The 113,009-nt window shown below is 46.4% G+C and overlaps 1 protein-coding gene across 1 annotated transcript; it reads right to left on the bottom strand.

Moving 5' to 3' along the window:
• Nucleotides 1-10,326: 10,326 nt before the first annotated feature.
• TRPM8 (transient receptor potential cation channel subfamily M member 8) lies at nt 10,327-105,382 on the bottom strand. Its single transcript, XM_068965093.1, has 25 exons — nt 105,266-105,382; nt 97,753-97,826; nt 91,922-92,078; nt 89,667-89,844; nt 85,731-85,903; nt 84,750-84,924; nt 83,128-83,195; nt 81,440-81,637; nt 72,269-72,371; nt 70,832-70,950; nt 63,585-63,875; nt 61,681-61,776; nt 60,552-60,681; nt 58,991-59,136; nt 58,069-58,181; nt 56,995-57,211; nt 49,051-49,142; nt 46,262-46,403; nt 44,808-44,979; nt 42,800-42,977; nt 31,032-31,222; nt 22,331-22,430; nt 21,202-21,235; nt 15,997-16,089; nt 10,327-12,983 (listed from the first exon to the last, which is right to left on the bottom strand). The coding sequence occupies exons 1-24, from the start codon at nt 105,380-105,382 to the stop codon at nt 16,039-16,041; spliced, it is 3,315 nt and encodes a 1,104-aa protein (XP_068821194.1). The 3' UTR covers nt 10,327-12,983; nt 15,997-16,038.
• Between the last annotated feature and the right edge of the window lie 7,627 nt (nt 105,383-113,009).

Below are 113,009 nucleotides of genomic sequence, written 5' to 3'. Positions count from 1 at the left end.
GGGACTGACCTCTGCACACTACTGTGTATAAACTCGATAAGTAATAAGAGCCTATTGCACAGCACAAGGAGCTCTGCTCAGTGCTCTGTGGTGACCTGATGGGAAGGAAACCTAAAAAAGAAGGGATATGTGTATACACATGGATGATTCACTTGTGGTAGAGCAGAAAATAGCAAAACATTGTAAAGCAGCTGTACTCCAGTAATTTTTTTTAATAGTGCCATCTGAGGATTTGAGAGGTTCAGAGTTCAGGGAGAGGGCAGCGTGTTTCAGATGATGCTCTACCAAGATAAATGGGCCCAGAGCAGGCTGAGCTTTGCAGGCACTGCTAACAACTTGGGTCATTATCCCAAGAGCAATGGGGCACTATATGAGGGTTTTGAACAAGAGCATCACATGAGCAGGTTTTCATTCTGAAGAGATCACTTTGGTGTCGATGCAGAAAAGGATTTAGAGGAGATGATCAGGTCATCGGAATCTATGACCGTGGTTCAGGCATAGAAAACAGTGGCTTGGATGAGAATGGTAAAGCGAGAAGAAGCTGGATTTAAGTGGAAAAGAAGGGACATGGTTAGACTCCAGATACTTAGGGGGTACCAAGGACAGGCTATGACTTGGGAGTAAACAGATCATCAGTGATGATGCTAGAATTTCTGTCCGGCACTATCACAGGAAATATTAGTGAAGGTAAGGAGAAAGGCTACCTAGGTAGTGGGATGAGCAGGTATGAGCTCAGGTGGGAAATACAGGCTGGAGCCATGCACCTGGGCACTGACATCATCTGGACGCTAACTGAAGCCGGGGTGTGAAGGAGGGAACCCAAGTACAGGAGGAGAGAGCCAAGGATGGAGCCTGGGAAAGCCAGTGTGGACAGATGAGCAGAGCAGGACAAGTCTTAAAGGCAACTGCGAGGGTGCTTATCGAGTCAGGGAGAAGCCTGGACTGGGGTTCCAGAAAGCCTGGAGGAGCGAGGTCACAGGAAGACTGGCAAACGCCTGTGGATGGAAGACTGGAGCCCACTGGGGGTCCACACAAGAGGAGGGGTGTGAAGACGGCTGGAGGAGACTCAGCCACGTGTGAGGGGTGGGGAACAGAGCCCAAGAGTCCCAGCGCCTCTGTGAGGTTTCAGGCGGTGAGAGGGAGGGAACAGAAGGGGCGCAGCAGGTGGAGGGCAGCAGGGCTCGATTCTGAGGACGGGAAATACGGGAGCAAGCAGAGACACTTCCAGTGGGGAGAGTCCCCTTGAGAAAAGAAGGGGTGAAAGGAAAGTGAGGAGGAAGAGTGACCAGCCCTAGAAGGTTCCTGAGAAGCGCAAGCACAGGATGGAGTCCAAAGCACAGGAGGAGGGAGCTGGCTTGGAGAAGACAAAGGGCAGCGGGAAGGAAGGCCCCTCGGTGGGTGTCAGGGTGTCCGCAAATCTGGAAGAGGGTGGCCGAGTGAGCCCATGGGAACGGGGGTGGGAGGAGGAAGGAAGGCTATTGACCAAGGGCGAAGAAGGAGATGGAGTCAAGGGGAGCCAGAGGTTTCCAGGAGAGTGTTTCTGGAGGCAGCCACTGCAGAGAACAAGTGGGACAGAGGAAAACAAGGAGGGTGCCAGCTGGTGTCTGTGTGCACGCACAGACACACGCATACACATGAACACACGTGTGTGTTCACACACATGCACAGGCACACATACCTACAATGTGCATATGCACAAGCACATGTCCACACATGCATGCACATGTGCACATATGTATACGTGTGCACACACACATTTCGCATACACATGTGCACACGTGTGAATGAATGTTCCCACATGCATGTGCTGTCACACACTCACGCGTACACGTGTGTGCATGTGTGTTCACACACGCATGCACACATTGCATGCATACATGTGCACATGGTGCCCACATACAGGCACACACATGTGTATGCACATGCACACACATGTGTGCACACACATATGCAGGCATACACACAAGCACACTCACATGTATACGTGTTCACAAGCACACACATGTGCATACATATGCATTCACATGCTTCACACACATTCAAACACACAAACACATACACACAGGCCAGGACCTCAGTCTCTCTCAGACTCTGTAAACACTCGCTCACATCCGGGCTCCCTCTTCCCTCCCACTAGCCTGCCTGTGTCCATCCCTGCATAATCCTGTCACCGTAAGCCTTCCTACAAGAGGTGGCCTGAGGAAGCCTCCGAAGCCTGGGTGGCTGGTGAGAGGGAAGATCATTGCCAGCACTCCTCAGTTCATATCCACCCCCTCATCAGACACATTTACAGAAATAAGCTCAAAGCCATCGAAATGACCCAGAAGAGAAAATCCATCATCATTCTGGCCAAAGCCAAGCTCTGCTCGTCTACCCAGGGGGCTGGTGTTTCAGAGAGGGGAGGGCCTGGGGAGCAATGAAGCTCAACTTCTCCTCCCTCTAATGAGGAGCGCAAAGCCCAGAGAGGTTTAAAGGCAGCTGCTCACACACAGGTGTCCTCGTTCTTTGAGAATTAATCTGGGCACACTGCATCCAGAGGCAGGCAGTGAGTGCTTGACGAAAGTGAATTTATCTCCCCCTTGCCAAACCTCCAAATGCTTCCCTCCAAGCCAAATGCACCACAAGTCTGAAAATGAAAGCCTCTCTTTGCTTAATCAGGGGAGACATGGCGTCGCCTCATTTCAGGCGGATCAGAGGGAAGCTCAAGAGGAAGGGACACGGCCCAGGATTCTGGAGCCGGAACGCCGAGTGCTCTCCGGAGTGGAAAGGAATGGCTCTCCTGACCCGGAAACAACCCTCATTTGCCAAGAAAGTCTCTTGTTTCCAGACTCTCCAAGGACAGCGGGGGTCAGAGGCTCGGGCTTTGGTGGGTAGACAGCGTGGGGCCTGCAGGGAGAGAGAATGCAGGTTGTGCCTGGGGTCTCCCCGAGGAGGTGGGCTGTTAGGGAAACCCTGTGAGTGTGCTGCTGACCCCCGCCCTCCTGCCACCGGAGCCAGGACTCCTGAGTGTCTTCCGTTCTGGGTCACTGACGGCACACGGCTCCCTAAGCATCCATAAATCGCCTGATCTGCCTGAAAGAAACTGACAGTGGAGCTTGAAAGAAAATCCATTTCTGGAATAATAAGAGAGCTTGGCAGCTTCTGCAAGCAGATTCAAGGCAAAGCTGAGGGCGCCCGGGGGATTTTCACTTTGCAAGGGGTGGGGAGTGGGGGTTGTCTGTGCCCGGAGGTTGAACCAGGGGATGTGAGAGGTGAAATTGGAGGCGAAAAGCCTCTCTGTCAGCGTGGAAGGGCAGCTTCGCTCTTGTTCTTCACCCATCTCCAAGAAAAATTAAGTAGACATCAGAGTCATCTGCCAGTGCTGAACTGGAAGGAGAGAGACCATGAGGAAGGGAAAAGCTGGAGAAGGCTTGGGCAGGGGTGCAGGGGGGGGAGGCAGGGGGACAGGAAACGGGGACAGAGACCATTGCTGCTTCACGTCTCTTCAGCTGGGGTCACTGCAGCGCTGGAACACAGTTTGTTCTTTTGTACTCAGCTCAGATGGAGAATCCCAGGGACGGGGAGCCTAGTGGGCCGCCGTCTATGGGGTCACACAGAGTCGGACACGACTGACGCGACTTAGCAGCAGCAGCAGATGGTAAAGAATATGCCTGGGGATCCGAGTTCGATTCCTGGGTCAAGAAGATCTCCTGGAGGAGGGAATGGCTCCCTATTCCAGTATCCTTGCCTGCGAAACCCCATGGACAGAGGAGCCTAGTAGGCTACAGTCCATGGGGTCACAAAGAGTCAGACACGTTTAAGCGACTAACACTAACACAACAGCAGAAAGGCAAAGGAGCACGTGAGGTTTTATATTCATGCGCACAAAATCACTGCAAACACTATTCTCCTACCTCAGAACTATGTATATGTGTGTGTGTGTGTGTGTGTGTATACACATATATTAAATCTCAATTTGGGAGCTACATCCTTTTTGGCTTATGTTTAAAATAAACCCCCCTGGAGTAGGAAATGGCAACCCACTGCGGTATTCTTGCCTAGAGAATCCCATGGACAGAGGAGCCTGGTGGGCTACAGTCCGTAGGGTCACAAAGACTGAGCAAATGAACACACAAAATAAAAGCAAGTGCTCCTTTCTGTGTCTGTGTGAAAAACACACTCCGGCTTGAGGGTGGGAAGGAAACGTGTCACAGTGGCCCTCCATGCCGGTCCCCTGTGCCCTGCAGGAAGCCCCCCTCCTCTTTGCCTGCATGAGCATGGCTCCCTGGAGGCATCTGCTAGTTGCTGTCTTCCCCAGCTAAACTTTCCCGACATGTAAGGGTGAATTTCACATGATCACCACATGGTGAAGCATTTTGCAGAGAACACAGAATCCAGAATTTAAAGGAAATTAATAAGGGACCCACAGGTTCAAGGCTAACGTCCTGTGGGTCGGGGTTTCTTGCTAGGTCAGGTCCAAGTGTACTCCAGGGTCAGGATTTGGGCCCAGGTGAGCTGGTTCAAGGGCTTCCCAGGCGGCGCTTCCCTGCCTGCTTCTACTGCCTGCTGATGCAGTAGACGGAAGAGACGCGGCTTTGATCCCGGCTTCCCTGGGTCGGGAAGATTCCCCTTGGGAAGGAAGTGGCAGCCCACTCCAGTATTCTTGTCTGAAGAATCCCATGTACAGAGGAGACTGGTGGGCTGCAGTCCATGGGGTCACATAGAGTCAGATGCACCTGAAGCAACTCAGCACGCATACTCAAGTTGGTTCAAGCTCCTGCTTTCCACCACGTCCCTGCTGCTGTGTGTCTTCCCTCCGCTTTAGACACTCCCCTCCTGTCCTGGATTAAGCCTCCCTATCGCTTTGCTGGTTCTAAGGAATCCCTCCTGCCTCTCCCCCAGAGCTAGGTTGAGAGGCCCTCATACTTGCCCCCTGGATCCCTGTACTACAGCCCCCATCAGTCCCCAAGCCTCAGGACTCCCTGCAGACAGGAAGATTCCTGGGGACAGGGTTTCTGTAATATCCAGGCATGGTGAGGCACACAGTGTGTGTGTCTGCAAGCACAAATGAATGAAATCCTTAAAAAGACCAGATCTTTGTCCTACAAGAGCTCCTAAACCCGTGGGAGGACAGATTTATACACAACGACCATGACACCTCATGGACAGGCTGGGAGGGCTGCAGTCAAGTTTACAAGTCAGGTTCCAAACTCACACGGGAAGGACTGGTGACCTCTGCCTGCGGTGCAAGGAAAGGGCAGGATGGCACTTAATTAGGGAAGCGTGTGTATGTGCTCAGTTGCCCAGTCCCGTCTGGCTCTTTTGCAACCCCATGGACCACCAGGGTCCTCCGTCCATGGGATCTCCCAGGCAAGAATACTGGGACAGTTTACCATTTCCTACTTTATAGGATCTTCCCGATCCAGGGATCAAACCCACGTCTCTTGCATCTCCTGCGTTAGTAGGCAGATTATTTACCACTGAGCCACCTGAGAAGGGATGAGTCATTCTAACCAGCCAAGAAGGGAGGAGAACAGACTGATAAGGAGACCACAAGGCACATGGAAAATGGTGATTAGTTTAGTCCAACAGCACAGGTGTCTGATTGAGCTCCCACAATAGATCGGGCATCGTCCAGATGCAGTGAGCCAAACACAGTGGGGACACAAAACCCTTGCCTCTGGAAGGCGACCGTGAGAGAGGGAGTGAGACCCACAGTGCACCATGGTGGATACTGTTAACCACAGGTTCCTGGCCAGGATGCCCATCCAAGCAGGGGTCAGCGAGTGAGGTGCTCACCCTCCAGCTCCTGGGTGGCTGGGTGGGGACGTGGCCAGGGCCTGTGGCCTCGAGACATCCCCTCTAGCACTCTGGTGACCCATAGGTACTCATATCGTCCACACGGCCAGGAGGTAGAGAAGCTGGGAGACTCTCTCAGGACAGAGCTTCTCCAGGAGTGCGGGGTCAAGGCAGACTTTCAGGAGGAGGCGATTCCCAAGTTGGGCCCTGACGATAGAATAGGAGAGGTGGGGAGATTTTGAACAAAGGAACAAACTAAGAGTGGTGACAGGAAAGAGTGCTGATCTTCACTGAATCGCTTCATGGTAAACAGAAGGGGGAAAGTCACTTCTAAAGAAAATCAGCCCTGAACATTCATTGGAAGGACTGATGCTGAAGCTGAAGCTCCAATACTTTGGCCACCTGATGCAAAGAGCCAACTCATTGGAAAAGACTCTGATGCAGGAAATTATTGAAGGTCAAGGAGAAGGGGATGGGAGAAGATGAGATGATTGGATACCATCACTGACTCAATGGGCATGAGTTTAGCAAACTCTGGGAGATAGAGAAGGACAGGGAATCCTGGCATACTGCAGTTCATGGGGTCACAAAGATTTGGACGCGACTTAGCGACTGGAAAACAACAAGCCTTCACAGAGCAGTAAAGAAGCGCCAGCCTGGACCTAAGCACGCCTAAACTTACCTCATTTAACCCTTCCACCTCTCTGAAGGGAAAGAGGTCATTTTACACATGAGTAAATTGAGGCACTGGGTCACTGAAAAAGCAAGAGAGTTCCAGAAAAAACATTTATTTCTGCTTTATTGACTATGCCAAAGCTGTTAACTGTGTGGATCACAATAAACTGGAAAATTCTGAAGGAGATGGGAATACCAGACCACTTGACCTGCCTCTTGAGAAACCTGTATGCAGGTCACAACAGTTAGAACTGGACATGGAACAACAGACTGGTTCCAAATAGGAAAAGGAGTACGTAACGCTGTATATTGTCACCCTGCTTATTTAACTTTTATGCAAAGTACATCATGAGAAATGCTGGGCTGGAAGAAGCACAAGCTGGAATCAAGATTGCTGGGAGAAATATCAATAACCTCAGATATGCAGATGACACCACCCTTATGGCAGAAAGTGAAGAAGAACTAAAGAGCCTCTTGATGAAAGTGAAAGTGGAGAGTGAAAAAGCTTACTTAAAGCTCAACACTCAGAAAACGAAGATCATGGCATCTGGTCCCATCACTTCACGGCAAATAGATGGGGAAACAGTGGAAACAGTGGCTGACTTTAGTTTTTTAGGCTCCAAGATCACTGCAGATGGCGACTGCAGCCATGAAATTAAAATATGCTTACTCCTTGGAGGGAAAGTTATGACCAACCTAGACAGCAAGTTAAAAAGCAGGGACATTACTTTGTCAACACAGATCCATCTAGTCAAGGCTATGGTTTTTCAAGTGGTCATGTATGGATGTGAGAGGTGGACTATAAGGAATGCTGAGTGCAGAAGAATTGATGCTTTTGAACTGTGGTGTTGGAGAAGACTCTTGAGACTCCCTTGGACTGCAAGGAGATCCCACTAATCCATCCTAAAGGAAATCAGTCCTGGGTGTTCATTGGCAGGACTGATGTTGAAGCTGAAACTCCAATACTTTAGCCACCTGATGCAAAGAGCTGATGGATTTGAAAAGACCCTGATGCTGGGATAGATTGAGGGCAGGAGGAGAAGGGGACGACAGAGGATAAGATGGTTGGATGGCATCACCAACTCAATGGACATGAGTTTGGGTAGACTCCGGCAGTTGGTGATGGACAGGGACACCTGGTGTGCTGCAGTTCATGGGGTCGCAAAGAGTCGGACACGACTGAGTGACTGCACTGAACTGAAATTGAGGCACAGAAAGTTTAAGTAACCTTCCCAAAGTCACACAGCCAGAAAGCAGTGAAGCTAGGATTCACAGCAAGGTAAATGTGTCCCAAATTTCTGTTCCCTAGTAAACAATCCATTGAGGCACATAGCAAAACCGCAGAAGCAGTGTGGCTCTCCTGGGATACAGGATGCTGGATGGCCAGTAGTAAGAAACAGGCTGGGAGGAAGACACAGCATTTGACTCAGACCAGGAGAGCCACATGTTCCTGGAGGTTGGGAACTAGGCCAGGAGGTCACATCATGTGTCTGCAGAGGTGGGTGGGGGCCAGGCTGCCCAAGTCATAAGCCCCCTTTTTTGGGATTTGGGCAGGAATTCAGTGGGGAACCATCGAAGACTCATGAGCGGGGCACGGGATGCTCAGTGGGGAGTGTCAGGAAGATGACTCTCAGGCAGGGCCAAGGATCAGGAGGAGGGGGTGCTGTGGTGGAGACACGTAGAAGGATGTTGCAGTGGTCCAGTGTGACGCGAGCCCGTGGGTGGCTCCAGGTGCAATATGGTCCCTGCACGTATTCTCTGTCTGCTGCCATGATTCCTTCCTGGTTGGTATTTCTTTCCTGATGATTAGTACCAACATAAAGAGGCGCTCCCAAGAACAGCGCCCTACACACCCCTTAACACACCCTTCCTGGCCTGCACCTTTCTTCTCTGTCCCCATCTCAATAAACCTGCCACAATCCACCACCCCTCTCCAGCAACTGCAAACACCTCAGCCCTGATGGTAAACAGCAGTCAGTGACTGGCTTCAGCTACTTGGGTCTCGCTGTCTACCCCAGGAAGCTTCTCAAGGCATTTATTTGATACAAACACAGAGGGATTCGGGGGAAGCCAGGCTCCTCCTTTTGCCGCAAGATCCGGGGTCTCTTGGACCCTTCACCCCACACAGTCCCTCCTGGGTCCACACTCATGGCCTTTGCACTCGGCTCACTGCCCACAGCATCATGCACGCATGCGTGCTTATCAGTCCTGTCCGACTCTTTGCAACCCCATGGACTGTAGCCCACCAGGCTCCTCTGTCCATGGGATTCTCCAGGCAAGAATACTGGAGTGGGTAGTCATTTCCTACTCCAGGGGACCTTCCCGACCCAAGAATCAAACCCAGGTCTCCTGCCTTGGCAGGTGGATTCTTTAGCACTGAGCCACTTTTCACTTTCATGCATTGGAGAAGGAAATGGCAACCCACGCCAGTGTTCTTGCCTGGAGAATCCCAGGAACAGCGGAGCCTGGTGGGCTGCCATCTATGGGGTCGCACAGAGTCGGACACAACTGAAGTGACTTAGCAGCAGCAGCAGCAGCACCAGGAAGCATCAAGTCCCTGTTTATCTTAAATCAATCTTGACTCCCTGGTGGCTCAGACAGTAAAGCGTCTGCCTGCAATGCAGGAGACCTGGGTTCGATCCCTGGGTCAGGAAGATCCCCTGGAGAAGAAAATGGCAATCCACTCCAGTACTCTTGCCTGGAAAATTCCATGGGCAGAGGAGCCTGGTGGGCTACATTCCTTGGGATCTCAAAGAGTCTGACACGACTGAACGACTTCACTTTCACTTTTATCTCCTCTAATGGATTGTAAGATGGTGGAGAGCAGGGCCTCCTGTTCCTTTCTTATTTTGATTTATTTTTATTTTTTATTTTATTCTTAATCCCTAGGAAGTATTCACAATGGCCACTTACTGACAACACATTGCTCATTATGAGAAAGATAAGGGAAACTGCTCCTACTCAAACAAGACTTTTGCAGGAGGAAAAACATTGATCAAAAATTTGAGGCTATAAATGAGCCCATGGAGTCCCAAAGCCCCAGCTTGATCCTAAACTATGGTTCAGAAACATCCACCAAGTTCTGATGGATGAATGGGACAGGCCACTGAGGGCCATTTTGTCCCTCATGTTTTCCACCTTCAGGAGAATGGAGACCTGTCCAGTCCACGTGTGCCTGGGCTGGGGTGGGGTGGTCAGGGAAGGCAATGGGATGTTTGTGTCCAAAATCTGGCCCCAGCTTAACAGAGGGCCCAACTCCTAAGCCTTTTCTTTTTGAGGTGGAGGCTGTGGGCAGAGGCTGTGTCCATGACAGCCACCGAGTTCAGTCCGCCACATGGACCATGAAAGGGGAGGGGCAGCAGGAGGGAGACAGAGTTCCCCAGTTGTGTCTGGAAACAAGGTGGCTTTGGAGGACTCTGCCTTCAGCAAGGACACTGGGTCTGGGCCCCAGCCTCCATCAGCATGTGGGGTTGTTGACATAAGGCACCATCTTGGCCCCAGGACAGATCCTGAGCCCACAGGAGACCCTGGAAGCTCAGAAACAGCCACACATATCTGAAGGGTGGTGACCTAGCAGGGTGTCTCCAAGTCACAGAAGCTGGAGACCCTGGGGGTGCAGATGGGTGCCCAACCGGGGGCACCAAAAAGCGACCATGGACCCAACCCTGACCCTGAGGGCAAGAATCAGAACCATGGGGACAGCCTTCTGCTTGCATGCGGTCCGAATGCTCGAGTTATCTGCTTATCAAAGTCAGCTCGTGTAACTCTGCGAGTCAGATCCCCATAGAAATCAATCTGAAGGGAGGGATTGTATTTTTTTTCCACTCTCAAAAGAATGACAAAGGCAACCCATGACATTTCCTCCTCATTTAATTCAACACAGTCATTTGAACCAAGCCGCAAGGCTAACAGCAGCCATGTACACACGCCCAGGACAATTTCAGGACCACATACAATGACAGCACCTTTGATTACAGGTACAGCCAAGACGTGCTGCTTTCATGAGCTACACCTAAAACAAGGGCTTGTCCTAGACAGAGATCACGGAGAGGAACCATGCAAAAACCTCCGCCAGACAAGCGGAGATGGAAACACTGGGCAGCTCCTCCAAGTGAACTCTGAGTGTCGAGCGTCGTTCAAGTTCTCCGTCATTAGCGTCAACGGGGCAGTTGCTTTTACTCACGATGTTGATGTGCACACGGCCTATTTCTTACACTAACAAAAGCACAGTCTGTGAAAACGTGAGCATAGAGACAAGCACATTTAAGGAGATCGGCCAAGAGTTGTGCTAGGTCTCATCTTCTAGGAGGTTTTCAAGTTACTGATTTTATTCACATTCACCATTTAAATTGAGGATAAAAGGTTAGGATGGTTGTCATTCTCTACGTGGTCTTGTGGACAGAGCCAAATGTTTTTTTTTTTTCCAGTCACTATGGCGATAACACAAGCTTCTTCTTGGTGGATTCAGAAAAAGCAGTTCTTCTAGTTGCCATGGTGAAACAAAAATGCAATTCTCTCGCTAACAAAGAAAACTTCAAAATTCCACTCATCAACAATTTTTGTCAAGTAAAAATTGTATTCCACCTTTCAGAATCCAAAACCATGAATCGATCATCCCCACCATTAAGATTCCTTGTCAGGTCATTAAAGAGGTTTAGGTTAAAAGACACCTTTCATTTGTGTTTATTCCCTACAGACATCATGAATGTTGTGAGGAGTCATTTTAACTACTGCCCAGACAAAACAGAAAACTATTTTTTGGGTTCATGCTTTTGTAGGTTTCCTAATGAGATAATCATTTAATAGCTTCCTTCTAAGATTTTCTTCTTTAGCCACTGAGTACATTCCATTCAAAGTGGAAAAACTAATCACAGATGTTTAAATAACTTCATGTACTTCTTTTGTGCAAAGATAACACCACTTCCAGAAAAAGCTGGGACTACAAGCATTCAATAAGATAATACCTTGAATTCTATACCAATGCCCTCACCCTCTATAATACTGAAATAAGTATACTGGTTTCTTCCTAAACTAAGGATTAGATGCAATATTTTATCTTAGGAGTTCTAGGTTCTGTATTGCATTAATAATTCCCATTTGCTACACATTTTTGAAAAAGCCTTATAAATAGTTTGATAAGACTTATATTAAAGGCGGGAGGAGAAGGGGATGACAGAGGATGAGACGGTTGGATCGCATCACCGACTCAATGAACCTGAATCTGAGTAAACTCTGGGAATTGGTGATGGACAGGGAGGCCTGGCATGCTGCAGTCCATGGGGCTGCAAAGAGTTGGACACAACTGAGCAACTGAACTGAACTGATTTCAAGCTAACAATTCCTATTTGCTAAACATTTCTGAAAATAACCTCAGAAATAGTTTGACAAGAAGTACATATTCCTGGGAATCTAGCCATGGGAAATTTTCCTAACTGTGGAAAAAGATTCATACACATAGATGCTCACCCCACTGGCCAACAAGAAACCACCTTCCGTGACCAACATAGCGGAAATCATTAGAGACTGATTAGCATGCAAGTGCTAATGTAAAGTTTAAGGTTGTATATAAAGACTACATCTTGGATAAAATAGTAAGTGAAAAAGCTTATGTAAAATGTATATGTGGTATGCTGACTTTATATAAAATTTTAAAAAGACATAAAACATGCATAGAGAAAGAAAAAACAGACCTGGAAAAACACCCTGACTTGTTAGCAGTGATTATCTTCAGATAGTGAGACTGTTTATATTTTCTACTTTCCTCATAGTCTACGTTTTGTATAATACCCAGGAATTTCCGATCACACCCATGAATTATTTATAATGGGAAAACAATAAGCAAGAGGGACACTCGGTGAAAACAAAATCAGATGCGCCTCTGGGGAGGTGGTCTTCAGATGCCTTTTCGCACTGCTGGGAAGGGGGTACTTCCGTCAAGTGGGGTTCCTGGGGCAGGTGCAGGAAGACGATGCTTTATCAACTGCTTTAATGATTAAAATCATAGAGAGCAATGAGAAGAGTTTCTCCTGAAAAAAAGCAGATTCCTCTAGCTGTAGCACGTCTTAGAATCTGACCTGACTGCAGAAACGTTTAACACTATGACAGCTAATTAGTCACATAATACAAAAAAAAAGGAAACAAAAGAGAATCAGTTGAAGACAAAGTGAGGATCCAGGAGAGAAAGCAGGACCAGGCTGCTCTTCCTAGGAGAGATGTTCCCTAACGTGCATGGGTCCAAGGAGGACAAGAGGAGGAAACGGGGGAACGGGCAGCTCAGACCATCCACAGAGAACAACAGGGCGGCCTGGGGGTAAGCACGGGCAGGAAATGTTCTTCCTTGACATTCGTCTTCTTGAGTGAAATCGGGGACATATTTTATCCTCAGACTGAGCACACTGGAGCGATTAAAGCCATCACGGTGCACCCAGGGGCCTGAACAATTCTCGCTTAGTCAGGAACACAGCTGTTGTCAAGATGCAACTGTTCAGCAGGATCCCTTGAATCTTCGCCATGTAGACGTCTGATGTGACCTGGGAAAACAAAGGAAGAGGACTGCGTGAAGAGCCGTCTCCCTCTTCTGTTCTCTGGACACTGTCGGCTTCGAAATACACCGGTAACGTACTGACAGAGGGCCGAATGCCTAAGCCAGGCATTGAGACGCTGCCTTTCAGTACTGAAGGGATCACATGACCATTTTTTCTCCCTTAAAGGGGTGAGTTCTGACCACTTTGCCAATGTAAACAAAATGACTATAGTTAAGACTTCACTCAAAGATAAGACCCAGAAAGCTTCCAAGTGCCCTATTTGCTGAGTGATTTCTGCACAAGGATGAGTTGATAATAACATTAAGAACTGCAATAATGTACTAAAGAGATGAGCTGGAGTTGAAGTGCAGCCAACACCAGAATGGATGGATGATTATGGAGGGATCAAACAATTTCTGGAACCCAAAGGAAGTACCCCCCACCCCACCTTCACTCCATCCCGTCCTCAGGGAAGGTGTAAGGGTACGAGAAAACAAATAGCGTTCTCTCACCCTGGTTCTTACTTCCTTTCCATTTCAGCATGGGAGGAAGAAATATTTATACCCAAACATCTCATCCCAAGTCATTGGATCCAAGGCTGATTCAAGATGGAGAGCCCCGATGGGCAAATTGATAAAGACTTGTCCCCAGATGTCCTCTTCTGCCCTGCCTTCACTGGTGCCCAGCTTACACCCGCTTGAGTTGGCAGTCACTTCCTTGCCCCTACTCCTAGGAAAGATATCCTCACCTCTCTAGAGAAAGCAGTATCAGAGAGACACTACAATAATATTTCAGCCCCATGTACCAGTGGGGAGAGGGAGGGGCAGGATATGGGGAGGGGAGTAAGAGGTACAAACTATTGGTAGAAAATAAACTACACGGATATATTATACAACATGGGGAATGTAGCCAACATTTTATAATAACTATAAATAGAGTTAACCTTTAAAGAATTAACCTTTAAAATTGCAAATCACTATACTGTACACTTATAACATATAATATTTACAGCAACAATATTTCAATTTAAAAAATCAAAAAATATATATTTTAGCAGCATGTAGGTGGTTGCCTATAAAATTACATTTTCTGCAAACTTCTTAAGGACATGCCAGACAGACGACATCAAAAAAAGAAAATGGATCTTCTACCCAGAAGTAAAAAGTATACCAACAAACTGGACGTGCCAAGCATACTGTTTCTAAAGATATCTGTGGTTAAGACTATCTCGGGCTTCTGTGTTCTCACGCTCTTCTCATCCCCAGCTCACAGATGCCCACATGGATGTGAAGTAATGCCCTTCTCCCAATTCATCTTCATTCACCAATGAATTAACTCTCCCTACCTTAAAAAAAAATTAAGTCTAAGCAAAGAGCAGGTTGCTAAGAAACCAGTCTGTGTGCTCATTTTCCTCATAGTCAACATTTTTGGAAAAAAAAAAAAGAGAGAGAGAGATGAGATTAGAGCTTTAAGAGGTGGATGAGTATATCTTTTCTGATCATTACACCTCTATGGATTTTTAAATCATTTTGAATGGTTTCATCACATCCTAATTGCTTTTTCTACGGCTCAGCTCATAAACAAAATACCAAATGCTTCAAAACTCGAATTATAATTTATTGTAAAGTATAATACTGTGTTCATGAAACACCATGATGGAAGAGTTGAAACACATTCTTCCTAAATATACAAGGTTTGTTTTCTTGAGCAACTTGTGAGGCTATGCCTGCCTTCACACAAAATAAAAATGCTCCAATCTTGCCCTTATGAAATCTTCCAGGGTAGAAGGCTTAGAACATGATCTGTAATTGTCAGAACCCAAGGAAAAGTGTTGAGTGACCAGATAAACCAAATGGGTCCTAACACAGTTACCGTTATAACACAGCCACTCTGTGAACAGAAATTCTGCTGTGAGAGGATTTATGCAAAGATAGAAATCAGAGTCTGAGCCTCAGCACTTAGAAGGTGCTCAGTAAACACAAAGGGAAAGAGGGAAGGTGGAAGGGAGCCTTAATTGTGTTTCAATTCCATGCAATTCACTTTCTCAAAAAAATTCCAATCAAATAGAATGCTTATAGCTCTTTCCTCCGAGCTCTACAACTCCCTAACAACATTGTTAACATTTGGTTTCGGCATTTGGACAAGTAATGAGAAAACTTAATTAAAGTAAATGCTCAGATCATGGTGCAAAGCCTTGGGCTCAATTTTGCCAGTTAACTGAATTACATTTTTATTGTGCAAATGAGCTATTGCTAAAAACCTTGAAAGTGAATGAAAGCGTTAGTGGCTCAATCGACTCTTTGTGATCCCATGGACTGTAACCTGCCTGGCTCCTCTATCCATGGAATTCTCCAGGGAAGAATCCTGGAGTGGGTAGCCATTCCCTTCTCCAGGGCATCTTCCTGACCCAGGGGTCTCCTAACATTGCAGGGAGATTCTTCACCTGTCCGAATTATCAGGGAAGCCCCCCAAATCTTAAAAGCTTTACTAAAACATTTTTGGTAGTAAGATGTGATCAACATGCATTTGTTGAGAGAAAATAAACCAACCAAAAGCCCCAGACATCTGTGTATCCCCCACAGCAATAATCATCAATGAAGCACCATGAGAATGAGGTACATATTTGAAGCACAGATCTGTAAAGACACTCATGATCTAGAGCTAAGTTAAAAAAAAAAAGGCCAACTCTTAGAATAGTCTGATCTTGATTCAATTAATGTCAAAATAGCTGTACAATTTGAAAGTTTTTTAAAAAGTTTCAAAAGGATGCTATCAGTGCTCACCTTGGACCAGGGAACAGTCTTGGAGTGAGGGCATGAGGGGGAGTTATGGGAGGTGGGTTTCCACCTGTATCCTTTCTATATCCCTTGATTGTTTGATATTTTTACACCAGCGTTATTTTGCAAATCTGATCACATGTGAAAATAAAATAACTGAGAAAATATCATGATTTTGAATTAGTCTCAAAATATGTAAATTTTCAGAGCAAACAAAGAAGAAAGCTATTAAAATGACTTACCTTGCTAGAATTAAGTTTTTCTCCATCAGAGTCCATGCACTTTTATTTGATTTTATTAGCAATCTCTTTCAGAATACCTTTGAGGTCATTAAGCTTGGAAAGGGGAAAAACAGAACTGGTCTTAAGATAAATTTTCCAACTTAAATTTTAAATCATGACTCTAAGGCTTTTCCATGAAATAGATTAACTATGCATGAAATAAGAAGTATGGCCCATGCCTGGAGCATGGCAGAATATCAGACTGGTGGTATTTCAGAGCTTGTTCACTACAGACTTTCTGAAATCAAATCACTAACAAATAAGCATTAGCACCAATCAGGATTCGTTTTTGCTACTGTTGTTTAGCCACTAAGTCACACCTGACTCCTTTGCGACCCCATGGCCTGTAGCCCACCAGGCTTCTCTGTCTGTGGGATTTTCCAGGCATTAATACTGGAGTGGGTTGCCATTCCTTTCTCTGGGGGATCTTCCCAACCAGGGATCAAACCTGTGTCTCCTGCATTACAGGCAGATTCTTTACTGTGGAGTCATCAGGGAAGCACAAATCTTAATCACTAGTGATTCCCACATAGAAATGATAGATTTTTTTTTAACAGCACAGAAATAATATATAACCTATATAGAGATATATAATTTACACATATAAATCATAATGTTATATGTAACTAATACCAATAAATGATATCAATAAAGCTTTGCTTTGATAAAAGTATAACACTAATGAAAATAATATTAATCAAGTTTTTGCAAATAAAGTGTCTCCCCTCACCAAAAACACAGTATAAATAGCAAAACAAATTTAGGTAAAAGGCATGATAAAATTATTTTCAATACATGCATATTTCACAAGTTTTTACACAAGATACATGCAGATGATAAAGATCACTTCAAATTACAAGCCATATTGTTACACTTGATGAAAGCTATAGACATAAAGCAATCTCTGTACAGTTGGTTTCCAACTTGCTAAATCACTCACTCAAGGAAAACTCTCAGTTTAACTATGGCTTCTTTCCAGTATTAACCTCATCATTTAACTGTTCTTGCTGCTGCTGCTGCTAAGTCGCTTTAGTCATGTCCGACTCTGTGCGACCCCATAGACGGCAGCCCACCAGGCTCCCCCGTCCCTGGGATTCTCCAGGCAAGAACACTGGAGTGGGTAGCCATTTCTTGGAAAAGGACAAAAAGAAACCAGGAGGGCTGCCTAAAATAAAGGAGGCATAGTAAGATTCCTACTTACAGATTTAAGGTCAAGGAATGACTTTGGTTTCTGGTGTAAGAATGAGATGGAGATTTTTTTTTTTTTTTTTACTGGAGGGCTTTGGGGAAATCTCTATATTTCTTGTGGTAAAAGGACTTCAATACACTGTTTAGTATGGTTTAAGACATCAAGAGCTTGCTCGAGAAACAAGTGGCCAGCCCTAAAATTCTCTTTGGATACGAAGGAAAAACTTTTTGTTGTTCAGAGGAGAAGGCACAGAGGATAGGGGAGGAGATGAAAAGGAGAGAGGGCGGAGGCGGGACTAGAGAGGGGAGAGAGGCAGCGAAATCCGTGGGTGGGCCCCGAGGGCTCTGTGTTGTGTGGTTTATGGTTTCCCAGGGATCTGCCTAAATTCTACCAAAACCTGCAAAATGCAGCGTGTGGGGGGCTTCTTATAGGAACCCACAAAGAGGCTGAGCTCCACAGCCAGAGCAACACCAAGGGGCCTGGACCCAAGGCCCTCCCCTGAAGGCCCCACAGAGCCCAGGCTCACACGTATGTGTGGACAGAGCGACACCAAGGGGCCTGGACCCAAGGCCCTCCCCTGAAGGCCCCACAGAGCCCAGGCTCACATGTATGGGTGGACAGCCCCCAACTGTGACTGCAACCATCTGGGACCCCCTCAGCAGCCCCCACATCCCGCACTGCTCAGGCCCACAGCCCCCACCACCGGATCAACCCTCCCAGAACCTCACTGACTAGGAGGCCACCCTGAACCCTGGGAATCAGTTCAGCTGGTCCAGTGCCCGGACGTCCAGCTGACCTCTGACCCCAGTCCCCCTCTGCTCCATCCCCGTGTTGCCATCCTTCCCAGGCTCTGCGTGCCCCCCAGCAAGGCACACAGAAAGTTGAGTTCAACCCGAAGTCCACTTTCCATCGACTCCCTCCAAAGCCACCTCAAGTGGACTCACAAGTAAAGCAATAGAATAACCCAAAATAGCCTGTTTTCTCTACACACAGACACACACCTCTAGACACATCCCTCGTACCTCTATTCCCAAGCCAAACTGCTTAAGCCCCTCTTACATGGCCACTCTGACCGCTCAGAGGGCTCTTCAAGGGAGTGTCCCCAGATATGTCCCCAGAGGTTTGTGGGGAAATAAAACCCATCCCTAAAGAGGCCAACAAGTTCCCTCACAGGATGACATAGCTTCCCCCTTCTTCCCACTCGGGGTTCCCCCTCATTCACACTGTCCCTCTCTAGTCTAGAACATTCCATGCCTTTCTGGACTTAGGGTCTTCACAGCTGCTGACCTTGTTCCCGGATAATGCAGACTCAGGCAATCTGGAAAACACACCTGATACTGCAAAGTGTTATTCCTGCTTAATCCTTGAAAATGCTCCCACACCCAAAACATTCAACGAAGGGTCCATTCATGAAATCTGGGGGCCATGTCTGCTTTGATGGCACTTAGCCCAGTGGTGTCTTCCTCGTTCAGTTGCTCACTTGTCTCCGACTCTTTGCGATCCCACAGACCACAGCACAGCAGGCCTCCCTGTCCCTCACCATCTCTCGGAGTTTGCTCAAACTCATGTCCATTGAGTCAGTGATGCCATCCAGCCATCTCATCCTGTCGTCCCCTTCTCCTCCCACCTTCAATCTTTCCCAGCATCAGGGTCTTTGCAAATGAGTCAGCTCTCCACATCAGGTGACCAAAGGATTGGAGTGTCCGCTTCAGCATCAGTCCTTCCAGTGAATATTCAGGATTGATTTCCCTTAGGTTGGACTGATTGGATCTCCTTGCAGTCCAAGGGACTCTCAAGAGTCTTCTCCAACACCACAGTTCAAAAGCATCAATTCTTTGGCCCTTGGCTTTCTTTACAGTCCATTTCTCACATCCATACATGACTACCGGAAAAGCCATAGCTTTGACTAGACAGACCTTTATTGGCAAAGCAGTGCTCTGCTTTTTAATATGCTGTCTAGGTTTGTCATAGCTTTTCTTCTGAGGAGCAAGCAATCTTTTAATTTCATGACTGCTTCACCATCTGGAGTAATTTTGGAGCCCAAAAAGATAAAAGCTGTCACTGTTTCCATTGTTTCCCCATCTATTTGCCATAAAGTGATGAGACTGGATGCATGATCTTAGTTTTCTGAATGCTGAGTTTTAAGCCAGCTTTTTCACTCTCCTCTTTCACCTTCATCAAGAGGCTTTTTAGTTCCTCTTCACTTTCTGCCATAAGGGTGGTATCATCTGCATACATGAGGTTATTGATATTTCTCCTGGCAGTCTTGATTATAGCTTATGCTTTATCCAGTCTGGCATTTCTCATAATGTACTCTGCATAGAAGTTAAATAAGCAGGGTGACAATATACAGCCTTAGCATACTAGGGGTCTTCTTAGTCACTCAATTAAAACCCAGCAACAGTACGAGATCAGAAGGAGAGCAGTTGAAACAGGATATACTCTTGTGTGATGGTGTGGTTCCGGAGAGAGCTGTCATGCTTCTCCATGTCTACGTGTCACTCCCACCTCGAGGGGTAGAGGGTGGACGTGTGGCATTAACTCCTCCCCCAGCTAGATCTCACCTGGGGCTTCTTTACTCAACATCATGCCAGGTCCAGGTCCCACCTTGGGGAGCGCTTCCTCAGTCTTGGAAGCCAGGCCCCATAGAACAAAGGGAACTAACCTGAGATGCCCAAGCCACGTGGATCAGAGGTCATGTGGGGAGAAAAGCAATGAGGAGGAACACCAAGGTGCCGAGTCCTGGCCTTACTGTCAGTTGAATCCAGCCCTGTAAACCCAGCTGAGACGATAAGAAGCAGAATTGCCCACCTGGTCCCTTCCCAAACTCCTGATCCAGAAAAGCAATAGGGAAATAAGATGGTTTTTTGAAGTCCCTAAAGTGTAGGGAACTAAAGCTGATTGTGACAGAAACATTCTACACAGAATGTACCGTCATCCTGAGTGGCTGACACCAATGTATGGAGCAGGTGGCTCCAGGGGAGGGAAGGAGATGAAGGAAGAGACAAGCTATGGGGGCAGGGGGTACAGGTAGGAAGGTTCCAGGCATCAGTTCAGCATCCTGCACAGGACCAGAGCGCAGGAAGGGAGACCCCTGGACTCATGGCCTCAGATGTTTTACATGCTGCTAATAACTAACACAGACATACATACGCAAGGACTTGTGGACTGGATAAATCATCAGTTAGAGCTCTGAAAAGAGCACTTTTGGCTCACTTATTCAATGTTCCTTGAGACCCTCCTACAGGTGGGGATTTGGGTACTGGAGACCCTGCCACCCCTGATGGGGTATTGTCAGTGAAAAGGCACATCCTGGAGGCGGCAAGGGGGTGCAGCAGTGAATGTGACATGTGACTGCAATACCTAGGGCCCATCCTCAAAATGCCACGATAAGAGAGATACCACCTCCTCCTCAGAGTCTAACAGGGAGCCAGTATTTATGAATCAATTGCCACTTCTCCTGAACCAAATAATAATTTCCAGCTGCCCAGCTCAGGATGGAGGTGGGCATTCTCTCTCTAGGTTTGACTTTTATGTGTGTATTCATGCATTCATAATTTAAATTCAGCAGGTGACAAATTAGAGTGGCAACAAAGACTGGCATAGAGGCTCCCAGGCTCCCAGGCTCCCAAGCTGCTTTTCTGAGCCTGCCTGGTGTTCCTTGTCATTGCAAGAATGCTTCTCTTGAGAGAAAAAGAGAAATGGGGTCCTGGGTTAGACAGAAGCAGGAGAAATTTCAGACATTGTAGAAATGGGACTCAGGACTATTCCCTCGTGGGCTAGGAACATCTGAGAAGCAATTTTGTTCCAGCAGTCAGACTTTACGCAGTGAACAAAGACAACTGAACACAGAACAGGGTCATATCCATTTTTCGAAACAATTAACTTCATTTATTTTTGGACACTGGCCTCTAGCTGAAAGCTCAATGATAATAAGAGTTTAAAAAATATTTCCCAAACTATAAACAGGACCCTACCTTTGTATCCAGCTGTCTAAAACGATGCTTTATTCTTCAAAGATGTTTAAAAAGAGAGAGAGAGAGAGAGAGAGAGAGAGAGAGAGAGAAGGGTTATTAAGCTCCATTTTAAAGAACAAAATACAGATCATTTTCATCTCCAACTAAATTAACATCAGCTGCTTTTATCATTTTTACTTTCTTCCAAATACCCAACCAAAGCAGAATTGCATTCTTGTCCCATTTGGAAGGACAGCAAATTGATGTAACCTTTGTTGATGTGGGTGGGAAGTGGAAGATGACACGTAACGTCCATTCCTTCCTTCCAAAACTAAGATCTCTGAGTCCAGAGACAGAGGAGGATAGAGGCCTCTGCCTCATTGCTCGAAGAGAAAAAGCACGTCCCGTGCTCCCGATAGCTGTGCGATAGCTGTGTTAAGCCTAATAAAGGGAGTCATTCTTAGATCTACCCTTCCTTAGACGAATTCTGAGGTGTATTTGGAGCTCTCCGTTAGAATTGCATTTGACTATTAACCCTGTTAACCCCATTTTAAGCTCAAAGGGCATGCTCCTGGAGACCCTGCAGCCCACATTCTTCGTGGACCATCTATGTATATGAGGGAGTGATGTGTCCAGTTCTATGGGATGTTTACAGCAACTCCATGTGCCTCACAGAGGATGCTCAGGACTTCCCAGGGAAAACAACAGTCTGTGACAGATCAACCCAAGGGCTTTGCCATCTTCTAATGTCTCTGTTTCTTCCTCGCACAGATACATGTGTGGACCCTGTGAAGTAATGACTGCTGCCCATGATGTGCGGATATTCCCAGAATTCACCTCTGCAGCTATGCCACAGGGACCCGTGCTCTGGTCCCCTGGTCCATGGCATTGCCTTGCAGGTTTCAAATATCAACACCTCTTTCTTCCCTGCAATCAGGAGGCCATCAGACAGCAGGTGGGGAGGTTTGGCCCTTCCTGGAAGGCTGACACTCCCTTCTGTGTTTGTCACCTTTGGCTGGCTGAGCCTTACGCTGCTGCTCTCTGCTGCAATTTGTCTTTACCCAGAGTTTGTTTAAGTAAACTGCCTGTGATCTGCTAGCTTCTGTACACAAGGAGAGCCTCACAAAGCAGGAATAAGTGGCTGACATACTCCTCTGACGAGTCGCTGGCTTTTGTGTTGATCTTGACAAGGTAATTTTCTTTCATGACACCCTCCCATGCCAGAGTCATGTTGTCTTCATTTCTGAAACCTTGAATAATGAGACAAAGAAATACACTCAAATTGTTTTACTTACCCCTTTCCCTCCCAAATCAACACCTGCTAGGCATTTTGCCACACTCTGGAACCAAAGGAACTGGATTCGTCCTGCCCAAGCTGACCTGACTAATGTTACTCACTAGTGACTGCAGCAGAGCAATGGATAGTGATGAATTTCTTGGTAACAATGAGGAGTTGGAGCTTGCATGAAACAGGAATGTAATTTTCATTCCAAATAGAGATCCAGCCATAGCCCGTCTGTGTGTTTTATGACTTAACAAAATCATTTCACTAGTCAATTTGGTTCTCACATTTCCTATGTTCCATTTTGATGACATCAGAATGCTACACTGATTATTCAGTTAGATAATTACTGATGAATTGTCTATTCTCAACCTAACGCTGGGGTAGAAACTTCGGAGGAGGGGAGAATCATCCCTGGATTTCATTCCTACCCTCTTGAAATATGCAGTCTGGGTGTAGATCTCAAGGAAAATCTTATGTTTACTCTTTTCCTCTCACCTAAGCCAGGTGTGCTGCAAAATTGGCCTGGGGAATGTTCCAGCAAGATTTTTAGTTCTTTTTTTTTTTTTTACAGTAGGGCTTCCCCGGTGGCTCAGATGGTAAACAGTCTGCCTGCAGTGCAGCAGACCCAGGGTTGATCCCTGGGTTGGGAAGTTCCCCTGGAGAAGGAAATGGCAACCCACTCCAGTATTCTTGCCTGGAGAATTCCATGGACTGAGGAGTCTGGTGGGCTACAGTCCATGGGGTTGCAAAGAGTCAGACACAACTGAGCAACTAACACTTTTTACAGTGACTTAGCTTTTCAGACGGCACACAAACGAAAGTACAGATCAACGTGTCACCTGTGTTTCCAGGACTAGCAATGGACAGCAATCCTCTATACGAATTCGTGGGGATAGAAAAGTGCATACATTCATGCAGCGGTCCACTCGGAATAAGTTTACCTAGCGTTTAGTTTCGGAGACGGCAATAGCACCCACTCGAGTACTCTTGCCTGGAAAATCCAGGATATGGACGGAGGAGCCTGGTAGGCTGCAGTCCATGGGTTCGCTAAGAGTCGGACACGACTGAGAGACTTCACTTTCACTTTTCACTTTTCACTTTCATGCATTGGAGAAGGAAATGGCAACCTACTCCAGTGTTCTTGCCTGGAGAAGCCCAGGGACGGGGAAGCCTGGTGGGCTGCCGTCTATGAGGTCGCACAGAGTCAGACACGACTGAAGCGACTTAGCAGCAGCAGCAGTGTTTAGTTTTAAATTTGTTCTTCAAGATGTTAGAGCTTAGGAACTGTTATAAGATTTTCCTAGGTATAAACAGAATTAATTGGGAGTCAAAGGCAAAACCAATATGCAAGGGGCAGAACGGAAGCAGATCCCAGACAGCAAATCCAGATTTATTTTTCCATGGTGGTCATCCACTTTAAAACATAATTCCTAACTGAATTTCTCTTAACTGGATTTTTCCAAGCAAAGTCATTCTCAATTTGTTTTCCTCAAATTAAATGTATGTAGAAGCCCAATAAGAGAACTTAATAATCAACCGGAAAAGAATAGATGCTCCTGAACTAGGTGGCTAGACAGCAAAAATGGCCAATGACTAAATGGCTAACCTCTCTAAGAGTCAAGGTAATGTTGACTGAGACAATAACATAGCATTTTCACAACCAAACTGGAAACTGAGCAGGGTCTACAATAATGACTGTACCGTGTGTTGGCAAAGAGGCAAATAAACAGGTTTCCCATATACTGGTAAAAATTTGTGAACTGTTACAGCCTTAGGGAACGAGGGATGGGATGGAAACAGACATATCAAAAGACTTCAACATGTACATACACTGTATCTAGAAATTTCTCCTCTGGAAACAATTCAAAGGAAAAAGAAAGTCCCTGATGCACTCAAAAATGAATATATAAAACTGCTTATCATAGTGTGACATAGTAACCAAAGAGGAGAAACCATCACACATGCTTAACAAGGGATTGGTTTAATGAAGTATGGTATATCCACAGGCTGGAACAGTCCACAGCTAAAAACTGTCGTAAAGGTATATATTTATGGTGATGGGAGATGTTCTATGGGAGCTTATTAGTTAAATGAGCAAATTAGATTTTGAATATGTATGCACAGAGCAATCAAATTATCACACACCCACCTAAGAATAACAGAATCAATACCAATGTGCTCTCGATATTTATCTCTAGGTGTGCTGTGCTGCCGTGCTTAGTTACTCAGTTGTGTCCACCTGTGTGTGACCCCATGGACTGCAGCCTGCCAGGCCCCTCTGTCCATGGGGGTCCTCCAGGCAAGAATACTGGAGTGGGTTGTCATGTCCTCCTCCAGGGGATCTTCCCAACCCAGGGATCGAACCCAGGTCTCCCGCATTGCAGGTGGATTCTTTACCGTCTGAAGCCCAGCTGCTCTTACCCTTAGTGAGCTTTTCTGTATTTTGCAAATGGTCTATAAATAAATACTTTTTCATTCATGAAAAGTGATGGGTTTTATAAAACTGTAATCACTGGGTAGCATACATTTTACCATCACTTGAAAGTATCGCCCAAAACATACTAAACAGGGAAGCTTGGATTCTACCTTTTCTGAAAAGTTATTTGAAAAATCTTGCATTTTTCTCTAAAGGAGAGCCATGTGAAGCGTAAACCCCATGATTCTCCTATCACTGGAGGCAAATGCAAAGCAAATGTAGGAAATGAGTTACCGTGAGAGGAGTCGACGGCCACAGAATGCTGTGGTTCAGGAATTAGCCATCCCGAAAGAAAGACAGAAGGGCAGGTGGTGACCAGATGCCCCAGAATCGCCAGGGAGTAAAGAGGCTCTCGGCTCCCTGTCTTCTGTCATCACTGCACAGTGACTGGAGGATCCTGCCCTCCACCCCCACCCCCGTTATGTCTTTATTCCTTCCTGAGACTAAGAACTGTCTGGAGAGAGCATCGTTGGCTCACTGTTTCTCCGATTGTGGTGAGCCCTTCAAGGAGACAGGTGCAGATGAACACAGCTGATTTCTGCCTTCTTTGCTTTCCCTAGTTGAAGTTCCTGTCCACTTGCTGGCCAGGTTGGGGGATTTGTTTTCACTTTATTTCTTTACCTATTTTAATTGGAGAAGACTCTGGAGAGTCCCTTGGACTGCAGGGAGATCAAACTAGTCTATCCTAAAGGAAATCAACCCTGACTATTCATTGGAAGGACTGACGCTGAAGCTGAAACTCCAATACTCTGGCCACCTGATGCGAAGAGCCAACTTATTGGAAAAGACCCTGATGCTGGGAAAAACAGAAGGCAGGGGGAGAAGGGGATGACAGAGGATGACATGGTTGGATGGCATCACCGACTTGATGGACATGAGCTTGAGCAAGCTCTGGGAGATGGTGAAGGACAGGGAAGCCTGGCGTGCTGCAGGGCTCACATGGGGTCACCAACAGTCAAACACGACTGAGCGACTGACCAACACATGTTGCTTTGTTGCTTTACAATGTTGCGCTGGTTTCTGCTGTACAACAAAGTGAATCAGCCATACGCATACACATATCCCCTTCCTCTTGGACCTCCCTCCCACCCCTCTAGGTGGTCACAGTGTAGCAGGTTCTCCAGGAGTTTTCTATTTTACACATGGTAGTGTGTGTGCTTACCAAGAAACCAACACAGCATTGTAAAGCAATTATACTCCAATAAAAATAAATGAATGAATGAAAACATATCCCCAAACCTGGCCAGCAAGTGGACAGGAGCTCCAACTAGAGAAAGCAAACATGTCAGAATGAGCCGTGTTATTCTCTATCTGTCTCCTTGAAGGGCTCACCACAATCGGAGAAACAGAGCCAACGATGCTCTCTCCAGACAGTTCTTAGTCTCAGGAAGGATACAAAAATGGAACGGGAATGGGAGACCACCAGACAGGCCATCTCCCAATTCCCCCCACCCTCACCTTCCTCAGCCCCCAGCGTCCACATGCCTGTTTTCTACATTTACGTTCTTATTATGCTTAATCACAAATAAATTTGGGGAGGGTATCTGCATCTTATCCTGCCTTCTCAGCCCATCCTGAATCCAAAGGACTGATTTGTCCTCACCCATACATCACGTCTCCTGATTCTACTGATTCTGGGCTGGAGAACAGACCTTCGTCCCATGGACCCCTCTACCTCCCCGCCCCCAGCTGGAATCCCACTGGTGATGAGGAATTCCCTACCTCACAAGGCACTACATTATTTCCAGACAGCACTAACTGTCAGACATGGCTTTTATAGCGCAGCTGGCAAAGAATTTGCCTGCAATGCAGGAGACCCTGGTTCGATTCCTGGGTGGGGAAGATCCCCTGAGAAGGGATAGATTACACACTCCAGTATTCTTGGGCTTCCCCTGTGGCTCAACTGGCAAAGAAAAAATGCAGGAGGCCTGGGTTCGATCCCTGGGTTGGGAAGATCCCCTGGAGAAGGGAAAGGCTACCCAGTATTCTGGCCTGGAGAATTCCATGGACTGTTTAGTCGGGGGGGGGGGGGGGTCACAAAAACTCTAACACAACTGAGCCACTTTCACTTTCCTTTATACTTCATCAAACCGTCCTCCCCACAGCCTTTCTCCATCATTTGTTTTTTCTCTGTAACCATTCAGGAAGATGTATGAAACTTGTTGCCAAAGACTCTAGTTGGCAACACATTTCCTAAATTTACTTTGCATTTGCCTCCAAGTCTGCAGGCTTGGTTTGGTCCCCTGAGCCTTCCCACAGGTTCTACAGACATTCATCCATGACATGGCTTCAAAACAGACTCAACGGTAGTTCTGAGACGCTTCATGACATGCCTCTGATCCTTGGGTGTAGTCTTTGAGTACAAATTCCAGGTCTCAGCTTTCAATTCCCATCCCTGAAATAAAGACTTCTCATTCTTTTGGTTAGAAACGACTCACTGTCTTCCACAGCAAAACAATGAGGAGAAAGACAGTAACTTATCCAAATTGTCAAAACACCTTTCCTCATTAGGAAAGGCAATTACATACATGCGATAGCTAATGACATCCCCAAAGTGACATTTACCATCTTGAAATAATGCTGTTAAAAGAGTCGACAATGAGGATTCTTTAAACTGTGACATGAGATGGGGGTCGTTGTACATTTACATTTTGAAAGCCAGACTTTAGGGGATCACGGCTGAAGGGGTAACACAGAAGTAAATTATGAACAATATTGAAGGTCATATTCCTGAGTATCTTTCCCCCATTTTTCTTTGCAAGAATCAAACCAAAAATAATGATGGTTCTTGACAAATTAAATTTTTCTCAATTACAGCCAATTATCATATCTAGGTTAGTAAAATTCATGTTTTTACTTTCTGAATCATCAAAATATTTGGGATATACTAGAAAGACAGGAATGATGGGCCCCAAATGGAACATGAATCCCATGATGGTAGTCGTGCATTCTTAGTCACTCAGTCGTGTCTGACTCTTTGCAGCCCCATGGACTGCAGCCCGCCAGGCTCCTCTGTCCACGGGGATTCTCCAGGCAAGAATACTGGAGTGGGTTGCCATGCCCTCCTCCAGGGGATCTTCCCAACCCAGGGATCAAACCTAGGTCTCCCACATTGCAGGCAGATTCTTTACTGTCCAAGCCACCGGGGAAGCCCAGTCAGTGAGCAGATAAATAGTAGCTTTTCAAGCAACCAGGTCTCATGGAGTTGTTAGATAAGATACAAGAGATCTTCTTAGAGACTCAGTGAGACCCTTCTTGGCTTTTCCTCAAAAAAAAGAAAAGAGAGAGAATGGAAATCTCGCAGGTTCTAGGGCTGAGTCCAATCTGGGTCATCAGCTGTGCATCCCTAAGCAGCACACAGAACCACTGATGACCTCTGTGAGTCCCTGAACTGATGGAGTCCCTGGGATACAGGACTTCTAATTTTACTGTAGGGCTGGTCCGTGGCAACTGAGATAAGTCAGTCACCCCACGCCCTCAGCACTGGCACTTCTGCCATCATGGGCCCCTTCCTGGATGAAGAAAATATTTAAAAGATTATATGACTGGGTTGGTATAAAGACAAGTATATACCAATAGGGGTTTCCCGGACAGCTCGGTGGTAAAGAATCCACCTGCCAATGCAGGAGGCATGGGAGACACAGGTTGGATCCCTGGGTCAGGAAGATCCCATGGAGAAGGAAAAGGCAGCTCACTCCAGCATTCTTGCCTGGAAAATTCCATGAAGACAGAGGAGCCTGGCAGGCTACAGTCCATGGGGTCACAAAGAGTTGGACATAACTGACCATGCACCCACATATATGAAAGAAAAAGTGAAATCGTGTCCAACTCTTGGCGACCCCATGGACTGTAGCCTACCAGGCTCCTCAGACCACGGGATCTTCCAGGCAAAAGTACTAGAGTGGGTTGCCATTTCCTTCTCCAGGGGAATCTTCCCGATCCAGGGACTGAACCTGGGTCTCCCGCACAGTTGGCAGAACTTCACGGTCTGAGTCACCAGGCAAGTGGTGGCTTCCCATGCATGTACCAATAGATTTTCTGTCACCTAAAAATTATTTCTTTTCCTTCTGACTGTTAAAAAAAATGGAAAGATCCATGTGGACCCCAAAGGGTCTGGGCCCCGTCAATGTGCAGACACCTGCCCTGCAGCTGTGCCCCACATCCACCCCGAGATGGAGCCCCCGGCTTAAGCCTGAGGCTAAAGGGCAAGCTACAGGAGCCGGTGGTGCTCTTTCCAACTCTTTCTTTGCATCCAAACATCCGGAGGAATGAAAACAGGCCTCTGTCTCCCTTGGGCTGAATCTGGTGGAAACACATTTGTGAGTGAGGAAGACTTGCCCAGCTTAGCGGCTCAAGGAAGGGGCGTTAGGAAACCCTAGGGTCTCGGGGGAGAGAGCCGGATGCGGGTTCTCTGCAGCCAAAAAGATGGTAGAACCAGGGGTGACCGAGGGTCAACGGTCAGAGAGTCCAGCTCCCATAGGCGGGGCGAGCAGATGGGCTGGTGGGGAACTGCCTGCCTAGAGTCTAACAGGGCTGAGGAGGTAGGCAAGCACGCGAGAGAGACAGAGCCAGCCGCACGGCCGAGTGGACTCTTGCCTTCCGGAAGGCAGTGCAGGAGAGTGTGCAGAAGACACCCCTGGAGACCAGAGGCTCGGGTCGAGGAGCAGCCCCCGGAGAAAGTGTTGCCAGACCCCAGGAGCGGTGGATGGTGTGAAGGGGTCGGGCAGGGTTCAGCTGACGGACCCACCACGCACCACACGATCGCAGGTCAGCTGGAAACACGCAGAGGCCAGGGGGCACGGAGCCAGCCCAGGGCAGCGCCACTGTTTCCACAGAGGGTTTCTGCTCTCTCCTCTCCCTTCTGCCGCGCTCCTACCCACAGAAGGTCAGTTAGGGCAGCTGGTGAGTGAGTGGGCAGGAGGCGGGGAGAGAGGAAAGCCAGTGGCCCACCCTTCCTGACGAGTCCACTAGCTGAGAAGGGTGCTAAGGGGAGCCTCCCCTCTGGAAGACGGCGAACAGGCAGGTTAATCTATTGGACAGCGGGTCCCAATTCCTAAACTGAGAGTCTTTAACCAAGTAAGGTCATTGGAAGATTTTCTCTAAGAACCACCAGAAAAGGCATGAATGAAGAGGGAACGTTAAAATTTGGCATAATCTCCTTCTCCTTCTGCCTCTGTAACTCAGCTTGCCCCTTGCAAAGACTAGATCACGTAGGTCACGTAGTCTCAGAAAGTGGAGACTTGCAATACTGGAACTGGAGTTTATCTCACTCACCCTTGTCCTGCTCTTTGCAATCACCCAGCCCCTGCAAACCCGCTTAATCATGCCCTTCCAGGCCAGGCATCCCCCTCCCCATCCTGACTGCTGTTCCTGCATGCATGAAACCCCTTAGTTTAAACCAGCCTATTAACAGCTAGTGTTGCCCACTACAGTTTGTCTATAAAAACTCTGTAATCCCTTTGTTCGGGGCTCAGAGATTGGAGTGTTAACTCCTCTGGGTCCGCCGGTGTAATTAACCTGAGTTCTCCAACTCTCCGAGTGTGGGGCCTGGTTTCTCGAGTACTGGTTTCTGCAACCATGAGCCTTGCCAGAATCAGACCTAAGGTTTCCCAGAGAATAAATGTCACAGAAGCAACAGAGAGCAAGAACCAAGTCACATTTTGACACTATCCCACCCGTCGTGTTTGTTCAACATCCTACTTACACCATTATGATGTCTATCCAAAAGCGAGCCCCTGGAACAAGGCTGTCCCAGCAGATCTGGATGTCTTTCTTAATCTATTCTTCCTCCTGAATTAAGTCACTGGGGGGCTCTCTGCCTGACCTACACTTGGGTTTGTTTTTTTTGTTTGTTTGTTTGTGTGGCACGTGGGATCTCACTCAGTTCTCTGATTAGGGATCAAACTCAGCCCCCGCCCCCTGCCTTGGGAGCTCAGTCTCAACCACTGGGCCATCAGAGAAGTCTCAGGACACACCACTGTGAGTGCTGAAATAACTGTGACTAACCCCCCCTGTTGAGATGTGGGCCAGACACCCTCCCAGAAACGAACCCCCGCCTCTGGGCCCCAGCGCAAGGGTTGAGCCACTCACAGCAGGCGGAGGGCTCCGTGTTCCTCTCTTTGCAGCAGCACCGGAAGCACTTCTCGACCATCTTGTAGAAGTAGGCGAAGACCACGAAGGGGAAGGGGACGTTGAGGCGGCTGCAGTATTCCTGCACCAGGAAGTACCTCTGGAACTTCCAGACCTGGTCGTTGTTTTCCTGGACTGTGCCCACGGTGTAACTGGTGGGAGGGGAGAGAGGGTCAAGACTCAGCCTCCCACAGGCCTGGCCATTTCAGCGCCGAATACAGCAACATCGGTATCAAGCTCTCACTGACACAGGAGAGAAAAATTCATGCTGGTATCAGAGCCTGAACAACTCAGGCACTCTTTCGTTCATGCTGGGTCAAAATTAGATCTGGCTTTTGTCTTGTTGTTGTTGCTAATCACAAAAGATGGTCCAATGAACTTTAAAATGATTCCTATTTCAAGACCTCTCAAGGGTTCTCTTTGTCCGTTAGTCGGGTATCGTGTTTCATATTGAGAGGCCCAAGGGGATGACTCTCATAGGAATAACTTGCCTACGTCATTGTGGGAGTTTAATTATAAACGATCTGGGAGAGCTGTTTGTTAATATTTATCAAGGGCCTTAAAAATATTTATCCCTTTGACCCATTGATTTTATTTCTGGAAATCTAACCTAAGAATAAGGAGACACTGAGAAAAGGGAATATAGAAATGGTTCTACACTCATGGGCGTCTGGTGCCCCCACCATCCACCCAGCAGCATGGAACAACCAAAATGTTCAACACTAGGAAAATTTATCACAAATTATGGCTAATCCATATGATTACATTATGCAGTCATTAAAAATTACGTTTATAACTAACTTTTATACTTTGGGAAAATGCTTATATGTGAGTGAAAATAATAAGGCTTGAATTTTTACTTACAATACCATCCCACTGTGTAAATCACTGTTCATAGGGAGAAAGAGATCCCCATAAGGAAAATTAGGATGTCTATTTATTGGGAAAATGTCTGATTATACTACTGATTTATCGGTTACGAATTAAACCAAGATTGTGTATCTACCAGACCCTGTTGTCAGCAGTCTACTTATATTAGTTGATTTAATCTGCAAACAACTCTGTAGTATATAAGTGCTACCATCACCTATGTCTAACAGATCAGGAAACTGAGGCAGAAGCAGCATAGGTAAATTGTCTGAGTCCCCCAACTGGGAAGTGATGAAGCCAAAATTTGGACCTTACGACCCACTCCAGAGCCTGTTTGCCCTGTCACTGCCTGATGCCATTGCATGACATGGCGCATGAATGTTCTGAGTTATGCTCGTTTCAAAAGGACCTGCTTGGTTATTGTTGTTTAGTCACCAAGTCGTGTCCGACTCTTTGCGACCCCATGGATTGCAGCACACCAGACTTCCCTGTCCCTCATCATCTCCCGGAGTTTGCCCAAGTTCACGTCCATTAAATCACTGATCTGCTTGGACTACTTAGTAAAAGATTACTGTGAAGCATTCTACCATTCACTGAAGTCCAATCATCCAAGACAGTTTTACTGCTAACACCAAATCACCCCTTTAAGAGCCAAAGAAGTAGCAGTGAATGCTTAGAAATCACCTCCAAGCAAATCCTGATTGCAGATAGATTAACTTCTCCAAACTCTGGGTAAAAACTTCAGAGGCCAAACTTCTCAGGCAGACCAAATGGGATACATTTGTTGTGAGACCTCACTCTTGCTCTCTGCCACACTACCACCTAAGACTCACATATCTTCAGGCAAGTGATGGTCATACACACAAGCAAAGCCCTCACCTACATGGAGCACGGCTGTGGCTTTGCCTGTAAGTTCAGCTCTGCCTATCTTGGCATTGACTGATGAATCAGACTCCTCCAGGTCCTGGGGTCTGTGCAGGGCAGGCTTTTGCAGGGAATGCCTCTTCAATAGGGGATGGTTTTTAAAGTGGAGGGAATTCACATTTACTGAGTATCTACTATCCGTAACCTCTCAGACTAGGCACGTAAAACGGTTTCCTGATTGACCATGTGTCATCTCTACGTGGTAGACTCTCTAAGTGAAAAGCAGACAGCACTGTGATGCGTGAGTGTGCAGCAAACTGAACCCAGCAGGGAAGCTGCCGCTTCTTCCAAATGTAGGTCAGGTTGCTCGGAGACGAACACCCAGCATCATTATCTGTCCTGGCCAGTCCCTGCTGATTCTGCGTCTGCAAAGGACACTGCTGGCTTTTGTCGCTGCAATGAGAGAGGACGGCAGGCACGCCCGGGTTAACGAAGTCCAGGCGGGCAGCCTGCCAGGAATCACGTTTTACTCTATTCTTTGTGCCAGAACCAGTATCATCATTCAAATGGTGATGCCCTAGGAGCAGCATCTTAAATTCTTACCTATGCACCCAAAAATGGTTTCTGCCAATTGCTATTGCAATGCCCCAAATTAAAAAAAAAAAAAAAATTGCATCCATTGTCATGCATCAAATGCTGTCTTCTGAAGTTTTATCCAAAAGGAATTACTCATTCCTGTTGAAGGGAGGAACACTCAGGATGCCTAGAGCTGGAGAACGTGAACCCTCTCTCTCTTCCTGAAAAGCTTTGAGTGGAACTATGGCCGAGAAGGGTCCTTCCTAGTGGGAAGAGATTGGCATCTTAGCTTCACCAGTCACTCAGAGGCAACAGAAAACATCTTAAGCCTCCCAGGTCATCTAGAAAAGGAATTGGCAATGTGACCTGGGGGCCAAAACTGCTCTGTAAGGGGCCATGAGCAGAGAGGAGGGGATGATGCAGAGTCATGAGGCATGGCTACCTTCCGCCTATCTGGTCGAAGCCAGACCCTGGCTGGCACGCACAGAAAAGGCTGCCAAATCCTGGTCTGAAATGCATGTAGACCAGTGCCCACAACAGAGACTGGTACTGGTAGCACGCTTCACCTCGAAGAACTCTGCCTCCCATCTCTGCCCCACGTGCTCCTCAGGGCAACCCAGCAGGCTCCATGGAGCCCCAGCTGGGACCACTGCTTCCTCTGCACTTCAGGGTCCAGGCGGACCCCGTGAGCGGTGTTCCTCTCCTGGGCAAGCAGTAAAAGCCCTCATCCGCATCCCAGGGGGTGTGGATGAGCTGGCTGATTACTGGACATGAATGCCCAAAGGCCGCTTTGCAGAAATCACACATTTCCGGGGCTGCCCATGCTGAGGCCCACCTTTACTCAGGCCCACCTTCCTCCAGAGAGCAGCAGAAAAGGACAAATGTGACCAGAGCCAAATCCCACCCCAGAACTTCCAGATTGCTCTTCTCCCGAGTCAGCCCCAGACTCCGCCAAAAAGACATGAGGACTCCCCAGGGGAGGCTAATAACTGGGCACTGCTTCAAAGCGCTTTGCTCGAATGATTTTGATGTTCTTTAGACATGGTTTTCCATTCCCATAGAGGAGGGGCTAAGTTCTGCTGCCGATACATCTCAACCCCCTCAGCAAACCCAAATGTCCAGAGCAGCTCAGGGCCCCTCCCTCAGGTTCAGCTCTCATCCACCCAACTCTGATGGTCCTCACTATCCCTGCCAAGCACTGGCCATCTAGTGTCTTCCTTGGGAGAAATTCTGCAAGGTCTCCACCTTTTAAAAAAAACATTTAGCTGCATCACACAGCATGTGGGATCTTAGTTCCCCAGCCAGGGATGGAACTCATGCCCCCTGCATTGAGAGCACAGAATCTTAACAACTGGACCACCAGGGAAATCTAAGCACGGCCCCCTTTGACTAAACATCTCTAGTGATATCTTGTGCCCTCAGCTACCCAGTCGGTGGGATCTCTGTCCGCTAGGAGCAGCTGAGTATGAGAGGGTGAAGAGACAGGAGAGACGAACTCTCAGACATCACTTGACAGTGAAAATGTTACTGAGAGATAAATGTTTAGGATTCAGATAGCCTTGTAACACACATGGCTGAAATTCAGCATTACGTTAAAAGAGTAATGTGCCTGACCAAACAACAAAAGGATAACTAAATATTAAGGTCACTTATGTAATTCATCATTTTCGTAATGCATCATAGATCAAAAGAAAAAAATACCATTTCAGTTATTGCTAGAAAGTCTTCTGGTGACATGCAACATCCATTTCTGATTAGGAGGGGAAAAAAAGAAGAAGAAGAAAGAAGTAGCTTAATAAATATGAAATAGGAGGAAACTTCCATGACATGATAAAAAGAAAAGAGAGAGGAAAAAAAGAATTCAGTAAGGAGACATGGAATTATTTTTTTTCTCTCTCTTTTCTTTTCATCACATCATGGAAGTTTCCTCCTATTTCTTATATATTAAACTCATTGGAAAAGACCTTGATGCTGGGAAAGATTGAGGGCAGGAGGAGAAGTGGGCGATACAGGATGAGATGATTGGATGGCATCACCAACTCAGTGGACATGAGTTTGGCAAACTCCAGGAGATAGTGCAGGACAGGGTAGCCTGGCATGCTGCAGTCCATGGGGTCGCAAAGAGCCAGACATGACTTAGCAGCTGAACAACAATAGCAAAAGAGACTTATTCCAAAATAAGTTATATTTCATAACTCCCTACATATCAAAAAACAGTTATTGAAAAAACATAATAGAAAAACTGTGTCACTCACAACACAAATGGCTAGAAAAAAATGTACAAAACATTGACCATATCCATGTGAAAAAAAGTCCATAAAACTGAGGAACTATATGTGTTTGATTAAGTGGAGAAAAACCCAAAACCCATTTTTTTTTAGCACTTCTTTTAGATTTCAGCTTCCCCTAAATGAATCTACAAAGTTAACATCAGCACAATAAAATTCATTAACAAAATTTTTGGAATAGGAAAGAAAAACAGATTTCAGAAGATGAGCCTTAGGCCCTCCATCTGATTAAACATACAAGAAAAGCCAGGCAAAGTCTGAGTAAGACTAATGAAGGGCCTTCATACAACAGATGTTAAAATGATTTTTAAAAATCAGTAATTAAAGCCGTTTGGTAGGAAAAACAAAAACAGAAAGACCAATCCACAGAGCAGAATGGAAAGTCTGCAGAAAATTCACAAAGAAAAAGGAGACACTAAAATGATGCCAGAATCTAGAAAAACCTGCACTACAAGAAACTTGCCAGCTAGACCGCAAGCAGATCGACCTCTCTGCCAAGCTTTTCACAGATTTCAGGCATTTTTCCATCTGCCCTCCTTGGCCTGACACACTAGCGATATCCAAGGACCCTGGATCACCCTGATGTTTTGCACCCATGCGGTGCCCCAGCGGGTGTGTTAAAATGTTTCCACACATCCAGGCTCCCCTCTGACTCTGCAGCACCAAAAATGCATCACAGGGAACAGTAAGAGACAGTCACCGATTTCATGGCACTGGTTTTTGTGATGCTAAATGTCGTTTGTTTTTGTCAAAGTAACACAACTAAGATTATGCTGCTTGCCTGTGTAGAGACCCATGAAAATCTCCCTTCACCTGCAGGAAAAACTCCAAATTCTTTGCCACGGCAGAAAGACTCCACAACCTACCGCTTCAACTTCTCCCCTCTGTAGTTGCTGGTCCTCCCCAGACCGCTTTATCTCCTCTGCCTTTCCCTCTCCAGTTCAGTTCAGTTCAGTCGCTCAGTCGTGTCCGACTCTTTGTGACCCCATGAATCGCAGCACGCCAGGCCTCCCTGTCCATCACCATCTCCCAGAGTTCACTCAGACTCACGTCCATCGAGTCAGTGATGCCATCCAGCCGTCTCATCCTGGGTCGTCCCCTTCTCCTCCTGCCCCCAATCCCTCCCAGCATAGAGTCTTTTCCAATGAGTCAACTCTTCGCATGAGGTGGCTAAAGTACTGGAGTTTCACCTTTAGCATCATTCCTTCCAAAGAAATCCCAGGATTGATCTCCTTCAGAATGGACTGGTTGGATCTCCTTGCAGTCCAAGGGACTCTCAAGAGTCTTCTCCAACACCACAGTTCAAAAGCATCAATTCTTTGGTGCTCAGCCTTCTTCACAGTCCAATTCTCACATCCATACATGACCACAGGAAAAACCATAGCCTTGACTAGACGGACCTTAGTCGGCAAAGTAATGTCTCTGCTCTTGAATATACTATCTAGGTTGGTCATAACTTTTCTTCCAAGGAGTAAGCGTCTTTTAATTTCATGGCTGCAGTCACCATCTGCAGTGATTTTGGAGCCCCCAGAAATAAAGTCTGACACTGTTTCCACTGTTTCTCCATCTATTTCCCATGAAGTGATGGGACCAGATGCCATGATCTTCGTTTTCTAAATGTTGAGCTTTAAGCCAACTTTTTCACTCTCCACTTTCACTTTCATCAAGGGGCTTTTTAGCTCCTCTTCACTTTCTGCCATAAAGATAGTGTCATCTGCATATCTGACGTTATTGATATTTCTCCTGGCAATCTTGATTCCAGCTTGTGTTTCTTCCAGTTCAGCGTTTCTCATGATGTACTCTGCATAGAAGTTAAATAAGCAGGGTGACAATATACAGCCTTGACGCACTCCTTTTCCTATTTGGAACCAGTCTGTTGTTCCATGTCCAGTTCTAACTGTTGCTTCCTGACCTGCATACAGATTTCTCAAGAGGCAGGTCAGGTGGTCTGGTATTCCCATCTCTTTCAGAATTTTCAACCAAACCTCAAAGGGCAAAGGTCTCATCCACTCACTGCTGCCCACCCCCAGGATCTGTCACAAGTTATGACCCCCGACTCAGCACCATGATCCTTTGTCAAGAGCCTTTTCGTGCTGTTTCTATTGTTTGTATCACATCACGTCGTCTTGTATCACTATGCCTAGTGCCCATCACCCTCAAACAGCAGGGATTTCTTTTTTTTTTTTTTTTTTGGAATATAATTGCTTTCCAGTGTTGTGATGGCTTCTGCTGAACGACACGACTCAGCCATAGGTAAGCATATATCCCCTCCCTCAAGCTTCCCTCCCTACTCGGTCCCCATCTCCCTGCTCCCTTAGGTCATCAGAGCACAGCAAACTGAGCTCTTTGTGTTAGACAGCAGCTTCCCACCAGCTAGCTGTTATACACGTGGCAGGGCATATATGTCAGCGCCACTCTATCAATCTGTCCCACCCTCCCCTTCCACCGCACACCCCTGTCTCCACATGTGCATTCTCTATGTCTCAAATAGCAGAGATTGTAACCTCTCTCTGCCTCCAGCTCCTCATTCATAAATGGTTATAAAGCCACGCCTACACAAAAATGATGAATAATTTAAATAAGGCCACACATGTCAAGCACTTGGATGTGCCTAGCCCAATAAAGTGTCAATAAATATTAGCTATTATTATCGTTACCATTATCTGCTCCCTTTTCATCCTGATTCAATAGCCTGCCAGGGACTAATTAAGTCTGTATCACATGATTTTTTTTTTCCTATTCTGCTTCATATTTGTAATGAACACACATTAGTCCTAAGACTAAAAAATCATTCTTAGAAATCACTCTAGACGGGGCATGTCTGATGGGTCCCTTTCAGCAGAAAAGCCCTGGTGGATTGATCTTCAGGAAGCGGCACCTGCAAGCGCCTTAGCTGTGTGTTAACGTGCCCCCGAGTCACCTACTGACAATTAAGTTCGCTCCATGCTCTGATAAGCCTCACACGGCCTGTGATCAATAATTTTAATGTGGAATAATCACAGATGTTCACATCCATTTCCTTTCCCCGCTGAATACCATCTAGAGAACACTCCAATATCGCTTTAAAATCCCAAGTATTCATTTACTTTGAGTTCAAAAGGCTGCCATTGTGTATAGTTAAGCTGTTACAGGAATATTTTGATGTGAAGCCAGATGGGGGGTCATAGCCCAGAGCTGTGAGCTCAAAAAGTGAAAAAGTCACTCAGTCATGTTTGATTCTTTGCGGCCCCATGGACTATGCAGTCCATGGAATTCTCCAGACCAGAATATTGGAGTGGATAGCGTATCCCTTCTCCAGGGGATCTTCCCGATCTAGGAATCGAAATAGGGTCTCCTGCATTGCAGGCTGATTCTTTACCAGCTGAGCTATCAGGAAAGCCGAAAACAACCATTACAACCATCTCCCAAGACAGTGTTCTGATCAGTTAGCCTAAGGATAGCAAGGGGGCTGTTCTCAAGTGCCCAGACAGGAATTAACAAAGAAAAGGCCTCTGCTTGAGCCCAAGAGGAATCCAGGAAGCCCCCCTGGGAAGGGAACTCCTCCAGCTTTTACACTTAAGCACTGAATGAGGCAACAGTGGGCTGAAGCCTGGCCCAACAGCTCAGGCCTCATGGGGAAAACACTCAGGTTCAAGTCTCAAATGGACACGGCAAGCTGGATGGCAGTGTGGCCAGCACCATGGATGCTGAGCTGCCCAACTTCCACTTCCTTGACCCAAAAAAACCAGGCCAGACTCCTGTCCCTCTCAGCTCCAAATTCTTTCATTTTATGATTGTCAAGGGCATAATGAATTACAAACTGATACAGTCCTGAAGAATGGCTTTGGAGAACACCTAGAGGAAGAAATGGCAACCCACTCTGGTGTTCTTGCCTGGAGAATCCCATGGCCAGAGGAGCCTGGTCACAGAGTCATCCGCCATAGGCTACAGTCCATGGGGTCATAAAGAGGTGGACACAACTGAACACGCACACACACACACACACAGTCACAGCACACAGACTCAGGCTAGCCCTAAGCACTATTCCACTTTGCCTCTTGAGATCTACTGAATTCACGTCACTCAGAGTCCACAGCCCTGGAAGCTGTCAGCCTTTTCGTTGAATCGTTGTAGATGTTATATCAGTGATCAGTTTTTACAGGGGCTGCCCAGAGTTCAACATAAAGGTTGATAGGAGAGGTTATCACCGTCAAATAGAATCCCAGTCATCTCATTTCCTCCCCAGTCTTGCTTCAAGTCTGGGAGTTGGTCCTCCCTTCTCTGCCCTCACATGGATACATAATCACTCTTCTTGCCATCTCTCTCTGCAAGCTCAGACTTGGGGACTTTCAGCAGCCTGACGTGGTCCAGCTTCCCTTAAGCAATACAGGTGTCTGAATCCCTAAGTCCTTTTCAGGACCCCGTTAGAGCCAGTGATGATTGAGGGAGGAGAGTGGTTGCACATTCCCTCTTTCAGGCCAAGTGGGACCAATGGCCACGTGACCTCCGTGGCCGACACAGACAGATGTTATCTCTGTGATAAACCCATCACTAGTTTGACGTTCACCATTAACAGTTCCCTAGTGGCTTCCCTAGAGGCTCAGTCGGTAAAGCATTTGCTTGCAATGCAGGAGACCTGGGTTCGATCCCTGGGTCGGGAAGATCCCCTGGAGAAGGACATGGCAACCCACTCCAGTACCCTTGCCTGGAAAATCCCATGGACAGAGGAGCCTGGTGGGCTACAGTCCATGGGGTCGCAGAGTTGGACACAACTAAGTGACTTCACTATTAACGCTTCACCCTGACTAACAGAACAGGAAGCTAAGCTCCTCACTGGTGACCAAATAATGAACTAAAAGCAGAATGAATTCTGTTCTTTTCATCCATGGAACAAAACCCAGGAAGGGCCAGGCGCTGAGACAGACACAGTCTCTGCCCTCCAGAGGCTATAGTCTGGAAGGAGAGGAGGCTGTGGTTGTGAAGGGGGCTCATGGGGTTGCTATGCACAGTAGGGAGGGCACGTGGACCACTCAGGCCAAGGATGCTGCTGGGCTCCTTAGAGGACAAGGAGGAAGGGGGGGGAGCCGTCAAGATGGAACAGGTGATGCCGACACAGCAGTGACATCTGCAAAAGTGTCAGGCGGGACAGATCACCTTGTTCAGGGATGAACAGGTGGGATGCCTGCGGACGGAATCCTGAAGGTGTTTTCAAAGTTCAGGTCACAGACGGCCTTGGAAGACGTTGAAATTTACCCCAAACACTGTGGGGAAATACTAAAACACTTCCAGAATTTTAAGCAAAGCAGTGACATTTTGGAAGCACCTGGACTAGAGGCGGATGTCTCTGTGCACCTGAAGGCCAGATGACCACTCGCTGCTCAGTGTCACGGATGCATGATGTCCCCAGAGGTACGTGTCCCCCACCCAGCCTCACTCCAGGGCGGGCCACTGACCAACAGAGAAAGATGACCCTCGATTACAATCCTGGCGCCCCTCACGGCTCTGTGTGACAACTGACTGATTTCCTTTTTTTTTAATTATAGAAGTAATATGTGATCATTGTGATGAGGGAAATATATACCTGATTTTTTAATGTCTTTTTTTTATTGTCAGAAAATAAGATTATACCCTAAAATAAGTCTGCACTTTGCTTTTTATATTTAACAAAATATCCTTCCAAGTCAATAAACAGAGACCCCGCCTTTTCTTTTTAAGGGCTGCATAATATTCCGTGGTGTGGCTAGAACATGTTTTGTCCTGTCATCACCTTACTGACAGGCATCAAATGATGATCCAATAAATGTTCTTACATATGGATCTTTAGTAAAGATTCCCAGACGTGAAGGAGTTGGGCCAAAGGTTTGTATATCTTTAATAGCTATTTTCAGGTCACTCTCCCAAAAGTTGGAGACAATTCAGACTCCCAGAACCACCCCCAACCCTTCTTGTGATGTCTGTTTACCTGACGGATCCTAAGCCAGCACCTCACTCTTGGTTCCATCTGACCTTTCCCACAACAAGGGTGAGCCCCTTTCCATATGATTAGGGACCATTTAAATTTCTCTGAATTGCATTCCCCTTGCCCATTTTCTACTGGCTCATCTTTCTTTTACCAGTGTGCAGGAGCCCATTCTATGAAGCCTTTGCTCACATTCAGGCAAAGATTGCCCCCAGTCTATCATTTATCATGTGACTCTATCCGTGGTCCCCTGTACCTAAAACATTTGTTTAATGAAATCAAACGCATTTCTTGTCTGTCATAGTTTCCCAGTTTTGAGGTTCAAGTATGGTTTTCGTTCACTCCAACGTTTAACAAATAATTTTTTAATTTGTATTTTGTTTCTAAACTACGTGTCTCTCTCTGTGTGCCAGGATTCATGTACTCAATATAACCAGCTACTTCACAGCAACAGCATAAAACACCAAGGTACCTCCACTGTAACTGACACATGGGGTTCTTTGAAACCCTCTTAAGAAAGAATAAGGGGTGAGATAAACATGATTTTCTAAATGTATTAAAGAGAATGGCCAAAGGCAATAAAAATGTTCCAGAGTCTCATCAAGTTCTCACGCCAACCTCATTAGACACGAGCCCCAAAGAGAATCACTCTTCTGACCCTGCGCTCTTGACTTGTACTTAAACTCAACATTTTAAAGCAGTGACTACCTAACAGCTGAGTCCCTTAAGCCCTGGAAACCATCCGAGTCCACAGAAAGTGAGGACCTTGAGCTAAGCTGAGATGCAGTCACCGGCAGGCCAGCATCACGATGCTCAGGGGAGGTTGCTAAGAGGATATCTAACTTACAGTCTGAACATGCTGGAAGGGGTCACAGTCATCTGTCTTTGGGGTCAAATAAACTCAGGTTATAGCTTACAGGGACACACTATATTTGTAATATAGTCCCTTCAAGGCCCCTCCCTACTCTAGACTGCCAGTGCCCTAGAGACCTCTATCATGTGCTCCTCAAGAGGGACCTTTGCTGCCTCCCTCCCAGTGCCTCCAGCCTGGCCCAGCATGGGGCCCGGCACGGTGTGGGCACCCAGCCAGTGCGTCTCCGAGCACGTCCAGTGTGTCTCTGAGCATGTCCAGCGGGTCACCGAGCACGTCCAGTGCGTCTCCGAGCACGTCCAGCGCGTCTCTGAGCACGTACCCGAACATGGCGACCAGGAGGTTGACCAGCAGGATGTTGGTGGACAGCATGTAGATGCACACCAGGGGGATGGTGATCCACTCGGGGAAGCGGGGCAGGTTGTGCTCGTCCAGCTCCACGCACAGGGGCTTGGACTCGTTCCCAGTGAAGGTGCAGTGGGAGAAGTCGTACGTGGTGCCTGAGGATGCAGCAAGCAACAGGCAGGGTGAGGACACCTGGCAGGGCAGCCTAAGGCACCCCAGCGGGACGTGAGGTGAGGATGGTGCATTGTGCTGGGCACTGTTCCAAGGCACTCTACCCAACCGGGCGTAAGCCTCAGAATCATGCTTCATTCATTGACTAATATTCCCCTGAAACAAGGCCATTTGTAGCAACATGGATGGACCTAGAGATTATCACACTAAGTGAAATAAGTCAGAAAAAGACAAATATCATCTATCACTTATAGTGAAAGTCACTCAGTCGTGTCTGATCCTTTGCGACCCCATGGACTATACAGTCCATGGAACTCTCCAGGCCAAAATATTGGAGTGGGTAGCATTTCCCTTCTCCAGGGGGATCTTCCCAACCCAGGGATCAAACCCAGGTCTCCCACATTGCAGGCACTCTTTACCAACTGAGCCACAAGGGAAGGCCTATCACTTATATGTGGAATCTAAAAAATGGTAAAAAAAAAAAAAAAAAAAAACAACTTATCTACAAAACAGAAATAGTCACAGGTGTAGAAGATGAACATGGCTACCAGGGAGGAAATGGTGTGGGGGAGGGGTGTGTGGTAAATTGGGAGGCTGATACACATCTGTGTGACAGGTGTTAACAGCCTAGAATGGGGGCCTTGGAGAAAGTCTGGGTCCGGAAGGGAAGATGAGGAGTTTTGCCTGGGAATCTTAGAGAAGGCAGTGGATGTAAGCGTCTGGCCCTCCAGGAGTCACGCTGGACTCGAGAGCCTCCTCTGAGCGTGCGAGTTTGGCCCTGCTGGTTGGTGAGACGCCAGTCAGAGAAGCTGGTGCTGCCCCCACGTTACCAGCAGCAGAACTTAGAGGCTGAGATGCCAGCTGCATCCCAGGTCACACAGCACACGAGTGACGGAACCAGGACTCAAACACTACCGGTCACTGACTCTTTAGGTCACCGTGGCCCGCCTCCCGTGGGACTAAGGCCACCAACCTATAGGACTGTCGGGAGGACGAAACACACCCGTTTATGTAAAATGGCAAGTGCAGAGTGCAGACGGGGGAACAATAACAGCAAGGTGCCTTTCCATCAGCACATGGGAAAGAGCTATTCTTAAGGTCTCGGAAGAGACTGCAGTAGCAGACACCAGAAAGACCACGTGAGGCTATGGGGACAATTGAGAAAACACCAAGGAGCTGGGAAACACAAGCCTCGGGCCGGGTGAACATCGCGGGGCTTTTCTTGTGGCAGGACAGAACGCGATGAGCCCAAGCTACCGCCAGCATCACAAAGATGTTCTACAGTTTATCCAAAACGCACGCCCCATGCTTTCCTTATGCCAACTGGCTGTGATCAAATTAATGCCATCTCTGCTACCATTAACCTGCCTCCAGATAGTTGGCAGTGAGCTCATACCAGAAGCTTAAATTCCAGGTTCCAGGGCAAAATTTATCACTATTGCACTTTTTGAGATAAATGGGTACCCTGTCACTCTGGACAGACCCACAACACTCTTTTCTACACCAGTGAGGATTCTGGCTATCACTGGCCATGCCACTGTCAGAAATTTGAGAGACACTCTTTTTAAAAAGGTTTAAAAATTGCAGGCTGAGATGCTGGGTACAAGATTGCCAGGGTACATAAGATCCTGCTCAGGAGAAGGAAAAGGCTTTGAGGGTTAGTGTCCACTGCCTGATGTCGACCGGACTCCAGCAGCCTGTTCCTAGGACAGCTCTCAGGATCAAACCGGAAAGCCCTGGAGGCTCCCTGGGAGCTGGTTCTGGAAGCATCTTCCGCCTCCCAGCTGTCCCCACCCACACCATGTCAGGCTCACCGTCCACATCGCTGGGCACTTGGCCAAACATGGCCAGGTAGGGCTCATAGATGACTGAGCGGAAGATCCACCTCCAGCGATGCTCGTTCTGTCTAAGGATCCCCTGCCTGGCCACACCGAAGGCCACCATCCACACGGCAAAGAGGAACAGGAAGAAGAACACGTCGATCAGCTGTCGAGGGAGGAGGACAGGAGGGCAGAGTCAGGACTGCACCAGGGCGGCTCAACTGCTCCACTGACCACAGAGAAGGGCAGAGGGGCCCCAGGTACCTAAGGCAGCCAGCATCATCCGCTCACCAATTTTTAAACATGGCCATCATCACCCCTGGGTCTTGGGGCATCCACTGACGGATGCATCTTTGCTTGCAGGTCCCCAGGCCATCTCAGCAGCAGAGACTTTCTGAATGAGACCAGCCTGGGAGCAGAAGAGGGCCTCAGCTCCGCAGTGCCCCCCTCCTCTCCAGCCGACCCCTGAGCTGTTGCTTTTTTTTTTTTTTTTAAGGAAAATAAAAGCTTTCCTGTTTAGACAACAATGCACCATTTTATTGTTTTTAATGTTCTGCACACATAGCATGACTTCATGGTGACTCGATGCCCCAGATATGCTTTGAATTAAAACCACAAACTCAAAGGAGCTCAGCGCTGGAAAGGAACCTCAAGATGAGCTCATTCAAACGCCCATCTGATTTAAAGACAAAAACACGGAGGTTTGGGTCACGTGCGAAACAAGCTGGGAGAAGCAACATGGTCAGTGTGTAATTATCTTTCTGTTCTCTGGCCCCATGAAATGGGTCTGGTGGTGCTTCCCTGAGGTCTGTATTACGTGGTTATAAGATTAAAGTTCCAGACCTCGCTGTGCTTCTAACTCACTGCCTGTCTCCAGACAAACATGTGAACCCTCCTGAACCCAATTGTCCACATCTGTGAAGTGGGTGTAAAAGTCCCTATCCTGCCTACGCACACGTGCTCAATCATGTCCGACTTTGTGACCCCATGGACTGTAGCCCACCAGCCTCCTCTGTCTGCGGGATTCTCCAGGCAAGAATACTGGAGTGGGCTGCCATTTTCTATTCCAGGGGATCTTTTCCACACAGGGGTTGAATCTGAGTTTCTTGCATCTCCTGCATAGGCAGGTGGATTCTTTACCACTGTGCCACCCCTAGTGAATGCTTAAGACTCCAGTGAGAGCACTTGGTAACATGGACAGTCTAAATAGAGATCTTTACTAGTAATGTGCTGAGTTATGCAGTTTGCTCCCAACAGTCATCTTTCATTAAATTTTAACCTGGAAGGGGCCCCTGAGGAAAACAGATCAAAAAAAAAAAAAAAACAAATGCTACTGATTATGAAATGCAACCATCCCTCTGTGAAGAAAAAGTTCCTCTCAGCAACAAAAGGAACTCTGGGTTTAGTCAGAAGAAGGACAACTAACCACAAACACTCTTTAGTCTTACCATCCTCTGCAACATTATAATCTTGGGTCCTAAATTTCTGCTGACCGTGAAAATGTGAATCAACCTTAGGGTGAATATAATGTAATCCAGGCAAAAAATCACTCGTCCCGAGTACAGTGAGGTTTTGTTAGAAGGGTGGAGCCTGTGGAAAGAAGGGAAAGACTTTGTGAGATGCTGACAAAACATTCCAAAGCTGTGCTTTTGTCTCACTTTTATTTATTTATGGATTTTATTTTCTAGTATTTTTTTTTAATTTTACTGAAGTGTGGTTGATTTATAATCAAAGTTTTAGTTTTAAAAATAACCAAACGTGAAGAAACCGCCAAAAGCCTGGGAACCGAAAGTGGAAATAGACCAGGGTCTGCACCTGCCCGTCAGTCACTGAACACCAAAGGCCACGTGCACTGCCCTCGTGACTCCAGGAGACACGAGGATATCACACAAAGCAGAGCTCTCAAGACTCCCCACACTTCAGCCCTTCAGCCTAAATACAGTCAGTCCCCTACACATGAACCTTCAAGATGTGAACTTTCAAAGATGCGAATGTGGGTTCCCACATCCAATTACATGAGCTCAGCTGCCTGGTGTGCACTGCTGAGAGCATGCACCCTCTAGAATTGGGCTTTGTGTGCTTCACTGTACATTCTGTGTAGCGTGGGCTTCCCAAGCAGCTCAGCAGTAAAGAATCCGCCTGCCAATGCAGGAGATGCAGTTTCGATCCCTGGGTCGGGAAGATTCCCTGGAAAAGGAAATGGCAGCCCGCTCCAGTATTCTTGCCTGGGACATCTCGTGGACAGAGGAGCCTGGTGGGCTACAGTCCATGCGGCCGACAAGAGTCAGACACAACTTAGTGACCAAACCACAGTGTCGAGTACAGTAGGGCTGTAACTTTATTTCAGGCCTAGGCTGTCCAGAAGCAAGCGTAAAAGCAGCAGCAATACAGCTGGTTCTACTGTACTTTTCAAGGTACCATATTGTAAGATCAAAAATGTTTCATTTTTTGTGTTTGTTTTTAATGTATTATTTGTATGAAAAGTACTATCAATCTATTACAGTACAGTACTATATAGCAGATTGTGTTACGTGCGTCTAACTTTGTCAGACTTAATGAACACACTCCCCTAACATAACACATGGGATTTATTGTACTACTGTAGGACCCAATCCCATTGTCGCTAACTTCCCGGCTCACAAGGCTTCCACAGTGATGCCAACCACTTGGCACCTGAGCCTGCCAGGTTCCCCCCAATGAAACTTACCTCATTTGCACCAGATCATTTGATTAACTAACCATCTGCTAACGTGTTCATTGAAAACCTTATGTGCTCTCTAACTGGAATGATCCAGAAATCACGTCCAACCATGATCCAAAAGCTGAGCCTTTAACCCAAGCAGATAGGGAGGTTTTGAAGGAGAAAATTGAGCTTTACCCAGTTCACATCATAGCATGAGCACTCACTGTAAAGCTTCTCATTCTAAGTGGGTGTAAATACGAATAGTCAAGCTTCTCTGCTCCATCAGAACCACAAGCTTCACCTTGAAGCTACTGGGGAGGCAGGTCTGGAAGGAGCAGGACTGGGCAAGGGGGTTCACGGTTTGGGTGCACCCCAATATCCCTATCAGGTGGAGTCATGTTGCTTTTCCCCTCCAAACACAATTTCCAACTGGCTTTTCTGATCACGAGCTCTGAGATTGAGGAAACCTTGCACCCGGGAGGGCAGGCTCCAGAACCAACATTCGAGTTGAAGTTAAATGCATGTTAGATTCTGTCCTCAAAGCAAAATGCTGTGTGATATTTACACACTCGTCATTCTCTAGGGCCCTCAATTTCTAATTTCCTCTCCCCAAATTCTACAAGCACAAAGAGAAAAACCACGAAGAACTTCTTTCTAATTACAGATCACCAAGAGGTGGGGGATGAGAGGAGACACAACTTATATCAACCAGGCTGTGGCTCCAAGAGGCAGAGACAACAGGCATTTGTAATAATCTCTAAATGGGTGGGGGGTTGGGGGGGGCAGGGAGGGTACATAGCAACTGGGCAGCCCCAGACCAGCTCACCCTCCAGCCATGTGATGGGAAGAACTGTAAGCAAACCAATTCTGGGGTGCAGAGGGACTGCTGTAGTAAGAAAACATTTTTTAAAAGGAATAGCAACCGCTTTTCTGAATGGTGTTCTGGAGATAGTCTCTTCCCTCCGAGCTCAGTTGGTAAATCATCTGCCTGCAGTGCAGGAGACCTGAGTTCGATTCCTGGATCTAAGTGGGTGGAAGATCCCCTGGAGAAGGAAATGGCAACCCACTCAGGTATTCTTTCCTGGAGAACCCCATGGACAGAGGAGCCTTGCAGGCTACAGTCCATGGGATCGCAAGAGTCGGACATGACTTAGTGACTAAACCACCACCACCACACTCATAACGTTGTTGTCGCTGTTGTTGTTGTTGTCGCTGTTGTTGAGTTGCTAAGTCGTATTTGACTCTTTGTGACCCCATGGACTGTAGTCCACAGGCTCCTCTGTCCGTGGAATTTCCCAGACAAGAATATTGGAGTGGATTGCCATTTCCTCCTCCAGGGGATTTTCCCAAACCAGGGATCGAACCCCTGTCTCCTGCATTGGCAGGTGGATTCTTTAGCACTGAGCCACCAGGGAAGCCCTGTATTCATAAAATACTAGGACCATATTTCATCCTATCTCACTTATCTTGGGCTTGAAATGTCTCTCCTCCACCTTTCCACCTGAGAGAATCCGCAAACACCTGACACGTGAAGACGTGGTGAGGACTACTTACCGAAACACGATTCCCGCTATGAAGTAGAAAAGCCCGAGTGAATCCATGACATTCCACAGGTCGGTAAAGTAATTCACACCGTTCACGCACCACTGCAGAGCAGAGGGAAAGAAAGGACACAGCAGCTGGAACATCAGCTGCGTCCAGGTTGATTCACGCTCACACATTTCTCTCCAGAACCATTCTGAGTCCGTGATGTACCAAGTACACCCTGCAACTGACCCCTGTGATTCCCGGGGGATTGGAAAGTAAGGTCGCATGCTTGCTGTTCTGTTGTTCATATGTTGCTAACAAAGTCAAGGGAAGAAAGACACATGGATCCTTACTGTTCTTTAAAAAGGAACTGCAGAGCCTGTGTGGGCCAAGTTGGAACCCTCCCCCAACCGCCATGTACAGTGGTGTAGGCTGTGCACTGGACAACTCTTCAAGGGTGTTACCCATACTGCTGTCATCACAGATTTGTGTGTTTACTATAAATATTTTCTGACACATGACAATAAAATGTCTTGAAAAGGGGAACATTTATTTTTTTAGAAGTTTAAAAAAAAACCCTTTTTTGCACGCAGGTGCTATACATGGCACCTGAGAGAACAGATGTGGTCACAGAAATGACTGACAGGAACAATGTGTCTCAAGGATCTTTTTGTCATGATGTGTATATATCAGTCATGATTTCTCAGAAGAAAGCGTGTCAGGAAAACACTGAAAGAGGGATAAGATTATCCATTAGAAGAGGCTGCATCTGGACAGCCTCTCTGGCAATCCGTCCACTAGATTTGGGTGATTCCAGGGAGGTCATCTCACCTGGTCATTTGCTCATCCAGTCAGAACATATTTACTGAGAGGCCACAGGATTGCAAACACCTGTGCTGGACTCCTGAGACACAAAGACATCAGATCGGGTGTAATGTGGACTCTCAAGGACTCCACTGGCCCATGGGAAAGACAGATGTTAAACATGTTTAAAATCAACCATGATAAGGGTCGGAGGGGAGGTGAGACCAAAGGTCCCAGTGAGCTCAGATAAGGAAACCATGTACCTGCCTTACTGAAGGAAGAGGAAAATAACAGCAAAGATGCGTCATCAAAGGAACATGGCACTTCTCAAACCTACTACGTGAACTCACCACCATGGGCCACCCACTATCCAGGTACCTCCTTTCCTGTTCTGCACCTGAAACCAAGGCCTAAGAAAAAGAAGCAAAGAAACTCGCCCAAAGACAGTGAAGCAGCCAGTGGTGGGTCCCGGGGTTCTGAAATCCGGTTTCCTCTCTCCAGCATCACCCTGCTTCTTTATACTCCAGGGGGATGCCCCAGTCTTAGACTTGGAAGAGATTCAAGAAACAGCATCAGTTTCTCAAGAAGCCCTTCTCTTTACTCTTTGATAAATGCAAATGGCAACTTTAGTGGGCAAGGGGGTGAGAACATTATGAAATCAAGTACCAAGAAAGTATTACAATCCCCCAGGTATACCGGGGGAAGGGGTGGTTAGGGAGTTTGGGATGGACAGGTACACACTGCTATATTTAAAATGGATAACCAACAAGGATCTACCATATAGCTCATGGAACTCTGCTCAATGTTGTGTGGCAGCCTCGATGAGAGGGAGTTTGGGTGAGAATGGATACATGTATATGTACGGCTGAGTCCCTTCGCTGTTCAGCTGAAACTATCACGACATTGTTAGTCGGCTATGTGCATGCGTGCTCAGTCGTATCTGACTCTTTGCGACCCCATGGACTGCAGCCCGCCAGGCTCCTCTGTCCATGGGATTCTCCAGGCAACAACAGTGGAGTGGGTTGCCCTCTCTTCTCCAGGGGATCTTCCCAAACCAGGGATCGAACCTGAGTCTCCTACATCTCCTGCATTTGGCTGCTGGGTTCTTTACCACAGAAATACCAGAGAAGCCCTTAATTGGCTATGCCCCAATACAAAATAAAAACTTTAATTAAAAAAAAAACAACACTAAAAAAAATCCCCCAAACGTAAGCAGCCTTATCTGATCCTGTTCCCCTGTGGGGTGGTGGATGTTGTGGGCTCAGATCTCTAACAGTCCATTGGGTGACCCCAGTGATGTGGGTCACCACCCACCCAGGGCAAGGTGAGGGCGGCTGGGACAGGCTCTCCCGGCCACCTACTTCCCTCTTCTGAGAACTTGGCCTGCGAGGCAGGTAGGCACAGGGCAACAGGACAGCGCCAGCCTGGCTCAGCCTCTGAACTCGTGATGGGAGGGACAGTAAGTAGATCAATTCTGCGGCTGGGAGACACTGTTACAGTAAGAAGACATTTTTAAAAAGGAACAGCAGTCTCTTTTCTGAATGGAATGCCAGGGTCAGGCTACATTCATAAAATGCCATATTTCACCATCTTTCTCAGGACTGGGGGATTCGAGGGCCTGAAGAATGAGTGTGCTCTCCATGAAGGGATGCTGGGTCTTGCCTCATTTTAAATAAACATTCACAGACTGCTTAATAGACCTAAGAGTTATTTAGCAACTAACTCTGTTTGCACTTATTGATTGCCTTGGTTAAAAATTCCAACTAACAGAGCAACCTCTGCCACCATCATCCCCTCATGGGCAGGGGACCCAGGTAGACACTGGAGCATGAGTTTGACACCCAGACACGATCTGAAACAGGTAGCATCCCGCCTGGTTTTGATTTTTGCTAACAAGTGTGAATTGGGTTAATTAAGACAGTACCAGGCTGGCAGAACTGATGGTTTGAGGAAACCAACCGCATGGAGGATTCCAAAGGCCTGAGACTGCAGACCTGAGGGAAAACAGCAACCTCTAGTGTCAGAGTCCTGTAATGTCAAGAATCAGCAAGGCTGGCTGGCATCGCAGACTGGTTCACAGACCACACAATCAGAGCGGCTCTTGCCTGGCAGGGCTGGCCTAGGCCCCACGACCCTAAGCATGTCCTTCACCACTGCCTTAATACGCAGGGTTGCTGGATTCAAACTGCCCCTTCAAGAAGAATTTTTACAGGATGAACCTAGAGCCTGTTATACAGAATGAAGTAAGTCAGAAAGATAAAAACAAGTATTGTATATTAATGCATATATATAGGCCTTCCCCAATGGTTCAGTAGTAAGAGAATCTGCCTGCAATGAAGGAGACACAGGGGATGTGAGTTCGATCCCAGGGTCAGGAAGATCCTCTGGAGGAGGAAACGGCAACCCACTCCAGTATTCTTGCCTGGAGAATTCCATGGACAGAGGAGCCTGGCAGGCTACAGTCCACGGGGTCGCAGAGTCAGACATGACGTGACTGAACATGCACGCGTACAATGCACATATGTGGAATCTAGAGATATGATACTGATGAATCTAATCGCAGGACAGGAATGGAGACTCAGACATAGAGAACAGACTTGTGGGCACAGCTGGGAAAGGACAGGGTACAAACTGAGAGGACGGCGTTAACAGGCACACATGAGCACATGGGAAATAGACAGCTAGCGGGAAGCTGCCGTGTAACACGGGGAGGTCAGCTCAGTGCTCTGTGATGTGACCTAGAGGGGTGGGATGGGCGGGTAGGAGGGAGGCTCGAAAGGGAGGGAATGTATTTATACTGATAGCTGATTCACTTTGTTGTACGGCAGAGACCAACACGACGTTGGAAGGCAATTATCCTCCGATTAAAAATAAATTAAAAGAATAACTTTTTACATAGAAGGAGGACAAACTTGGACAGAGCTGCTGCTGCTAAGTCGCTTCAGTCATGTCTGACTCTGTGCGACCCCATGGACGGCAGCCCACTAGGCTCCTCTGTCCCTGGGATTCTCCAGGCAAAACACTGGAGTGGGTTGCCATTTCCTTCTCCAATACATGAAAGTGAAAAGTGAAAGTGAAGTCGCTCAGTCATGCCCGACTCTTAGCGACCCCATGGACTGCAGCCCACCAGGCTCCTCCGTCCATGGGACAGAGCTACACACAGTCAAATATCACCCATTTGGAAGGCAGGACAGCTGGGACCCAGTTGGATGCTGCAGGCGTCACGTCAGGCCTGGGGAGTAACTGGGTAGCACACTAGCCCACTGTCTGCTCACACGCAGAGTCCCCGCTGTGTCTCTCCTGAGCAACTCTCCACGCACTCCACCTGCCCAGAGAACCGCTTCAAGCTAAACACACCTGTCCTGAGGCTCCTTCCTGCATGACCCGAATCAGTGACGAGCAGTTGATATGCATCCGAATCTGAAGGGACACGCTTGTGCTGAGAGGACGTGGAATTTCACTCTCTTGGGTCCTCTCTGCCAACCTCCCCATCAACTCAAAACTCGCTCATTCTACACTACCTGCCATGCTCACCTCCTCTCCTTGAAAGCTCTCAGAAAGGACCCTGACGGTCATCTCTAACTGGGAAAAAGTCTATGAGGACAGAGATGTTTGCCTTCTTGGTTCATCCCTGGGGTCTAAACACTGCTTGGCACCTAGTAGGTGCCCAATAAATATCTGTTCAAAGAAGGAGGGTGTGGATGAAGTGTGCTGACTTGAGCCAGGATGACTCTCCCTGCATCCTCCATTCAGGCCCAGCTCTGCCCCTGAAGCAGTCCAGGAGAAGCCCTGTCTCTGGACTTGATGCTCCTTTAGGTGCCTGGAGGATACAGATGACCTTGGGAGTCACATCGCAGGCTCTGCGATGAAATGCAGCCAGGAGGCAGGGTCAGGAGTGGGACCAGGGGAGAAATGTTGGGAGTGTGAGTAAGGGGCAGTCAAGGGCAGGAAAAGAACTTTTTATCACTTGTTCCAAGAAGCAGCTGCCAACAGCACCCACTAGCCAAAAAGCTACCCCTGAGCCTTTCCTGAGAGCTTCCTCCCCAAAGCCTGGCTCTGGCCTCAGGGCTCCCCACTTACTCTCCGTCACAGCACAGCTCTGGGGTTCAGTCAGGAAGACCCTGCCTTGTCAATTTATTTTTTAAAAAGATACACATGCTTGCCAAAAACACAATAGCGCCAGCTCCTATGCTAATACTCAAGGGTTAAATGTGAATAAAAACCAAATATCTGAATGAAGCCATTCCCCTGCCACCCACTTCTGGTCAGGAGCAGAGTCTGGGCGAGAGGCTGGAACTCCCCAGTAGAGCTGATGCAGATGAGATGGGCGAGGCTGCCTCACAAGGCATCCAGTCCTGTTGCTCCTCTCTGGGACTTCCTGTGGCTATCATTTCACAGTTCTATGTAAGTTAAGTCATTATATTACATACCTGGAATGGATACAGGGCTATGTCAACAACATCTCAATAAAACGGAAAAAAATGACTGCTTACAGTAGGAAAGATGCTCACTTCAGGACAGGAAACGAGATCAAAGAAATTCCATTACTACCATGCTATTGAGAGTCCCTTGGACTGCAAGAAGATCCAACCAGTCCATCCTAAAGGAAATCAACCCTGAACAGTCATTGGAAGGACTGGTGCCGAAGCTGAAACTCCAGTACTTTGGGCACCTGATGCAAAGAGCTGACTCATTGGAAAAGACCTTGATGCTGAGAAAGATTGAGGGCAAGAGGAGAAGGGGACGACAGAGGATGAGATGGTTGGATGGCATCACCGATCCAATGGACATGAGTTTGAGCAGACTCTGGGAGAGAGTGAAGGACAGGGAAGCCTAGTATGCTGCAGTCCATGGGGTCACAGAGAATCAGACACAACTGAGCACCTGAACAACAACCACGCTGTTTGCAATTCCTGCTGGTTTTCTCTTTCTCTCTCCCTTTCCACTTCTTTGGGCTCATGACTTATTTCCCTGCTGGGCATCCCCCATCCACAAAGGACAAGAGGTCTGCTAGCCTCCAAGATGGTGTGAGACTCAAGGCTTTCCCCCCGCAGCCAGACAAAGCTCCTCAAACTCGCCTTTTCATCCACTTTCTCTGCAGCAGCAAAGCTTTCTCTTTGATGTGGCTTTGAAGGGTAATCAACCACGCCCAGGAGCGGAGCAAAGGGAGGGAGGCAGGGCCCCAGCCCCCGACCCCACTGGTCTAGGAGGAAGCATGTGTGACCCTGGGCAGTGCCAACTCCCATGACAACATAACTCAAGAGGTGCTAGTTTAACTTGGTTAACTCTCACGATGGCCCATTTCTGTTTTAATTGTTGACTCTCCTTCCATCTTTCTCTGATTCTCTCATGCAGGTATTTTCCTATCTTGGCTGCTGATACGCAGTTAAGTCCAAAAAAATAAAAAAAGAGAGAGAGAGAGAACTAGCAAGTAAAGACAGTACTGATAGACTGCATGGAAGGAGCTGTGGGTCGAACCGTGTCCCCTCCAAATTGATACTTCCAAGGAATACCCCCCAGGACCTTGTTTGGAAGTAGAGTCCTTGCAGGTGTGGATTAGTTAAAATGAGGTCATACTGGAGCAGGATGGGCCCCTGACCCAATGATTAGTGTCCTCATGACAAAGGGAGGCTGGGACAGAGACACGCACGTGGGGAGAAGGTGGTGTGGGCATGAGGACAGGGATCGAACAACACATCTCCAGCCGAGGAGCAGCAAAGATGGCCAGCAAGTCTCCAGGAACCAGGGAGGGGCCTCAAACAGGCTGTCCCTCGCGTTCTCAGAAGGAACCAGCCTTGCCCACAACCTGGTCTCAGACTTCTGACCTTCAGAACAATGAGATGATGAACTTGCGTTGTTTCAGCCACCTGGTGGTGCGTCACCGTCGCAGCCCTAGCCCTCATGGACTCATACAGAAGGGCCCTGGGCTGAACTGTGACCTCCTGAGCCAGTGCTGGGGCTCCCATGAGGCTGATCCAAAATCAGAGAAGCCTTTTGCACATTAGCAGGACCAGGTCCCGGGGGAGACCTGCTGAGGGAGATTATCAGACTGGAAGCCTGATAATCTGATCGTGCTCAACACACTTCCCCATCTGCAGTCCACACCTGCAACTCCCACCTACTGGGCAAGCAACGGCAGATTCAGGGCGTTGGTGCCAGGACCTCTGCCATCTCTCGTGCCCATGGCTGATGCTGCTAATTCATCAAGATGTGGTTCTGCTGAAAGCAGAGCCTCAGAGTCTTTCTCAACCCAGGGATCCTAGAAGCCACCTAGAAGAATCCATTAGAATTGGCATGATAGCTGAAACCAATTTAGGATTGTCATTTGAGGCAGTGACTCTGTGAGGTCAAGACCAGTATCCTTGGCCCCTCCAAACATCTTGTATCACTTGGCACAGCACCTCATAAACTACAGGCACCTAGGCCATCCTCGTTGAATGGATCTGTTCTTGCATTGGGGCTCACATGGGACGAGAGTGACGGCAAGAGCAATTCTCATACACTTTGTAAATTACCATTTTTAAAGGATTTTCTGAATGACCTTTCATGATGGTTTAGGGACAGCACTGACCTTCACCATCAACATTTATTTATTCAATGACTATTAACTGAGCGGTGCTACGTGCCCAGCCTGGGCCAAGATTGGATTCAAGGGTGGGAAGAGGATGTCAAACAATGCAGATCCCAAGAAACTACGGAAAAGCACCAGGAATAATTGAAACGAACTCCCTGAAATTCACAAGAATGAATATGAACTCCCAACGTTGTCAATCTGACACGCTGCGCACTGAGATGCGCTTAGTGGATGCTCTCCACTGCCAGCCCCCCTGCCGCTCGCGCTGCTGCCTCCCCCAGTGATGGCACCGACCGGACCACAAATAGCTCCTAAACCCTAAACACAGGAGTGAGTTCAGAGTCCACGGTCAACCTACTGTTTGAACACATTCCTGATCCCTAGTGATTAATCACAGAGCAAAGCACGGGCCTGGGGCTAAGAGATCTCATGGAAGTGCGTCTTCATGTTCATGGGAGATCACTCAAGGAGAACGTTTGTTTGGGGGAAACAGTGACTTTGGAACTTCAGGAGCAACTTCTGTTCCTCCGTGGCATTAGGGAGACACCGCCCACTGAGGAAAGGAGGGGGCGCCCACGTGAGGACTGACCTACCTGTCTCACTTCATCACAGAACAGGACGAAGACTAGCGCGTAGAGGACCAGCTCCGGGGCGTGGGGCACAGAGTGGAAATCCATGAGCAGCACGTAGGCGAAGAGCAGGAGGAAGGCGACGTAGAAAACCACGTTCCAGGAGAAGACCACGAACGGGGAGGTGAAGAAGGCCACGTAGTACCACAGGAGCTTCCTGTGCTTGTCCAGGGGCTTCTTCCTGGACCGGGAGGGGAAAGCCCTCTCACCATCCCAGCCAGCGTCGCTGTGCAGGCCTCACCTCTCCTTCTAAACACAGATGAACACAGACCCACAGCCGGGCCCGGGCCAGGCAGCCAGAATTCAGCCTTGGCATTTCTTGGTTAACTGATCCAAATTCTGCCTTGGCTATAAGAACATGACCCCACTTCTACCTGTTTCAAACCCCGGGAAAACCCACGGAGATCCCAGACCCAATGCATGCAGGCACTAGAGTGGACATCATAAATTCCAGGCCTTACAATGCTTTCTTTACACAAGAGCACACACACAGAGATGTGTGCACAGACACAGACACTTGTACAGACACAGATGCTTGTACACACACATATGTATGTACACACAGATGCTCGTACACCCACAGGTGCATGTACATACATAGATGCTTACAAACACACAAGTACATCTACACACACAGACATTTGTACACACATGCTTGTACACACACAAGTACATCTATACACAGATGTTTGTACACACAGAGAAAGGTTTGTACACACATAAGTACATCTATACACACAGATGTCTGTATACACACAGACACTTATACACCCACAGGTGCATATACACACACACAGATGCTTGTACACACACAAGTACATCTACACATTCAGATATATGTTTACACACAGACGCTTATACACCTACAGGCGCGTGTGCACACACACACATGCTTGTACACAGGCAAGTACGTCTACACACATAGATGCATATACACACACAGAGATGCTTGTACACACACAGATGCATGTACCCACACACATGCTCACACATTCACAGATGCATGCACACACACTATTGTGTGCCTTGGTTTCATACCTAAATGATACCAAGCCACAGCCAACCAAGGGTATAATAAACAGACACAGGATAATCTTCCAGTTCTTGGTGTCTCGGGAAATCTCTCCATACCACTGCTTGGAAAGAAAATTCTAGAGGAAACAAACAAAGGAACAGGTCCTTATCAGTGCAATGACTTGCCGGATGGTGTGCGACCTTTCTTCCCAGCCCTCAAACGCCCCCTCACTCTCTGAATTGAGACCCTTATTCTTTTATATTGGTTACCTGGATTCTAAGGGGCTATGATTAAATCACTAAAACTTCTGCTTGATTTTCAGTTCTGTCCTATGTTGAGTTCTGTGGACTTTAAAACAGAGGTTGTATGAGTCCAAATTCACTAAACCTATGAACCTTAACAAACTGTAATTCTTATTGTGCAAGTCTTCATCAGTAAAACAGGATGATGTTGACCTGCACACATGCTGTGAAGATAAAGCACGACTGCACGTACAAGGAGTGTGTAGATGAGTGTCAGTCTGTCCTCTTCCCTACCTTCCTCCCTTTCCTCCAGCTGGGATGGTGGGTGAAATATCTCCCCTCCCAAAGCTGAGACACAAGACACAAATTGCTGTGAGTGTAAGTCAAGGCAGAAAGCATCTACAGTGGCTGAACCCACTTCATACTTAATTCTCTGCTTCCATTACTACTGACAATGGCTGTAAAAGTAACTGCTACCATAAAGGGCTCGCTCCACTCGCATACTGCCTCATTGAATCTTCACAGCAACCCTTTCTTTACCCCCTACTCTGCCCATTTTACAGATAAGGAAACTAAGGCTCAGGGAGCTCATGTAACCTGGCCCATCCCTGCACCGAGCTAGAGGTAACACTGGATCCAGAGACCCAGCTGATGGGAAAGGCTCGTGTCTAGGCGTGCTGTTTGGTGACGGCGTGCTGCTTACCTGGACCCCGGGCTGGGCAATGAAATGCTGGTCGGTTGCCTCCACCGCCAGCTCCAAACAGCTGCTTCCACCCCAGGCTTCACAGGAATAGACCAGGAGTTGTTCCGCCAAGTCCTCGTCGCTGCTGTAACACTCTGTGAACAGCTCTAAGTGACAGTATCCCCAGAGAGAGGGAAGAGGGAGGCAGGGCTGGCCAATACATAGAACTTTCTCACCCTGCCCCCTCTCCCCCAGCCAAGCCCTGACTTCCACAAAATCCTGGCTGGGACTATCCTGGCTTATAAAAGACAGAGAGAAGGCCAACACAAGAGAATTCTCTACAGGGCAAGGGGTCTTCTTTGGGCACCGCATGCCCATTACAGCACCTCCTGGCGGCAGGTGGCAGAAATGCCCATTGGGCTGCAGTGAACACCGGGAGCTCCCGCTTTGATGGGGCTCAGCCACTGCGGGGAGGACTCAGACCCTCGGCTATCTCATTTACCTCTTGTGTTTTCTTGGTGAGGGTCTTTGCAGTTAAGGCACAGTGCCAAAAAAAAAGCCAAAATGAGGTAATAAAAAAACACTGACCAATTGCATTGAGGATGGGCTCATATTTTGACATTTGAAAGTTCATATTTTGTGCTCTTATGACAAAGAGATTGGTGTGTTGATCCTCAGAGGAACTATCTTAAAAGTCAAAATGTTAGGAGTCATTGACTAGCTAAGTCAATCCGAAATCAACATGATATCTTCAAATTTTAAATATATTAGAAGAAAAAAATCAGACACCTTTTTTTTCCAATGTAGAGAAGCTCAACTCATTACATAAGACAACAGATAAACACGCCTGCAGCTGGCAATGTGCCACCCTGCAAACTTAAAACTCCCAAGTGGGGGGAAAAAAAAATTTGAACTGGCCTAACATTCTGTGCTGCTGGGAGGCAACTTGGCCCTGGATTTCTCACACCTCGCACGGTCCGGGCCTTCTGAGCAGGGGCACTGATAAGCTTTGTTCAAGGGCAAGTGAAGCAAACAGAGGACAGATGTTCCGGGAACATCAAACTCAGCAAGGCCTCTGCCCTCTTCTGTTCCAGGTGATGAGAAACCCCCCCCAGAGGGGAGCTGGGCAGCTCGCCTGTCATCTTGTATTATAGAGGCCCTGAGTCTCCTGATTTTGGGGAGCTGTGGGGCTGTCAACACCAGCTCTTGTTCACATCACCCCGTGGGGAATCGAGGCACGAGGAACAACCCTGGATGCTGTTCTGAATGCTGCCTTTCCCATAGAAATAAGCTGTGTCCCCAGCTAGGGCTCTGGGATCATCCCTAGGTATGGGTATGGGAGACTGGCAGGCTAACCCGTCAGCTCACACATCAGGTGAAACCTCAAACCTGTCACGGTTTCTGAATAGCAACTCTCCAAGGCTCCCCTACGGTGCTGAGTTGCTTAGACTTGACCTGGACATGGCTCTGGGAGGCTGTGGGGTGAGGAAACCCGCATTTCCCCCCGTTCAGTCTTAGGAAAGTCAGCAAATGCCCCCTAGCGTGCCTGTGCCAGCCCCGGGTCCCGTTCCAGGAGGCTCACCCACTGCTCGGCTCTCGTACTCGTTTGCCAGCTCCTCCGACTCCCCTGCAGCGTTGATGTCATTCTTCACCTTAGCCAGAGTCTTCAGAAGTTTGCTGGCCCCCAGGGCGGCCAGAGTGCAGCCCCTGGTCTTTCAGAGAAGTGAGCATGCTGCCATTAATTCTAAATCCCTTGTGGTCAAGCCAACGTCAAAGTCAGTCAAGGAAAAAAATTGTGGCAAAAGCAGGAAATGGATTCCCAGCAAGATGTGCAGTGTGCACCGAGAGTCCTGAACCTGAGTATACTCACAGTCATGAACACGGAATTAGACAAAAAGACAGTATCAAGAGCAATGCAGGGCAAGCTGACAGTTAGATGGGGCAGTGGGAGGTCTGAAGACCCACCCCCATGCTGTAAGAGCTCAGGTGGGAAAGTGGCCAAGGGCACGAAGATCTGACAGCGTAGTTAGTGAGACTGTGTGTGAATTAATATTTAGTACCTAATTGTAGGCTCTAAAAGTAGAGAAGGTAACTGCTTTTCAACTGCTCATAAATCACTTAGAAAAATCATTTTGTAAGGAATCACAGAGAGAAATATCAATCATTTCCCAGAGCAGATTTTGTACAGGCCCTACCTTCCTGTCTATAATGTGATAAAGCCAGAAATTAATTTTTAAACTAAACTTAAAAACCTCATCCACTTGGAAAACAGTCGCACATCCACACACACCTAAGAAGTAAGCGCTTCCTGGATTGCCCACAAAGCCCAGGACTTTCCAGAGACCTCCCCTCCCAAACACACCTCTGTTCACATTAAACACAAGCCACAACCATTTTTGTTACATCAAATATTTCATTTCATTAGTGATGCTTTAAGGTTAGGCTCCCCAGGGCATGCAGTGGTAAAGAATCCATCTGCCAGTCCAGGAGATGCAAGAGACAGAGCTTCAAACTCTGGAACAGGAAGGCCCCCTGGAGAAGGAGATGGCAAAAATTTCAAGGACAGAGGAGCCTGGTGGGCTACACTCTCTGGGGCAGCAAAGAGTCAGACACGACTGAGCGTGGACACACATGCACACACACGTGTGAGTTCTGAGAGGGTCAGAACAACCACAGCAAAGCGCACATTTGCCAAGGACTTGGGCATTTACCTGCTCCCAAATGACTTTGGAGAGCTCCTTCTTGTTCTGAAGAATGGCCCAGATGAAGAGCGCTTGCAGGGGGTGCCGAGTGATAGGAGACACATCCTGGGAGGGTTAGAGCAGGGAGTCAGCACTTACGGCTGGAACATCACTTTAGCAGACACACTAGGATGAGAATGAAAATGGGGTCAGGATGCCCTAGGGAGCACCCCGTGTTTGGAGGGCTCTGCAACTTGGTGCCTGAATCCATTTTCACAGAATAGGGATGAGCGTTTCATCTCCCCAATGCACCAGGTGGTATAATCTGACACAGAATCTTTGATCTGTCATAAAACGAAATGTACAAGTAGATGGAAAAGTATAAAGGGTGAAAAAAATGTACTGACAGCAATTTAAAAGCTGAATGACTCTGGCAGCCGGAAGAGAAAGCAATTCCTTTAATTCACCATATAAATCTCCTTCTCATCTAGAAAAATGCTCAATCTAAATTCCGACTTTCCGATAGTTAAAGTTCAATTATCACAATGTAAAACTATATTTATTTCTCTGGAGTGTTATTCAAAGTTTCAATTCCTAATGTTTCAGCTAGAATCCCAGCTTCATTTAGCCACCCATATCTTCCAAGGGACTCTTTTTCAGATAGAAAAACAACTCTATGTATAGATTCCTCTTAATCTTTCCTACAAGTTTTACCAAGATACAAAGTGTTTCTGGCACAGTTATGGACACTGTGGAGAGTTTCACTATAAATAGAATCAAACAGCTTTTTAAACACTTCCAACTTCTTCAAACACCTAGCTCATTCAGATTTTTGCAACATACACATATATTAAAATTCTAGAACTATAAAAGATAATGACCTAGCTTGAGTTTTCCCAGAAGTAAAAGGATTTGAGACAAGCATTTTGAGAAGCGATTCCAGGAAAACCACTCGGAGACTGAGGAAATGAGATTAGAAAAGAAAGGACCGACAGGTTATCACGGTAAATAACCAGAAGCTAATCCCACTAGGTGGGGCTTCCCTGGTGACTCAGTGGGAATCTGCCCGCCAGTGCAGGAGGTGTGGGTTCAGTCCCTGGGTCAGGAAGAGCCCCTGGAGAAGGAAATGGCAACCCACTCCAGTATTCTTGCCTGGAGAATCCCATGGACAGAGGACACTGGTGGGCTATAGTCCATGGGGCTGCAAAGAGTTGGACACGACTTAGCAACTAAACAACAACAGTCCCACTAGGCAACTAACTCTAGGGGCCAGCGAAGGACACAGGCCTCAGAAGTATCCCCTCTGAGCAGGAAGGTTGCTGGGGTATTTATACACCAATTTGACCCTCAGTGGGCTCTGACTAGAGCAAGCCTTCAGCAAAGAGTCGCAGGTGCAGGAAACTGGCCCTGCCTGTCCTTTAAGTAGAAAATCTTGAAAGAATATAAGTTATATACATCCATAACATCCTCTCAAATGGAAACCAGGATTGTCCTTTTGGAAAGATTCGCTTCCCTTCTCATTCACAAAGGAAAACTTGGCAGTTCTCCAGTCCTTTGCATGGATAGCACAGAACTATTTTAGGCAGATCACGTCCAAAAGGCTAAGGCATGAACAGGTTGCCATTTGTTTGCCCCTCTTCTCTGTTAGATGCCTTCAGAAAGTGTATCGCACCAACCTTTGCAATTAATAAACACCGCGATAACTAGTTGTTAATATAGCACAAGAATAAGGCAAGAAAATACACCACTTGTTATCTCAATAGGATTTGCTAGCTTAAATAAATGAAGTAGGGCAAAAAATTTAACAAACCCAATATATTGACTACACGATGGTGATGAGGTAGGGAGTAGGAATCTAGAGAGGTAGAGAGATTTTTCTGAAGGAAGACTCAAGAGATCAGAGGATTCAGGCAGACAACCATCCCAGTACATACATGGAGCTCTAGGTCTATTTCATCTCTGCTATTCCTGTCTTCCTTCCGGAAGCCTCTTCGGAAGTTAGCAACCAGTTTCCAGACAAAGGTAAGGAGGGCATCATTATAGGAATTTTTGGCGATCTGCAGGTTTTGATACACCAGGGAGCTGAAGTGATTGGAGAAGAGCTCGGTGAGGACGTCATTGGTGAGGAACTTCCGCAGGTTCAAGCCATTCTCCAGAAAGAGGCGGACAAACTTGGGTCTGTCCTTTATAAGAGCTGTAAACATGACTTCCTGAAGGTCAGCAGACTGAGGAGAAAGAGCAGAGAGAGAATGCACACCCTAAATCCAACTAAAGAAGCAAGGCATTTTCTTTCTCAGCTTACATCGCACTTTTACCCACAAAGTAACAGGATCATCAGTTTCTCTTTCAGTTCTGCTTTGGAAATAAAATTTATATTTTCAGTTGTAACACAATGTTGGATTTTAACTCAAGTACTGAGGCAGGAGAAGGAAGCAGTATGGTGGGATCTGAAATCAGCCAGACGTGGGCTTGGATGGGACTTGGCCTTGTGCTATGGTAAAGTGGAGATGATGACACCATGTAGGGATGGCATTGATCAAGAACGATCCCAATGTCTTGTACAGAAGCACTGGCTCTGTTAGGGGACAGGGAACTTGCCATCCAGCTCACACCATTTCTCTGAGATCTACAGTAGACACCATTATGAGCCAACCACCAACCAACTCTTCCATCTGTGCCGCAGGGAGGCCAACACCTAGCCATGTTAAAAAGCCATGAGCTACTGGAACACCTGACAATGATACCCAGTTATTATTTCCCTTTATCTCTACTGTCTGGGCTCTGATAAGTCCTATGCCATAGAAGCTTATTGAAAATCTTAATAAAGATAATTAATACATTCTTCAGGCACAAAACAGTGATCCACAGATCACACCACTGTTTCCCAATGTCTTCCTTAGTACTGGGTTGGCCAAAAGTTCGTTTGTGTGTTTCAAAACCTGAATGGATATTTTGGCCAACCCAATATTTTTTAGTTTGATTCAGTTGCCAACATTAACAACTAGACTATGTATAAAATAGAAAACTGATAGGAATATACTGTATAACACAGGGAACTCAGTGCACCGTGGTGTCCTAAATGGAAAGGAAATCCGGAAGGGAGGGGCCATATGCATACGTACGGCTGATTGATTTTGCCGTGCAGCAGAAGCTACCACACCACAACACTGTAACACAACTATGTGTGTGTGTCAGTCGCTCAGTCACGTCCCACTCTTTTCAACCCCATGGACTGTAGCTCACCAGGCTCCTCTGCCCATGGGATTCTCCAGGCAAGAATGCTGGAGTGGATTGCCATTCCCTTCTCCAGAGGATCTTCCCGACCCAGGGACTGAACCCTGGTCTCCTGCATTACAGGCAGATTCTTTACCATTTGAGCTACAGGGAAGTCCTACAAAACCACTATAAAGTCCTATAAAGCAACTATACTGCAATAAAAATTAATTAATAAAAAATTAGATGGTTCATAAAAATCCACAAATTCCAGAATTAAAATCCAGATGCCTCAGACAGTAAAGAATCCACCTGCAATGCAGGAGACCTGGGTTCAATCCCTGGGTCAGGAAGATCCCCTGGAACAAGGAAGGGCAACCCACTCCAGAATTCTTGCCTGGAGAATCCCATGGACAGGGGAGCCTGGCGGGCTACATACAGTCCATGGGGTCGCAAAGAGTCAGACATGATGGAGCGACTAATACTCATGAGTAAACACCAGAAGATCTGACACCATGGAGAACCATCAGCTGGAGCCAGTGGGGGCAGTTCCAGGGGCCTGGGCTCTGTAGCACCGAACCCACTCACGTCTCCTCACTGCCCATCCAATCCACTCTCTTCACTGGATGTGTCTGAGCCCGGTTCAGAGGAATATCCCTCGCCAAGGGCAGCATTAGCAGTTTCTGTTTCTGTCTGATGTTGGTCTCAGGAGGATCACATGTTGCCTGCAGAGGGAACTGCCAAGGGGCCCTTGAATCCTCATGCTGTGGCTCCCAGTGGGACAGAGGCAGAAAGCAGTGGCTGCCCTGATGATCTACACTGCTAACCAGCTCCCAAGTTAAGCCCGTGCTACCCCCGGTCCAGGGATCACTCTTTGAGAAACCCTGGCACACAGGGAAAGAGAACAGCTTCAAAGTCAGACACATCTTTGTTTCCACATCTTGGTTTTACCATTAACTTACCTTACCTTATGTGCCAGCAAATTTGGAAAACTGGGCAGTGGCCACAGGACTGGAAAAGGTCAGTTTTCATTCCAATCCCAAAGAAAGGCAATGCCAAAGAATGCTCAAACTACCACACAATTGCACTCATCTCACACGCTAGTAAAGTAATGCTCAAAATTCTCCAAGACAGGCTTCAGCAACACGTGAACCGTGAACTCCCTGATGTTCAAGCTGGTTTTAGAAAAGACAGAGGAACCAGAGATCAAATTGCCAACATCCACTGGATCATGGAAAAAGCAAGAGAGTTCCAGAAAAACATCTATTTCTGCTTTATTGACTATGCCAAAGCCTTTGACTGTGTGGATCACAATAAACTGTGGAAAATTCTGAGAGAGATGGGAATACCAGACCACCTGACCTGCCTCTTGAGAAATCTGTATGCAGGTCAGGAAGCAACAGTTAGAACTGGACATGGAACAACAGACTGATTCCAAATAGGAAAAAGAGTACGTCAAGGCTGTATATTGTCACCCTGCTTATTTAACTTCTATGCAGAGTACATCATGAGAAATGCTGGACTGGAAGAATCACAAGCTGGAATCAAGATTGCCAGGAGAAATATCAAAAACCTCAGATATGCAGATGACACCACCCTTATGGCAGAAAGTGAAGAGGAACTCAAAAGCCTCTTGATCAAAGTGAAAGAGGAGAGTGAAAAAGTTGGCTTAAAGCTCAACATTCAGAAAACGAAGATCATGGCATCTGGTCCCATCACTTCATGGGAAATAAATGGGGAAACAGTAGAAACAGTGTCAGACTTTATTTTGGGGGGCTCCAAAATCACTGCAGATGGTGACTGCAGCCATGAAATTAAAAGACACTTACTCCTTGGGAGAAAAGTTACGATCAACCTAGATAGCATATTGAAAAGCAGAGACATTACTTTGCCAACTAAGGTCCATCTAGTCAGTTCAGTTCAGTTCAGTTCAGTCGCTCAGTCGTGTCCGACTCTTTGCGACCCCATGAATTGCAGCATGCCAGGCCTCCCTGTCCATCACCATCTCCCAGAGTTCACTCAGACTCACGTCCATCGAGTCAGTGATGCCATCCAGCCATCTCATCCTCTGTCGTCCCCTTCTCCTCCTGCCCTCAATCCCTCCCAGCATCAGAGTCTTTTCCAATGAGTCAACTCTTCGCATGAGGTGGCCAAAGTACTGGAGTTTCACCTTTAGCATCATTCCTTCCAAAGAAATCCCAGGGTTGATCTCCTTCAGAATGGACTGATTGGATCTCCTTCCAGTCCAAGGGACTCTCAAGAGTCTTCTCCAACACCACAGTTCAAACACATCAATTCTTCTGCGCTCAGCCTTCTTCACAGTCCAACTCTCACATTCATACAGGACCATAGGAAAAACCATAGCCTTGACTAGGCAGACCTTAGTCAGCAAAGTAATGTCTCTGCTCTTGAATATACTATCTAGGTTGGTCATAACTTTTCTTCCAAGGAGTAAGCGTCTTTTAATTTCATGGCTGCAGTCACCATCTGCAGTGATTCTGGAGCCCCAAAAAATAAAGTCTGACACTGTTTCTACTGTTTATTTCCCATGAAGTGATGGGACCAGATGCCATGATCTTCGTTTTCTGAATGTTGAGCTTTAAGCCAACTTTTCACTCTCCTCTTTCACTTTCATCAAGAGGCTTTTTAGCTCCGCTTCACTTTCTGCCATAAGGGTGGTGTCATCTGCATATCTGAGGTTATTGATATTTCTCCTGGCAATCTTGGTTCCAGCTTGTGATTCTTCCAGTCCAGCATTTCTCATGATGTACTCTGCATAGAAGTTAAATAAGCAGGGTGACAATATACAGCCTTGACGTACTCCTTTTCCTATTTGGCTATGGTTTTTCCAGTAGTCATGTATGGATGTGAGAGTTGGACTGTGAAGAAGGCTGAGTGCTGAAGAATTGATGCTTTTGAACTGTGGTGTTGGAGAAGACTCTTGAGAGTCCCTTGGACTGCAAGGAGATCCAACCAGTCCATTCTGAAGATCAGCCCTGGGATTTCTTTGGAAGGAATGATGCTAAAGCTGAAACTCCAGTACTTTGGCCACCTCATGCGAAGAGCTGACTCATTGGAAAAGACTCTGATGCTGGGAGGGATTGGGGGCAGGAGGAGAAGGGGATGACCGAGGATGAGATGGCTGGATGGCATCATGGACTCGATGGATGTGAATCTGAGTGAACTCCGGGAGTTGGTGATGGACAGGGAGGCCTGGCGTGCTGTGATTCATGGGGTCGCAAAGAGTCAGACATGACTGAGCGACTGAACTGAACTGAACTACCTTATGTGCAACCTTGAATGAGACTGTGTCTCTGAAACTCATTTTTCTCATCTGTAAAATAAGTGTTTGTGGGGATGAAATGAGGTAACACAGGTAAAGATGCCTTTAGAGATTCAAGTTCAAAACAGGCTCCCAAAATGCCATCAGAATGCCACCCCCACCATGGTACCCATGGAGCCCTGGCTTATTAACCATCAAAATGAGATAATCCCTGGGATGCTGATGTGAGGGCCAAGTGAACAAGCACAGTGAAACTGCTTTGTGCTGTATAAGAGATTACACAAATATTACCATTACTGCAAAGATTTGTATTTATTTTTAAACAAAGACTTACACTGGACTTAACAGGTGCCTATGTCTCAAGCTCTTTAGAAACATCTGATTGTATCAATTCAGTGAGGTAGATACTACTATTACCATCTCCATTTTTAAATGAGCAGTGGTATGCTGGTAAACATGTCACAACCAACTCTCTAGAAGAAAATAAACCCAGATTTGTGGCATTTGCCCATTACTATGGTGTAAATTTTCCCACCACGGCCAGGCTTCAGCTATCATGTGGTATCACTGAATGCTCAATTGGGCCTCGACAGAGAGTACCAGGTACAATGTTTCCAGCACACAGATACAACAGACATAACTTCCAGAGGCTAGGTCATAGCAAATGTAGTAAAATAGTTAGAAAGAGATGAGTCTGATTCAGTATTGCTTTTGTTTTTAATAAAATTTATTTAGTTCTAAGTTTATATTATTTTATTTTTAATGACTATATTTAACAACTGACTCAAAAAGCCCTACAAATTTTAGCAGTCAACTTTGATTTTTGCTAAAAACAGTATGAGCTGACCCCAACTCACCACTGTGCAAGGAAATGGAGGTATGGGAAGGTTAGGTAACTTGCAGAGGTTAAGTCATGCAGAGGGGCTGGCTCCAGAGTCCATTCTCTCAACCATTAGACCCTTCATGCTTAACTATCTTTATCTAAGTTAGTAAAATTAAATGATCAATTCAGTATGTGCCCAACTTTATGTTTATTTGTACCAACTAACCTCACTTAAATAGGGCAGTTCACACACATGGGTTCATTTATGAATCAATTAACTAAATCTACTTGCAATTCTACTTTCCCTCAACTAACTCAAGGCTTGCCATATGAGATAGGACTCATTATACTGCAAAAACCAAACAAAGATAGTGTTTGCTAAAGAAATGAATAATTTAAATGTCCATAAGCCATGACTTTATTTGTATTCTATTATTAAAATTGATCACGTTCATATAAATGAATTCTTTCTCTTTGATTATATGACGATGGGCCTAAAAGTGTTTTCTGAGTCTGACTGGGAAGGATACAAAGTTATGAAATATACATGCCTTATACTGTTATACACATATAAAATGAAATTCTCACTGCCCACCAATGACTGAAGAGCTGAAAACAAAGAAGCCCCTGCTATGTGGATCCAAGTGTGACATTTTATAATTGTTCCTATGAATCAGAATTCCTGAAGTGGATCTCAGTTGAGTTGTATACAAGAGGATGCTGCTGGAAAGTGTAGCCTTAGAGCTGTCATCAAATTCAAAGTGAGAGGGACTTCCCTAGCAGTCCAGTGGCTAAGATTCTGTGTTCCCAATGCAGGGGGCCTGAGTTCGATCCCTGGTCAGGGAACTAGATCCTGCAACTAAGAGTTCCCATGCTGAAATGAAAGATCCCGCATACTGCAACTAAGACTCAGTGCAGCTGAATAAATGTGAAAAAAATTAATTCTAAATGAGAAAAGTCAGCTTACTGGGGAAAAAATACAGATTTCCTGGACATACAACTTCCATATTGGAGGCGCAGGTTTGCCTGGGGGAGGCCCGATTTTCTATGATATTCATTGTATGTCTTCAATCAACTTGTTCTATTTGTCTCTTATGCATCTCACATCTGACAGTTTTCTCATTAGAATTTGGCTAGGAAGGTGGAGTAGGGCACAAAATGAGAACCGCTGTCAAGCATATATTTCCCCCAAGAGGAAATCTTCACCTCTACACCCAGATGGAGAATTGCCTCTCACATCATAGCTGAAAAGCTGTAAACTTTAGATAATATTGATGGCTTGATGTTACCTAACATTAGTGTATTTAGTTTTATTATCTCTTTACAACCAACCTACGAAGTCAATATTATTATCCCATGCTACAGACGAAGAAGTGCTGGAGAAGACTCTTGAGAGTTCCTTGGACAGCAAGGAGATCAAACCAGCCCATCCTAAAGGAAATCAATCCTGAACTTTCATTGGAAGGACTGATACTGAAGATGAAGCTCCAACACTTTGGCCACCTGATGTGAACAGCCAACTCATTGGAAAAGACCCTGATGCCAGGAAAGATTGAGGGCAGAAGAAGAAGGGGATGACAGAGGATGAGATGGTTGGATAGCATCACTGACTCAATAGACATGAGTTTGGGCAAACTCCGGGAGATGGTGATGGACAGGGAAGCTTGGCGTGCTGCAGTCCGTGGGGTTGAAAAGAGTTGGACACAACTCAGCGACTGGACAACAGCAAAAACAGATGAAGCAAGTGAGGCCTAGCAACACAGATGCACCAGACAGAACGTCCATTCAAGATTCAGTATCAAAGGCTTCTTAGAAATAGACTAGACCTGCACTGAAATCACCAAGGAGGGCTTCTTATTTACCTCCCATCGGCGGTCATTGGTGAAAATCTCATCATTGGCTATGTCCAGCTGGTTCCACTCCAGCAGAAGCTTAAGCTGCCCATTCCAGTTATCCTTATCTTGTTCATTGGTGCTAAAGGCTGTAAGAGAACAGGGAAAAAGTCAACTAACCAAACACCCAGAAACAAGAGCATCAGAACCACTCCATATGGCCAATTATCAGATCCATTTTTCAAAGGAGATTCTAGACATGTTCTTTTAGGATCAAACACTTAGAGGGACTTCACTGGTGGCCCAGTGGTTCAGACTTTATCTTCCAGTGCAGGGGGTGTGGGTTCAATCCCTGGACAAGAAGCTAAGATTCCCACATGCTTTGCAGCCGAAAAACCAAAACATAAAAAGCAGAAGCAATATTACGACATATTCATTAAAGGTTTTTTAAAAATGGTCCAGATCAAAAAAAAAAAAATCTTTAAAAAAAAAGGAATCAGACGCTCAGAGCTGTCATTTCATTGACACTTTATTTTCACTGATTCTTATCCATATTCTCTATGTCCCAAAGTATATGATGAGGATCAATTTAGATGATAATATCTTTCCATTCCATATCCTAACAGCGTAACTATGGTATATTGATCTTTTCCTATACATTCAGATTCCATAAATATTACATTTCCAGGGCCTCATCTGACTTATACTATATCTAAATCTATGAAATAAAGAGCTATATTATAACAATGTTCTACTTGTCATTTCCAGAGCTATTATTTTCTGTATCTATGTATCTCTACAGATGTAGCCCCATTTCAACAAATATCTTTACAACCAAATTTCTGACAAGTATGACAAGAATGTTTCTAATAAATAGTTAATGCTTAAAATGCACTTCCGAGGTGCCTTGCCCTGCTCTGCATACCTTACAGATATTAATCAGGCGGCTCAACTCCAAACGGTCTTTGTCAAGGATCTATTTACTTAAGGTAATTCCACCTGGATGGGATTCTCAGGAAGCAAAGTTCACACATGAGGATTTAAAACTGAGGCTCATTCACAAGCTTCAGGAGATGCGTTAGCCCCTGAAACTGAATGCAGGAGCATCTGTGTGTGAAGTGTGTGTGCACATGTGTACACAGATGTGGAACACTGGGACAAAGGTCCATAGCTTTTATCACATTCTCCCAGATGTCTGAGGCTCAGAAAAAGATTTTAAACCACTACTAGCGACAATTCTTTGGAAAGCACTGTGATCATATTTAACCAGTATTTTAATGACATAAAAATTCTTGTTCTATTAAATACATACATCCAAGGAGGTCAATAATAGTTATTCTGACTTTCAACCTATGATAATCAAAATTAAATGCAAGATTATATTTCCAGTAAGGCTGTTTAAAAAATAAATGCCAGCCATTAAAAGCCACAGAAAGCCACATTTCTAGAAGAGCTATTTTTACTCACCTTTATACAATGCATAGGAGATCGCATTGCTCACAATTTCGTCCCCTGCTTCTTCCATTTTAATAACTGTTAATAGGTGAGAACTTTCGACAATTTCTTTGAGCTGGCAAGATTTAAAGAGCAGAATTGTCAGCCAACTGATTTCAGGCCCGAGGAGTATAAACTTCTCTCTTTAGGTGAGGAATGTCTTGCTGCATTTTTTTTTAAAGACCACCTATAGGAATGTTTCAGATTTCCTTCCCTCTTCTACAGTGCCCATACTCATAGCTTCTAACTTCTAAATTGAAATAGTGAGTCCTTGACCACGATAAGCATAAAGCACTGCTTCTATAAGGACACGTATATAAAAAAGAACCTATTAGAAAGCTCCCAGATAAAATGACTAGGGGTGAGTGTGAGTGTGTGTATGTGACACATGGTAGGTACTCAATCATTGAACGAGTAAATAAATCAGGAAAAGACAACAGAAAAACCACAGACATTGTCCTAGTGTGGTCCTAAGGGCTTAGACAATAGAAAGAAAAATTCAATGCGAATAAAAGCCAAGACAATGTGGTGATTAAATAAAGAGACGAGGGATTCTCTATATTTTCCTTTGTGATTTTATGTAATGTTTAATTTTAAGACATTTTGTAAGATTCACGAGCTGGGGAAGGGACTTCCCTGGCAGTCCAGTAGTGAGATGCAGGTTCGATCCCTGGTCAGGGGGGTAAGATCCCACATACCTTGCAGCCAAAAACAAAAGGAAACCTAAAAAACATAAATCAGAAGCTATATTATAACAAATTCAATAAAAGACTTAAAAAAAAAAAAAAAGAGCCTGGGGAGAGGCAGAGCCCCTCCTGATTCTACAGTTTCAGGCCAGCTTGGAGGGAGCTTGAAAGTGAAGCGCTCCCTCTAGAGGAGGAAGCGAGTCTGGCTGTGGTCCGACGGAGTTCAAGGTGGTGGCAGGTTTTCCCGGCAACATTTGGCCCTGAAGATCTGGAACTACAGAGTCTTGGCTGGGCAGAGAGGGAAGCCTCAGGTCAGGCTGGCTATACATGCATTCTTGCATATATTCAGAAAAGATGAAAACCCTGATTTGAAAAGATACACGCACTCCAATGTTGAGAGTGGCACTACTTACAATAGCCAGGTCATAGGCAACCATCAACAGACAAACGGACAAAGAAGATGCGGTGAATACATGCGCGCGCGCACACACACACACACACACACACACACACACACACACACACACACACACACACACACACACTGGAATATGAGTCATAAAAAAAGAATGAAATAATGCCATTTGCAGCAGCCATGGGTGGACCTAACTGAAATAAGACAGAGGAAGACAAAGCACATATCACTTCCATGTGGGATCTAAAAAGAAGACAAATAAGCTTACTTAGAAAACAGAGACAGACTCACAGACGTAGAAAGCAAACTCATGATTACCAAAGGGGGAAGGGGAGGGGACGGATAGATTAATAGTATGGGATTAACAGATACATGCTGCTAAATATAAAACACCAAGGATTGTCCAAAGGATAAGGGTTTACTGTATAGCACAGAGAACTATATGCAATGTCTTTTTTTTTTAATATATTTTTATTTATTTGGCTGTTCTTGGTCTTAGTGGTGGCATGTGGCATGTGGGATCTAGTTCCCTGACCAGGGATTGAACTCAGGCCCCCTGCATTGGGAGTACAGAGTCTTAGCCACTGGACCACCATTAATGTCTTACAATGGAAAAGAATCTGAAAATAATATATACATATTCTTTACGTAAAAATATGTGTGTATATGTATTCTTATTCTCATATATAGACACAATTATATATACGTACAGAAAAATATCTGTCTCTGTTCATCAACTATGCTAAAGCTTTTGACCGTGTAAATCATGACAGCTATGGAAAGCTGAGAGACAGGAATACAGATCATCTTACCTGTCTCCTGAGAAACCCATATGTGGGTCAAGAAGCAACCGTTAGAACCCCGTATGGAACAACTGACTGTTTCAAGATCGAGAAAGGAGTAGGGCAGGGCTGTCTGCTGTACCCCCGTTTGTTTAACCTATATGCTGAGCACATCACGAGAAATGCCGGGCTGGGTGAGTTACAAGCCGGAATCAAGACAGGCGGGAAAACATCAACAACTTCAGATATAGCACTCCAACCGCAGAAATCAAAGAGGAACTAAAGAGCCTCCTGCTGAGGGTGAAGGAGGAGAGTGAAAGAGCCGGCTTAAGACTAAATATTAAAAAATCTAAGATCATGGCATCCGGCCCCATCACCGCATGGCAAATAGAAGGGGAGAAGGTGGAAGTAGTGACAGATTTCCTCTTCCTGGGCTCCAAAATCACTGAGGACAGTGACTGAAACTGTGAAATCAGAAGACGATGGCTTCTTGGCAGGAAAGCGATGACAAACCTAGACAAGCAGAGACGCTGCTCTGCCAACAAAGGTCCACAGAGTCAAGGCTATGGTCTTCCCAGTGGTCATGCACGGTTGTAAGAGCTGGACCACAAAGAAGGCAGAACATCAAAGAATTGATGCCTTCAAATCATGTTGCTGGAGCAGACCCTTGAGAGTCCCTTGGACAACAAGGGGATCAAACCAGTCGATCTTAAGGGAGATCAACCCTGAATATTCCCTGGAAGGACCGATGCTGGAGCTGAAGCTCCAGTATTTTGGTCATCTGATGTGAAAAGATGACTCACTGGAAAAGCACCCGATGCTAGGAAAGATGGAGGGCAGAAAGAGAAGGGGGGTCAGAAGATGAGATGACTCGACAGCATCACCGATGAAATGAACATGAACTTGGGCAAACTCCAGAAGATGGTGAGGGACAGAGAGGCCTGGTGTGCCGCAGTCCATGGGGTTACAAAGAGTCAGACACGACTGGGTGACTGAACAACGACAATAAGTGCATTAATTTATATATGCATATATATATTTGAATCACTTGGCTGTACGCCTGATAGAACACAGTATTATAACTTGAGTTCAATTTTTTAAAAAGAAAAAAGGAGAGCCCTTGAATTTTGACTTTAGGAGGTGACCTTAAGGTTGCAGTTTCCTGGGAAAGGTGGTGTCCAAGGGCTTCATTCAAAAGGCATCTGAGGGTGACGAAATAGATGAAAACTGCAGGAAAGCGCAGATCACAGTGAGTCTGACAGAGAGGGAGAGGGGCTGACGGCAGGAAGGGAAGGGTCCTCTCACCACGCTGGCAGCCTTTGTTCATGCAAAGGAAAGGGGTCTGGCCAGAAATGACAGGTGAGGAGGGGTCCAGGTCCCAAGATTTGGGGGCCAGCTGGGGGTGGGCAGCACAGAAGGGCCAAGACAACTTTTCCTTTGGAATGAAAAGGAAGAAGGAGAAGATGAGCATGGATACAGAGCAAATGAATGGAACCCAGAGACTCTGCAGGGGCGCCCACTCATAGTCCATCCCCCTAGGATCCTGACCCCCAACTGCAGCCCATGTGAGCTCAACTGAAACAGTCTCAGATCACACCTCACCCTGCCTCAAACTCCTCGGCGACTTCCTGACACACCTGAACAAGACCTAAAGTTCCAGACAGTGTTCAAGGAGCTCCCTGGCCTGGCCCCTCCTAAGTCCCACAGTCTCCACCCCAAAGCATCCACCCTCACCGCCATCTTTCAGTCCCTTGGGGAGCTGGGCTTATCTCGAGTCTCAGGAGCTGTGCCCCAAACAAGCCCAGCCCTCACCCTTTACCCTCACCCATCACTCAGATCTCAGCTCCCATGTCACCTCCTCTGAGAAGCCCTCCGCTGAAAGGCCCTCTCACACCAGGCCGGGCTCCCTTGGCTCAAGCCCGGTGTATCCACAATACTAATTTTCTTAAAAACTCCCTTTTCTGCTAGTGAGAGAGTCATCTCCTAGGCAGGTTGATAAGAAGTCTAGGGGTCACCAAGGAGAGAGGGGTCTGGAATTCTCAAGGAGGAAGAAAAGACAAACTTTTTTTTTTCCTTCTCTACATTCCTTAGGATTATATAACAATAATGTATTCTGCCTGAGGACAGTCTCTGGATTAAACATTCTGGCTAATACTGTAAATTATGGGAGTAGACCTGCTCTTTACAAGGATTATATAACAACAATGTATTATGTATTCTGCCTGAGGACAGTCTCTGGATTAAACCTTCTGGCTAATTCTGTTATCTTAAAATGTAAATTATGGGAGTAGGTCTGGTGAGGTCTTTACAACCTCCAGACATTCTTTGGATTCATTGGAGAGTATATAACTTCATTGCTAACACTAACAAGCGGGTACTCTTTCTGCCCCCTTCTGATGCCTATGTCAGAAGCTTTCTCTATCGCCTTTATACTTTAATAAAACTTTATTACACAAAAGCTCTGAGCGATCAAGCCTCATCTCTGGCCCTGGAATCAATTCTTCTCCTCCGGGGGCCAAGAATCCCGGCATCGTGATTCAACAACAAACTTTCAGTAGGAAATTAAACACTGCACTGTACTGTAATCACTCAACAGAATTTTTTTAATTTCCATTTTCTTTCTGAAGACAAGCAGTCTCTGTTCTGTACTCTCTGAAATGTCTGTTGCAGGTTCAGGCATCAGTACGTGCTCAATAAATTACTACTGCATAAATGCAAGTGTTGGAAATCAATGATACCGGCTTGGCTGGCAGGCTGGGAGACGCTGAAGGGTCAAGTTCTTGAGAAGGTGGGAGTAGGCAGAGTGGGGAACTATGAGAGCCCTGGTGGGGAGGAGGGCCTGGGCCCAGTGGGCAAGCATATGGGGTCTCTGGAGGAGGCTGAGAGACTGACGCCAGGCTTAGGGGCTGCTTGTCCACGTGGCCAGTGAGGCCACCCACAATTACCCCAAGAGCTTGCTCAACGAATGTCTGACTGAATATATACATTCATCTATTAATAATTCCACTCTTGAGCTTTGTCTTTTGGGAAAGCTCTACCAACTGCCAAACCCCATATAAGTGCATAATTAAAATGCCAGGCTAATTTTTATTATTGATGTATATCTTCTGATTGACATGATTATAATTATGATAAATCATTAGCATATGAATATGAATTAGATATGCACCCCAGAAAGGGCAATATAATCATAGAAAGTGAAATGTGTCTGACATTTAGCCTGCTTCACGTGACTTTCCTGTAGCAGTTTTCTTGAAGCAGAAAATCAAAACCCTTCATAAAGGGACTTCCCTGGTGGTCCAGCAGTTAAGACTTCACCTTCCAATGTAGTAAAAGTGAAGTCACTCAATCGTGCCTGACTCTTTGCGACCCCATGGATTGTAGCCGACCAGGCTCCTCTGTCCATGGGATTTTCCAGGCAATGGTCCTGGAGTGGATTGCCATTTCCTTCTCCAGGGGATCTTCCCAAGCCAGGGATCGAACCCAGGCCTCCCACATTGTAGACAGACGCTTTACCGTCTGAACCACCAGGGAAGTCTCCAATGTAAGGGGAGCCAATTCAATCCCTGGTTGGGTAGCTAAGATCCCACATGCCTCACAGCCAGAAAAAAAAAAAAAAAACAGAAAACAGAAACAGTATTATAACAAATTCAATAAAGACTTTTTAAAAAATGGCCCACATCAAAAAAAAAAATTTTTTTTAATGTCCTTTATAAAGGGTATGGGGACCCATACAGGGGCATGGCCCTTTGGACATGACCTTGTCTGGACTCTACAAGCAATGTACATATAGAATAAGAGGAAAGTCACTGGAATGGACCCAGGGCCATCTTTGACAGGTGAGTTAAGAGTTGTCTATTCCTTTTCTGAGAGCATCCTTGCACTGACCGCTGGATTCCTTCCATCCATCCCAGGAAACTACCTTGATGACACTGCTCAACACACAAAGCCTTAGGTTTCTATCTGTGCTTTGGGGTTGCTCCCTTGATATGTCTGGAATGACTCCAGCAGTTTAGGTCTGAATATATGGGGAACCGGAAATAACCACTGCGGGTTATACATATTTCTCTCACCTACATATTTTCACCCGGAGGACACTCTATTCAAATCAGGCTCCTGGGTATTCAGGGTGTTTGTCTGTATGCATGTTCAGCCACGTCCAACTCTTTGCAACCCCATGGACTGTAGCCCGCCAGGCTCCTCTGTCCAAGGGATTCTCCGGGCAGGAATACTGGAGTGGGCTGCCGTTTCCTTCTCCACAGTATCTTCCCAACACAGGGATTGAATCCACGTTTCCTGTCTCCTGCACTGGCAGGCAGATTCTTCACCGCTACCTCGATTGGCTCAGGGCTGGGGAGTGACACAGCCAACGCACCACTTTGGCCATGCCCAGCCAGCCCCTTCCTGCTGCTTCGTTGGGATCTGCTCCTTGCAGGGGGCTAGTGCTCTGGTGTCAGCTGTCACCACGTGTCGCTTGACCGCGGCCGGCAATCCCCCAGGGCTGCCTCTGTCTGGGTGGGCTCCTCTGTCTCATTCTGGGGCTCAGCATGAGGAGGTCCGTGATGGCTGCACCCCTGAGCCACATCTTTCAACTTGGCCTTCATCATCAATGATGCTGATATCACTCTATTCACCTCAACTGGACCTGAACAAGATACAAGCAAATCCCAGCAAGAGCTTTCACAGAAAACCACTAGCGTTGCCCTTTTCAGCAAAATCCGCAAAACGTGGCACCTCAAGTAGGAACATCACATAAGCGTTTGTTGGACAGGGCATCATTCAGCACCAACAGAGACTCGGGCATAGGAAGAAGATGCAGCTACGTCTTCTGAGTCTTCGTAGTGAAGCTTGATCCGGAAAGGACTTGGTTCCTGATCACTTTGCTCCTGCCGTACCTTCCCTGGATCATCACCTAACTGCCCAGTCATGTGAAATTAAGTAAAGCCAAGAGGGTCTCATTGTTCATTAATTTAATACAGAGTACCCGGTAGCCTAGACAATGGGCTTGATTTCTCTCATTATTTACAAGAATTTGATTTGTTCATGCTTGCTTTAAATAATGACAAAGACCAATACACACTGCTCCATATGAAATAAACAAAGATTTACTGTTTAGGACAGGGAACTACATTCAGTATCTTGTAATAATCTATAATGAAAAATAATCTGCAAAAGAAAGTTACATATATATATATATATAACATAGGGGGCTTCCCAGATGGTCCTAGTGGTAAAGGACCTGCCTGCCAGTGCAAGAGACACTAGAGACACAAGTTTGATCCCTGGGTCAGGTAGATCCCCTGGGGGAGGGCATGGAAACCCACTCCAGTATTCTTTCCTGGAGAATCCCATGGATAGAAGAGCCTGGCGGGCTATGCTCCACAGGGTCACCAAGAGGACACGACTAAAGTGACTTAGCATGCATGCACACACATGTACTTGTGTGTGTGTGTGTATATATATATATATGGGCTTCCCCTGTGGTTCAGTGGTAAAGAATCCGCCTGCCAAAGTAGGAGATGAGGGTTTGATCCCTGGGTTGAGAAGATCCCCTGGAGAAGGGAATGGCAACCCACTCCAGTATTCTTGCTTGGAAAATCCCATGGACAGAGGAGCCTGGTGGGCTACAGTCCATGAGGTCACAAACGAGTCAGACATGACTGAGCAAATGGGCACAGCATATACATATATATGTATATATAGATATATATATGAATCACTTTGCTGTATACCTGAAATGAACACAACATTGCAAATCAACTGTGTTTCGATAAAGGAAAAAACATAATGACAAATGCTACCATGAGCAAGACTGTCTTCACTACTCCAAGATTTCAGTTTGCCAAATTTGACACTTTGAGGTTCTTCCACAATGAAATGCTGCTGAAATACCAAGTTAATTAAAGAACTTATAAAAATTATTTATACTAAATTCAACCTTTCACTCTAATGATGAAATGGGTTCCATGATTAAAATAACTCTTGCTGTCTACATCCTGTTATTTCCTTTATGGAAAACTTCCCAAGCGGCAGCACACACTCCTAAGAATACCCAAACAACGAAGGCCATTTTCAAATGAGCTGATGGGAACGTCCCCACTCCTATCAATGTAAACGCTATCACACACTGAACAGCCAACAAGATGAAAGTCATTTCAAGTCAACACCAATCATGATTCAGAGAGAAAAGTGAGAAAGCACAGCACTATGTTAAAATACTTTATAGGCTTAGCAATAAGAAGCCGGAGATATTTCAATCAGTATACATTTCTCACATGATCCAATAGGAAAGATGAGAGATTGTGAATGAATCACAGGCCAGTTAACTTAGAAAGGCAATCTTTCTGTAGTAACAGCTTCTCCACTAGATACAGATTCAATTTAGAATCTACATTTGTAAAACATCATCACAGGGATTTCACCCCCCACCCCCCACCCCCTCACCCCCCACTGCTGATAGGAGACACAGAAGCTCAACGCTTATTGGCAGGGTATGAAAGAAGGAGTATCAGCTTTGAAAACAGGCGGACTGGAATTTAAGCCCCATCTGCTAACCTAGATAGCATATTGAAAAGCAGAGACATTACTTTGCCAACAAAGGTCAGTCTAGTCAAGGCTATGGTTTTTCCTGTGGTCATGTATGGATGTGAGAGTTGGACTGTGAAGAAAACTGAGCGCCGAAGAATTGATGCTTTTGAACTGTGGTGTTGGAGAAGACTCTTGAGAGTCCCTTGGACTGCAAGGAGATCCAACCAGTCCATTCTGAAGGAGATCAGTCCTGGGTGTTCTTTGGAAGGACTGATGCTAAAGCTGAAACTCCAGTACTTTGGACACCTCATGAGAAGAGCTGACTCATTGGAAAAGACTCTGATGCTGGGAGGGATTGGGGGCAGGAGGAGAAGGGGACGGCAGAGGATGAGATGGCTGGATGGCATCACTGACTCGATGGATGTGAGTCTGAGTGAACTCCAGGAGTTGGTGATGGACAGGGAGGCCTGGTGTGCTGCGATTCACGGGGTTGCAAAGAGTCGTACATGACTGAGCGACTGAACTGAACTGACTGCTACACCTTATGAGGTATGGAGACTAGGCAAGTCATTTAATGTATGTGAGCTTCAGTTTCCAAGAAAAAAACCAGTTTGGGCTGGAGTGCAGTTTCCAAGTCGCTGAGAAAGTATAAACAGCCAGAGCTGCTAGTAGAGGCTGGCAGTGGAGGCGCCTGCCCCCTCCCTTCCCGTGAACTTACCCCCCTGCAACTCACCCATCTGATCCAACTCTCGGTCTCCTCCTCAGGCAGCCGGGACACGGTGCGCGGCAGGAAGCGCACCAGCTTCTCCTTGACGATGGATGACGTCAGGACGTCCTCCACCTCCACCAGGCTCGCGATCACATCGGCGATCTGCCCCGAGCCTTCCACCACCACGCAGGGGATTTTACTTTTGACGGAGGTATTGATGGCCTGCGAGAAGGGAGGTAAGAGTCGCCCAGAGGATCAACAGAACCCGGCCCGGGACCGAGGCTCTAGTCAAGCCGGTGAACAAATCACATGGACACATCTCTGCACTCTATCCTTCTGCGGGGATAGAAGCATTCAATCAGAAGCAAACCAAATACTTGCACCCGCTTTAAGAATCAGAAATGTAAGCCAGTTGTCTTACATCCTGTGTTAGTATCAAATTCCATAGTAAGGACATGTGCAGCTGGCAAGTTTTCCATAAAGGCCTTCATGGGAAGGCATGAAAATACCTTCCCAGAAGCTGGCACACTTTTTTGACACACATATTTCCCTCCTCAAATAATTGTCTTTTCTCCTTTTATGAAAAGGAAAGAAAAATATATTTGTTTTCTGGATAAACATGTACCACAGTTTTATTTCCTTGATAAAAACCACAGAGACCAGCATAGGGGAATCAGGTCTTAAGAATTTTAACCACTTGACAACAAGACAAAGTGATGTACATGTGAGCACAGCCCCTTCCTTTAGCCAGGAGTGCTGCCTCCCTTACAGAAGACGTTGCCCATAGAGTGTGGAGCCTTCATCAGATCAGGCTGGGATCCATCTTCACCTCCCTACCTGTGCCAAAGGTGGGTGTCAGGGCCGTGCTGGGGCGGGAGTGAGGGTGATAGGAGAGTGAGCTGAAGGATGAAGAGCTCAGTGGGCACTTTCTCCTCCCTCTCTCCTGTCTCCTGTAGCATCTGTGGGTTGTGAATTGCCTGAACAGACTTTGAGGGAAATGCTACAGAAATGCGATACTCTAGACTGGCAGCACCTCGCTGGAAACCTTAATTCCAAATCTAAAATCTGAGTGACAATAGAGGCAACCATCTTCGATTACTTTTTCTCCATCTCTCTTCCTCTTTAATGTGACTGCTTCTTCAAGCATTTCCATACTGACTATGTCACACTGAAAAAAAACTCTAAGTTTTCTCTGAAAAATCTTTATTTAATAATGTTTTCAACTGTAGGTCTCCTAGAAGGTACATAATAAATGCCTGCTGATGAAGGAATAAACGAATGGATCATTGTTACAGAAAATAATAAACAAAGAGGAGCATTAGATTATGATTCCAACTAACTCTGCCAGGAATTTCATGTAATTCTAAGTGTGTGTGGTCACAGGGTGGCCATGGTTTTCCAACATGCGTGTTGGTTACCATCCCTGAGTCTTGTGAGTTCAGGTCAAGCCCTTCTCTTTGGCTGTTGATGGCCAAAGACAACAGTAAGTACACAGACTATTCGTGTTGCTACAGTCTTTTCCTAAATCTTCTCAGCTGAGGAGACAACATAAGTCTCTTAGGGCAACACTGTGTGATTGGAAAAATGCTACTTACTTGGTGTAGAAAAGAAAGCAATCAGATGAGGTTAGGTGAGCCCCCAAAGCCATGAAAATACAAACCAGTTGAGCAAACTTGTTGACCGATCTTTTAGAAAACCAAACCAAAACTCACCTTCAAAGTCTCTTTCCCACCTCCTTGGGCAAAACACACAATGGGGATCTTGCCACCGTAGTTGGAATCTGTAAAATATAAAACATAAAATATCTTTTGGGCTCATCAGAAATACTCACCCACCTCAAGGGAACTTCTGCCCCTTGAGCTCAGGGTGAGGCTGCTGGCTGCAGACCTAACGAACCTGACCATCAGTTGATCACAATGGACCATCTCTGGGCTCCAAACCAGCAGTAGCAGGACAGGAGTCACACTGCATGACGTTTATTTAAAATGCTAACGTCTGTGAATGCTTGACTTTTGCTAATAAATATTGTGGACTGCAAGGAGATCCAACTAATCCATCCTAAAGGAAATCAGTCCTGAATATTCACTGGAAGGACTGATGCTGAAGCTGTAGCTCCAGTACTTTGGCCACCTGATGCGAAGAGCCGACTCAACAGAAAAGACCCTGATGCTGGGAAAGATTGAAGGCAGGAGAAGAGGATGGCAGAGGATGAGATGGCTGGATGGCATTACCGACTCAATGGACATGAATCTGAGTAAACTCTGGGAGTTGGTGATAGACAGGGAGGCCTGGCGTGCTACGGTCCATGGGGTTGCAAAGAGTCAGACACAACTGAGTAACTGAACTGAACTGACCTGAATATATATAGCCAGGTTCAAATTTATCCTGACAATAATTACACTTTCACTCATTTGCATAATCTATGCTTTCTCATGTGCATGAAAAATCTGCATAACTATGTGTTTTCTCCAGAGAGATGACTGCATATATAAATGTCTTCCTCCACAGACTTCCCACTGAGAAAAGAAAAGATGGAGATTTTATCCAGCAAGTCTCTGTGATGGAGACTGTCACTAGATCATGTGGTAATCTGGTTCCACAACAGGACACATCTCAACACCAACATCTCAGCAGTAGGAAGACATTATTTATCACTTTCCATAGCAAATAAAGGCTTTCACTCAATGCTTGCATTCTCCCCCTGAAACCAATGTTTTAGGCAATTTTGGTTGGCTCAGTGGTAAAGAGTAGGAGACACAAGTTCAATCCCTCGGTCAGGAAAATCACTTAGAGATGGAAATGGCAACTCACTCCAGTATCCTTGCCTGGAAAATTCCATGGGCAAGAGGAGACTGGCATTCTACAGTCCATGGGGTCACGAAAGAGTTGGATGGGACTTAGCAACTAAACAACAATGGTATAGAGAAGCAGCCAATATTCAAAGAAGTAAATCATCTAACTGTTCAGCTAGTGGGTTGGTTTTTTATCACTTCTACTCTAGCAAATCCCATTACTTCATCAGTGCAATTTGCTACCGTGAATTTTACCAGGTCTTAAATGCTGTCAAGCAGAATGGAGAGCAGGTCTCTTTATTGCCAAGCCAGAGTGGGACAAGGCAGCATTCATCAATGTTCTAACACATTGGAGGGTACCTATCACAGGAGCAGAAGCATTTCTAGTATATTAAAGGAGAGATATAACGGCTCTTCCTTGGCAGTAGAGCACCTGATAGGGTGGGTTTACCATGCTTCACTCAATAATTGGGAGAGATTGTTGATGCTGCTGCTGCTTTTGTTCATCTGTTTTTCTAACGTCCCATCTCGTAAACACTGACCTTGAATCGTGCGCTCGGAGATGTACTTCTCCAGCTGATTCCGGAGCTTTGCCTCCACTGTGGGGTGCCCGTGGCAGCCGTTGTCCACAAGCAGCAGGTGGGTGTGGTTGTTGTCCAGGATGTACAGAGGGTCTCTCTTGAAGTCATCCATAATGTACTGAGCTGAAAAATATCCCTGAAAAGCACACGGCAACTTGTCTTTGAGACTTACTTGTTGGCCAAAATGCCTGATGACATCTTTCTGGGTTCACAAAAGGCTGACTCTCTGGGTTCAACTATATTGAGGCCTCTTTCCAGATTTCCTAAGGGCAGAAAGGTCTTAAAAATCTTATAGTTCAGGCCATCATTTTAAATATGAGGAAATGAAGGTTCGGAATAATTGGATCACTTCCCTAATGTCACATAAATGACCGGTGGCCGTGTAAGAATCACATTCCCAATCCAGTTCTTGTTCCATCGCCCTGTGCTCTTTTGTATAAATTCACTGAAACGGATAGCATTTGGGAAAGTGTGTGTGTGCGTGTCCAGACATACATATTTGTGTGCATGTGGATATGGTAGAGGTGGCTATTGATATACACATATTTGTCTAGAATCCATCATATGCTAAGACCTATGCCAGGGTCTAGGGATTAGAAAATGAATAAAATGGAGTCTTAGCTCTTGAGGAGCACATAGTTACAGGATTATGAAAAGAGGTAATTAAACGTATACTTCATCATAAGACTTAGTACCAGAGAATAAAAAACTAAAGAACTGACTCTAATAGGATTTGCTGGGGACAAATTTTCATGAACAAAACACATCTATTGGTAACTCCCTCACAGAACTCCTTTGATTATGTCATCTTCATTTTTAATTCCTGAGGTTCCAAAGGAACCTTGTAAGGCCAACTTCCTACGAGCTGATGGCATCCCAGACCCCCGTGCCAGGGTCACTCTCTGCTGTGACCCCGCAGACCTCCTCATATCCTGCCCATACCTCCACATCACAATTCCTGATGAGGGTGTCCCTGTTGGAGACCATGCCCCAAGCAGCGATGCCAATGGCCACAATGTTCTCCTCCGAATTCCTGCTGATGGTGTTATCTCTCACCACCTCCCCGATGAACTTCATCAGCCCATAGTGGGTGCCTCCAGTGAGAATCCACGCACCTGCCAACAAGAGAGGAGAACAGAGGCTCGGAATAAGTTTTTCATCCTGTACTCAATCCCCAAAGAAGCCCCACCTGTGAGCACCAGGACCCAGCATCGCCGGCCACACTTTGGACTACGTTCAACCTACGACATGGACTTAGGAAAGAGAAGAGGATGTCTGAGTGTCTAAGAGATGCTGCTTAAAAAGATAGAGATTCTAGACCCCACCCTAGACTCACATCATCAGACTCTCTGGGAGGCAGGGCCAAGGAATCTGTCCCTTTAATCACCTCTCGGGTAAATCTTTTCATGCCTAATAAGCACCTGCCCTTAGCTGTTAAGCAAGTTAAGCAATGTTGTCATGGAAAGTGGAACGCTCTGCTCCCACACCTCCCACCCCCATGGATCTGGAGTGATCTTCCTAGCAGGACCTGGTGCCTACCATTTAACTTTGAGCTTCCCTAGTGGCTCAGATGGTAAAGAATCTGCCCGCAATGTGGGAGACCTGGGTTTGATCCATGGGTCAGGAAAATCCCCAAGAGAAGAGAATGGCAACCGACTCCAGTATTCTTGCTTGGAGAATCCCATGGACAGAGGAGCCTGGTGGGCTACAGTCCATGGGATCTTCTAGCATGACCCTGATGCCTACAATTTAACTTTAAAATCGCACAAGCTTACACACTGGTGTTTGAAGGTTTCTATTTGATGATCTTTGCAAGGCCAAGAGTTTTTCACAGCTTTGTTTTCAAAACTGTAGTAAACAAAATACCTAAAAATATGATTTCACACAATAATGGAATCTAAAGTTGAAAATGTGCCTAGGCCAGTGTGCCACCCAGGCAGGAATCTATCCCTGAATTCTGAGGAGTCGAGAGGCAGCCCCCTCCCCCAACTGTTAGAAAATCCCCTTGTTCATTGTTGTCTCCATTCTCCACTTTTGTTACTGACTTCCCGACAGAGAGCTACTTTAGTCATCTCCCACATAAAAGTCCTTCCAATATTTTACGGTAAACGTGATGTAGTCCCTAGAACATTCAGATCCCATTCCTTTGGCCAGTTCTCACAAGATGTGAATTCCAGACCCCCTGGCACCCAGTCTCCTTCCTGCAGACAGATTTCAGTTGTCAATACCCCCATTTCAAATGAGGGAATGGGAGACAAAGCAGCTCTCCACATGGCTGACCCAGAGTACAAGAAGACAATGAACCCCCAGCCCCGGCCATTCACTTCATCTAAGAAGAATCCTGGCCTGGGGACTTTTGTCTGCTTTGTTCTACTCTATTTATTCCCAGTACCTAAAACAATTTCTGACACATGGCAGGCATATAAGAAGTATTTGCTGAAGGAATGCATTATGCATGTTCAGATTTAGTGGTGAGGAAGTCAGCTGCTGGGTTTCATAACAAAGCATCTACTGTGGTCCCATCTGGTTGATCAGGAAATTAAGAATAAATATGGGGAGAAACCACCCTTTCTTCTTGATTTTAAGAAAAAGCATATTTAGAATAAGGCATGCTACCTTAGTTCTGTCAACTAATATTCTTAATAAAAATGTTTTCAAGGGACTTCCCTGGTGGTCCAGGGGTTAAGTTTCCAAGTCCCCACTGCAGGGGGCAAGGGTTCAATCCCTGATCAGGTGGGGAACTAAGATCTGTATGCTATGCAGCATGGCCAATAAATAAATAAATGTAAAAATTGATGCCCCAAAAATCCATGATGAACAAAAAAAATTAAGTTCTTAAAATCTTAGCATTAGATAAACTAATAAAATAGATATTAGACTTTGATGAACAGAATCAAATCTCAAGGAACTATTAGTCAAGCTCAAGTGAAAGGAATTCTGTTAAAAAAAAAAAGTTGCCTATAGTCTTCAAAAATGTCTTGAAAGGCCAAAAAGATTAAAGAACATTTCCAGAGGAGAGAAAGCTTTTCAGTTTTCTATGCTATGAAAAGCTAAATGGATTGGAATCCAGGTGGAGAAAAAAAAAAACAAGTAAGTTTTTTTGCTCTGAAGAATATTGTTGGGATAATTAGCAAAATTAAAACAAGAATCTTTTGTTAGATAACTGTACTGGTCAATGTGAACTTCCTCAGGTTTGAAAGTTATACCAGTTACATGAGAAAACAGGCTTGTTCTTCAGAGACATGTGCTAATGTGTGTGCTTAAGGGCTAAAGCTCATGATACTTAAAATTTACTCTCAAAGGATTTTTCTTTGTGGGGGGGGGGGAGGCTATTGCACCCCACAGTTTGGGGATCTTAATGCCCTGACTAGAGGTTGAACCTGTGCCCTCTACAGTGGAAATTCAGAGTCCTAACCACTCTTACTCCTTGGAAGAAAAGTTATGACCAACCTAGATAGCATATTCAAAAGCAGAGACATTACTTTGCCGACTAAGGTCCGTCTACTCAAGGCTATGGTTTTTCCTGAGGTCATGTATGGATGTGAGAGTTGGACTGTGAAGAAGGCTGAGTGCCGAAGAATTGATGCTTTTGAACTGTGGTGTTGGAGAAGACTCTTGAGAATCCCTTGGACTGCAAGGAGATCCAACCAGTCCATTCTGAAGGAGATCAGCCCTGGGATTTCTTTGGAAGGAATGATGCTAAAGCTGAAGCTCCAGTACTTTGGCCACCTCATGCGAAGAGTTGACTCATTGGAAAAGACTCTGATGCTGGGAGGGATTGGGGGCAGGAGGAGAAGGGGACGACAGAGGATGAGAGGGCTGGATGGCATCACTGACTCGATGGACATGAGTCTGAGTGAACTCCGGGAGTTGGTGATGGACAGGGAGGCCGGGCGTGCTGCGATTCATGGGGTCGCAAAGAGTTGGACACGACTGAGCAACTGAACTGAACTGAACTGAACCACTGTATGAGATGGTTAGGTAGCATCACCAAAGAGTCAGACACAACTGAGCAACTGAATAACAACAAAACTCGATTAACAAGAACGTGGGCAAACTCCGGGAGCTAACAGAGGACAGGGAAGCCCGGCATGCTGCAGTCCATGGGATTGCAAAGAGTCGGCTAGACTTAGCAACCGAACAATAACAACAATAACCACTGGACTACCGGGGAATCCCTCAAGCGATTTTTAAAATCATAATACATGAATATCTAAAGAGAGGGAGAAGACAAACATGAGAAATTTTTAACAATTGGTAAATTTAAGTGAAGGCTGTACAGATATTCACTGGATTATTCTTACAACTCTCTGTAGGTTTAAAATTTATCATAACAAAAAAATCAAAAAAGAAAAAATAAGCAAAATATTTCAAATAACAAAGCCAGGGTTCTGTGTTGTGATCCCCATCAGACACTCACCTGGCCCTCACAACCTGCCAGGCACAGTCACTTTTTTCAAAGCATATTATTGCTCCCCAAATGAAACAGCAAACATTAAACTTCCTTTTTTTTGATTGGCCAGAATACTCTGAGTATTTTATGTAAAAACGACTAAATGAAAACGTTAGGTTAAGAGAAACATGCAACTACCCACATGCAATTTCCTGAGCTCTGATTAAGGAAATCCCTCCTCCCTCCCCCACCGCACCCCACCCTACCCCCCGGAGTTCCGGATCTCTTTCCTCATTTAAGGATCTTGTTTCTAAATAAGATGAGGATTAATCACACAGCTCTAGAGTATCTGCAGTCTTGCGCATGAATGGCAGAGGACAGTTTCGTCCAGTCTCTGAAGACGCGGCGCAGCCTGGACCGACAAACCCGTGGACGCCACGTCCCCGCCCGGGACGGTCCCTTCGGCCACCGCGGACCCCGCGCACCTTTCGACTGCGCGATGTAGATCAGGCGGCTGAAGATCTTGCGCATGCGCGGCTTCAGGGCGAAGTTTTTGGCGCCGCCAGTCACGGAAATGACCAGGTTGGGTGTTTTCAGGTGCCAGTGCTGGGTCAGCAGCTCATACAGCGTCTCCGCGTCCGTGTCGCAGGACAGTCGGATATACTGTGGGGAAGGACAGAAGCATCAGGGTCGGCAGGTGCTCTCCTGATGGCGGGGGCGTGGCCCGGTCTACCTGTTCCTTTGGGACGGGAGCGCACGGCCGGTGACGAAGGTCCCCTTGGGGCAGTGGAAGGGGACGTGGGTGCCCCTGCAGGGACACCCAAGCCAGCTGGAGAGCTGGAGACTTCATCCTAAAGGCGGTGTTCTAAGCAGAGGGATTTACATTTCAGGGAGCCCTCCGGCAGGAGTGCTAACTACAGACTGTGAGCCAAGATAGGTGGGGAGGCAAGACAGTGGTGGCCCATCCCGAGACAGAGGCCTTGGGAAGAGACAGAGTGGACAGAGGAGAATTTAAAGAAACTGTTAATAATGGCCAGCCGAAAACGGGCACCTGCCATCTGCCTCTGAAAGGGAAAATATTAGTCGTGTCGTGTCCGACTCTTTGTGACCCCATGGACTATAGCCCGCCAGGCTCCTCTGTTCTTGGAATTCTCTAGGCAAGAATATTGGAGTGGGTTGCCATTCCCTTCTGCAGAGGATCTTCCCAACCCAGGGACTGAACCCAGGTCTCCTGCGCTGCAGGCAGACTCTTTACTCTCTGAGCCACCAGGGAAGCCCCTAAAGGGTGGTATGGTTGCACTGGGGAGGCCGGTAGGTGGCAGGGGGAGAGGAAGAAGAAAGGCTTCCCTGATCGGGAATCAAACCCCAGCCGCGGCAGTGAGTTCAGGGTGGAGATCAAGAGTGAAACTCTCTGTGCTCTGGGGAAAACCCACAGAACAGGGCTTCAGACAGGTATTTTCAGCATAGTATATGAGCCCCAATTCTTGCATCTTCTCATATCTACAAAAGCACTAAAATCGTTCATGGAGACACCTGCTTCTCATGACTAGCAGCAAGCGTCTACCAAAGTGGGTGCCTGACCGCACGTACCCCCTTCACTAAAATCGTATGTAACACTGACCTCGCCCCCTACCTCTTTGGAGCAGCTCCTCAGAGCTATCTGAGATGCTGTCTCCTTGGCTATAGTCCTCATTTGCCCCCAATGAAACTTAACTCACAACTCTGAAGTTTTCCTTTTTGTTTCCATTCGACACAATCCATTAAACAGCTTTGTAATATGCTGTGTGAGAGCCTGCAGTGTCGGTGTGCAAAGGAAAATGTCACCTTATTCAAGGCCAGGTGTACTCTCGAGAATGCCATATGCCACACTAAACCACAGATGCATTTGTCGGGCATTCTGTAGCAGGGAGGGTCAACGAGGATATCACATGAGCCTGCGCTGTGCCTGGAGAGAGGACACTAGGTGGCAAGCCAGCCATCCTGGGGTCACGGGCCAATATTTCCAGAATGAGCCAAGCCCCATGACAACCATTGTCAAAGGCCACCTTATTTGTCAAGAGCCAGCCTGTCCCTAACCAGCCAGCTCCCATCTCTATGTTAAGTAACATGCATACCATATAGAACCAAAGACTTAATGCCAACCCTTCTGTTAGGAATTTTCTTTGTCCTGAGGCTATAAAAATTGGCTGCAAGCCCACCAAAGCATCAGCTCTCCCTTGAAAGCACCTCAGGATCGGCCTGCTGTTCCCGTAGCATCTCCCGCTCTATTCTCCCTTAGGCGGTCATCTCTCCCTGGTCTGGCAGAAAGTCAGCCTGCTGTCATTGCAGCACCTCTCCCTGCCTCAGTCCTTTGTTCTCAGTGAATCTTCTCTTCTGAAATACTCTGTGTCTGGAAATTCTTTTCCAGCCCATGCCCACAGTCGTAACATTTGGTGGCCCATATGGGAACTGAACTCGCCACCTTGGCGTTACCAACACCTTTCAGATGGAACTCATTCTGCTCTTTCCTCGCTACTCACTACTGCCTTAACAATCACCTGAGAAGTGTTGCCAAGGCACGTAATCTAATCACAGCCCTTGATTATTCACAAGATTTACTTTTCTGCAATCACGTTTGAGTTGACAACCCATCTCTTCTGCTTTCATACATACTATCAGGCAATTTGAAGTAACTCGAGATACTTCAGTAGCCTATGATAGCATATGGATTAGCTAGTTCAAGTAGAAAACCATTGCTTACCTTCCCTTTCTTCCCCTGAGTCTCAAACTGAATATCTCCAAAAGCATCGGTGGGAAGTTCCTTTGTGTGTTTCTTGTAATTCCATTTCTCGTTTTGGTTGATCTGGGTGCCTTCTATGTGTTGGTTCTGGGCGTAGCCACACTTGCACACATTCTCCCTGAGCAGGAGGATATTGACAGGAAGGAACAGATTTCATTAAACCTACCTAAATGTTTCATCACGTCTCTTAGACCACACATGATTAGCTTAAATCAACACAAAAAGAGATTTTAGCATAACATCTAATTTCCAGACTATTTTCATCATCTCGGTTGTTTAAAAACTATCTTGATGTTTTATCCCTGTGCCATGGAAGATTCAGGCAGTACACTGCGCTTGCATCTCCACTGAGAAAGAAGAAAGCAGGAATGCAGGGAGGCATGGGAATAAGAGACAGAGAAGACTTCTTGAGCCTTCACACACTCTGGCCATAGCCCTAACTATTCTAGACTCCCAGCCACTTATCTCTCAGGTTCTGCAGGGCTCTTCCTCTTCTTTAGAGTAAATTTCTTCATTTAGGTTAAAATAACTCGGGTTCCTTGTAACTGAAAGTCTTAACTACTAACACTGTGTATGTGTGTGTGTGTAGGTATGTTCAGTCGCTCACTAACATCCGACTCTTGCAACCCTGTGGACTGGAGCCTGCCAGGGTCCTCGGTCCATGGGATTTCCCAGGCAACAATACGGGAGTGGGTTGCCATTGCCTGCTCCCCAAGAGCTTCCCGACCCAGGAATCAAACCCATGTCTCCTGCATTGCAGATGGATTCTTTACCACTGCGCCACCAGGGAAACCCAAATCTTAATTACTTTAGGGTACAGAAATTATCTGAATTGATATCAAAACATTCGATATTTTCTGGAGTTATAAAAATTGAGCTAGAACCTAGAATCCAAAATCATTCCTCCACCAGTAACCTTGCCTCTTTTTTTGGAACAGGTGTCTCAGGCATCACTCGGTTTGGCCGAGAAAAATTTTTAAAAAAGTCAACTGGACTTGACTGCAGCTGCTTTAGTCTTTTGTCTGACTAGCCCTGGGGCACTTCCCGAGCTGAGGCTGCTCCTGGTGGTTTCAGGATCCTCCCCACTATTGTGGTCCAAGTTGGCTTCCTCCCCTCTCTCTTTAGCTGTTTCTGTCCCACTATCCTTTGGGGTCCTTCCACACCCACCCGAGTTCATTGCAGGATTGGGGAGGGAAGTCCCTGTCCCATCTGTCTTTGCTACAACTGAAGAGTGACTCTCGAACCCTTTTCCCTTTCAAGAATAGGGGTGTGTTTTGGGTCACCTCCAATGAGAAGCTTGTCTGGCTCCATCTTGATGATTGGGTTCAGTTCAGTTCAGTCACTCAGTCGTGTCCGACTCTTTGCGACCCCATGAACCACAGCACACCAGGCCTCCCTGTCCATCACCATCACCAGGAGTCTACCCAAACCCATATCCATTGTGTCAGTGATGCCATCCAACCATCTCATCCTCTGTTGTCCCCTTCTCCTCCTGCCCTCAATCGTTCCCAGCATCAGGGTCTTTTCAAATGAGTCAACTCTTCGCATGAGGTGGCCAGAGTATTGGAGTTTTAGCTTCAGCATCAGTCCTTTCAATGAATACCCAGGACTGATCTCCTTTAGAATGGACTGGTTGGATCTCCTTGCAGTCCAAGGGACTCTCAAGAGTCTTCTCCAACACCACACTTCAAAAGCATCAATTCTTCAGCACTCAGCTTTCTTCACAGTCTAACTCTCACATCCCTACATGACTACTGGAAAAACCATAGCCTTGACTAGATGGACCTTTGTTGGCAAACTAATGTCTCTGCTTTTTAATATGCTGTCTAGGTTGGTCATAACTTTCCTTCCAAGGAGCAAGCGTCTTTTAATTTCATGGCTGCAATCACCATCCACAGTGATTTTCAAGCCCAGAAAAATAAAGTCAGCCACTGTTTCCACTGTTTCCCCATCTATTTGCCATGAAGTGATGAGACCGGATGCCATGATTTTAGTTTCTGAATGTTGAGTTTAAGCCAACTTTTTCACTCTCTTCTTTCACTTTCATCAAGAGGCTTTTTAGTTCTTCTTCACTTTCTGCCATAAGGGTGGTGTCATCTGCATATCTGAGCACCAATGCACATGAATTAGTCTACAAATGGAGAGGAGGCGGGAAGAATGCCAGGAAGGCGTTAGCACAGATACTTGGAGAAGGCATAGAAGTGACAGAGAGGGGGGATGGAGAGGATTAGGAGAGAGTCAGGATGCTAGTTCTACCCCTTGGGACAAGTCAGAATCCCACAGAACTACACTGGATGTGACAGTTGGACTGTGAAGAAGGCTGAGCGCTGAAGAATTGATGCGTTTGAACTGTGGTGTTGGAGAAGACTCTTGAGTGTCCCTTGGACTGCAAGGAGATCCAACCAGTCCATTCTAAAGGAGATCAGCCCTGGGATTTCTTTGGAGGGAATGATGCTAAAGCTGAAACTCCAGTACTTTGGCCACCTCATGCAAAGAGTTGACTCATTGGAAAATCCTCTGATGCTGGGAGGGATTGGGGGCAGGAGGAGAAGGGGACGACAGAGGATGAGATGGCTGGATGGCATCACGGACTCGATGGATGTGAGTCTGAGTGACCTCCGGGAGTTGGTGATGGACAGGGAGGCCTGGCGTGCTGCAATTCATGGGGTCGCAAAGAGTCGGACACGACTGAGCAACTGAACTGAACTGAATATAGTAGCTGCTAGCCATGTGTGGCTGTTTAATTTAACTTGAAAATTCAGCTCCTTGGTTGCACTAGCCAATTTCAAATGCTCATATGGGCTGATGCAGGTAAAGAATATTCCCATTATAGTAGAAAGGACCATCGCACAGAGCCCATTACAGCAAAAGCAAAGTTCTTCCTGTCTCTACCTAGAACCCAGGATAGCTGAGGCAGTGAGAACTGAGGAAAACAAACCCGGATTCAGGGACGTACAGCCTCGGGAGTGCCAGGAGGCGACCCCTAACTGGGCAGCAGTGTCTCAGAGGGTACCCTCAGCAACAGGGGCCATAGTCCGGCATCACTCTCCTGTGACCACACAAGAAACAAACATCTGAAAGGGGTTAAAGAAGAGAAACATGAGTGGTCTGCGCTTAGCATATACAGGACAACTCTGGGGAGATTTGCAGTAGCTTACATCAGCTGGTGTGCCAAGCAGCAGCCAAATTACAGTATCACTGTTACCAGCCACTCCCCTTGATTCCTTTGTCTGATGAGTGATTTAGATTACTCATCAGATGAAAGTAATAAACATAAGAAGTTGAAAAGCTTATGGAGTCTTGACTCTGGTCCATAACCTTGGGTCTCCTCTGAGACAGGCACTGGGAGACCCCGAGGTGTTCCTGTCCTCAGCTGGTGGTGTGGAGGGTGAGGGCTGCTCGCAGCAAGGCCCTTCATCTGGGGTCAGACCTGAGCTGCAGTCAGACACCCTCAGGTGGGCAGTTGTAGATTTTGCTATCCTCCATCCACTTCTGCTGCAGCTAGTAGAAACACCCATCCTTCCCACACCAGGTCCATATGGACACAACACCCAGTCAGTCCGTTCAGTCGTTCAGGCCTGTCCGACTCTTTGCGACCCCATGGACTGCAGCATACCAGGCTTCCCTGTCCATCAACAACTTCAAGAGTTTATTCAAGCTCATGTCCATTGAGTTGGTGATGCCATCCAACCATCTCATCCTCTGTTGTCCCCTTCTCCTCCTGCCTTCAATCTTTCCCAGCATCAGGGTCTTTTCAAATGAGTCAGTTCTTCACATCAGGTAGCCAGAGTATTGGAGTTTCAGCTTCAGCATCAGTCCTTCCAATGACCCAAGACTGGCCAACTACATATTCCATCACCTTCCCAAGGATTAGAATGGGTCCATGGCCCATGCCAGGCCAATAAAAGCCATGAACTCCAAGATCAAGGTTCCAGGACTTTGGGTAGAATTGCTAGGAACCAGGCCCTCTTACCCTTCACTGGTAAGCTGAAATGGTATCAGCCAGAGTTGTGGTGTCCATTTTGCATTACAAAGGAGGAGCCTTCACACCCAGAGAAGGACAGCCTCACAGATGAAAAAAAGAGGCAGGGTCTTGGTAATATTAAGCCCTGGATCTGGCTGTGCTTTCCAGCACGAGGTCCCATTACAACCACCACTCATTTAAGCCAATTAGATTGGATATCTGCAAATGACAAGGTACTGATGAATACAGTCAGCCCAAGGCAGGGTCATTCTTAGAAGGGGCAGGAGCTGGGCCCAAAAAGAACGCACACATGGTTGCTTCCATGTCCTAACTATTGTAAATAGTGCTGATCTAGAGGGGTGGTCTGGAGGCAGGGGAGGGAGGCTCAAGAAGGAGGTGATATAAGTATAATTATGGCTGATTTGCATTGCTGTATGACAGAAACCATCACATTGCAAATCAATTTTCTCCCAATTAAAAAATAATTTAAAAAAAGAATGCACAAAGAAGCATCAGAAAGCCGGATTCAGTCCTTTATTTCTCTCCTACTAGCAATATGAAAGTGAAAGTGTTAGTCCCTCAGTCGTGTCCGACTCTTTGCCACCCATGGCACCCCATAGCCCGCCAGGCTCCTCTGTCCATGGGATTCTCCAAGCAAGAATACTGGAGTGAGCTGCCATTTCCTTCTCCAGGGGATCTCCCTGACCCAGGGATCGAACCCGCATCTCCTGCATTGCAGGCAGATTCTTAACCATCTGAGTCACAAGGGAAGCCCAGCAATGTGACCCTGGGTAAAACACTGAGCCTCTCCAGGCCTCACTTGACTTGTCAGTCAAATGATAACAGCTACCTTGCAGGGCAGTTGTAGAATTCGTGATCAAGTATGTAAAGTCCCCTGGATACAGTTGACGCTCAATAAATATTGATTGAATGAATGAATGAATCCAAATGGTGTTTACTACCAGTCAAACAAATTAACACAAAATCTTTCAGGGAAATATGGGGGATAGATAGCTGACTCACAGAATTTATACTCTGTCAAAATGCTTCATAATGACTAAGTTTATACCAATGACAAAATAGAAATCTCTTATTTTTTCTGCTGTTCATTTTCTAATTTATACAAAGAAAGAAAGCACATTGACTGAGAACTTTCTATAGTAGGGGTTTTATGAAACATCCCACTGAATCCTTACCACAACCCAGAATGTACACTTTGCTGGATTTCTAGGATAAGAAAATTCAGTTCAGAAGATAATAATTAGTTCAAGTTCATGCAGTGAACAGGCAGCCAACCAAGGTTGGATCTAAGGCTGATTGTAACACCCCTGATCTTGCTGTAATTGCCTCTGGTCAACAGAGAGTCAGTCTTTAAACATAAACTATGGCAGCGACTAAACAATCAATTAACAGCTAGACTACTGTATATAGAAAGGGTAAACAACAAAGTCCTACTGTATAGCCACAGTCAACAGCCAGACAGAGGAGCGGTCAGGTTACCACGTGTGCGCATGCCTGCTGTCGCCTGCCAAGGGCTATGAAATAACAAGGTTTATTGCCACGGCTACTCGGGCGGGCTCCCAGGCTCATGGGAACACCAAGAGAGTGACAGCCTGTCTTGGAACCTTTACCCACTCCGGCCAAAGCTTAAAATATGAAATGATACCTCTCTAGGGACAAGCTGCTTGCCAAATTCTTCCTGCTCGCACACCATTTCTGAGAACTGCAAGATGCAAATAACTTGAATAATGAACTAGCCTGTTGTCATGGTTGTTAATAATTTATCTTTGAACACACTAGCAAAATCAGAGGCAAAAGAGGTGCTTACGTGGCCTTGGAATCTTTGGTAAAGAAGACACACTCCCGTTTCTTAAAATTTGCTTCGATGAAATTCACCAAGTCCTTTGGAGAGAGAACATGGGAACAACACATCACCAATTTGCTCTTAACCCCTGCTGCTCTTCATGAATGGACTGAACCTACTTCAAAGGGTTTAAGGATTCACTGCAGATCGGTGGCACCCAGTATCCCGCCACACATTTAGAGCATACAGAGCTTGTAAAAAAGAGGCATACGTTTAAATTTTTATACCTAAATGTAAATTTTTCTAACAGTTACTTGGCATTATCTTGTAACAAATGTCACACATGCAAAGTATGTTTTTTCAACTCTAAAACAACCAGGAGAAACTAAGGATCTGTTGGTAGCTTAACATAAATAATGTATTACTGCAGATTCCCATTCCTCTAATGCTTGCTTTTCCAAAGACGTAAAGTGCAAACATTCTTTCCAGACTTGCATTTGTCCCTCCACGGGCAGGTGGTCAGATATAGTTCAGTTCAGTTCAGTCGCTCAGTCGTGTCCGACTCTTTGTAGCCCCATGAATTGCAGCACACCAGGCCTCCCTGTCCATCACCAACTCCCAGAGTTCACTCAGACTCATGTCCGTCACGTCCGTGATACCATCCAGCCATCTCATCTTCTGTTGTCCCCTTCTCCTCCTGCCCTCAATCCCTCCCAGCATCAGAGTCTTTTCCAATGAGTCAACTCTCCACATGAGGTGGCCAAAGTATTGGAGTTTCAACTTTAGCATCATTCCTTCCAAAGAACACCCAGGACTGATCTCCTTTAGAATGGACTGGTGGGATCTCCTTGCAGTCCAAGGGACTCTCAAGAGTCTTCTCCAATACCACACTTCAAAAGCAGCAATTCTTCAGCACTCAGCTTTCTTCACAGTCCAAATCTCACATCCATACATGACTACTGGAAAAATCATAGCCTTGACTAGACAGATCTTTGTTGGCAAAGTAATGTCTCTGCTTTTCAATATGCTATCTAGGTTGGTCATCACTTTCCTTCCAAGGAGTAAGCGTCTTTTAATTTCATGGCTGCAGTCACCATCCACAGTAATTTTGGAGCCCCCAAAAATAAAGTCTGAGACTGTTTCCACTGTTTCCCCATCTATTTCCCATGAAGCGATGGGACCAGATGCCATAATCTTCGTTTTCTGAATGTTGAGCATTGAGCGAACTTTTTCGCTCTCCTCTTTCACTTTCATCAAGAGGCTTTTTAGCTCCTCTTCACTTTCTGCCATAAGGGTGGTGTCATCTGCATATCTGAGGTTATTGATATTTCTCCTGGCAATCTTGATTTCAGCTTGTGCTTCTTCCAGCCCAGCGTTTCTCATGATGTACTCTGCATAGAAGTTAAATAAGCAGGGTGACAGTATACAGCCTTGACGTACTCCTTTTCCTATTTGGAACCAATCTGTTGTTCCATGTCCAGTTCTAACTGTTGCTTCTTGACCTGCATATAGGTTTCTCAAGAGGCAGGTCAGGTGATCTGGTATTCCCATCTCTTTCAGAATTTTTCACAGTTTATTATGATCCACACAGTTAAAGGCTTTGGCATAGTCAATAAAGCAGAAATAGATGGTTTTCTGGAACTCTCTTGCTTTTTCCATGATCCAGCAGATGTTGGCAATTTGATCTCTGGTTCCTCTGCCTTTTCTAAAACCAGCTTGAACATCAGGGAGTTCACGGTTCACGTATTGCTGAAGCCTGGCTTGGAGAATTTTGAGCATTACTTTACTAGCATGTGAGATGAGTGCAATTGTGCGCTAGTTTGAGCATTCTTTGGCATTGCCTTTCTTTGGGATTGGAATGAAAACTGACCTTTTCCAGTCCTGTGGCCATTGCTGAGTTTTCCAAATTTGCTGGCATACTGACTGCAGCACTTTCACAGCATCATCTTTCAGGATTTGAAATAGCTCTACTGGAATTCCGTCACCTCCACTAGCTTTGTTCGTAGTGATGCTTTCTAAGGCCCACTTGACTTCACATTCCAAGATGTCTGGCTTTAGATTAGTGATCACATCATCATGATTATCCGGGTCATGAAGATCTTTTTTGTATGGTTCTGTGTATTCTTGCCACCTCTTCTTAATATCTTCTGCTTCTGTTAGGTCCAGACCATTTCTCTCCTTTATCGATCCCATCTTTGGATGAAATGTTCCCTTGGTATCTCTAATTTTCTTGAAGAGATCTCTAGTCTTGCCCATTCTGTTGTTTTCCTTTATTTCTTTGCATTGATCTCTGAGGAAGGCTTTCTTATCTCTTCTTGCTATTCTTTGGAACTCTGCATTCAGATGCTTATATCTTTCCTTTTCTCCTTTGCTTTTCGCCTCTCTTCTTTACACAGCTATTTGTAAGGCTTCCCCAGACAGCCATTTTGCTTTTTTGCATTTCTTTTCCATGGGCATGGTCTTGATCCTTGTCTCCTGTACAATGTCACGAACCTCAGTCCATCATTCATCAGGCACTCTATCTATCTGATCTAGGCCCTTAAATCAATTTCTCACTTCCACTGTATAATCATAAGGGATTTGATTTAGGTTGTGTCTGAATGGTCGAGTGATTTTCCCTACTTTCTTCAATTGAAGTCTGAATTTGGCAATAAGGAGTTCATGATCTGAGCCACAGTCAGCTCCTGGTCTTGTTTTTGCTGACTGTATAGAGCTTCTCCATCTTTGGCTGCAAAGAATATAATCAATCTTATTTCGGTGTTGACCATCTGGTGATGTCCATGTGTAGAGTCTTCTCTTGTGTTGTTGGAAGAGGGTGTTTGCTATGACCAGTGCGTTCTCTTGGCAAAACTCCATTAGCCTTTGCCCTGCTTCATTCCGCATTCCAAGGCCAAATTGGCCTGTTACTCCAGGTGTTTCTTGACTTCCTACTTTTGCATTCCAGTCCCCTATAATGAAAAGGTGGTCTGGTATTCCCATCTCTTTCAGAATTTTCCACAGTTTATTGTGAACCACACAGTCAAAGGCTTTGGCATAGTCAATAAAGCAGAAATAGATGGTTTTCTGGAACTCTCTTGCTTTTTCCATGATCCAGCAGATGTTGGCAATTTGATCTCTGGTTCCTCTGCCTTTTCTAAAACCAGCTTGAACATCAGGGAGTTCACGGTTCACGTATTGCTGAAGCCTGGCTTGGAGAATTTTGAGCATTACTTTACTAGCATGTGAGATGAGTGCAATTGTGCGCTAGTTTGAGCATTCTTTGGCATTGCCTTTCTTTGGGATTGGAATGAAAACTGACCTTTTCCAGTCCTGTGGCCATTGCTGAGTTTTCCAAATTTGCTGGCATACTGACTGCAGCACTTTCACAGCATCATCTTTCAGGATTTGAAATAGCTCTACTGGAATTCCATCACCTCCACTAGCTTTGTTTGTAGTGATGCTTTCTAAGGCCCACTTGACTTCACATTCCAAGATGTTTCCTGTGGTCATGTATGGATGTGAGAGTTGGACTGTGAAGAAGGCTGAGCACCAAAGAATAGATGCTTTTGAACTGTGGTGTTGAAGAAGACTCTTGAGAGTCCCTTGAACTGCAAGGAGATCCAACCAGTCCATTCTGAAGGAGATCAACCGTGGGATTTCTTTGGAAGGAATGATGCTAAAGCTGAAACTCCAGTACTTTGGCCACCTCGTGCAAAGAGCTGACTCATTGGAAAAGACTCTGATGCTGGGAGGGATTGGGGGCAGGAGGAGAAGGGGACAACTGAGGATGAGATGGCTGGATGGCATCACGGACATGATGGATGTGAGTCTGAGTGAACACCGGGAGATGGTGATGGACAGGGAGGCCTGGCGTGCTGCGATTCATGGGGTAGCAAAGAGTCAGACACGACTGAGCAACTGAACCGAACCGAACTGAACTGATAATGAAAAGGACATCTCTTTTGGGTGTTAGTTCTAAAAGGTCTTGTAGGTCTTCATAGAACTGTTGAACATCAGCTTCTTCAGCATTACTGGTTGGGGCATAGACCTGGATTACTGTGATACTGAATGGTTTGCCTTGGAAATGAACAGAGATCCAGGACCTAAGTCTGACACATGATGGAAAACTTCCCTTTAGGTGACAGAAGCAAACCAATTGGCAAAGGTTGAAAACTACTTTGAAACTATGTATACTCCTCAGAGTGGGAGAAGATATTTGCAACATGTATTGATCACCACAGGCTTGGTAAATAGAATGTATAAAGGACGATGGGACACCACGAATAAGACAGACAACGTCATAAGAGAATGGAAGGAGACGTGAACAGGCATTAAATAAAAGAGGTTACACAACCCATAAATGTGTGAGAAGGTGCTCAGCCTCCTCGGGAATGAGGCAAACGTGAAGGGAAACCATGATGACGTCCCACGACACTCACACCAGGCTGGAAAATTTAAGAAAGCATTGGCACCAAAGGCCTGGGAAGGGCTAGGCAGGGGGCCTCAGACCCACTGTGGGTGGCGAGCAAATTGGCACAACTCTGGGAAACTGGCCACCACTGTCCCCTAGAAATAGTTCCTGTGTCCTGGGAATGCCCTGCATGCTCAGATGCCTGGCACAAGGCTGTCAGCTTTAGGGGACTGTCTTGCCCCGTGGAGGTGGGGTTGGCAGCCCAAACCCACTTCCGTTAGGTCACTGGGCACCCACAGTTCTCAGACAACGTCCTGTGGTTTTTCCTCCTGTGTTTGCACCAAAGCCAAGCCTGACTCCTCATCCCCTACAACAAGACCACCACAAAAATGCAGGGGACAGTTCCTGTCCTAGGAAAAGGTCCACCATGCCTTCAGCAGTCTCCTCAGCCATCTGGCGCCCACCACTGTACGTTCTGAGACATCAGAGAATGGGAACCACATGCCCCCTTTACCTGGCCTTTGAAATGATGTTTCACCATAAATCCTGTGTCTTAACCCCAGTTCCTATTAGGGAGAGGTGTTCACCTTCACCCACCAGCCTCAACCCAGAGAACATTCTCCAGGGACCAACTCACATCCCAGAAGGTTCAGAATGGCCCTGCTCCTAATAGCGAAATCAGAAACTCAAATGTTCATCCCCCTTAAGCTGGACGAAGGAGCATGAGAGAAAGCCCAGCCCAGCAGGATTGAATCAACAGCCACTACACATGGTCACTCAGAGAACCACGTACATAGGACGTTAGCGAGAAACCGAACCCACAGAGGAGTACTGATGGTAGGGTTCCACAAATGTCAAAACAGACAAAACGGAACCATCCATTGTTTACACACATATATTCAAACCATAAGCTTATGAATAAAAGCAAGGAATGAGGAACACAAAATTCAGGAGAGTGTGGAGGGCTTTGACATGGGGAGGGGGGGCACATGAGAGTCTCCTGAAAAGTGCTGGTGATGGGTACAAGAGTGTTAGTTGTATTGTTTCTCCTTAGGCTGGGAATCTAGGTTTGTAGGTTCTTTTCTACCAATATTAATAATAAAAATGTAGAAAGCAAAAATAAATCTTATATCCTCTGAATGAATAAGTTTTGAAGCCCTGTGATGTCCTTTCCTCCTCATAACTTTTTCTAACTCCTCACTAGTTTTAAGTCTACTTCACACAGAAAAAGAAAACTCCACAGGATATATAAGCTTATACGTATAAGCTTTTGAAATCGATGATGGTGATGGAGAAGGGGTGGGGATAAAAACTATCATGTTGCTAATAGTTCCCTCTGCAAAATGCGCTTTGCAGAAGTGTGTGTTCTCAGGGATAAAGAGGACCCTCAGAACTGGGATGCACTTGCGTGGTCTCAGAAATCCTACCCACATGACTGCTGGCATCTGTGAGCAGAGTGGGAAATCCATCCAGAAACTCCAGGGGAGCCCATGAGCAGAACAAGAAAGAGTCAGTCTCCGCCCGCCAGCAGCTCCCACGATTGCCTCCACGTGGGATCCGGAAAGACCTTTTCTGCCTTCCCAGGGGTCTCGCACTGCTGGAGGCCAGAGGAGGGGGCACTGGAGAAGCCACCAGCGTCCTCTGCCCATGGTGTAATTCTCACAGGGCCAGGGTGACTGCGGCAGTTACAAAATCTAAGTAGGCATTGGGTGGTGAGAATAGCAAGAGCCTGGGTACCCAGAGAACCTCATCCCACAGATCAAAATACTGGCATGGGGACTTTCCTGGCCCTGTGGTTAAGACTCTGAGCATCCACTGCAAGGAGCACAGGTTCGATCCCTGGGGAAGGGAAATAAGATCGTGCATGGCCAGGGGCTAGGCCAAAATAAATAAATAAATAGCTTTAAAAAAAAATAATGACATGCCCAGCACCTCAGAAGCCCCAGCCCAGTCCCTCCTCCTCCTTCCCTTTTCCAGAGTCAGCCACCACCCCGACTTTCATCACTGTGGCTGAGGGGGACCTTGGTATCAGACTGGAATGTTGTCTTTATTTCCTGACACGTGAGAGTGTTCGCTAGGACCTGAGACTGAGCGGAAACCCTGCGGGCATCACTGGAGGTGCAGGTGGGACTGGATGGGAGGGGCGTGCTCCCATCCCATCAGGCAGATGGGAGAGCCTGAAGGCAGAGAGGAGCCTTCTGCCCACTCACTCCTCCCCGCCCCGAGTCCTAAGCAACTCAGTGTGCAGGGACACAGGATGGCGAGAAGTGAGACAAGTTCCAAAGAAAAGGGCTAGAAGCTACAGCCACAACAAATGCGGACGAGAATGAGCCACCAGCCACGGAATTAAATAAAAGGACTTCAGAACTCACGTCTAAGGTGAACCCACAGGGCTGGAAGCAAGAACACCAAGCGTTACGGAGTGAAAAACAGATATTCACAGTATGGTATTTCACCGTCATGTGTAAAATAGATACCATATATAAAATAGCCAGTGGGAATTTGCTGTATGACTCAGGGAGCTCAAACCGGTGCTCTGTGACAACCTAGAGGGGTGGGATGGGGTGGGAGGTGGGAGGGAGGTTCCAGAGCCAGGAGACATATGTATACCTATGGTTGAATCATGTTGATGTACGGCAGAAACCAACACAATATTGTAAAGCAATTATCCTCCAATTAAAAATAAATATTTTTTAAAGTGCGGTATTTAAAATGTTATATAGGTCAGTTACTGGTGCACTCTTGAATGGATAAGCAAGGTCCTACTGTATAGTACAGAGAACTATTTGCAATATCCTGTAATAAACCATAATGAAAAATATGAAAATGTGCGTGTGTGTGTGTGTGTGTACGTGTTAACTGAATCACTCTGCTGTACAGCAAAAATCAACACATTGTCAATCAATTACACTTCAATAAAATCTGTTTTTTAAAGGCGCAAAACAAACGCATTCCTTAACAACGTAAGGTTACAGTTACAATCTTTAAAACAGGAATGCTTGACAAACAACACAGAAAAGAAAACGTCTCTACGTTCGACAACGATAACCCACAGACAAGAGTGAGATGAGACATGACCTTTTTAAAGGAGTACGGGTCCCCAAAGAACCTTAACTGCGTGCTGAAGGGGGCGCGCGGTTAACTCACGCTCTCGGTGTAGGACACGTCGGTGCTCCGGGACGTGCTGGAGTACAGCGTCCGCGTGCTGTCGGGCGTGCCGTTCCCCCTTTTCCTCACGCTGAACCGTGCGCCCTTGAAGGACATCTCTTCTCCTGTGGACAAAGCGGAGCGGGGGAAATGGGGTCACCAACGTGGACAGGCTTCACTGAAGGCTTTACCGCAGTGCCCTCCCCGAGCCCCTCCCGTCTCGCCGTCTGCTGCCCCCAGAGCCCCACCCCTACCTGATCCCCGCCACCGGGCCCCCCAACGGGGTAATTGTCCCCGCGACTCTGCTCTCCTCGCTTCCTCTCTCCTCCGGGACCCAGCCTGAGTTCAGCCCCTCCGTATGCTTTCTCTGGCCCTTCCCTCGTGGGCAGGGCCACTCCAGGGCCACTCCAGGTCCCCCCCTTGTCTGGGGGGTGGGATCCATCATTCCTGACCACCATATAAGAGGGGAAAGGATGGCTCCTTTCAAGCTGATGGCTTTGGAGAGAGCTGTAACCAGCGGCTTACAGCAAGAAGATCAGCTGACAGGCAGGAGAGAGGACTCCTGCCCTGATCCAGTCACAGGAAGGGGGAGGAGGGCTTTGATCGCAGGGGCAGTAGGGCCCGAGGACCAGTGAGCTCCGGGTCCCCGGGACACTTGGAGCCAGCACACAGGTCCCAGGGGTCCCTGACAACTTCCTGCCAGGCTCCAGGAGCAGGCCATGAGCCGAAGGTATCATAGAAGACTCAATTGCCGTGGAGATGCCCCCAGATGCTCCCTGCTCTTTTGGGGATCTGAGTCTCCCATCCCAGCTTCAGGAGCAACCTGTCCCTCTTGTCTCCCGAACATTATCTCAGACCTGTATCCACCAACAGCTACATCACATCCCTGGGTGGTCAAGCAGACACAGCAAACATGGGTTCCTAGAACAAAGGCATCATCCTTCTACGCTCCCCTCTGCCCTCCCCTCTGACCCTCTGTCTGCTCCTGGGACCAAGCTCCCCCTGCTGCCTGTGACCTCTCTACCCACCACCCTCACCTCTGTCATCACCACATCCAAGGGGTAGTCCCACCCCTTTGCCCCTCTCTAGCTCTTCCAGTGGCCCACAGCTGCCCCCCAGAGCCAGGAACCTCAGCCTGACCTCACTCACCTCCCTCTCCTTCTGGGCCAGGCTCCTCAGCGGGCCCCAACTTAGCCATGTGAATCCCATGGTCTGTCTGCAGCCCTCTTCCCCAAATCCCCCCACACCCAGCTGGTTATCTCCTGCTCACCCTCCTGATCTTATGCACCATCTCTTCAGGGAGGTACCAGTGATGCCCAGTGGCCTATTCTGGAAGCACCGTCTACTCTCCACCAAGACATGAGTACCCTGATATGTTTCATGATCTGTTTGGCCCCCCGTCTGTCTACTTAAGACTAAAACCAGATCTATCTGTTCAGCAAGATCAAACCAGTCAATCCTAAAGGAGATCAACCCTGAATATTCGTTGGAAGGACTGATGCTGAAGCTGAAACTCCAATACTTTGGCCCCTGGATGCAAAGATCCCACTCATTGGAAAAAATCTTGATGCTGGGAAAGATTGAAGGCAGGAGGAGAAGGGGGTGACAGAGGATGAGATAGTTAAACAGTGTCACCGACTCAGTGGACATGAATTTGGGCAAACTCCAGGAGATACTGAAGGACAGAGGAGTCTGGCATGCTGCAGTCCATGGGGTCGCAAAAAGATGGACACAACTGAGCAACTGAACAACAACTGTATTCAGAGAGCCTGACTCAGAGCCCAAAGCAGAATGTATTAATACCAAGACTGATGGAATACATAAGCGATTATATAACACTCCCCCTCACCCCCAAAATCCTCCTTTAGTTTGCAAATTAATTCCACCTCGCCTTCCACATCCCCTGCAAGTGGAAAGACTGAGACCCACGGCTCAGCCACTCGGCTGCTGACTTCTCAGCTTGGCTCCTCCTCCCAAATCGCCAGTCCCAGCCTCAAAACCCTCCCAGGCCACAGAGACTGGAGGCCTCTTTAAACCCCACTGAGAACCCTCAGGCCAGGCTGTTTAAAACAACAAGTGCTTCTTTTACTTCTCTCTCTAGGCGTTTCACAGAGAGACTCAGAGTATTAATTGGTACTTTACATACATTATTGTAAAACCACAAATCAATCCTGCCAGGGATTTACTGTGATTCCCATACAGCAGCAAATGGCTTCTAAGTAGGGCACCAACGGTCAGCAAGTGATTTCATTTGCTCACAATGAAAAAACTGCTTATTTCATTGCAGCAGAAAATGTCTATTTTTGCTTTTTAATCACAGTTCAAATAAGAAATGGGAAGGCTGTGTAAAAAGAGCAAGAAGCAGTCCTGTTCTGACATTTCAGGGGCCTTTATTCCATGTTAGTTTCTAATGGGTTTTCTGAGGTCAGCTGATATTCTAGTTGACTAATTATGGGTCTGAACCACCTTCACACTGCCTCACATGCCAAGTATGCCAGGTACACCGTTCATCCATCTCCTAAACACAGTTGGGAGTTAAGGCTTGGGTTTGAAAGGGGTGTTAGGAGAGGGGACATAGGGTCAAGGACCAAGGGCTTCTAGGGAGGTCTGGAGAGGAGAGGAGAGGGTCTACAGGGGCCCCCGGGATCCTTGGAAAGAGAGTCATCCACCCCTGAAAGGCGGTGAACTGGAAAAGCAAAATGACAACCAAGAGGAGGAGAAAGTGAAAGTCACACCAGGGATAAACCAGTTAATGCGTCAAATACTAAGGAAAAGTCATAAAGTGATGCCACTGGGTCGAGCAATACAAAACCCTGTAGAAAAGTGGGTGAAAGAATCCAAAGCCATCAAACGAGGAAGCACAAGTCACTAATAAACACAGACATATGCTATGCCTTCCTAGTAATAAAAACAATGAACCTCCAGTGACAGTGAAGCATCCAGGGGAGACAGTCTCAGATGACAGAATTGGATGTTGAGAAGAGCTTAGTGCAAACTCTCTCATATGGCTGGGGGGCCAGGGGAGGTAAAAATCATTCTCCAGCTTGCCAACCAGTGTGGCAACAATATAGCAAAAGTTCAAATGTTATCTTTGGAGCTTTGGAGAATTCTAGATAAAAGAAGTCATCAGAAAGACATTGAAGGGTATACTGAGAAGATCTTCATTTCATAGAAAAAATTAGAAATGACCTAAAGTCCCAACAATAGGAGAACATTACATGCAGAGGGAGTAAGAAGATGGTACCATGAATGAGGTGTATGTTAATGACACAGAAAAATTAATAAGATTTATTGTGAGCAGAAGAAAAGCAGGAGGCAAGAAATGCCAGTGGTCAGGAGCTCAGACCTTAGAAAGACAGTCAGCTTGGGTTCAACCACTCACCCTGTGACCTTTAGTGGGTCTTTCCCTCTCTCGGCTTTGCTATAAACGTGAAGGAGGGAGGAGAAGGGGATGACAGAGGATGAGAAGGTTGGTGGCATCACCGATTCAAAGGACATGAGTCTGCGCAAACTCTGGGAGATAGTGAAGGACAGGGAAGCCTGGCGTGCTGCAGTCCACGGGGTCGCAGAGTCCGACACCACTGAGTGAGTAACAGCAACAACAAAGGAGCCAACACACAATGCGCCTTCAGGAAGGGCAGCGATCGAAGGAGAGCGTGTACAGTCATTACATATAACGTGTACAAGGCACATGGAAGTAAATGCGCCAAGATGGCAACCACTGCTATATGTGTGGGTGGGACTGAGTGACTTTAATTGTACCCTTTCACTTGCTATATTTGGAAAAATTAAATGTATTCCTTATGTAATCCTGAAAACACTTTTAATAAACAGGAAACGTTTCTAGAGACTGGGTAAGGCAAAGATAACCAATGACCTTAGTGATAACGTTTCAGTAAGTAAAGGTAAGAGACTGAGGACCATAGGACAGACCGCTCCATCCACAAGAGCACATGGGTGGGGATAGCTATAGGGGAGGGGAGGGTCACAGGCTGACTTGTTAACTTGTGGAATTGTGTTTAAATCTTGGGGGATGAAAACTAGCAGAGAGAGAGAAACAGTTATGACAATATAGAGCACAGAGTAGGACTTTGCGGGGCAGTTGGGAGCAGTAAGACTATCAACATGAAACTGATCAACTGAGGATAAATGATAAATCAAAGATAAAAGGAACACAGAGTCGAGAATAACATAATAAATGCTGATGACAATTTGGGGGATCTTTTTCTTTCCCCCCTCACATCGTGTTCTTTGAAATTATTCCTGGACATGACACTGACCTCCTATGGCCCCAGGGCCTGGGTCTCAACTGGGCTGTCTGACACGTACTGCAGAGAAGAAATGCCATGTCTGCCCCAGACGGGAGGCTGGCTGGGGACACTGCACGCACGAGAAACTGCACACTATGAAACTAGAGCAGTCGTTTAAAACGCCAAGTTTAGAGTAGTGGTCTCAAAGGTGGAGCTTAGGGCTTCCCGGTTGTGAGGGGCTCAAGGACCCCTCCCCACACCTGTGGGAAGAGTGCTGCTCCTTCAGATTTGTATCTTCAGGGTCCTAACAGGCTCCTTCTGGGGAAGGGTTTGTGCTGCCCAAAAGCATCTGCACACATCTGTTCTGGAGCTTGGCTGCGCACTCACTCCTGGTCACCCAACCGCATGGGCCACCAAGAGACGTCTGCGGCTTCCGTCTCTTGGAATGGAGAAGAAAGAACTACTTTACTTAAGGAGAAGTGAGTTTGTAAATGGTTTGCCAAGCTCCAGAAGTTAAAGGTGATGGGCTGATTCCCCAAAACCCCAACACTTAGGGGTCGGAGTTTCACATACCGTCTTGGAATACATGATCAGGTAACTCCCAAACTGCAACACGACACAACGGCACAAGGCTTAAGCCTAATACGTAACTCTTGTGGTCTTAAAGCCTAGCCAAAGTTCTCTCTTGGACATGGCTTTCTCTGGGTCAGAAGTGAGATGTTTGCGACTTCAGAAATGAGGTATGGTCATCCAGTGGTTAAGAATTCGCCTGCTAATGGAGAGGACACGGGTTCCATCCCTGGTTCCGAGGAGCAGCTAAGCCCGTGCGCCACAACTGCTGAGCCTGTGTGCCGCAAGTACTGAAGCCCGTGTGCTCAGCAACAAGGGAAGCCACTGCAATAAGCCCATCCGCCGCAAGGAGGGCTAGCTCCGGCCCACAGCAATAAGGCCTGCATGCAGCAGGGAAGACCCAGAGCAACCGAAAACGAAAGTAAGTAAATTATTTTTTTAATGAGATATTTGGTATCCACATGAAAGAGACATTCCACCCACTTGGAGGGCAGTGGAGTATGATGTCGTCAAGCATGAGTTTCAAGACTAGGACCATCTTCTTGCTTTATCTGAGTGTCGTTCTCTCAATTAATGAAATTCTCACTTAGGAGTAGAAAAACGGAGTCAGGAAAATGACAGCGCCAGATGTAGACTAACCCCACCGGGGGGCCTCCCCAAGCAAGAGTCCACCAGTAAAACGAAACCAAACACGCTCTGCAATGCGGATATGATGTCTGATAAGGCAGATTTCATGTAATTAATTCACACATGCAGTTTACTCTATTATTCTGCTTCTTAAAAAATTGTAGAGTTGGCCAATGCATCAGGAAAGCACTAGCTTCATAACACAGGCCAGAATTTCAAAAGTGAAAGTGTGAAAGTAGAAGTGCAAATCAAATGCTACTCTTTGTCCATGGGATTCTCCAGGCCAGAATACTCGAGTGGGTAGCCTTTCCCTTCTCCAGGGGATCTTCCCAAGCCAGGGATCGAACCCAGGTCTCCCGCATTGCAGGTGGATTTCTTACCAGCTGAGCCACAAGGGAAGCCCAAGAATGCTGGAGTGGGTAGCCTTTCCCTTCTCCAGCGGATCTTCCCAACCCAGGAATTCAACTGGGGTCTCCTGAATTGCAGGTGGATTCTTTACCAAAACTTCAGGCAAAAAAATGAAAAATGTACTTTTCTTCAATAATGAAACATATAATGTCAAGAGGAATTCAAATAAACACATCAAGCGTGCACGCTCAGCTGTGTCTGACTCTTAGTGACTCCATGGACTCCATGAGCCCACCAGGCTCCTCTGTCCATGGGATTTCTCTGGCAAGAATACTGGAAAGGGTTGCCATTCCCTTCTCCAGGGGATCTTCCCAAACCAGGGACTGAACTCACATCTCCTGCATTGTGGGTGGATTCTTTACCACTGAGCCACCAGGAAGCCCAGATGTTGATTCCTGTAGGACCACCCTCACCAGCTTCAATGTGAAGTCTCTGAAGAAGGTAAGTGGTGACCCGATCAGAGGCATGAAGGAAAAGAATCTCAAAGTGAAAGGACCTATTTGGATGCCTCCCAAGACTCTGAGAATAACTACAAGGAAAACTCCTTGTGGTGATGGTTCTAAGACTTGAGATTGATTCCAGATGAGGATCCACAAGCTACTCATGGACCACACAGTCCTTCTGAGATTGTCAAGCAGATCTCTTCCATCAAGACTGAGCCAGAGTCAAGGTGGAAGCCGCCATTGCCAGTGTCTAAATCAACCTTTTTAATAAATTGATAATCAGTTATTTAACAAAAGGAAAGAAGAAAAAGTTCCACACAGCAGACGTAGCAAAAGTCAGTAGGATAAATCTTCTTCCCTGGAGTAGGGAAAGAACTGAAAGTGAAGTCACTCAGTTGTGTTTGACTCTTTGCGAACCCATGGACTGTAGCCCACCAGGCACCTCCGTCCATGGAGTTTTCCAGGCAAGAGTACTGGAGTGGGTTGCCAACTGAGTCTTCAATTTAAAAAAAAAACAAAAACAAAAACAAAGTCTCATTCCAGGTGAAATTAATAGGCTTAAAGTTACCAGTGAGATTATTTAAGGATAAAAATAAAGATAAAGCTATACAAGCAGGTAAAACAGAAAATTTCTTTGGTATGTATGGATGTTAGGAATAGTTTGTGTTCTTTGTACTTTCATATACATTTTAATGTCCAAATTTGAAACTTTATTAAGGATGTCTTGATTTTTGACTCTTAAAAATCTTCAAGACAATGAATTTTCTTGAATTAAAGGTTACAGTCGCTTTAAAAATGACCCAGATACATGTACAAACTAAATCTCAGATGTTCTTGGAAACTTTACAGGCATAAGACTCTGGTTGAACTTCACAATGTAAGGACTGTTAAGCGAAAATTGGCCAGGGAAAGGAAAGCCCTACATCTAAAAAAAGACATTGTGGACAACTCTTAAAGGTTTTAGATCTGGGCAGAAATCCACCTCATATCTGAAATTTCCCTCTGTCTCTTCCTCTAATGAAGTGTGTTACTGGTTATAGCATTCAAGATAACAAAAAGCATTGCATATAAGGGGAAAGATTGCGATGCAGGAATTGTGTCCTCAGCCAACGCAAATGTGAATGCAGCAGAAAGCCCCCCTCAGGAACTGGAGGAGGAAGTCAGAGGGAACCCACACAACTTGCAGCCATTCAAAAAGAGGGTTTTGAAGGGAGTGATGAGTTTAAAGAATAAATGGAGAAGATATTGAAAATTTTTTTTTGCACTTTAATTTTTTGTATTCTATCTCAGTGCACAAATATTTGAAGAAACTTACTAAGATATTATTGAAAACAAAGGAACCAGAGAGAAAGAGGTGAGCAGAGATTAAAATGAAAGAGAAACTAGTAAGGCGACGGGCTCCTGCAGAGCATGGAAAGCCTGCTTGTGGGGCATGGCTAGAAACTG

The sequence above is a fragment of the Capricornis sumatraensis genome, chromosome 2 (genome assembly GCF_032405125.1).
Source record: "Capricornis sumatraensis isolate serow.1 chromosome 2, serow.2, whole genome shotgun sequence".
Lineage (NCBI taxonomy): Eukaryota > Metazoa > Chordata > Mammalia > Artiodactyla > Bovidae > Capricornis > Capricornis sumatraensis.
This window is presented reverse-complemented; position numbering and strand designations above follow the sequence as displayed.

What these genes read in the sequence shown, in the direction of transcription:
- TRPM8 (XM_068965093.1), bottom strand. Translation starts at nt 105,382, where the DNA reads ATGTCCTTCAAGGGCGCACGGTTCAGCGTGAGGAAAAGGGGGAACGGC. An exon ending in CTCAGGGGAAGAAAGGGAAG is followed by an intron (nt 89,845 to 91,921) that starts GTAAGCAATGGT and finishes CCTTCCCCACAG; the next exon opens with TATATCCGACTGTCCTGCGA. An exon ending in CTCCGAGCGCACGATTCAAG is followed by an intron (nt 83,196 to 84,749) that starts GTCAGTGTTTAC and finishes TATATTTTACAG; the next exon opens with ATTCCAACTACGGTGGCAAG.